The sequence below is a fragment of the Rattus rattus genome, chromosome 12 (genome assembly GCF_011064425.1).
Source record: "Rattus rattus isolate New Zealand chromosome 12, Rrattus_CSIRO_v1, whole genome shotgun sequence".
Taxonomy (NCBI): domain Eukaryota; kingdom Metazoa; phylum Chordata; class Mammalia; order Rodentia; family Muridae; genus Rattus; species Rattus rattus.
Window position 1 is genome coordinate 63388846 of NC_046165.1, and position 144179 is coordinate 63533024.

A 144179-nucleotide genomic window follows, 5' to 3' on the forward strand; every position below is an offset into this window, starting at 1 on the left:
TGAACTCACATGCTGTTCAAACCAAGGATTTTGCTCTCAAGACTTACCCAGCAATCAAAGACAGCTGGAGGTAGACAGGTCATAAACTATTTTTAAATATCATAGCAGGAAAAATGAGATAAGAGAAGATAAGAGAAGGAAGTCACCGGAAGGAAGTGGATTCCTCTAAGGGGACTGCAGAAGATATTTTTCACTGCCCTTCTGCACACTGACGAATTTCCATCGTAACATAGAAATCTTTCCCCTCTCCCAGAAGAAACAGCTCCATGCTCAGAAACATGCCACATTCCTACCCCAGCGCTTTACCCACAATTGTGGGTTTTCTAAACAATGGACACTGCATTTCATTTTACAATACAGAAGATGAGGCCGCGATTTGATTTCTCGGCTGAGTCCAAACTGTCCTTTGTGCCTTGCCTGCGACAGAAGCTATGGAGTGATTGCAAGCAAATGCTTTCCTCTGGGAAACTCTCTTGTGACTTTTAGGAGTCGCAAGAGGTATTCATGAATTACATCTCAGAGGGAAGCATCCTCCAATCAGATCTTTTGGAATTGTTGCTGTTTTACTAGGACCCCAAATTCAGATTAACAAGCTTCTGACCCAGGTGTCCAGTGAGCATGCGGTGGTATTCCTGTAAATTGTAGCCTCTACTCCTTCACTACCCAGTGAAAGCCATTCTTGACTGGCACCACCTGTAATAATTTCTTTCAGAGGAAAAGACATTTTACTAATTCTTAAAGACTTGTCATAGTATGTATGTGTTGGGGCGGGCAGCTGCCCTTGGGGGTGGGAGTGGGGGTGGGGAATCAAGCTTTTAAAATGTTTGCCTGTGACCCTGGCGGTGTAAGGCAGGTGTTCGGAGAAACAGCCTAATTAAACAGTGCTGTTGGCGCTCTGCTGCGTTTCGGACACCCTGCTCTGGTGGGACTTCGTGATTTTTGTCACAGGCAGCGGCTCGATGCTGTCTCCTGGAACCTGACCGGTCCGGGACTTTACAGGCCCGGAGCACAGCAGCCCATAGCAGTCAGTGTCCCGTGTGTCCCTCCCAGCCAAGAGACACACTGCAGGGTTGTTGCGGGCGAGGCACAGACCAAAGCGACTAGAAATCAAGCTGACTGGCTTCTCCCGACCAGCCCCACGGCACGGCATGATGTCATGGGAGCTGCCACTCAGCGAGATGAAAGGGATGCGGCGCAGCAGCGCTGGCACTAGGCAGCCCAGCTGGGGCACGGCGAGAGAGAGCTGCAGAGCCAGCCGCTCAGCCCAGGCCGGGGAAGCCTGCTCTCCAGAGCTGGGGCAGAACAACGTGGCTCACGTTTAACAAAAGAACCTGAGGGTAGCGAACTTTCTAGATCTGCGCGCTTAGTGAGTAAGCTCACTCAGCCTTGCCTTTGATGCGCAGCAACTGATCGGCGATCAGATTACAGGCACTCCATCTCCTAGTTCGCCTGCCTTTGATCTGCGCGGGTAATCCATTTTCCTGGATTTGAAGTTTGTCTGGGCTTGCGCCCACACACATTTTTGGGAAGGTAAAAGCGTTTGGCGCGGAAGTGCTACCAAGCTGCGGAAAGCGTGAGTCTGGAGCACAGCACTGGCGAGTAGCAGGTAGGCATCTGTGTGTGGTTGGAACTTTCACTGCGTTTTCCTCGCATGTTCAAAGGGGGGAAAATGGCTTTCAACTCCCAGCATGCATGCCTGAAGCCAAGTCCTGCACCAGGCTGCGTACGCGTGAAACTGAATTTGATTCTTGATGCAATTGTTTCGCGGTTTGCACAAGAGTTTGAGATCTGTCATGCAAATCTTACTTGGAAGTGAGTAGTTCAAACAGGACAAAAACAGAGCCTGCTACAGGACAAAAACAGAGGCTAATGTTTGTTGCCAGCAGGGTTTCAGACTCTGGAAGCTTTATTTAGAAACGGTGGGAATTTGTTGACAGCCCCCCCCATCTTCCTTTCTCTTCTCCTATCTCCCCCCACCTCACGGAGCAAAACGCATCTGTAGCAATACTAGCAGTTTTATTAGTTTATTCTCCGGCCTCCAAGATGTGAGTCTATCACACATGCGTCCTTGCCGGTTGCAGTCCCAGGGGAATCTCTGCAAAGGCATTTAGGATTGAAGCCTTTCAAGGGTAAAGCGGAAGAACTCAAACAGTGAGGGCCAAGCTGCATTAGGTTTGGCTAAAAATACTCAAGCCAGTCTCTGTAACCTTTGAAAATAGTAGAAGCTTTGTTTACAGAAACACTCCCGAGGTTAATATTCTTAAATTAACATTTACTCTAAATATATAGTGACAGCTGTTGTGAGTTACAATTTGCCAACTGTTTACCAAAACTATCTGGCAATCAACAGTTATTATGTTACATGAAGTATTTTAGCCACATTTTCACTTCAATTAGTGCCCTACAAAACCAAATTATATCAGGCACTCAGCTTGCCAATAAACTGCTACTTGTGAATTCGTAACTGCTACACACACACATGCACACACACACACACACACACACACACAAACACACAAACACAGAGACACAAACACACAGATACACACAGACACACACACAAAGATGTACACACAGGCACACATACTAACATACACAGACACGAACACACAGAAACACAAACACAGAGACACACACAAACACAGGCACACAAACACACAGAAACACACAAACACAGAGACACACACAAACACAGATACACAATCATAGACACACAAACACACAGATATATACACACACGCAAAGACATACATTCAGACACACACAAAGACATAATTCAAACACACACTTAGACAAACACACAGACAGACACACAAACACACAAACATGCAGACACAGACACATACAAACATACAAAGACACACACAGATATACACACACATAGACAAACACACACACCAACACACAAAGACATACATACAAACATACAAACACACACACACACACACACACACACACACACACACACACACACACTCTTCAGGCACTCAGGACAATAGGACTCAGAGGTCTGTACCTACATTGGCCCATTCTAATACTGGTCCTGGGTTTACTTGGTAAAATACTGCCCTATTGTCACAACAGTCTGTTGTGTGTCTGTTTTGTGTTAGCTATGCAACAAGGGCATGTAAATGATAGGAATAGTTGTTCTGGGTCTGAAATACAGATGATGATCTTGAAACTCCTGTTTCATTTGCGATTATTTTTTTTCTGATCCAACTAATTAAGTTACTTTCACAACTTTCCTCTGATAACAAGAGTCACTTTGCATTTTTGGATTAATTTCAAAATCTGAACAGCTACGAAGCAGAGGCTATTCAGAATCACGGTAAAGAGACTGTGTTTAAAAGTGAATCAGTAGGAACTGTGCCTGAAAGATCTAACTTGTGTGCAGTTACGCCAGAAGGATGTCTCTGGTTTTTTTTTTTTTTTTTGGGGGGGGGGTGCCACCAGCCATGCTTACGACAGCCTGGGTCTTAAACACTTGGTTAAGAGAGTCTCAGTTAAAACACAAAGGTACTATGTTTACTGCAGTAGCAGAGCTGGTGAGCTTGGACTATGCTGCGGTCTGATGTGGAGCTCGATTGTTTATTCCGCTGCTAGGTTCATTTTAACACAAACAGACTCTCCTCAGTGCAAAACAAAGAGGAGAATTAGCAATTATCTGATTTATTTAGGCTTTGTGGAAAACTAGCTTGGGCAAGTCAAGTCCTTGAAAATCCACTCCAGTGCCTGAATTAATTCAGTTAATTGTTTACTTCGTGTGTCTTTGTTGGGAACTGAAACCTAGCGCATTTGGTTTTAAAGAAAAGAAGAATCTTGCTGTGGCCGAGGGCTCCTTCAGAGGGCCTTTCTTAATTAATTGCCACAGATGTCTCTGCTGGGGATTAGATATGCCTATGACAGTTCTCCCTTACAATACTGCTTTTTTTTTTTTTTACAAAGCATTTCCTATCTATTGCTTCAATGGTAGCTTTGTTCTTGCAGAAAGGCCAAGTCTTCAAAGGACTCTCACATCTACTCCTGATGCTGCCACTAATTAGCTCCGTGACCTTAAGAGAGCCTGCACACTGCCGGTGCCCTTGAGTGTAGAGTGAGGGGCTGGGTCAGATCGCTCTCTTTCCCTGGGATGAGCCCCACTGGAATATCTACAGCACTTGAGCATGTGGGGAGACTGAGAACGCAGAGTGCTCTCTGGTTTTCCCTAAGCCCATGGCTGACTTCCCGAGCTCACACGGTCTACCTTCCAGTTGCTTAAGCAAATGGGCCGTGGGGCTGCGCAGAGAACAATGTAGGTTGGAAAGGTAGAAATAGCCACTGTGCACTATAATCCATTCCTTTGTCCCCCGTGGAGAGACATGTCAACTGGATCTAGGGAACCTTTCCAGCTCTTCTTTTTCTTCTGTTTTCTAAATATTTGAGTTATCAAAACATAAGACTTACCCTTCATTTTCCTTTGCCATCCTTAGTTTTTTTGTTTTTGTTTTGTTTTGTTTTGTTTTTGATAACCTTGTGCGTCCACTTTTCAAATGCTGGGATTTGCCACCATCCCTGACCTCCAAATGCTTAAAATAACTCATAAAGACATGGGATATATCAGTGATGGATGGAAAACGTGTGTCTGTTGGGGAGAGGAAGACTCTGAATAGGAGTTGGCATTACATAAATGCTAACATAGTTAGCATAGATTTTTTGAAAAACATAGTGTTTTTCAAAAAGTGGTTTATTCTTAAGAGCCGGCAGGATCCCTGAAAAGTTTAATAGTTACTTAAAAATTATCACTCCTAAGTGGAGTTTGGCCATGGGATTTTGTGAGAGTTCTGTTTGTCAATCAATACAGCTTCATGTCCAATGGGTTAGCCTGTTCCACTTACACGTGTTGAGAATAATGACATGCATTCTCGTGACCTCTTTTGTCTTCTTGGAAAGATTTTGTGGTGAAAAATTTTAATTTGACAATTGATTAAATTTTATACCTGTCTATTGCTTTCAAAGCAAAATAGCTAGCCAGCCTTTGTACTGTTATTATTTTTTAAGATTTATTTTTAGTTATGGGAGCGTGTGTGTGTGTGTCTATGTGTGTGTGTGTGTGTGTAGACCACGTGTATGCTGAGGCCAGAAGAGGGCACTGGATCCCCTAGAGCTGGGCTTAGAGGTGGTTGTGAGCCACCCAACATGATGTGGGTTCTGGGATCTGAACTTGAGTTCCCGGGGAGAACAGGAAGTGCTCTCCCTCAACCACAATGCCTTCTCTCACGTCCCTTTTGTACTATGTCTCATCCATCTTACAAATGTTCGTAAACTTTACACATTGTTGCTTTTCACTATGTAATTCACTGATTAACAAGGTAATATCAAGCATCCCCATCACACTAATAGTATATTTTTAAAGCTTTATCTCATTTACATGAACATTTAAGAAAAATCATAATTTCTCCATTATATGCAGAGGAAAAACGAGTCCAAGAGGAGATGAATTACACATTCAGGGTCAGAGGGTTAGTTCAGTAGGGTGCAAGTGTCTGTCTGACTTCAAATTCTTTGTTCTCAGGAAAGGCGGTCCTTCAGTTACAGAGAGTTGAACTCCACTGTGAGCAAATACTGTACCTAAAATTTTGGCCAAAACAAACAAAACAAAATAGGTCCCAGTTTTTTCTTTCTTTCAATATACTTTGCAAGAATTCTTGGTTGGCCTAGACTCTTAAGTTAAAAAGAGCCTCAAAATAAACTTTTCCTCTGAGAGTAAATAAACTGACTCAGGCCCCTGGTCACAAACTCCTCTGTGATGCAGGGCCACTCCAGTCCATTGCAGGAAAACTCAGGTGCCTGTGCTGCTTTAAAGGGTGATTCCTGGTGCATTCCCTTGATCCCAGCACTGGGGAGGCAGAGGCAGGCAGATCTCCAAGTTCGAGGTCAGTCTGGTCTACAGAGTTCCAGGACAGCCAGGGCTACACAGAGAAACCCTGTCTCAAAAAAGAAAATGAGAGAGAGAGAGAGAGAGAGAGAGAGAGAGAGAGAGAGAGAGAACACAGAGACAGAGAGACAGAGACAGAGACACAGAGACAGAGACACAGATAGACAGACACAGAGATAGAGACACAGAGACAGACAGAGACACAGAGACAGACAGAGACAGAGACAGACACAGAGACACAGAGAGAGACAGAGACAGAGACACAGAGACAGACAGAGAGACACAGACAGAGACACAGAGACAGAGACACAGAGACAGACAGAGACAGACACAGAGACAGACAGAGAGACAGAGACAGAGACACAGAGACAGACAGAGACACAGAGACACAGAGACACAGAGACAGACAGACAGAGAGAAGTGGAGATTATGTTATGATTTGGGGAGCCCAGAATTTGATCCTGCCTGTGTGACTGTGAACAGGACTCCACCTCTTAAGTCCTCTCAACTCTCCGCTCTAACTGGTAGCCATGGTTGTTAAAAATACTTACATAGCTGCTTCTTTTATTTTTATAAATATTTATATAAACTAGTTGCAACCACTGCCTATTTTGTTGCTTACATTTACAAACTTGGTTATCACTGGAGAATCTCACTTCCATATCAATTAATTCAACAATTAAAAAATACATTTTATTTATTTATTTTGTGTACATGTGTATGCGGCAGGGTGGTGAGCCCATGGCATATCACGTGTGTGGAGATCAGAGGACAGCTTGCTTGAGTTGCTTCTCTCCTACAGTGTGGGTCCTTGGGATCAAACTTGAGGTAGGGTTGGTGGCAGATGCATTTACCTGCTAAGCCTCCTGATGTGCACATATTCAACTGATTTTTAATAAATATCCACTCTGTGCCATGTGCAGTGAACTAACCTCATAAAAATCTACTATTTTCATATTACCAGCATTCTAGTCCGTTTTGCCATGGAATCGTGTTTTATAGTGCAAACCCCTGGAGTTCAGATAGCTTTCCATGAGCAATACTGGTCTACCAGCCATCTCAGTGAATGGGTCATCCCTGAAACTTTTCCCCAAGAAAGATGTCACTTCAGTATGTTACACATTTTCAGTGAAAAGGTTCTAAGTGAGTGTGTTCTATGACACTCAGACATTGCCAAAGCTTGATTTAGAAACTGAGCATCGAGTCTGACTGTCGTAGAATGTACTGGAAAACCTTTAATTCCAGACGTAGGGCTGGGAGATGCTGCAAGCCTGGTCTACATGGTGGCTTCTAAGCCAGCCAGGGCTATGTAGTGACATAACAGAGTCCCCACCTCAAACAACAGCAACAACAAAACCTACCTTAAAACCAATCTTAAAAACAGTATCTCTTTCAATAGTCTCACAGCAACTTGGCTTCTCTTAAACTTAAAATCCCAACCTATTGATATGATCCAGCCCTAATTCAAAGTGAGTTTTATTCTGAAGGAACCTAGCAATCTTTTCTCCTTCTCACTGTATGCATCTCACTGGGTACTCCAGGATGACTTTGAACTTACATCCTTCCTGCCACAGTCCCTCATGATACCACACTCAGCTAAATCTTATGATTCTTTCGGGACGGCCATTGGTGCTCAACTGTGGGCCTGGGCTGTCACTCAGCACTGTTACTGGATAGTACAAGCGAAGCAAAGGGGAGAGATTGTTTGATTTCATGGGCATCTGAGGGCCTGAGGGCAGGGGTTCCTGGTCCCTTTCCCATTGCCAGTGGTTATTTCAGTCATTTGTTGTCATTTATTGACCAATGTCCTGCTGTGAATGGTGCCGTTTACTAAGTACTTCCTCTGTGCCAAGAACTAACCTAGGAGTTTTAATGCCTGGTGTTATTTATCAACCTCCAGCAAAGCAGCTTGTTATACTGAGGAAGAAGGGAAATATCCAGTGGTTAACTACGCCAAGGCCATACAACTGGTGGGTGCCAAGTTGGCATCGAGACTAGATCGTTTGATTCCGAAGCTTGCGTGCGTTCACAGTTGGGTCTCCCTGTACGGCGAGCTAGCAGGCTAACTGGCAAGATCAGTCAAACACGTGAAAGGATCCAAGTGCTAATAAGGAGCTGAGCAATGGGTTGCTGTCTCAAAGTACAAAGGAAGTCAGACAGGACGGCCGCACTCAGCTGAAGGCAGAGGAGGGAGCTTCTGGTCAGCAGATCAAATTTCACCAGACACCATTTAGCTACTAGCACGGTTCATGCTGTTGGATGTGAAAGCTGGAGCAAAATCGGCCCCTTCTCAGGAAGAATTTGAGTACTTGAGGAAGAATGGCTAAGTCCGTGGATCCTCTCGACAGAAGGGTTGTGAGAAGTGCTGAATTGTCCCAAACCTTGGAAGAGGGGAAATAGAGTTGAGGATTAAACTTCCTGAAATATGAGCAGAGTTAAGGGAGGTGAGCAATGGGCATGTGCATAACGAGGAAGCTTCCAGAGCGCAGAAAGGGCAAATTCAGGACACAGTTGAGGCCAGGCAAGCAGACCAGTTTGGTCAGAATATAAAGCAAGAGGTCTAGAGGAAGATAAGGCTGAAAGTGTGGGTGGGGCCAAGTGTGGAAATCTTTACATGCTAATTCAAGGAGTATACATGTGCCCCCTCCCAACCGTGGCAGCCCAGAAAGGCAGACCACAGGCTGAGGAGCTGCGGTCAGTATTCCCCGGGTAGGGGATGGGAAGACCTTAGGGAAGGTGGAGGAGGTGCTAGGAGGAGTTAAAGGAACAAGAGGGATGAGCGCCAGAGATCTCGCAAAGAAGGAAGTAGGTGTTTAGCTTGCTAGAGAAGAGCTGACTACTACTCCTGTGAGGTTCTGGGATATCAAGACAAAAGGCATGCCCTCAAGAGAATGGAGGTGCTGTGGGGGAAAGAAACAGTATGGGATTGCTTCACCAGGGTTTGGAAAGGAGAAAGTTAGCAAGGTGCTTGAGAATGTTAGCGATACACAGGCAGGGACAGCACCCTGGCCTCGATGTTCAAGTAAACTCAAGCATTTAACTGTAGACCACCTACGAATGAAATCCTTCCTGAGATTTGGGCTCTGGTGTGGTCGATGCGAAGCCTCCACCTGGAAAGGTGATTCTTAGGTGTGACCGTGTGTAAGGGTCTCTTCACAGGAGCCTACTACTCTACCATGCTGTTTGCCGTGTGGGGTCACAAGCTGTGTTTTAGAAGATTAATGAGAAGAAGCACTCATTCAACAAAATGTCCTTTGAGATTCTAAGAAGCAAATTCCATCCCAGGAGAAGCGCTGTTGACTTAGGGAAGGGCGGATCAACACAGGAAACAGCGATGTATGTACGTCTGCATCAACGCCATGCACAGTTCATTGAATGGGAAGGACCATTATCAGCTGAACCAATCACTGAATGCACAGAACAGGAATGGCTTCCATTCCTGTAGCACAGAGCAGATCTATTTTAATATAAAAGGGGTCCTGTTAGCTCCTTCTTCCTAAATGCTCATACTAGGCTGGGAATTATAAACCTGTCGCAGACATGGGGAAGCCACTAAGCCTGGACCCTGCCTTCTGCTATGTCCTCTCCTCATGGCCAGTGGTTCAGGTTTAATGATAGCCCTAGAACTAGGCTGTCCCTGAACGAGGAGAAGAGTAGGCACCCCAGACCCAGCCTCTGGAGCTACCATGCAGTGAGATGGTACTGGTAGAGTAACAGATTGTGGACTGAATCCTCACAGTCTTCGGTGACCCGAGCTGAAGGGTCACACCCACAGGTCTGGCCATCATCTTCCCAGGTCCTTTCTCCTGTGAGGAAACAGGCTTTGGGTGTGATGTGATCTGGGAAGGGAAAAGCACAGAGGTGCCTGGAGGAGAAAGGAAAGCTCCCTTCTTGTTTCTAACAAAACCTAGTGGTCTTCATTCACCTACCCCATCTGCCCACGTTCATAGACACCCACTAGCGTAAGCAGTCTGATAATGGGGAACCCATAAGTTGAACCCAGGGCCGGGGTTGGGAGAGACAAAGCATGCCCAATCATAACTGTGGGGCAGCTATGATACGGGGTTGCAGGGCCTGAGTGGGGGGGGGGGGGAGGCAAAGTGACAGATTAGAGGTGTGGTGGGGACTCACTGGGAGTGGTGAGGTTTGGGAACCCGGCTGAGGCATGGTAAGATTACCTGGAGTACACTTCTATTCCCCCACTGGAACTAACTAGGGGCGTGGTGGGATTCTGGGAGAAGAGGCTCATTCAGGGGCGGGGCTCCCAGCGAGCAGGGGCGGGGCGGGTTCCAGCAGCAGCGGTTGCCGGGCTACAGAGCCTAGTGGCGGCAGGGCTGCACTGTACGCGTGGGGAGAGGATTCCGGTGCAGCCTGGCGCCGGCACCCCGCGCCACACCAGTCTCAAACTGCAGTCGGGCACCGCGGGGCAGGACAAGGGGAAGGTAAGTGCCTCTGCAAGGGGATCAGATCGCCCCGGGAGATTGGAGCCGAGGGGGGGTGGCTGCCTGATGAGGGAGGGCTCGCTGCCGAAGCGCACGTGCTAGAAGCGGGCTGAGTGACAGTCCCAGACCGCCAAGTCGTTTGGGGGGCAAAAGCATGAGCGACCAGACTTAGGCTCTAATCTGTGTGAAGGAGACGTTTTTAAGTCACTTGTGCGTGGGTGTGCGAATCACGCCTAGCCCACCCACCCGCTCTCTTGTCCCCTGTCTCTGGGTGGGCATTCGGAACCCCAGCTGGCGCTCACGTCCCACTGCGCAACTGCAGCGGAGCCGGCCAAAAGGGAACATTTAGAAAATTCATCTGTAGCCCAGAACCGTTCTCATTCCGTGCAGAAAGGATTCTTGAATGCCAGCGTTGCTAGTACATTGTGAGCAGAGCGTGTCATAGATTTGGAGGAGAGGAGCCAGCTCTCACAGGCTTGTCAGCGCCCCCTTGCCACTTCTTAAACTACGGGTTTAGTTATGTTATTTCATTATTTTATTCTTTTTATTCGGGGTGGGTGCAGGGGATGTCTCTTTGTGTAGTTCAGGCTGGCCTCAAACTTACACTGCCCAGGCTGTTCTTGAACTGAGTCCTTCTACCTTAGTCTAGGATTACAGGAGGTATGCTGGGATATCAAGTTTGGCGGCAGGCAAAACCCATGATCAGGTTTAGTAGCAGTAAACTAACCACTTAACCTCTATCTAGCATCCTAAAGAGTCTATGACACTTTTTTCCCCCATTTATAATAAGACTCAGTTTGCAAACAAAACTATAAACACTGTTGGGCGTTTCTCTAAGTGAAACAGCATAATTCAATTTATCCATGAAGAAGATGTCATCTTGACTTCAGCAACATGTCCTTTGACTACAAGACAGTTTATATACATGGGAAATGGATATTGTTAGACACAGCTTATGTAAACAGGAGAATTTTTGCATTATCATTTCATGGTCAGTTTCTTATATGCACCGGGACGATTATATTACATTAGTTCAGGATTTACTTGGAATATTTTCTGTGGAGAAAGATTTGTATCTAGAGGGTGAAGAACTGAGTACTAATGTAGAAGACAGTTTTGAAGTATTCAGAGGTGTGGGTAACAAAAACCGAATTTTTCTTTGCATGTTGAATTGGTGTGAAAGGAATGCAAAATATAAAAGTGTCTTGTGAAAATATTTCCTTGGCATTAATGCATGAAGCCTTGTCACAATCTCTGTAAGTTCTTTGCTTTTTAATCAATGAAAATGACTCATGATGTCTATTTTATTACCAGGGCCACATGGCTTTATTGACTTTAGAATTTTCTTTTCCATAGTAGACGTTAACTCTTGAGAAGCTCTGCTAATATTTTCTGGGACAACCGTGTGGATTATTTTTTTTGGTAGGAGTGCCTAATGATGAGCCCAGGCTGGATTTTGAATCTGAAGCCAACAGATAGGAACTCTTATGCACTTGTGACTATGGGTATATATAATGCCTTTCCTAGCAAAAGACTGGCATAAGAGACATTGCTAATGTACAAGGGTGTGAGTGTGCATGCGTGTGCGTGTGTGTGTGTGTGTTGTGTGTGTGTGTGTGGTGCATGTGTGTGTGTGGTGTGTGTGTGTGTGTGTGTGTGTCCCTGTCCATGCCCATTGTGGACATGTGGAGGCCAAAGGATAATTGGCTATCTTTATTACTATTTGGCTTATTCCCTTGAATCAGATCTCTCACTGAACCTGTAGATTGTTCCTTTGGGTACCACCAGAGAACTGTAGTCTGTCTGTCTCCTCTCTCCGTTCTAGGCTGTAGGCACTTGGGGCCATGTCTAGCTTTTTATGTGGGGAATCTGAACTTAGGTCTTCATTGCTTACAGGGCAAACGTTCTTACCTACTGAGCCATCTCCCAGTCTCCTACAAAAAATGTTTAAAACATCTTTTTAACCTTTAATCTTATTTTTATTTTGTGTGTATGGGTGCTTTGCTTGCATACATGCCTGTGTAACATGAGTATGAGGTGTCTCTGGAGGCCAGAAAAGGGTGTTGGATTCCCAGGGACTGGAGTTACTGATGGTTGAGAGCTTCCCTGTTCCTGCTGGGAATTGGACCCTGGTCCTCTGGTAGAGCAACCTGTGCTCTTAACCACTGAGCCATCTCTCCAGCCTCTAAAAAGAGCTTTTGAAGCCTCAAGAAAAAAAAAAAAAGACAGAAATTTAATGCAGCTGATTACGTGATTGAGAACTTAATTCATATATATTTCAGAATTTAAATGAACTTTAAGCACAAAGACAATGAATGACTCGGGTCGGGCAAGCGATTTAGCATGCTCTCTTTAGTCCATTAACATAATTTGCTAGTTACAGAGCTTGGGGAATTTACAGCACGTTTGAGACATTTAAAAGCAATATGATCAATTGCATTAACATTGATGAGAATCCTTTTCTGCTTATTTAAATCTCTGAACCCAGGCTTAGTTTGGTTCAACCCTCTAGACCAGTTCCACCCCAAACTGCAGCGCAGTTGGAAAGCTCTCAGCCTGATAGATCAATATTTAAAATCAAGCATTCAAAATTTTAGACGAGGCCGTGAAGTTCCACCAGGGCTGAATCCAGGTTGACTAAGAATGTCCTTTAAGAATAAGTGTTTTTCCAAATGAATGATCCAGCAGCTGCCAGAGTGGGCAGAGGCCACAGAACGGTTACATACATGTGTCCTGCAGCAGGTGACTGTTGGGCGTCCATAGGCTTTGTGACGGGAACCCCAGCTGAGGACGAAGACAGACAGGGCGGTGTGAAGAGACTGGCCTCTGATTTGCAGGCTGCACATGGAGTCGATTCACATACTTTATTTTGTTGAAAGTGTTTACATTGGAAAGTAAGATGTTTAGACAGAACTGGGTTATCTTCTAGAGCACACGTCGCAGAGCATGGACTTTTTAGGCTATAGGATTAAAACCCAGGCTTTGAAGAGAGAAGAACCATCCATCAGTAATTATGAGACTGATTATTGAGATTCTCTTTAAAAAAACAAAAAAGCTTGGATGGGTCTCATGAGGAAATTCTGAATGGACAGACACAGCCCTTTGGAATCTACCCAGGCTTCCTTCCAAAATAAAAATTTTAACAGCTGTGTCTGTGGGATGGTTGTGCACAATCCTAAGAGCAACTGTGCGCGAGCCCTTGTAGTTGGTGATGCTATGAGTGTTTTATTTTCACCTTAGAACAAATTTTTGATAAATTTCAGAAGAAGCACATGATTTTTTTGAACATTGTGCTTGTTAAGTAAACATTTGGAAAATTCTGATATTTCAGGATAAATGTTCAATAACTTTCAGAAAAGCGACATCATTTATTAACAGTGTACTTGTTAAGTAAACATTTTGAGAATTCTGACATTTCCCTAGAGCAAACAGGAGTGAGTTTACAACTCAAGAAGTAAAAAGAATTCATTTCAGAAAACCCCATTGAAATTTAATACAAGGCAAACACGACTGGAAGTCTGACAGTGCCCCGTGATGATTCTGGACTTTGGGGAATTTGAACTGCTGTGTTTGTCAGCAGAAAACCTGATTGCTTGTGGAGTTTTTAGGCACCAACATTTTGCTATTTGGAAGAGAATCACTCTGGCTTTCCTTCCTGTGTGCACGTTCCTCTCAACCTTTACACACCTCTGCAAGCTTCCTGGGTAGCCAAGCTGCCATCTTCCCTAGCTGTGGAAAAGGATTTTCAGAAGACAGTGAAGTCAGGGTAAGAAGAATAGCCACAGGTTCAGGCTTATGGTCCGATTTGAAAAGAGTGTCCCACGTTTCTGTTCTGTTTTTCTGCTAGCACATGGGACTAGCAGGATTTCTAAGCCACTTATCCAATTATTACAATGTGAGCGTTTGCATTTATTACATTGGCCCTGTTCCATGGTGATTCTCTTAAAGCAGTCAGCTTGTAGATTTGCTTAAGTGTCTCCCCATTCCTTTAATGTTTCATTGTGTTGCATATTAGAAAAATGCAAGGGTGGGACACTGCTTTGCCTCTAATGTTATAGTTCTGCCAGATGAAAACTTAAGGGTTCCATCCATTTCATCTGGGGGTTAATAAAGAGTTTTCGAGAGGTAGGAAAATAGGGGCTGGGTGTGCTGGCTTGTTCCTACACTTCTAGAACGTAGAAAATGAGGCAGGAGGTTTGCTGTGAGTTTGGCCTGAATAGTGGCTCTCTATCCCAAACATCAAAAGTAAAATAAAATAAAAAGAGAGATGGAAGACTAAAAAAAAAGGAAATGATTTATTCTGTGAAAGATTATTCAGATTATTGTAAGTATTCCTAGATTCATATGCTTTGATAATCCAGACTAAGCACAGATGTTTGTTTAATGTTAGACATGTTTCTTATTGTTTAAGCTAGAATGATAAATATTAGCTCTTCCTTCTTAGAGATAGTTGCTAACCAAGGTTGATCATCACTAGCCCAGAAATCTAAAATCTGTAATTCGGCAAAGACTAATATGAGGCCACGTGTGGAAATTCCACGGCAGGAAGCTTCGGTTAAGGCCGGGCATGATGGTGCCCATCTTGAATTTCAGCACTCGGGGTGGGCAGGTGGCGGGGGTTTTCGGGGAGACAGAGGCAGGTGGATCTCTGCACATTAGGGGATAGCCAAGCTACATAGTAACACCATCTCAAAACCAAACAAGAAAACACACTTGAAATGCAGAGAAATGATCCTCAGGCTGTATGGTATATCATAAAGCATAAACAGACTTAATGGTTAGTCCTAGTCCCAACCCCAAGTCAACTTACTGTGTCCACAGCCATCTTCCAAAACTTGAAGTCTTACCAAGTCTAAAATGCTTTTGGCCCCAAGCATTTATTTTATTTTGGAGTTGTATGCGCTTGCACGTGTATTGTGGGTTGCTTTCCCCTATCTCATCATTTTAAATATCAAACAGAGCAAGTTTTGTATTGTATAGACAATTAATGCAATGGACAACATGACCCTACACCTACCATAAAGGTGTACATTCTCTATGTTTAATGGGACGTATACGAAAATTGACTGTATGTTAAGTTCATAAGGCAAATCTCATTACTTTAAGGCACTTGTATAGTAAAGGCTGCTTTTTAATTTAATTTTTTTTTTAAATTCTGTGTATGGGTGTTGTGCCTGTATGTATGTTTGTGTACCATGTGCATGTGGTCCTTGACAAAGACAGAAGAGGGATTCCTAGGGACTGGAGGTGTAGATGGTTGTGAACCCCTTGTGTGGGTGCTGGGAGTTGAATCTAGGTCCTGCGACAGTGCTCTTAACTGATCAACCATCTCTTCAGCTCAACTGGTTTCTTGGTGACCGCATAATTTTAGAATGCATAAAATACTTTTGGTTAATTAAAAACATAGGTGTTTATTCAGTTGCTCCTGTGATCTTTACCAAGTTCAGTTTCCCTCGTTTTTTATGGATAATTTCTTCCTAACGACCAAGAGTAATGCATTGACATGATGAACACAATGGAAGCAGTGACAACGCCACTCGAACGTCAACCTGGATGGAGAATGTGTCACAGGACTCACCCCTAGATGAATAGCTTCAGGCAATTAATGGCTGCTAGAGAGAGGATCAGTCTTCCATAGGAATGAACCCTTAGTGGCTGTGCCTTGCCAATCCCATGTTTTTGAAACAGGGTCCCTCACTGAACCTAGAACTCATTATTTTGACAAGACCATTTGGCTGGTGGGATCCATGCTTTTCTTGTGTGGGCCTCCCCAGTGCGCGGGTTACAGCACTGGCTACCACGCCAGCATCTGTTTGTATGTGCCAAACCCAGGTCTCCATGGAGTCAGCCATCTTCCCAGCCCCCTAAGTATTTTAGACAAGAGGCAGACGCCTTATTGAAGCCCTGCATGCAGGTGCACAGGCTTACTCGATTATAGTCTTAATGTTTTATTGGCCTACATCTTCCGCTTCTATTGTTTGACCCTTTACAACTCTAAGATAAAATATTATCTCTGATTAATTTAGTCTTCACTTAGCGTATATCAATTACACCCTCTGTGTGAGTTATACTTCTTGAGTAAAATTGATGACCCAGCCGTTAAGTCCCCACACCTTGGCTGGTGGCAAGCGCACATGGCTGGTAGGTGCCCTGTGAATGGAGGAGATGAAAAATAGGATGCGTTCTTACATGAGGGGCGAGCGGTGCTTGGCTCTGCTTCACCTCACCGCTCAGGGCTCAGGGCTCAGGGCTCAGGGCTCAGGGCTCAGGGCTGGCTAATGCTTCAAAGAAGTCCTTCGTAATTCTGAAAACTATGCTTTTAACATCCAAGTACTGGGGCCTCGGCAGTAACGAGCATCTGCTGCTCTCCCAGAGGATCGGGGTTCACTTTCCAGCACCCACATGGCAGCCCTTGTAACTTTAGTACAGGAGACCTGACACCCTCTTCTGCTCTCCAAAGGCACCAGGTACACACATGGCACACACGTGTTATACATACGCGAATGCAGGCAAACACTCATATACATGAGGAATGAATATTTAAAAAGAATTCTGAGAATTGCCTTGGCTAAACAAGGTGCTAGCGACTAAGAGAGAGAAGCAAGCAACTAAGGATGATGGGAAGGGAAGGTCATAGTATGCCGTGCCGGAATGCCCAGGCTACATTCACCGCTCCAGACCCTCGGACAGTCAGCCTAGGGCAGGCATCGATTTAGGGATGCTCTCGAGGTCCAGCCAGCCTGGCTGACTTGGAGTCTCCTGGGCTTAGCTTTTCTGAGCATCTAAGGCCCCGTTTGCCCAAGTACACGTGGCACAGGGTTTTTGTTTTGTTTTGTTTTGTTTTGTTTTTTTAATTCCCAGCAAGTGTCAGTGGTGTGCACTGTAGCACCTGTTGCATTTCTGTCCCTGCCAAGCCGGGCCAGTTGGGTCGCATCTGCATTAGTGCCCATTCAGGCAAATGAACAGGCTGAGTGGCTGTATGTATAAGAGCCTCCTCTTCAGGGCAGCTGCTGGGATGTGGGCCAGCCCTGCACTTTGGATTCCTGTAGCTTCTCATTCTGGCCTAGTTCTGATACCAGCAGCCTGCTTGGTGTGGCTGCAGGCAGATGTAAGGGCAGGAGTGCCTGTCCTGAAGTGGCAGCTAGCGGTAACTTCGCTGTACCTTCCTGTAGAAGTGGATGCTGGGTGGTTTGAAGGTGTTCCCAGCATGGACATTTTGGTAAACTACAAACTGTCCAGACTTACAGGCCATCGGTACAGAAGCACAGTCATTTGTACTTAGGGGACTTGATAAATTAATGCCAGATACATAGAATCTTGAAACGTAAACACATATTTTTCTGTCTTTGAGCCCAACCCTGAATGCTAAAGTTTTAAAACAATTTCACAAATAGCCTTGATTTTGTTTTATTTTAAATATTATTAACACTAGTTATTTCATTTCATTTCTCCCCTCTTTTTAAAAAAATAAATGCCAAGGAATTTCTGTTGGTTTCTAACGGGCTCCTTGGCCAGGATAAAAGGCACGGAGGAGAAAATGGTGCCTGCCGAGCTGTGAGCTGCTTCCTGATGTACCGTCCTCACCCAAGGCACCACATAACCCCTCACTCTGGGTCGAACGAGCAGAAAAATGGTTACATTTGCTGTTTTCCGATACACGTGGTGCAGCTTTGTTGGTGTGATTCTCCTCTCTCTAACGAAGTTGGTCATTGGATGCAGCCACACAAGACTCAACCCTGCAGTGACATAGCAGAATGTCTAAGACCCTGTGTGGGGCGACCTGCAGGAATTTGACTTGACATTGTTCAGTTCTACTAGTTCTGGCCTTTGGCTTTCTCTCCCATTGTATGGAGATAGATCCTTACTTAAAATAAGGCAAGGATTCTGCGTTTCATAAACACAGGGCTTGGCCTTGTGAGAGCTCGGCGCATATAGTGGGCTAGTTCTTACTCGAGAGGCAGCACTAAGGCTTCCATGGGGTCACTGGGTGTCCACAGTGGTCTGGCAGGTGATGCACCTTCAAGGACTATTGTCTCATGTAACATTATTTGATGCTCAATAAAAATGTCCTAACTTGCCAGGCTGTGGTGGTACATGCCTTTAACGTCAGCACTGAGGAGGCTGATGCAGGTGGATCTCTGTAAGTTCAAGGCCAACCTGTAAAGCAAGTTTCAGAACAGCCAGGGCTGTTACACAGAGACACCCTGTCTCAGAAAAAACAAACTAAAGTCAGAATACAAGGAAAGGGAACAGCAAGTCATAAACACCGTAAAGAGTAAAGGGGAAGAAATGGGAGGGATGCTTGGACATTTAAGTACAGATGGGGGTGGGGTGGAGGAAGGAACTGGGCGAGATAGCTAATGGTAAGGATGTCTGAAAAGCCATGTGGAAGCTTACTGTTTTATAAGCCTTCTAGACAGACAGACAGACAGTCACACACACATGCACACACACAACACACACATGCACACACAACATACACACACATGCACATACACATTCACAGAAACAACACACACATATGCACACACACACAACACACATATACACACACACAACACACACACACAAGTTTAATTGGAGTTAGCCTACACAGAAGATAATGCACCTCCTAGAATCATTGGTTGCCAAATAAAACGCCCACTGCCTGGTTTAGGGAACTTCCATTGAACTGTTGGTTTTGGGTGTCCTGGAGACCCTCAAACAAAACTGGCTATTGCCATGCTCTTAGTTGCCCCAACAGAACTTGTTTTAAAGATACAAATGATGAAGACACCATATACTTTGGTCACACTACAATGGAGTAATCAAGTAAATACTGACCAGGAAACTTCCTTCCTGCTGGTTAGCTTTCACAGTTCTGGAAGGTGCTATGTTGACTGCCAGGGAGAAAGTTATCAACTGTCTTACCCAGTTGGGAACCCAATGAGCTCCATTAACAACTGGTATGACGAGATGTGTCAAGGGATGCAATACTGGCATGGATGTTATGGGGGTAACCAATGATTGCGGAACTTATATGTAAAGCCTGCTTCACAATAGGAAATGCATACCTAGTATTGTAAATATGAATCCAAACCCATGGTTGGTGAGTTCATAGGCCCCAGAGGTTAAAAAGTACTGCTATTCATATTCTAAGTAAACATAATAGCTACTGTTCGTATTCTAAGTATACATAGTAGCTACTATTCGTATTCTAAGTATACATAGTAGCAAACAGCCTTATAAATCCATATATAGATCAGTACAGCTCTGGGACCTAACTGGAGAAGTTTCTTTGTGCTGTAGATTAACACAAAAATCGTTAATTCTCTGGCCAGAGTACAGAAGATAACTATGTATGGAGTTTTCAGCCACACTGATACATATGTATCTTATACCTTCCCACAGGGCTCAGAGACCATCAAGGAAAACTATGAAATGGTTCTATGAACCAGAGGTCAGGGAAGACTGGGGGGATAAAGTGTCTTCTAGACACAACAGGACTGAGATATTCAGCCGAGCATGGGGAGGGCCTCATAGGCCTGGACCCCTAACTGAGAAGCTATTGATGGTTAATGACGTCTGGGGGAGGGAGAGTTGGTTTTCTTTAAGGGTGAGACTATGATCCAGTGGATGGCCTCACCCACTGTACCTGGGCAACACAAATTAGATTCAGTAGATTATTTTTATTTTTAAAAAGATACAAAGTTGGGAGAGGTGGAAGATGGGAGTGAATCTAGGAGGAGTTAGGAGAAGGAGTTGGGGGAAGTATAATCAAAATGCACTGCGTGTATGAAGTCTCAAAGATTTTTTTTTAAAAATCAATACTGTTACATGATATACAGTGCTTGCTAATGCTTTATAGCAGTTCCTCTGTTCCAGAAACACTCTGTATCAGTGACCTCTCCTGTGCTGGAGGACTCCCTAGACCTCTTCCTGTGCTGGAGGACTCCCTAGTCCTCCTGGGATGTTTGGCTTGCAGGAACCATGGCCCCCCACAGGTTGAGCGGCTTGGTCTTGTTCGCATTGCTGTGTTGACTCTCTCTGTTGCAGCAGGCCCAGGTGCATTAGCCATGGTTGGTTGAAGTGTATCCTGGACTGAGCTTAGTTGAAGCAGACATCTAATGTTTGGGAGACTAAGGCAAGAGGAATTGAGTTCAAGACCAGCCTGGAGCAAGTTACCACAACCTTATCTCAAAATAAATAGAGAACAAACCACCTGAGGGTCCTGATGGGAGGGTTGGGGAGATGGCTCAGTGAGTACACCCACATCAAGAGCCAGGCTCAGCTGTGTGTACGTCAGGGTAATCCCAGTGCTGGACGGTAGGCACAGGAGGATCTCTGGGGCTGGAGTCTCCAAACCAAACCAAACCAAACCAAACCAAACCAAACCAAACCAAACCAAACCACCTTCTGAGCCGTCTCACTATGCCTGGGTCTCTGCGCTCTGAGCACGCTCCTCCCAGCACTTCACACAGTGTCACTAGAGAGTCGTCTGTTGATTATGACCTACATGGGTGACTCAGGCCACCCATTCCTTTTCTCTTATTTGGTAGAAGTGCTTTGCTTTTGCAGGTTGGAAATTTGAGTCGTTTTATGTGCCAGCAAGCTGCTACAAGTGGGGATTCCACCTGATGGAGACTCTCTGATGCAAACAGTCATTAAAATGTCCTTGTAAAGTTGCCTTCAGGTGATGAGTTTAGGTTGTACGTGAAACAAATGAATTTTGAGTCCTCAGGCTCAGCACAGTTTATCTCACGGTGTGTGTACTAATATCCAGGACCACAGGATATCTGAAATCTCAAACTATTCTGGCCCTAAGCATTTCATGGGGGGAATGCTCTGCCTGTATTTGCTTTGCCATGTTAGTTTGTAATTCCATATAAATTACACACTTTTTTTTCTTGTTCTCAAGACAGGGAATCACTATGTGGCTCTGGCTGTCCCCAAACTCACTATGTAGACCAGGCTGGCCTCAAACTCACAGATACACCTGCCTCTGCCTCCTGAATGCTGAGATTAAAAGTGTGTGCCACTATGCTCCACTATTAAAAGTACACTTTCTTAACTTATAGGGACTCACACATTTTTTTTACATCTTAAGACTACGTCAAGAGATGACCTGTGTGTTTACTTCAGGGAATGGAGTTCATCTCCTTAGCCCCACCTCCTTCTGCATAGGCACAAGAGCCCATAGAAGGTCTGAAATATGCTTGGGGAGAGATATGACCAGAAGCAGAAAGGTTTGAATTCATCTCAAATCTATATTCATTCAGAGTACTCTCAGTGATGTCTGTCCTGACACTGTGCTTGTGTCAAGAAGCTGGGTTATGTTTTACTGAAATGCCCTGCCTTTCATTACATTCTCTTGTTTAAGTGACATTTAAATGTTTTAAAATGGGCTTCTTATTGATCACCCATCCTCATTCTGTGTTGTCCAGCTTTGGGGAGGAGTCACTCAGGTCTAATATTTAATATCTGGGGAGCTGATGATCCTCAGATCTGTGCGGGGTTTGCATTCATAGAGGGTTTTGCATTGCCCTAGAACTGCCCCATTTGGGCTCACATCTGACTCTAGCTGCTTTGTGATCCTCAATTTCCCATCTCTGAAGACTGATAGTATCTATTTATCTTCTAGAACAGTGGTTCTCAACCTGTGGGTCATGATGCCTTTGGGGTTGAATGACTCTTTCACAGGGGTCACTTAAGACCACTAGAAAACACAGATATTTGCATTATAATTCATAACAGTAGCAAAGTTACAGTTAGGAAATAGCATCAAAAATAGTTTTGGGGTTACAGTTTACAACATGAGAAAATGTATTAAAGGGTCGCAGACTCAGGAAGGTTGAGAACCATTGTTCTAGAAGGTCTCTGGAGTAAGCAAATTAGCATGCTAGAGACATACTGCTTCTTAGAAGTGTTATTTTGTTACAGTTATACTTTGTTGGCCTGGTCAAACACTTCCTATACACAGACAGTTGCAAGCCATTGTGTGGCTGTGATTTGCTGGTTAAAGTAGATTGGTCACTGGAAGGGCTTGGGTAGAAAATAAAGGTAAGACGGGGATTCAGAGACAGTAGGAGTTCTGCATGTATTGGATAGGTAAGTAGAGTTTACAAAATTTTACTACATTTATTACACACACACACACACACACACACACACACACACACACACTGTATAGTAGTCAGAGGACAACTATAAAAGTTGGTTCTTGGGGGCCTGGAAACTCAGGTCTTTAGGCTTGGTAGCAAGTGCTTTTACACACTGAAGCATCTCTCTGGGCCTGTGATCTCTTTTTAAAAGGTGGTTCTTTTAGGTTGGGGAGATGACTCAGCAGTGTTAAGAATACTGCCTGATTTTCCATAGGACTTGGGTTCAGTTCCCAGCACCTACATGGCAGCTCACAACTGTCTGTAACTCCAGTCCTTAGGGGATCCAACACCCTCTTCTGGCTTCGGTGGGTACCATGCATGCATGCTGTGCAGAGATGGCCATGCAGGCAAAACACCCAAACACATAAGTAAAATAAAAAGCTATTTAAAAGATAAATAACGTTCAATGCCTCGTATGAACAAACAGTAGTGCTCTCATCACTATATAATAAGTAAAGAGTGGTCCCTAAGGACTTTGCATGTTAACCGTGTCTTCCCTCTTGTCTTTGGCCTGCATTCTTCAGGGATAAACACGTCTGGCAAGAGCCATGGCATTCAAGGTCCTACCTGAAGACAGGACGGTGCTCTTTGCTGCCATTCTCCTAGTAGGTCACTTGGTAAGTTTCCCGATTCTCTCTTTTCTATGAATGTGGAGAAAGAACTCCTATCATAGCCCCAGGGCATGGGGAGATCCATGCCTGCAATCTCAGCTCTCAGACTGAAGTGAGAAGATTCCAAGTTCATGGACTCATTCAGAAAGCAGCCTTTCTTCTTAGATGAAAATTAAGTCCATGGCAGCCGGGGTGGTTTTTACTCCCATGTGTGTGTGAGCCACCCTGCAGATGGCATTTCTTTCTTACAAACACCCCTGAGCAGCGGGGAGCTGAAGATGACATGTGGGGAACCGTTTTCTTTTTCTTTTGCAGTCCTGTAAAGCAAGTTGTGAAACTGGAGATTGCAGACAGCAAGAATTCAAGGATCGATCTGGAAACTGTGTCCTCTGCAAACAGTGTGGACCTGGCATGGAGTTGTCCAAGGTACATATCAAGTACATGCTTGTGCCTATGCTCCAAACTGCATTCTTTTAACCCAGATTCTTTTAGTTGACTGTTAGCAACACTTTGGGTAACATGACAGAATTCTTGGCTCATTATGTCACTTTAGAGAGATATAATAGAATTCCCCTCTAATCCCTCCTTTATTATTATTATTATTATTATTATTATTATTATTATTATTATTATTATTAGAGATGAGTAGATTCTAACAGCCAGAATTTTGCAAACACCATGGATGTCTACAACTTAGTATTTCAATGACAGAGTGTTTTGGTGGGGGGGTGGTTAGCTATAAAAAACCAATGCTCTACTGTAAACAAATTACGAAGGGTGAAGAGTGGAAATAGAAACACTAGCTTTCTCTGGGACTTCTCTTTCTTAAATTAAAATCAACATTACTGTTGCTGATGGGATGTGACAAGGCAGGCCACTGTATTGAAGGAAGCCAGTGTTTGAATCTTACCACATTGCTTGTGCATTTTAAATCTTGCTCATTGAGAAATCCTCCTCACAGCTGCTCATAGCAAGAGTTTCTCCTCTTGGCCTCTTCTAAGCTAAACGCCCAGCATTTGCTTTATTTTCTGATCCTTTGAAGACATTACTAGTTGTGAGGACCTGGTGTAATGTTTTGTTCTCAGCGAGCCTTCCTTTAGAAAAGAGACAATGGGTTTTTTGTTTTTATGGGGAGTAACTTCTAAATGGCGAGCCCTCTCCCCTGCAGACTACTCTTATTTAAATCTGAGTCTTATCATCCCTCATGGGTTTTTGATCAACGATCTACAAACAACAGGAAACAAAGAGTTATGCATGCCACAAGTCCCATAGGGAGGGCTTTTCTTCCTGGTTGCTGACTCTTAGAGTCTGGATTGAAATGGCTCCCAGCTCTCTGACAGCTAGTTAATGACTACATCTTCTCTGAAAGGTTTCAGTCTCTCTTGACTGTATTAACGGTTTCAGATCTCAGGTCTGCCATATTGGATAAATAGCAGGTCTTCTTGCCCATGGCCAGAAAAGAAATTCAAGCATCCAGGCACCCAGGAGGGAAACAGATAGCTCTTCCAACCCTGGAATCTCTTTGCCTAACACAGGGAAAAGATGAATGGGACTTCATGGATTCTGAGATGAGAAAACCCTTTCTAAAAGTTTGTTTTCTTATCTTTGTCTTTTGACTGTAGAAAATATAAAATAAATATCTAGAGGATCTGACCAGAAGATGAAGGTTCAAACAGCTGTAAACTTTATGAATGGAGGGGGAAAATCATTCCACAGTCTCTGGTTGCATACGCAGAGGGGCTTCTCTGCAGCTGAACAAACTCAAGGCTCAGCTGCTCTGAGATCCAAGAGAAGTGAGCCCTTGGGAGTCAGGCAGATTCCACAATGACAACCTCCCTCTGGGGCAGGAAGCTGGAACTGTCCTTGACAAATGGCCAAAGCCTTGGTGGCTGTAGAGCTCTGCCTCCACCTACTGTGTAGTGTGGCCTCTCCATTCTGCCTCCAGGGTCCCAAGGGGATTCTCATGATGCATAACGAAGAGAATTCCTTTCTTCTAACAAGGTGGGCTTTAGAAAGGACCAGAGCAGTTTACTCTTGAGAAGATCCACCCTCGGGAGAGACTGGAGGTGACCAGAGCCTAAGTGACTTAGGAGAGGGAGAGACCAGTACCACTTCACTCTGTAGTTATCCTGTCTCAGAATTGATGGGGAGAGGAGGTGAGGGAGAGGTGAGGGTGAAGGGGCAGAGTGGTATGTGTGCGAGAGCATGCACAAGCACATGTGCACCTTGAAGGGGCAGAGACTCACAAAAAGACAGATATAGTGAAAGGGTTAGGGACACTAAAGGCCTATATAGATTTTTTTTTACCCAGTTCATCAGGTATATGATGAACAACAACTACAACAACAAAATAAAACAACAACAAAGCACGAGAAAAAACAACTTGAAGAGACTGAGCAAACACAGGAAACAAACATAGCGGAAGAATTGTATGACCATAAAGTGAATTTAAAAATAGGTGTAGCTGATGTGCTGTGCAGGGTGAAGTGGGCATTGTTTGTGATAGGTGGACAGTATAAGTAGAGGTGGAAATCCTCAGAAAGAACAAAAGAATATTTCTAATGGGCTGTTGGCAGACTAAGTACACAAAGGAAAGGATCTTGGACCTTGAAGACTTAACAGTGGACACCTCCAAAAACAGATGCCAAAGCGAAGATTAAAGTGGGGGAAGTGAAGGGGCTCCTCATCTGTGAGGTCAGAGGCGGAGTGGATCTGACTATGCAGGGAAGAAAGCAAAGTGAATGGCGGAAAGGGTCAAGAGAAAAAACTGCCAGCCCAGAGTCTTGTGTGGTGTGAAGTTGTCCTTCTAACTTGAAGGAGAATGCAGGAATGTGACCCTGGGGTGTAATCCCAGCCCTTGGAAGGCTAAGCCTGTGGGATCCTGAATTTAAAGCCAACATGCATGACAGAATGAGTTCCCAGACTCTAAAAATGAAAATGAAAATAAAAATAAAATAAAAAAGGAAGGAAGGAAGGAAGGAAGGAAGGAAGAGATAAAGGAAGCAGGAGTCCAGGAGAATGGGGGCTGTGAGCAGCAGCGAATCCTCCAGGAGAGCAGAGCCGTCTACATCTCTGTCTTAGAAGCCAGCAGAGCACCAAGCGGACTCCCGGCAAGGTCATGGCTGACAGCAACACCTCCATCAATCAAAGGGCATGCCATTGACATTCAGCCGGTGGCAGCAGAATATTCATTTGTCTCAAGATTTTATGGAAGATTCAGAAACCTGGACCACATGTGGGGCTGTTAAGTGCTTCCCAACACATTTAAAAGAATATTTGAAATGTTTAAGTGTAGTCTGTCCCTCCACAGACAGAAGAACACAGCAGAAACCAGGGACAGGAAGATAGTTGGAAAAGTCCTCAAGTGCCTGGAGATTAAAGAACACCATGACAGACAAATAACCCACAAACCAAAGACAGAAGAAAGGTACTTTTCCTAAGAAAATGACAGCCGGCTTATAAAAAGTGTGTGATATGAAATGAAGCAGTACTTAGAATAAGTGGGTAGAATTAATGCGTTTATAAGAAAAGATCTAAAGCCACTATCTAGGCTTCTGTATTAGGAAACTAAAGAACAAATCGAGTCCAAACTGAGAAGAACATAGATAATAGCAAGGTGGGGGACAGGAAATCAAAAGGGAAAATTAACAAAAGCAAAAATTGATTCTTCAGAAAGATTTAAAAACCAAACAAAGAAAAACCAAAGATACCCCTCTAACCAGCCTAAGTGAGGAACTAGGAGATAGGACACACCCCACAAATATCACAAATGAAGGGAAGCATCGCTGCAGACTGTGGACATGCAAGTTTGACATCTATAATCTCCCCCACAAAATGTGCCAAGCCTGTGTAAGACACAATCTACCAAAACATACCAGAGAAAGCAGTCTCCCAGTGCCTTTGTCTTCTGAGGAGGTCCACTCAATGATCGTTAGTAAACTACCCTTGCCATGCACAAAGTTCCAAGCCTGGAGGTCACTCGTAATCAAGAAATTAGACCAGTATTCCCCAGGCTATCCTGTAACGCAGGTGCAGAGACCATAAACTCACTCAGTGAGTGTCAGATTAACAGCTCCTAATACCCAAAGCAGACAAAAACATGACCAAAACCAGAAAAGAACAGTAAATAAATCTCATGAACACAGGCATGAAAATCTTCGACAGATATTTAACAAATTCACGCCATGAATATTCCACGTTGTCCTGATGCTCAATCACCAGGTGGAGTAATATTGTGACAAAGTGGGATTTGTTCCTGCCATGCAAGCTTGGTTTAACTTTTTAAACTGGATGAGTTTGGTCCCTCACATCAACTCCCTAAGGAAGAAAACTCGTGGGTCATTTCAACAGCCTTTTGAAAAATATTCAATACCCATTCAAAATGAAAACCCTCAGTAAACTAGGAACGAAGGGGGTATTTACTTAACCTGATAAAGATTACCACAGGAACTACCCTATATTTAGTACTTATCCAGAGAACTTGAGAACTTGTAAATGGTTATAGAAGCAGCTGAGCTGTATACTCATGATTACCAAGACCTGCAAGCAGTTCAGTTATCTATGATAGGCGAGTGAGAAACCAGACCTTCCAGTCAAAGAAGTATTACTCTGCACTGAAGACAGAATGGATATTCAAGTTATGAAAAGGCATGGAGAGCCTCAAATGCACACTGGCTGACAGTTTGGAGATAAAGGTTGGTCTTTGCTATAAGTCAGAGAAGAGGGGGTGAGCAGGTAGGATACAAGATGTCAATACACTGTTATCCAAACCTGTAAAATATACAGCACCAGGACTGAACTCTAAGGGAAGCAGAGGCTTTGGGTGATAGAATGGTGATCGCAGATGGAGTGGCCTGAAACAAGAGCATCTTATAGGCACAAGAAGTTGATAATGGAAGAAGCTATGTAGGGGACAGGGTCGGGGTTGGGGGGAGGATGTGCAGAGACAGCTGATGTCTCAGAATGGGAAGATGACTCAGTTGGTAAAGGGCTTTGAATACAAGCATCAGGGCCTGAGTTTGGTTCCCCAGACACCACATTAAAAGGCTAAGTTCCAGTCATAGTGGCATGCACCTGTAATCCCAGGATGAGGGTTATAGAGACAAGAGGATCCCTGGAGTTAGCTCATCTCCTATCTATCCGAACTGATGAGCTCCATGTTCAGTATGAGACCCTGTCTCAAATATTAAACTTCTGCGCGTATGAGAAAGGTATAATATATTGGCGTCTGGCATCCGCACACACATTCACACATCTCACTCTCAAACATGTTCACAGAATTGTTTTTAAAATATTAACAAAATGAAGTCTTACTTGGGCATGGTGGTATATGTCTATAAGTCCAGCTACTCAGGAGGCTGAGGCAGGAGAATCATGAGTTAGAGGCCAGCTTGGGGGACAGACCCCTGTTTCAAAAACAGCAACAGGTAAGAACAAACAAATGAGAAAAAACAGGCCGTCTTTATAAAATGAACACCTACAGTTCTGAGACGATTGCCTGGTAAGAGTTTCTGTATTGAACTCTGAACGAGATACGGGAATATTGGGCTTCAATGAGCGAGTGAAGGAAAAGATAGCATTCTTCTACTTCCCTAGACTTTCCAAATAATGAAGAAGATCCTTTGACCATCCAAACCCACCCCTTCCCCATCCTGTTCTCACTTGAGGTCTCTACTCTGGTCAGCATGTTCCCACTGGCTCCTATGAGCCTTCAGTATAGACTCAGACCTGGATCCCTAATAACCTCTATTTTCTGCCCCCCTCACTGATGCAAAATGATCTTTGCAGTCACCTTACACGATCGTTTTACTCAGCTTGTTAGATGTGTCTTCCTGTAACGCACACACATTCGTAGATGGTTACATCTGCCATGAGAATTGATTTGTGGATCCTACAACCCCCAAGGTAAAAGAAGCAAATGAATGGGGATCTGTTTCAGTGGTAGAGCACGTGCATCATATACACAAGGCTCCCAGTTCGATCTACATTTATTGAAAAAAAAATCAAATAAAAAGAAAAAAATAGCAACAACAAAAAGAATTTCTGTACTTCAGGTTCCTCTGGGATCTGTTTTCCCAGTGTGGCAGTTTGAAGGAGAATGGCCCAATAGCCTCATTATGTTTGAATGCTTGGTCCCCAGTGGGTGGAACTGTTCAGGAAGGATTAGAAGGTGTGGCCTTTTGGAGGAGGCGTGTTACTGGGGATGGGCTCTGAGGCTTCAAAACACGGGTGCTGTGACCAGTGCTTTCTGTGCTCTTGTTTGTGGTTCAGGATGTGAGCTTTCAACTGTTCCTGACACCCTGCTCTACTGCCACCAGACCCTGATGCTCTGAAACTCTAAACCCAAACAATTGCCTTTATAAGTTGTCTTGGTCATAGTGTTTTGTCACAGCAGTAGAAAAATTACTAAGACACCTAGAGAGCAGTTTTCCCTAAGCATTGAAACATCCACCCAACCATACCATACCCACAATGCCCTGGGAGGGAGCAGCACTAGGGCCTTGATGTGCGTGGTGTGGCATAGATGTGTTAACACATAGACACGTTAGCACATGACCTACGGTGTTCCCTTGAGAGTGGCAATTCCTGTCAGGACAGTTTGGTTGCCTTTCTCTCCAGCCCACTCAGCCCCCAGTACAGTACATTTGCCCAGGGATTGAATGAACTCGTTCACCAGGAGTAATTTTTCTTAAAGATTCTAACATCTAACATCTGCACATTAATAAATTTGTATACAAGTAATATATTTCATAGAGTCTTTAATCTTGGTTTTTGCTCTGTGAATAAAATTAATAATAAAAAAACTAAAATTTTATTTAAAGAGTGAAATAAAGTGCGTTTCCCCTAGATAGAAGAGCTGTTGGCTAACCTTACTGCTTTAGGCCATTCATTTCGCTATGTTAAACATGTCTCAGTGCTAGGCAAGTGCTTCACTACTGAGCCACATCTCCAACCCTCCTCTTTTCAAGGACGAGGCATCTGAATCATCATACCCCAGGGTCATAATGTGTTTTCCACTGCAAGCATGTGTCTGTGTTTTCAAGCCAAAGTCAGAGAAACTTTGGGTAGCCAAGGATGGATAAGTTTCCCACCTGTGGTTTTATTACTCCAAGTTATTATTTTCTTTGTAAGTCTTTCAACTCTGTTTTTCCTCAAGGTATCTGGGCTTCCCTGTCATTGGTTAGGTCTCTGCCATCTGTGGTATATAGTTGATGCTTGCTGGTGGCTGCTGGAGCCGTGCTCCTGGAGACGCTGGTGCCAGATGGGACCAGTGGGATGGGACCAGTGTGTCTCAGCCTCCTTTCACCTTCGGTGCGTTATTAGACAAGAAGTCTGCTTAGAGACCGGAGCTCTGACAATATGTTGGCTATTTCGATCAACGTGCGTCCGTGCCACTGTAACTTAGCTATCTGAACCAAGCCCTTGTGAAACCTGGAGAGTTTAGGGTGTGTTGTGTCCTTAAGGACATCTCTTAACAAAATTCATGGTTTTCATGCATGCTTTGTTGTTTTATCTGATTTACTTACTTTACATCTGTGGTTTCATAGTGACTTATTTTCATGCTTCGTCTGCATGCATGAGTGTACCTGGTGCCCATGGAATTTAGAAGAAGGTGTTGGATCCCCGGGGACAAGAGGTACAGATGGTTGTGAGCCGCCTGCCAGGCGGGTGCTGGGAACTGAGCCCGAGTCCTCTGGAACTTCAGCCGCTGCTCTTGACCACGGAGTCATCCTTCAGGCTCGCACGTGTTATTCTATGGTAGATATCTTGCAGTCGTGATGCCAGATGGTATGACCAAAGCAAGTCGGCAGATGCTTTGGGTACTCAGGAATGGAATCTTCACACCACATGGCCTAAGTAAGGGCTGTGAGTGTTCCCATCTTAGGGAAGGACAACGATCACCCAGAGATTGATTCATTCGTCACTGCTGTGGCTAATCCACCATAGGCCGGGATCAGGAGTGGTTCAGTCACCCGGAGTTGTAACCTTTCTCCTTCTGACGTTGCTCCAGTGGATTGGTGTCTAGCGGATTGCCTGTGACAATGGTCTGTGTGTCTGTCACTCACTTTGGGGACGACTAGCCACTGTGGCTGTTGAACATTCGGAATGTTAGTTTAGCTAGGGCTGCTGAGAAAACAGACATTTAACTTTATTTCATTTGAGCATTGTCAGTTTAGGTGAGGATCTTTGGAGTTACAAGGCAGAGCGGAGAGATCCAGACATTCAGGCGGAGGACCATGTTCTAAAACAAATGTCCTTGTCTTTGCCCCCACCTCACAGATGAGAATCCCCAGCTTGCAGCCTCTAACCACCCCCCCATCCATTCCCCACACCGGATGATGCTCTGGGCGCCATGCTGGGCAGCCTCCTTTCATTAATACATTTAGGTTCCTGTGCTCCTCCTCCAGGTCCTAAGTCTCTCTGCTTCTTTTGGTTGCCTTTAGTCGCCGGTCTTAATAAATTGTCCTCATAACTGTGTTTTGGGAAAGAATATGTCAGATAACTGAACCATTTGGAGCCTGTCGGGGAACTTCGGTCTGCTGAGAAGTATATACACACATGTATATACTTATTAGCTTTTGAAAGTTTCTAACATGGTGGAGAATAGAATGGTTTTGTTTTCCATGTCTGGGTCAGATCCCCAAAGACTGTAAACACGGCCCCGCAGGTCGTACCTGCCGGGCACATGGGGCTGTGAGCACGCCTGAGTGCCTCTTGCTTTCAGCATCCTTTCGGCTCTCGAGAGGTGCAGGGTAGAGGGGGACTTTTGTTTGCACAAAGTAACCATGTTAGAGATTTTAGTTCCTACTGCCTAGAGTTCATCAGCATGGCCCCTCCTCCTCCCGGAGAATGAATGCCAGCAACGTGCTTTTAACATGATCGCCTCACAGCAGTAAATCAGGAAACTAGTTTTCGCATGAACCACTTGAAGCAGGCTTCAAGCCTTTGGCATGGTTTTCAAAGTGAGCTTTTCTAACCAATTATTGGGATGACTTTCGTTAATGTAAAAAAAAAAAAAAGAGCTCCTGTAAACAACCATTCTCCCTACGGCTCACCAGCATCGGGGTTTTAGAAGATGTTTCATTTTCAAAAATGGTTTTCATCCCTGTGAATAAAGTCACTAAAAATTAATATAATTTTCAATTATATATTTCAAAAAGACTGACTTCTGTCTTTTTAAGTTGTTCATTGTTTTCTTTAGTTGTACTGGTGAGCCCAGCATGTTCAGCAGATAGAAGCAAGTCCCCTCTTGTAATTTTTCTTGAAGAGCCCCAAGTACAGATTCTTATGTCTCTTTGGTGTTGTTTTATTAAAGAAAATTAAAAAATTGATTTCCAAGCAGGAGCCATATAAGCCTAATTCGGCATTGCCAGTTTTGTGCCCTTGATTTTCTCCACGAATAACGTCTTTCCCACTTAAATTTGGAATTTAGCATTTAACGTTTAAAGTTCAAAGGACCGAAGCAAATAACTTTCTAGCTGTACAAATAAACAGTGCTATGAGGCCCAGAGGCCCTGAGAGCCATTCCTGGACACAGAGGATCTAGGAGGCCCCCTGTGGTCTGGGGAACTATCCTTCCTCTGAATATGCCACCAGCCTGGGGTTTGCTAAGTGTTGGCTTTTCCAAGTAAGAAAGGAGAGAAGGGGGTTTAGGGGCTGTCGTCTTTGGGTTGTCCTGCCACTGGATAACCACCAGATGTGGCTTGAGAATCCTGGGCAGGGAGCTGCAGGCTGGGGAGGAAGCAGCTGGGCTGGAGCCAGAACCTGGAATCCTTTCTAGGTTCATCCCACCCACCCGACACCCTGCCCTACCTTCACACAGCTTCAATACCCAAGAAGACTCCTAGATGACCCAGGAGCCGTGGTGGCAGCCTTTCACAGCCTCTGCTCCGGAGAAGTCACTCCCTAACAGGAATCTTTAGGAAACACTGCCATGAGCCTGCTGTCTTCCTGCACGGCTGTGTGGGCTCAAGCATGGAGGAATGAGTGTTAAGGACCGCTTGCTCCCTGTACGGTTTCAGAGGGGAAGTAAGAACCCAAGGGTGGTGCCTTCCCCACTGCGTGGCTATTTTAATCTGTGCCTATGTTCTCACTTGAAAAGTCGGTTGATAAAGCAGTCTGCTTGGTGTTCTCGGGGCGTGCCAGGCTCTTCCTTGAAGCTTATACAACACCACATATTAAAAATAGAAAAAACACCATAGGGTGTTTTTTGAACCAAAATATAAATTTTGACCCTTGGTATTTATGGTTGACCCTCCATTAAAAAAAGAAAAGAAATCCAGGTCTAAGTCCAGGCTGGTGATGAGCTCACACCTCCTTCCCTTTTCTTTCTTTCACTGACCCTACATACTCTTTTCTACCCTCCCACCCTGGGAAATGTCAGAGAGCAAGCAGAACTAGACAGCAGAGGGCTGAACTAGGGCTACCGCAGTAAAGGAAGGACCTCAGAATGGAATTAGACCTAACCACAAGAGCAGCACAGCAGAGGGGTGTGTACTGAGCCATGTGTGTGCACGAGGGGTTTGTACTGAACGCAGAGTGTGCAGGGAGTAAGGCGGAGGTCAGAGGATGGAGAGCAACCCTGGGGGTTTTGGTTAAACTGATCCACCTAGATTCTTAGTAAGACTGTCCAGGATAAACAGGAGCCGCCCGGGAATGGGACAGGGGGTGATTAGATAGTGCAGAGAAGTTTGTACTAAAGAGACTCGATAGACTGCTTGGACAGCTGAGCTCTTGTAGACAAGGCCATTTGAGAGCATCACTCAGAGGAGCCTGCCTAGCATTTGACCGAGAGCAGATTCTCAACCCTCCCAATGCTGCGACCCTTTAATTCAGTTCCTCATGTTTGGTGACCCCTAACTATAAAATTACTTTTGTTGTTACTTCATAACTGCAATTTAGCTACTGTTGTGAATCACAGTGGAAATATTTTTGGAGATCGAGGTTTATTACAGGGTGTCACAACCTACAGGTTGAGGACCATTGACTTTGAGGACTCTTGTCAGGAAGCTAAATCTAAACGCAGCCTGTGCCCTTACTGTGTCTGCTTGATGCAGAATAGAGCACAGCTGTAGAAACTAGCCCTTTTCTGATAAGCATTATGGGGAGTAGGACTTGAAGTCATTTTGGGTGGATGTACAATGAAGTGGTCCATTGCACAGACAAGAGAGCCGAATGTGAATTCCTTCCGTGCCTAGCATGTAGGTGCTGTGTAAGCTAGCACAGGCTAGCCACATCCCACTGCATCCACAAAGTTGGTGCTCCTTGTTGCTCGTGGAACACTCCCCCAACATGCCAAGAGTAAAGCATTGAAGAGCTACGGGAGTAGCTCTACGTCAAGCGTGTGCATAGAACAGGTATCTTAAAAAGATCATCCCCAACCCCGCAGCCAGTGCTTCCCTGTGTGACAGGGATGGGATTTTAGGCACCTGAGAGAGAGGAAGAAAGGTATATTGCTTAAGTTACAAAGATGTCATAGGTTTCAATATACAAAGGAAAAGACATGGTCCCAAGCTAGGGAGGGACAGGAGTGTGCAAAGATACTGTCTGGTGCTGGCCGGCTTGCGATGGTTGGAGGCTGGCTGGGTGGCACCGTCAGCTGTTCCCGTCTTTTCCACGTGGTCATTATTTCCCGACCTTTGTGGAGGTTTCAAGGCATTTTAAGCACCGGGTTTCACTGAATGAAATAAAAACCTCAAAGTGGATGGGCATATTGGGGGGTAATTTAATATTTATGTGCTGTTTACCTACAGCCTGGATTAGGAGTAATTACAGTGCGCCGTGTTTATGGTGCTTTGAATGTGCGGCCGCTGGGAGATGCAGCAGCCACACTGATCTCATTCCTTGGAAATAGGGTCCCTGTACTTCCAGTTAATTCCAAGTTTCTACTTAATTCAGTGTGGAATTACAAACCGAGCTCACACCATTAATCAGCTTGTCGTGAACCAACTAGAGCTATATTTTTAAAAAACGAATTTAACAGTAATATCAGGCTAGTTTTCTAAAAATAACAAGTCTTGAAGAAAATATATTTTAAATAAAATTCTCCCCAATTCACAACGTTGATAGAGTTCCCAGGACACAATATGATAGATATTTCATGGGTGTCGCTTTATGAGTTTTAGTGAATGTAGGCTTTCTTTCCTTTTTTTCTTTCCTTTTTCCTTCTTTCTTTCCTTTTTCTGAGACAGGACTCTTTATGTAGTCCTGGCTACCCTCCAACTCTCTCTGTAAGCCAGGCTGGCCTCCACCTCACAGAGATCCTCTGGCCTCTGCCTCCCAAGTGCTGGGATTTAAGGTGAGTGCCACCACAGCGGGCATAGACGTAGGTTTTCATTCCTTCAAAGCTGCCCCAGTGAAAACGTCTCTTGCCGTTGCCAGAATCTATAAATTCAAACACAGAAAGCTGGCGTCCAGTAAGGAGAGGGAAGTGTGAGGCTCTGCGAACTGGCTGCTCCTTTATGTATGATTGAGCCTAGTGTAAAACGGAGTGCACACATGCACGCGTGTAGTCACACTTGCCTATATATGCACACACACGTGCGCGCGCACACACGCACACACACATCATGAGCACATGCACTCTAAGAGATGCTCATTGTATAAAGTACAGTGGGTTTAAATGACACAGGAAACTATACAGCCTGAACTGCTACTTATGTGATACAAAATATATAAAAGATCTCCCTATGTTAGAATGCCTATTCTTTAAAAAAAAAAAAAAAAAAAGGATTAGACTCTCAAAACTCCTATTGATTTTTTTGAGCTGCTGTTGTTTTCTTTTCTGAGCTAGAGTCCAGCCTCTCAACCTCTTAAGGGCTGGCATTACAGGGATGTGCTACAGTGGCTGCTCTCTTACTGACCTTTCTGTCCTGTTGGAGCATTTATCTGGTTCTTCACGGTGGGAGGAGCTGGAATGTGGAGGAAATGGTCTCTGCAGGAGCGGGGAGTGACAGGGGGCTGTCTGGCTGAGCCCTGAAGCCAGCAGAGCTGCTGGCCAGACCCTGGTGCTACATCTGTGAAACAGCGTTGCAGGTGATTCAGCAAGGTCAAGTCCAGCTGCACGCAATGATGGTTGAGATGTTTTGTTTTGTTTTTAATTTAGAAAAACCGTGTAATGCACCTACGATGATTATTTTCCCCATGAGATGGTTTACATAGAAAGTGGTGCGTTTCACGTCAACTAGAAAACGTTTAGATTGCATAACCTGACCATGTTTTCCAATGACGCGCCGTCGTCCTCCCCCTCCCCCACCCATGAGGTTTGAGCCCAGGGTTGTGCACACGCTAAGCAAGCTCCTTACAAGACGGAATCTTCCTCAGACCCTTACTATACTGCGTAAGCTGGCCTGAATGCAACCCTCCTGCCTCCACCACTCAGATATGTTATTAAAGTTTAATCAGGAGAGCTGGTTTATTGGTCTGTAGAAAATCCAAAATAATAATAGCCATCGGTGTAATTTGTTTAATGGGTGCCCACTGTGCTTGATTTAGACTTTATATGTTTTCCCATTTATTCTTCAGAACAACGCCGTAGGGTAGATATCACTATTCCCACCTCAACAACTCTGAGGAGCAGAGTTCCCAGAACTACTTAGCCAACAAGTGGCAGAGTTGGCGACCGACCCATGCGGTTTAGAGCCAATGTACAAAATCATGCCCGTTTCGCTTCTCATTTCAGTGCTGGCCCAAAAAAATAACCCCCATTTCTTCCCAGTTAACACACACATTCTCCCTCCTTTCCTTTCCCCTCTTCCGCCTCTCTCCCCTTTCTCCTCCCCTTCTTGTCGTGTTCTAACTTGTACATGGGTCTCTGACAGTCCTGGCTGCAAGGATCAAAGCCTGACTTTGAAACACTCAAAGGCTCAGGCTGGAGCCTTTGACTGGAAGCTTCTCATGTGAACAATGCGGCACCCGCCCCCGAATGTCACGTGGGCATCGCTTTGATCCCTGGAGTTGCGTGTGGGGGAGGTCCCTCTGTACTCACGGAAAGCCTTTGCAGCTCCTGGTGCTCTAAGCAACACAAGTGCTCAGCGAAAACACGAGGAGTCTGTCCGCGGTGCAGCCACAAGTCCCATACAAAACAACGAAATCCGGAACAATGCCCTTCTGCAAAGACCCCTCAGTCCAAAGAAATTCCCTCTGAATGCCTAACTCTGTGATTGTTCTGATTTCAAGGAGGACAGACGGTCTTGCAAGCACCAAACTATATAAATGGTAGAATTATAAAAAATTCAAAGCATCGGGGATTACCACTGCTGGCCAATAGACAGTCTTTGTTAACAACTTTAAAGAAACTCTAACTTGCGAGCTAGTTCCTCAGATCATGGTGGGGTTTTCGCATCCTTTTGGTTCTGTCTGCGCTTGGTTCAGAACGTCATGTAGCTGATGTGCTCAAGATGAAGAGAGTGGTTGACCTTAGTCACCCCCCAAAAGTACAAATCAAAACTGCCTTGAGACTGCTTTATCCCGGTTAGAATGGGTAGGTAACGAGAACAACAAAGTAGCAAACTCGGGTGAGGGAAGGGCATGCTCGTTCTCTGCTAATGGATGTGCAAACACATGCAGCTATTGTGGAAATCAGTGTGGTGGTTTCCCAACAAAGCTAGCCATAGATCCACCGTCTGATCCCACTATCCTACCCGGGGCGTCTACCCATAGGCTGCTTCATCCTACATCAGCGACACTTGTCCAGCCATGCTTACTGATGCTCTATTCCTAACAGCCAGAAATCGGAAACAGCCTAAATGCCCATCAGCTGGTGAATGAATAATGATAAATGTAGTTCTTTTAAGCAGTGAGATATTATTCAACTTTTAAGAAAAATGAAATTTGTAGGGAAATGGATGGAGCTAGAAAACAGTCATCCTGAGTAAGGCAACCCAGATCCAGAAAGACAAACATCTCATATTTTCACTCACATACAGATGTTAGCTTTGAATCTGCAGACGTGGGTTTCATTTGGAATACCCATAGAGGTTAGGAAACTTTATGAGGCCATGGGGGAGAGGTGCTTTCAAGGGAGGAAGGGAAGATGCAGTGATATGAGGGGGGAGGGGAGAGAATGGATCAAGAAAGATTAAATGAGGTGGGGGATGGGAAGGTAAGGGAGAAAGTCGTAGAAACATTTCTGAGGAAGCTTCCTAAAATATATACATCATACACACACACATAGAGTTTAAATGGAGTTACCCTATAACAAGAAGGGCAGTGGATAACCCCATGATAGAAAATAAAAATCCTAGTGCAGGGAGTTTTGGAGTTATTGGCCAATCGGTTCCCACAGACCCCTAAGCATTATAGATTATTACCACTGCTCATGGTTACCCTCTAGAACTTGACCATAGACCCCATTGCTGAAGACAACACACGCTTGAATCAAGAACATGGTGAAATCAATCTGGTACTGAGGGGAGGAGTCAGCCCGTTAGCCAGCTTTCATGCTGCCAGAAGGCGCTACGCATGATATCAGAGGAGAAAAGCATCTCACCCTGTGAGGTACCACAAGGTAACCAAACACCTTTATTACATTTAAGGCCTGTGCCATGAGACAGAACCCATACTTGACACCATTATCAGGGCCATGAACCTGAAGCTAGATAGGTTATAGGCACTAGGGGAGACCTTGCTACTTAATAGTAACATGGACACAGTATTAAAACAGCCCTAGTAACATATGGCTATGCCCACACGTCAGCTCATTTCCAACTCCCATGAAGTTTCTTTGTGAAGGAGATGACAGTTAATGCAGAAGCCACAACTGGTCAGCATACAAAGACTAAGAGGTTATGGAAGTGCTCAGCCTTAAATGGGACATCCATAGCATCCCCTGTCCCTCTCGGCTCAGGGTCGTCTTGGAAGAGGCAGTAGAAGAGTCAAGGCTGATGGATGACTACAAGGAACCTCGTGAGTTCAAGGGCAGCCTGGAGTGCTTAGTGAGATGCTTCCTGAAGATAAAACCTAACCATTGGGTTGGAGATATAGCTCGGGGATAAGCATTTGCTTAACATATGTGAGGCCCTGGCCTCAATCCCCAACACTGGGAAGAGACGGACGACGGACTTTCCTCCTTTTCCCCCCGCTCTATCGCACCGTAATCCCTGCAGGAAGCTGAGTCAGGAAGCTGATTGGCAGTTAGAAGCCATTTGGGCTCCAGTAGTAGCCTAGAGGGGAAGGTGAAAATTAGAGAATTCTGGGTTGATTTTGCCCATCCTCAATGCCTAGCTTCTACCACAAGCAGTCTGCCCTTGGGCTGGTTCGGGTTTAATTTTTTTTTAATTTTTTTATTATTATTATTTTCTTTTTTGGCCAGTAAGTGAAGCTCAGTTGGTTTTATACAAAATTAAGGATGACACTTTATGGACAAATGGCTTTTCCCCACAGGCTGCGCCCTACATTCCAGCATTTAGGGATACAGATGAGAGACTGGAGCCCTGAGAGATCTTGTCTTGTCCCCGTTCTGGAACATCCCACATGTGTCAGCGAACTCTCTGCAAGGTGGCGTCTCAGGCCGTAAGCTGATTCTGAGTTTAACGGCCCTGTCACAAAATACTGATGGCTAGTGTTCCGGGTGAGCGGTCTTTACTCTGAGGCCTAGCTTTTGGCACCGTGATTGGGCTGCCAAAGGTGTCTCAGATCCAACATCACTTAGATCGCCTTGCATAAGACCAAACACTTGTCCAAAGCTCTGTCCCCGCAGGCAGTGACAGCGCTCATCCCCGGGAGTGGGCATGGCTCTATGAAGTTCTTACAGAGTAAGCACCCAGGGTGCTAGGACTTCCCCTTCATAATTAAGATTGTTTTGGTTATAGTGAGAACCTGCACAAAGACACCAGATTGGACACAATTTTTAACCTATGTACTAAAAATATAAAAGCCACGAGTCATGATTCTTTTTTAATAGATACTCCAGTAGTTTGCTGGCTTTAAAGTTAGAGACAAATTTTCCTTATGAGATTACCAGGGTAGTGTGTTTCAAATAGATGGCAGGCTGGACATGAGTCTACCAACTCCCAATCCTTACCATGCAAACCCTGGCCTCTGATTTCCAACCTTCTACAGGGCAATAGCCAAAGTATTAGGAAAACTAGACTTAGAGAATTAGAGATATCACAGCATGTATATGTGCACGTGACCAGGCAGTGGTGGAGGATGGGTACCTTCGGGAAGCAGTGCCATATGCAGGTTGGTGATGTTCCCTGTGGGGTCATGTGTATAGTTCTCTGCTGTACTTACTGTGATGGCTTTTCTTGGTTATCAACTTGACGACATTTGGAACTAATTAAAGCCCAAGAGTCTGGGTACACCTGTGAGAGAATGTTTTCCCCTAACTAAATCATTTGAAGCGGATAGATCCACTTTTAATCCAGATCTTTTGAGGTTGGAAGATCCATCTTTAATCTGGGCCACATCTTCTGCTGGCAGCCTGAATAAATACACAGAAGAGGAAAGCTCCATCATTGGTTTTGCCTGCTTGCTCTCATTCATGCTGGGAAGTCCATTCCTACCCTGGCATTAGACCCTACGTCTTTAAGATTCTGTTGTCTACTGAAGACCAGTGGAGACGGTCAGCTTTAGGGACTGAACGGCTAACTAACCACTCTATTCTTGGATCTTCTGTTGGTAGATAGCCACTGTTGGACTAGCTGGACCACAGCCTATAAGTCTTTCTAATAAATTTTGTGTGTGTGTGTGTGTGTGTGTGTGTGTGTGTGTGTGTGTGTGTGTGTCTTATTCTATAAGTTCTGTTCCTCTAGAGAACCTTGATTAATACAGATTTTTGGTACCAGCAGTGGTTCTAAAGCAACAGAAATATACAGATGAATTTAAGTATCTGGAATAGGCTTTCCAATTTGCCAACACCTATAGTTACTGAAGCCTCTTCAGTTACTGAAGCTTCTGGAAACTCAGAGAGTACTGAAAGCCCGTGTTGTGAATTAATTTACAAACTTAGGAGACAAGTGCATTGGATTATCCTGATTTGCCAATTGTAAGAGGCAATGGATTTGGTGAGTCTGCACATAAAACTTGGAACAGTTTGTGGGAAAGTGATGCTGCTGGTTGATTGCTCCCAGCATCTCTGGATAAACTGACAAAGGAAATGAATGAGATCTGTGATAAAATTAACCAATTTCTAGCATCCTGGGATGGTGAAAGACAACAGAAAACTCAATAATAAAGTTGCCCACCTCCAAACACACATACATGGTCTAAAGGTTTACACGTGTGCCCTGGAAAAAGAATCTTCTCTCCTGCAGCCATAAGAGCTCGAGTTGTGGAAAATCAACCAGAAACCCTTATTATGAAGTTGGCTGAATTACAGAGAAATTTCATGCCCCAGCATTTGGAGGGGATCAGTTGCTAAAGTAGGGGCGTTAGTTGGCAAAGAATGGGATCCTGTGATGTGGGGTGGAGATGCGTGGGAGGACGCTATTGAAGCTGAGATTCTCAAGGGTTCATCCCACCTGAGGAAGCAGTCTATCCTCCCTCGGCAGAAGATGGACTCTCACACCAAGCCCTGAAGTACTGCCTTTCCCACCTTTGACTGAGGAAATTAATCCTTATTGTCTGATAAACCAGTAGTGACTTTCCCTGAAGGAGATGCCAGGAACGACCATACTGATGTCCCACAGGAACACCAAGGGTCTCCTCTAGATGTACAGCCAGACCAAAGGCTAAGCAGGCTCCGAGTTAGAAAATGTGCTCCAGGAGGAGGCAAACTAAAGAACTCAATGAGTTTGCTAACCCATTCAAGCAGAAGCCTGGAGAATATGTGTGGGAATGGATTTTCAGGGTGTGGGATAATGGTGGAAGGAAAAGCTGGATCAGGCTGAGTTTGTTGATGTGGGCTCTCTGAGTGGAGATTCTAGGTTTAATATGAAAACTTGCATGGTTAAAGAAAAAAGGTGTCAAAGTTTGTTTGAATGGTTGGATAAAGCATTTATCAAAAGAGGCCCTGCTGAAATGGGGTTGGAGATGCCTGTTATCCGTTCTTTTAGTGCTGAGGAAAGATTTAAGGACAGTGGGGGGTGGAGTTGCAATGCTAGAGTGGATACACTGTGTAAAACCTAATCCTCCATAATGGGAAGGCCCAGGAGACACGCCCCTCACTAATCCTCCAAGATGCAAAATGCTGAGAAAGGCCCCGCAGATTTGAAGAGCTTTGTCATCAACCTTTTTCTTGCGCTAGACTTTAGGGCTGGAGATGCTGGTGCTCAGTTGGATAAATTCAATACCATAGGTTTAATCAGATCCTGAAGTAGCAGGGGCCGGGTAGCAGCACTGAATGGTCAAAGGCAAGGTGATCGTAGTTATTGTAATGGCCAACACAGACAAAGCAATGTCCACAATGGCTTCACACATAATGGGCAACGTGACTTTTATGGTGGATTGACTTGTATGGACCTTTGGTATTGGCTAGTCAATCATGGGGTTTCCTCTGTATAAGTGGGGGTGGGGGGAAATCTCAAATAAACGAAAGAAAGGCTACATTGTATCATGGCAGAAGGGAATCTCAGCCTGTAACCAGTTTGCAGACATGAGTTAGTTTGCAGATCCTGAACTCCTTGATTGAAAGGATGACCAAGTTCCCTGAGGAAGGATATTAATAAAATACCCAAGCGTTTTACTGTTAGCCTTCTTTGGCCTTCCCAAGACTGATCTGTAGCCTCTTACAAGGATAACTGTACGTTTGGTAGAAAGGAAACAATCAGATTTTCTGGGATTAAAGGCATGTGCCACCGTGCCCGGCTAAGTTTAATGTAGTTTTGGCTGAAGTCTGACTCACAATAGGTCCAGTGGTCTTTGAACTAATCCTGTGGTTATTTTCCAAGTCCCAGAATGAATAATTGGGTTAGATACACTTAGATGTTGGCAGAAATCTCACATTGGTTCCCTGACCTGTGGAGTGAGGGCTGTTATGGTTGGAAAGGCTAAATGGAAGTCATTAGAGTTGCCTCTCCTTGGAAAATAGTGAATCAAAAACGCCATCAAATCCCTGGAGGAACTGGAGAAATTAGTGCCACCAGCAAGGACTTGAGAGATGCAGGGGTTGTGGTTCCCATCCCACCTGGCCAGTGTAGAAGAGAGATGGATTGTGGGGAATGACAGTTGACTATTGAAAACTCAAAGCAGGCAGTAACTTCAATTACAGCTGCTGTACCTGGTGCAGTGTTCTTATTTGAGCAAATTAACACATCTCCTGGTACATTGTATACAGCTACTGATCTAGCAAATGGCTTTTTCTTGATACCTGTTCAGAAGGACCACCAGAAGCAATTTCAGTTGGTAAGGCCAGCAGGATACCTTTACACACTTTTGCCTCAAGGGTATATTATATTAACACTCAGGTCCTGTGTCATAACTTGAGTTCAAAGGAATCATGATTTTCTCTCTCTTCCACAAACTATCACATTGGTGCACTATATTGACATTGTGGTGATTAGACCAAGTGAGCAGGAAATAGCAACCACTTTGAACTCAGTGGTAACCCATATATGTATCAGAATAAGAAATAGATCCAACCAGAATTCTTAGGAGTCCAGTGGTGTGGGGCATGCAGAGATAGTCCTTCTAAGGTGAAGGGAAGGATATTGCATCTGGTCCCTCCCACCACACAAGAAAGGAGCACCATGTTTAGTGGGTCTATTTGGATTCTAGAGAGAGCGCATGCCTCAGTTAAGTCTGTTGCTCTGGTCTATACACTAAGTGACTTGGAAAGCTGCTAACTCTGAGAGGGGCCTTGAACAGCAGGCTCTTCAACAGGTCCAGGCTGTTGGGCAGGGTGCTATACTACTTGGACCATATGATCCTCTCGACCCAATGGTACTTGTGTCAGTGGTAGATAGGGATGCTGGTTGGATTGGAGCCTTTGCCAGGCTCCTATTGGCAAATTACATGAGAGATCTTTGAGATTTTGGAGCAAGGCTCTACCATCATCAGCAGACAACTATTTTTGAGAGACAGTTCTTGGCCTGCTATTGGGCCTTAGTAAAAACTGAATATTTGATAACGGGCTACCAAGCTACCATGCAGTCTGAGCTGCCCATCTTGAGCTGGGTGTTATTGGACATCAAATAGGTCTTGCATAGCAGCAATCTATTATCAAACTGAAGTGGTAGATACATGATAGGGCCCAAGCAGGTCCTGAAGGCACAAGCAAGCTACACAAAGAAGCTACCCAAATGCTACTCCCATTATAATGTGGTCTATACCCAAGCATGCCACTGTAACCTCATGGACTTTTGCGTATGATTGGTTAATTGAGGAAAAGAAGACTAGGGCCTGGTCTCCTGCCTGTTGTATACCTTATGTAGGCATTGGCCAGAAGAAGACAGCTGCCACATTACAATTCCTTTTTGGGATAACCCTGAAAGATACTGACAAAGGGAAACCTTCAGAGTGAGCAGAGCTTTGGGTAGTACACAGGGTCATACATTTTGTTTGGAAGGGAAAATGGCCAGATGTGTGCTTGTTTACTGACTGGTGGCTAGTGATTAGGGCTGTAGTCAATGGATTGGCTGGATTGTCAGTGACTTGGGAAAAGCATGATTGGTAAATTGGTGAGAAAGACATCTGGAAAAGAAGTATGTGGACAGATCTTTCTAAGGATGTGAAGATGCTTGTGTCCCATTGTAAATACTCATCAAAAGATGGCTTCAGCCCAGGAGGAATTCAATAATCAAGTTGATAGGTTGAGCCTTTCTGATGATCAGCCTCTTTCAGCCATTCCTGCCATTGCTCAATGGGATGTGGTGGTAGAGATGGGGGTTTTACATGGGCTCAACAAGATAGATTTCCACTCACCAAGACCGATCTGGCTACAGCTGCTACTGAGTGCCAAATACACCAACAGCAGAGACTGGCTCTGAGCCCCAGGTGTAGCAACTATTCCACGGAGTGACCAGCCAGCAAGCTGGTGTAGGGTCAGGACATTGGACAGCTTCCTCCATGGAAAGAAGAATGCTTTGCCTTATTGGAGTCGATATTTATTTTGGTTCTGGATTTGCCTTTCCTGCATGTAATACTTCTGCGAAAACTACCATCCATGAACTTATAGAATGCTTTATTCACTGTCATGGTGTTATTCAGTATTGTTTCTGACTAAGAAGTCTGGCAGTGTGTCCACAAACATGGAGGTCACGGCTCTTACCATGTTCCCCACCATCCTGAAGCAGATGGCCTCATAAAAAAGATGGAATGAGCTTTCGAAGACACAATTTCAGAGCCAATTAAGTGGTGGCACTTGAAGGGCTGGGTCAGGGTTCTCCAGAGGGTGGTATTTGCTTTGAATCAGCATTCGATATATGGTATGGTTTCTCCCATAGCCAGAATCCACGGTTCCAGGAATCAGAAGTAGAAAGGGAATGGTTTCACTCACTATTACTCCTCATAACCCACCAGGAATATTTTTGCTTCCTGATCACACAACCTGCTGGCCTAGAAGTTTTGGTCCCAGAGGAGGGAACCCTCCTGCCAGGAAACGCAACAAACATTTCCATTGAACTGGAAGCTGAGACTGCCCCCGGCCACTGTGGGCTTCTGATGCCCTTAAGCCAACAGGATAAGAAAGGAATACTAGTGTTCAGAGGGGTAACTGATCCAAATTACCATGGGGAAATTAGATTGCTTCTCTACAACGGAGGTAGGAAAAGTTATGTCTGGAGTGCAGGAAATCCTTTAGGGTGTCTCTTGGTGCCACCTTGTCCTGTGATTAAAGTCATTGTGAAAGTACAACAGCCTAATCCTGGCCAGATGACAAAGGGCACAGACCCATCAGGAATGAAGGTATGGGTCACTCCTCCAGGAAAAGAGCCAAGACCCGCTGAGGTGCTTGTGGAGGGTGGAGGAAATACAGAATGGGTAATAGAGGAAGGCAGTTGTAAGTACCAGCTAAGCCCATGAGACCATTTGCCAAAGTGACAGTTGTAGTTGACACGAGTGTTCCTGTCATACTTTGTTAAGACTGTGTTTATACAGATATTTGAGTTTTCTTTCCTTGATATCTTTATCATGTAATATAACACCAATTAAGAGAACATCAGTTGTTTAAGTTTTGAGATACCAAAGAATGTCCCTCAAGGGACATTGCCACCTGTTTTAAAATTTATTATGTGTTTGCGGTTTATGAGGGATAGTTACATCAGATTAGGTGTAATTATGACCTGGCTAAATATATAATGCATTTGTGATTGTGTGTGGAACAGTTATATCATCAGGGTGTAATTATGACCTGGTTATTGTTTTCATTTGGAAATTATGCATGACATAAGGAGATAAGATTGTGTCGAGGTGACAGGGGGCGGACTTGTGCTAGCTCTTCTTGGTTGTCACCTCGACTATATTTGGAACGAGCTAAAATCCAAGAGGCTGGGTACACCTGTAAGGGATTGTTTTCTTGATTAAACCAGATCATTTAAAAGTGGGAAGACTCATTTTTAACTCAGATCTTCTGAGATGAGAGGAGCCACCTTTTATGTGGGCCACGCCATGTGCTGGCAGCCTATATAAAAAACACAGAAAAAGGAAAAGGCTTTTGCTCTTCCCCTGCGCTCTCTCTCTCTCTCTCTCTCTCTCTCTCTCTCTCTCTCTCTCTCTCTCCATCCAACCTCGTGGACTCACGAGTACACAACTAAAACCTGGTTTTGTGCTGTGTCTTAGTCATATAGATGACCACCATAGGTCATTGTGCTCTTGGACTGTGGAAGTCTGGGTGCGAAGAGTCTTTAATATAACTTTCGTTGCTGTGAAAAACCAGTGCGGTGTCCCAATGTACATCACGCCGAGGCTTTAAACCATTAGGTGCCTTGTTTTGTTTGCAGTGCTGAGAATTGAACCCAGGGCATCCTATTTGCTAAGCAGGCTCTCTAACTCTGATCCTAGGTTCTAGCTTATGACCCCAGCACTCTTTGAACAAAACCCTTCTGACCACAGGAAATGCTAATCCGGTCAGTGTTCTAAGGTGTTTGAAACCTCTCACACCTTTATCCTCTGAAGCTGCACTGTTAATAGTGGCGTGCTTATTTTCCGCCTTGGGTGAACACTAGTGTCCGAATGGTCCACTGGCTTCAGCCGCTGAGTGGTCACGTGGCTGGCTTAATTAGGGGAGAAGAAAGTGCGGCAATTCTGCCCTAACGCCCCAGTGGGAGACCTTTTCTTATGCACATGCTCCCCGCCTCTGGAGAAAAATGGATTGCTAAGGACACTTGGATTGGCCGCAAGAGAGATTATTAGGCAGGGAAGACACATTTGAACTTGCTGAAAGGGCTACCTTTGTGCCCAGGAAGGCGGGCTTTGGTGGGTCTTCTTTATCCCAACCGTGTCTTCTTTTTCAAGCTTGCAGAGTCTGAATGGCTGTCTTTTACCCACTAATCCCCACAGGAATGTGGCTTCGGCTACGGGGAGGATGCACAGTGTGTGCCCTGCAGGCCGCACAGGTTCAAGGAGGACCGGGGCTTCCAGAAGTGTAAGCCATGCGTGGACTGTGCGCTGGTGAACCGCTTTCAGAGGGCCAACTGCTCGCACACCAGTGATGCTGTCTGCGGGGACTGCTTGCCAGGGTGAGTTGGGCCATTTCCTGTATTGTCTAATTAAATGTTTGCCAAGGCATTTCTCCACTCCCTCTAAACTTGAAAGCACGGTGGTGAGAACTTGAAGATGTTTGGGCAGCGTTTGGAACTTTTGTCTCAGTCCTGAAGCCCGTGAGCTCACTCTGTACCAGGCTCTGGAGACAAGGCAGAGCAGTCCCACTAACAAACGGGCATGGCCTGCAAACCTAGAGTTCCTACCAGCTAGGAAACAGGAATCCTTGGACAAGAGGACAGGGGAATTGGCAGGCAGTTTACAAAGGATGGTACTTTCCAAAATGACCACAAAAGCCACAGCTGTGAGCATTCCCTCCTGCCCAGGAACAGGTCAGAGGAGAAAGTAGCAGAGACTCTGACCACGCGGAGTTTATGTCATATATATCTTTTAAGGCTTAATCTGGGCCAGGAGGCAGGTTCAGCAGAACACTTGCCACACGTGTTCAAATCCCAGGACTCCCATGGAGGGAGAAAATTAACTCTCCCCAAATTGTCCTCTGACCTCCACTCCAGTGAATGCCATGACACACCCCTTCCTTAAATAGATATTTGAAATAAATGTTTGAAAAACGCCACCTCCAACTTACCACATCTAAACGTATTTGCTGCCTGCCCAGTACCCAGTGTCCCACAATTCCCCTCCCTTTCCAAATCCCCAGTACATACCGTGGCTTCAGATTGAATATTTAGCATGCACATATTAAAAAGAATAAGCACTGTTTTAAAAAAGAAAGAAAAATACCATCTCACAGTGTTTTCAAAAAGGAGAGGACTGAGGGTGTCACTGGGTGATAATGTGCTTGCTTGTATGCACAGCTCTGTGTTGAGTCCAGTACCCCCACTCTTACATACGTCTGCCCAGAGGCCCAGGGAGTCGCAGGAGAAATGAATAGAAGAGGAGAGAGCAGAAGAGACAGTGTAAATGGGGACAGCCTTCCACGGACTCATTGGCATGCACCTTGGGAGGTCCATGTTTCTACTACCTAAACCATCTCTTGTCAGATGCCGGATTCACTGACATTTCAACCTGTTCTGTGACCGGCTTTTCACCTTCTGGATGGTGTCTTTGAGGCATAAAATTTTTAGCTTTGAAGAAATACAACATACCCTCCCACGCCATATATATGTTTGTGGGTCCTTGGGTTCTGGGTCTCTGCAGAGGGAACTACCTAATTCACCGTCGTCCCAGCCACAATACATGACGAATTCCTGCAGCTCAATGATTCAAAAAGACAATAAAATAAGAATAAAGGCTTTGAGTATGCTTCTCCAATAACACAAGCGAAGGGCAAATCTGCAGAAAAGGTGCTTGGGTCTGGGGAGCTGCAGACCCAAATCCCATCCATTCACCCACTGGAGTAGCCATGATGGGCAGTTACACGTGTTTGTAGGAGGTGGGGAAATGGGAAACTTCCTGTATGGTTGGCGGGAATGTGAAATGGGTGGCCACATTAGGAAACAAACTGACGTTTCCTCAAGAAGTCAAATTCACAGATACCATAGACTCAACCGTTCTATGCGTGGGCCTATGGTCAAGAGATCTGTAGATCGCTGTGTGTGCAAAAATCTGCTGCACTGATGTCTGTAGCAGCGTTACATACAATAATATGGAGAAAGCTGGAACAGCCCTGCTGTGGATTGAGTCAGTCCTGTCCGGAATTTAGGTGCTGTTGTGTGATGACTTAACCTAAGACTTCAAAGCCGTAATTGGGTCCTGATGGTTTCTTTCTCCTGAACTGGCTAAGGACACCGGTAGGTGGGTTTTGTCCCTTTCTTGCCCTTCCAGTGTTTCTTCCTTCATGAAGATACCAAATGACTCTCATGGCCTCTGTCTCTACCACCCAGTCCCTAGGCCTCCCAGTTTCCAGACCTATGGGAAATGACTTCTGTTTTTAATACGTGACCTACCTAGTCTGTGGTATTCTTTCCATCACTCTAGAGAGACTTCAGACACACCCAAATGTCCATCAACGGATGCGTGGGTGGACAGCACCGGGTACAGTTGAACAGTGAGACAGTACTCAGCAATAGAAGGGAGGAAACATTGCACCTAGGTTAGACGGATCTGAGAGATACTGTGTTTAATGAAAGGGACAGTTAGTTATAGAAGGCTGCACAGCCAATGGTCACCTCGGTGACATGCCTAGCAAGTAAATCTACAGATATGGGAAACCCACCTGGGCAGCCTGGGCTGAGGGCTGGGGAACATTGTGAAGGATGAGGGTGATGATAGTGGTTAGACGTTTTTTCCTGGGAATGATAAAATGTTATAACATCAATCATAGATATAGTTACCCAGCTCCATGGCTATAATAATACCATTGGCATGCAGCTCTCTTAGTGGTTGACTTGTATAGTTTGTGAATTATGTCTTAACAGATCTGTCACTTTAAAATGGAATTAAAAGTGCCATAGTTTCAAAGTTATGACTGTAGACCAATGCAGCTATGACAGTTTGAGGGGGACTGTTCTTTTGTGTTGCTTTGAGACAAGATCTTGCATTGTGGGTTGGGATAACCTTGAACTCTTCATTCTCCTGCCTCTCTCCATACTGGATGACAGGCATGTACCACCATGCACAACTATTAATAGAGTTTCAATTTTATGCAAGCCGAAATTGAAGAACATTCCTGGAACCTCTGGCATGCCTCTATTGCCTGTGATCTACAGATCTGTGGTGGAAGCGTGTCTGTGCGTGTCTTGTCTCATCTGGGGGATGGGGCTAAACTGAGGCCCCAGGTTGCAAGTCTAGGGAGGCAGCACCTGAGACACTGGCTGGAAGGCAGCATCCTGGGCTTTTACCAAGAACTGCACTCCACACTGGGGTGTGGTATGCATGTGCACAAATGCACACACACATACACTCACACCCCACGCATGCCACCGTGCACATACACACCATATGCACACATGCACCCCCCCAAACACATACACAGCCATGGCAAGAGGAGGTAAGATGGCTCCTGTGGGTGTGGCCTCTAGGAAACAATGCACTAGTAATGCTCAGGCAGCATGTCCTGTGTGTGTGTGTGTGCATGTGTGTGTATGTGTGTGCATGTGTGTGTGTGCTTGTGGTGTCTGGGTGCATGTGTAGTGTAAGTGTGTACACACAGGTGTGTATGGTGTGTGTGTGTATATATGTATGTGTGTGTGTATGGTATGTGTGTGTGTGTACATGTGTTATGTGTGTAAATATGTACACGCATGTGTGTGCATGTGTGGTATGTGTCTGTGTGTGCCCACCTGTGTGTGTAAATTGCTGTCTTTGATGCCCACAAGCTAAGAGATGACAAAGACCCACTTCCTTGGCTTCCGGGTGCACTCATTGACTTCCTGCCAGTAACTCACAAGCTGTCATCTGAGCATCTTATCATCTCGCAGTTATTGGAGGAATGAACATGAAAAGCATAACCGTTCCTAGGAGAGCGCCCAGTGCCTTGTAAACACTGAATAGCTATGAGACAGGATTGCCCATTAGTCAGCAAGGCTTCAGATGGCTGTGACCTGGTTCAGGGGTTTGTTTGTTTGTTTTATTTCAGTCTGACACAAACTAGAGTGTTATTTGGGCAGAGGAACCTTAACTGAGAAAATGCCTCTTTTAGATTGGCCTGTAGGCAAGTCTGTGAGGCATTTTATTTGAGGGCCCAGCCTGCTGTGGGTGGGGTGTGTGTGTGTCTGTGTGTGTGTGTCTGTGTGTATGTGTGTGCATGTAAACCAGTAAGCAACACTCCTCCATTGCCTCTGCCTCGGCTGCTGCCTCCAGGTTCCTGCCTTGAGGTTCTGCCCTGGCTTCCCGCAGTGCTGGACTGTGTGTGTAGGCTGAAATAAACTCTTTCCTCCCCAAGAGACTTTTGGTCGCAGCGTTGATGATAGCCATAGAAACCAAACTAGAGGAGTCTGTGTCAGAGTGACAGTGGGCCTCACGTGGTCCATCATTTCTCCTCTGTGGGGAACTGGAGTCCATTCCTGCAAAGCATAACCTGGCCTCTCTAGCTCTTCAATGCTTCTGGTGGCCAAGCCACTTAATGACCACTTCCTAGAACTAGATATGTCTGTGGATTGTACTGTCACCAAAACCAGGCTGCTAAGTCAGAAGGAGCATTGAGTACTCCTTACAGAGAAGGAAGCTGGTCCTTAGAGTGGTGTCTGATGCCACAAGTCACCCAGCTGTGAGCAGAGGGTCAAGGGTTCTCCCAGGGCTGAGCATCCTGCTTGGGTAGGTGCCTGTTGAACCAGGAAGTTTCACAGAAAATGACTCAAGTTATCTGTTTACTCTTAGTACCAGGCCTTTCTACCCTCAAGCTTTCCAATGGCCTCCAGCTATGGAGAGCTGTCTGAACTGGCCTGCACACTTCCTGTCCTCTCTCCTGTTGCCCAGATCCTTATCTGGCCGTAAGTGACTGTGATTCAGTTAATGCTTTGTCCTGTCACTGGCACTGTGCAGTCATGGCTGTGGACTCTTGAGCACAGTACACCGAGGGCTGGCTGGCCAGCCTGAGCCTGAAGTGCTGGCATGAACAAAGCTGTCACTAAGGTCCATCCACTATCCTATGCATGGCAGAGTTGAGTCTTAGCTTGACTGTGGCTCATAGGCCACAGGCCAGGACACTGTAAAACCAGGGCTGACTGTGCCGTGGCTCTGCATGGCCGAAAAGCTCTCTATGGTGGGAGTGTGGAGGTTACCACAGGCATTCTTAGAACAGCATTTTTAACCAGCGTTCATCAGGTATCCAGTCCAGCTTGGATTGGACTCACTACAAAACGTCTCCTCACAACCACCATCAGTGAGTTTTGCATCTGTAAGATGTATTTACACGCCAGTTTTCATCACACAGTGATCGAGCAACGTCCAGTATGGGTTTTGTTTGTCCTTTTATATTGTGTGTGTGAGAACCGGGGGTGACATTCACCTTGGAGCTTCTGCAACCACACAATGAAGATCTGTGTTCCCTTTCACTTCGTTTCATTTGAAGAATTTGTTTCCTGTCTCACTTGGGCTGGAAATGCAGTTGCACTTGTTTCTGTGTCCCAAACTGTGGTACCCTAAACAAACGAGAGACAGAGAGAGACAGAGAGAGAGAAAGTGGCAGGGTAATGGCCAGGCAAGACCAGAGTCTACAGAACCCATAATCAAAAGGCCAACCAACCCTGGTATGAGTGGGTGTGAGTGTGTGTTTGAATGTGTGTGAGTGGGTGTGGGTGTGGGTGTGAGTGTGAGTGTGTGGGTGTGGGTGTGTGCAGTCCTTCCTAGCCCAGTGTAGCCTGTGTGATGAACTCCAGGCTAGTGAGAGAAACTATCTCAAAAGAACACAAGGTGATAGGAGCAAAACCCGGGGTTCACCTTTGACCTCAGCAGGATAATGGCTAATGCAGTAGGAAGCTATGCCACTTACAGTGGGAATAAATCTAAAACTCGATAAATCTCAGCTACATTCAATGCTTGGTTGATCTTCTACTTTGACTTGACTGTGGCTTGTTCGTGTACTATCTGATACCGTGGTGCAAAGACAGATAAAGGAGCCAAAAGAATGCAAAGTGGAGGCTAGAGACGAGCGAGCCCTCGCAGGTACGCTTGGTGATCTTTGACAGCAGTGCGAGAGAAGAGAAAAGGACAGCTTCCACTGGAGAGAGTCGAGGAAACAGGGTACGTGGAAGCAACAGAAGGACTCCTACCTTACTCTACAAAAATCAACCTCAAATTGATTTAAAGATTTAAGAATAAGCCCTAATGGGGGCTGGAGAGATGGCTCAGCGGTTAAGAGCACTGACTGCTCTTCCAGAGGTCCTGAGTTCAATTCCCAGCAATCACATGGTGGCTCACAACCATCTGTGATGGAATCTGATGCCCTCTCCTGGTGTGTCTGAAGACAGCTACAGTGTACTCATACACATAAAATAAATCTTAAAAAAGAAAGAATAAAACCTAATGTTACAGAAATACAAGAGAAAACTTTATGACACTGGATTTGGAGAAAGTTTCTAGATGTGACACCAAGGCACGGTCACCAAAATCAACAATGATGCATCGAACTCAAGATCTCCTGGGCAACAAGACAGAGCCAGCACCCAATCATACACCAACAGTTAGCAGACGCCTGTGGAATGGGAGAAAACATCTACAGGTCAGGGGCTGGAGAGACACCTCCCTTGGTAAAGTCCTTATCTTGTAAGTGTAAGACCCTGAGTTTGAGCCCCAGAACCTGTGTGGGAAAAGCCAGCAGTGGTGGTTTGTAATCCTAGTGCTGGGGCGGTGACCCTGAGGCTCATGGTAAGTCAGCCCAACCTCACCTGCCAGCTCTGACCAGGGAAAGACCTTACTCAAAAAAATTAAAAAAAAAAAGGGTGAAAGACACCCAAAGAACAACACCCGAGGCTGACTTCTGGCCTCCCTTCATACACCTCCACACATGGACACAAAAGATCAACCTTTTTTTTCAATGTTTGCTAATTACAACTCCCTGATAAGAGGTTAATATCCAAGTATAAAGAATTAATATGACAAGGACAACACATATCAAGTAACTTGATTAAAGAATGGGGAAAGGACTCAAATAGCCGTGGTGTGACGATGATCTGCTATCGGCAGAGAGGCCTACAAGAAGACGTTCACATCAGTAGTCTTCAGGAAACTGCCAATCGAAGCACAGTGATTTCTCACTTCATACTCATTACAATGGCTACTGCTAAACATAACCTGGAAGAACTAAGGAGAATACGATGTTGTGGAGAAGCAAGAACTGGCTGCTGTGCTCGGCCAGGGGACTGTGTGGCCACTGGGGAAGCAGAGTGGCGGCCCTTCAGATGCTAAGAGAACGACCATTCAACCATCAGCCCACCTCTGATCTGAAAGACCTTAACAGAGTCCTTTAGTGACAGGCATACGCCTGTGTCCGTCACAGCACTACTCACAATCTCCACAACGAGGAGCGCAAACCCTCACCAACAGACGGATAAGCACCACATACAATGGACCCGTTCTCCCAGGGAACTGTTCAGAATGTTGCTTAGACTCATGAGACCAAGTCCTGTCACATGCTCCGACACGGTGACATGCTACGGAATAGGCTGGTCACAAACAGACAATGCCAAAGTGGCCATTCAGATGACGTATGTGGCGTGGTCACATTTGCAGGAACAGAAGGAAGGGCAATTGAGGAGCTACGGTGCATAGAGTAGGGGCTAAGAGGCCCAGAGGCTCAGCCTGACAGGACCGGAGCCTCAGCCTGGCAAGCCGAGGAGGTCCAGGGCTATGTTTCACAAGTGCACACCTGAAAGTGCTTGCCATGGGAAACTTGCTGGTGTGCACTTTTTGCACAACAGAAAACTGCATGTGAAAATATTGAACAAAAGCAGTCGAGGCCACGTGTGGCAGCTCACACTTCACTTCCGCACTTGGGAGACAGAAAGAGGAGGATCAAGGTGAACTTGGGGCCCCTCTGACTACCTAGTGGGATTCTGTCTCTAAACAAAGACAAACGACGGAAAAGGGAGATTTCTTATTTAAATGTGTCTTGTCAAATATTGTGATATATTTATGTTGTAATAAATATCGTAATATATTTACAATCAGTGTTATGGCTCACACCTTTAATCCTAGCAGAGGCAGGTTGATCTCTGAGTTCGAGGCCAGCCTGTCCTATAGAACAAGTTCCAGCCAGGGCTACACAGAAGAAAGCCTGTCTTGAAAATAAATAAATATTGTAATATATTGATATTTTTATATTCCCATCCAGAAAATGATCAAATATAATTTAATTAAATAGTGACAAAGTCTTTGAGTTGTTTCAATACAGAAAAACTTTTTGTATAAGAGCAAAAGCAAACGGAAAAGTAATATCCAACATTTTTAAAGCAAACACTACAGGCATGAAATGCATATTCTAAAACCACTTTAAAAAACAGAAACATCAATTTTGAAATGGAATATAGGCATTATTTGGCATTCTAAAAATAAGAAATTCCCCCATGGCAAGACAGTTTTGATGGCTGTGTTTTCCCTAATAACCAAAATCTAGTCACCAGAATAATTTATTAGAGTAGATTGTGTTTTCAAGGGCCAGTGTGCTGTGAGGCTGGAGGTGAAGAAGTCCCGCCATGTCTGAATGACCACTAAATACTGAGTAGAAACCCCAGGCAAAGGGCCGCATGGGCACAGTTTGCAGAGGGACCAGAGGAGCCACCAGTGCTGTCCTTAGCCCAGCAGAAGCATTCAGAGCTCAGTCTGCTGCCGTTTTACTGCTGTGGCTTAGGCAACGGATCTAAGAGTTCTGGGTCCTGTTTTGTTTTGAGGTACCTCCCCCTGTTGCTCTGGCTGGCCTCGGTCCTCCTGGTTTACAGGCCTGCCAGCCCACAGCAAGCTCGGCGAAGACCTTTTCCAAACAGATATAAAGCTTCCACAAGACCAACTGCTCACAATACACAGCGGACTTAGGTCAGACGCTAATGCTCCAGATAATCACTAAATTACCGGTCAGGTGGTAATGACCGAAGACATTAGTTGTGGATTAAAAAAGCCCCTCCCCTAAATATAAAGATTACGATTCAGAAACTGGAGTTTTAAGACGGGCTGTGAGTAAATGAACAGCTTAGTAAGCCTTAAAGTTTGTTTTCTTTCCTCTCACGCTCCGGCAGCTTTGCTTTTATTTGGCTCTAGGGATGGATGGTACCAGGGTCCCTTTCTCGTCCGTCATAGTCTGTTCCTCCGCCCCCAGCCTCCCTCCTGCCTAACACCCCCTCTGCCTCCTGTGTATTCCCCTACTTTCCAAGTAAAATAAATATAGTTCCACATCAATTTGCATTCATTTGATTATTTAGAAGTTTAAGCATTTCAAACCCGATCTAATTGCACGGAGACTCGGTTTATACTGAATGATGCTCTGTGGAGAACGAATGCGCTCTTTTCCTGGTTGCACCCCCACCTTCGCAGTGATGATTTTAAGTTTGTCCCTATAATTTAATTTACAGACAGTAGCGTAATCATAATAATTTAAAATCTGATGCTGCTCATTAGTTATGTCATTGATGCTTTATGTTTTCTTTAAATAAATTTAATTAATTTTTTTATTTAAACAGAGTCTTGAATGACTTGACTTTCTACCGTCTAGAAACAACCACAATTATTTAGTATGTAACATGAAAAAAATATATATATGTTGGGCTCCTAAATTTCAAATGCTAAATCCAGTACTTTATTTAAGAGGTGTTTGTGGCCGAGATTACGGCAGAATTGCCAGCGCTCACTGCATCCGACCCGTCACAGAGAGGAACCGGAAGTTTTACGTAGGGAGCTGGATCTGGGCGGGGTTTACCCCCTTCAGCCTTTGGCTGCTTCTTGTCACCAAGTGTTGGTTCCAGAGGCTGCCTGACCCACAACGTGATGCTCGACTTAGGTGACACCGCTAACTAGGACTCTCTCCTTGCTCTTCCAGATTTTACCGGAAGACCAAACTGGTTGGTTTTCAAGACATGGAGTGTGTGCCCTGCGGAGACCCACCTCCTCCCTACGAACCACACTGTGAGTGATGGGCCGAGTGGCAGCAGAATGTTTAAAAAAAAAACAAAAACCCCTGTGTCTAGAAAGCCCTTTATCGTGTGCCTCGGTCCACAGCGACCTTTGATTTGCTTGCCCAAGGGAAACAGGCATTGCATTCCTGAGTCCTGTTCATTCCCACCCTTCATCTTAGATGCTCAGTGCAGGAGACCAGGGTTCACTGGGCTGTCCGGGGGCTAATGCACACACACACACACACACACACGCACGCACGCTGGGATCCCCTTTCTCAGTCCTTGGTAGGATCACACAGGGGCAGACACTTTCTGAAGTTCGTCCCAGGACTCCCTCCTCCTCCTTAGCTTATCTCTTGGACTCCCCGCTCACTAACTCTTTTGTTCCTCTCACCTGTCAAATCATCCAGTAGAGAAGCCTCTTTGCACTCACAGGGGCTGGGGGCAGCAGCACAGGACACACTGGAGTCTCTGTGTTAATATTAGTCTTTGGACCATTATTTTTTCTCCCTTGGAAACAAGGGCCTTTATTGTGCTCTCGGCCTGCGTCGTGGCTGCTCACTGTCTTAATGCTAAGAAAAGCTGGCCCGACAACCACCCAGGCCAGGGATGGGGTCAGTGAGCGAAGGGTGAGGCAGGCTCTGCTGTCCCAGCAGGGCTTGCAGGACAGACTTTCTGCATGGTATCGACCCTCTTGCTTCTTTCTGAAACAAACAAGCAAACAAACAAAGCTGCAGTTTATTCTGGTGGCTTTTCTTAGTTGGTTCATTGTTTAACAACGCTCCACAAATCTCCCATGTAGGAGATACTCATGGGTCTTCTTGATGCGTTTACTCCTGAAATATCCCCCTGCCAACTAAAACTCAACGGCCCGGTCCTGCTTGTCTTTCATCTTTAGGAGGCAAATGACTATTAAATGGCTTCAGTACAGAGCAGGTTAGAGCTGGAAAGTACTAGGCCACCCCACCCCGCCCCCACTTGATGTGCCGGGTTTGATTTAATACAATCAAAAGTCTGAGATTCTGGAATGTGTTGCCTTTAGGGTTCTTGCTAGCTAAGCTTGGATAGCATGAAAAGGGCCTTTGAACATGGGACTCACAGACAGCTCTCATGTCTTATGACGCCTTTGGTCATACAACTTGGAAAAGACAATCAGTTTAACAGACAGAATTACACATTCCTCCCTGTGTCAGACTTTCTAGAAAGTAAAGAAAGATAGTTGTGAGGTCGGAGGCGCAGGGGCCAGCCGAGGGCTCTCCTGTCACAGATGGAGAGTCTGTTGTCTTGGTGAGCTTCATCTAGCTCTAAGGTTTGCTGTCTTTGGCACCTTCCTCAGGAAGCTCGAGTTTAACTAATCCCCTCACAGGAGAAAGTGATTCTGGCGCCTCCTGTTTGTGCTTCTCCTCAGGGCTTTTCAGTTTATCCACAAAGAGCTTCTTCTACAGGCCCCTTGGGGGGTTCCTGTGCCCTTGAGCCTCCCAGGCTCCTTCTGGCTGCCGCAAGCAGCAGGGTTTGTCTCACGGTGCAAGAGGGAGCAGGCTCAGCTCGGAGAATGAGCTGTGGTCCCGGGACCTGGGTACTAGATTGGAGGAGGGTCCCAGAGACACCCTTTTCTCCTCTTCTTCAAAACAAAACAAAATGTGGACGCACACTGGTATTCCATTTTCAAAGACGGACATCTCATTTGCTTTTAAATTTGTTTTTGTTTTCTTTAAAAGAATATTTCCCAAGCACGGAGACTATCAGATTGCTAAGCACAGTGTGTAGAGAGATGAAAAGTCTTAGTATTGACTCAGGCATGGTCACTCAGCCATAGTCTCAGCACTCAGGAGGCAGAGGCCGGAGGATGGCCTTGAGTTTGAGGCCAACCTGGGGAATAGAGTAATGCCTTGTCTAAAAACAACAACAACAACAACAACAACAACAACAAAGTAAGTTCTAGTATCTTTGGCCACACACAGGCACGAAGGAGGGTATGGTGTGTGAATCTCTCCATGGTGGCAAAGCTTCTGGCTCTCCTGGGCAGGGCAACAGCAACATGGCAGTTGGCAGAGACTCTCAGTCCAAGCGCTTCTGTGACACGCTGTTCAGCAAAGCTTGTGACTAGTATGTAGGAAAAGCTATACGTGAACTGGGGGAGGGGACGGGTGGTGTGCACAGATCAACTGCCTACCCTATCGGGAGCCCTTACATCTCTCTTTTGAAAACGCATATAGATGGCAAATCAACTAGGAGGAACTTGGAAACGCTGTGCTTCTCTAGATGAGTTTCATAAAGCCCTGAAAGGTCTCCTTCGGGGGACCGCTGGTGTTTCTCTAGATTTCCCCCCTTAAGCAAACGTAAATGCGCAGTAAGTTCAAATGTCCTTTTAAAGTTCATTTTGAAATGACTTTAATTCCTGACGTAAGAAGGCCTTTTAAGTTCTTCCAAGTGATTAGAAAATAATCACTGTTTAACAACGTGGCTCGTTACGCATCAGTATGAGGATCTGGGATCTACTTTCTAAGCGCCGAGCCGCGCGAAAGTGCCAGCGCTGCAGGTCAGCGCACCTCCTGCTCTCCTTTCTCCCACACGCAGAGAGTTATCTCATGGGTATGACTTCAGAGTCACGTGGCCTGTTGTACAGAGCCCTCGAGAACAAAGCAAACATCTAGGTTAAACACACTTTAAACACAGTCATACTCTGCTGAAAGCCACTTTGAATCACTTCTAAACCACTTACTCCAGCCACAGCAGCGTTCCAAATCGAATAAACAGTACTCCAGAAAATCCCACAGATTCTGCAGTCTTCATCAGACCCAAGGCAGGGTTGAGCTCTAAAACGTCTCGGGTGTTTTCCCCTCTCTCCTTACCGTCCCAAGTGGGCACACATATGATACAGTCAGAACAACGCCTGCAGTTGGGAATTTTACATGAAGTGCCTTTTGTCCACAATGCACCGTCAGCCCCAGTGTTCTAAGATCAGCCAATCACTACCACCGAGTAATGCTATTGGGGACTTGGCAGAGGGTCTGTGGGTGGATAGAAGCCTCACTTTCACAAACCACATTGTTATGGGGGTTCTCAGCATGCGACTGGTGGGGGTGGGGGATGGGTAAAGGCAAAAGACTAGCTGATTTGAGGGCTCCTCAAATCAAAGAGCACATCAGTGAGTAGACTGCCCCTTTGCACTGTCCTTTGCTGGGTACGGGCGTCAGAGACAGGTATATGCAGGCACTGTCCCTGGAGGAGCCAACTTCTGAGCTACCATATCCCTAAGTGCATGGTCAGGGCATGAGAGCTAACGGACAGAAGGCAGGTGAAGTTATAACCTGAGTAAGGCAGACCAGCACGGAGGTGGGGGTCCTGAGTTAGATCGGGGGCTTGTGGCAACATACTGGACACTCGTTCACTTAGTTATATCCCAGCCCTACTACCTGGGTATTATGTTATCCCTGTTGTCCAGGGAATAAAACTGAGTCAAAGAGAAGAGTGATTGCTCAGGTCATAGGTCAGTTCTAGGCGGAGCCACAGCTGAAGGTCAAAACTCTGTCAGAAAGGTCACACTTAGGACCTCCTCTGTCCTCTCAATCACAACACAGCGTTCAAACTTCTTATGGCTTACAGGAAAAAAAAAAAAGGAATTATGTCAGTGTTTTATATTTAGGAATCCCCCATCATAATTTATTTTCATTGCTACTTAATAACTAATTTTGCTACGGAGCCGTGTCTCAGTTCTTAAGACCACTGGGAATATGTGTTTCCCGATGGTGGCAGCCCGCAGGTTGGGAACTGCTGTTCTCGGCACACTTGTGAGGGATCGTTTGCGTTAGGTTAGACTCTGGACGGGCCTGTGAGGGATGTTCTTGATGTGGTTAGCTGAGGTGGGAATTCAGAGCCAGGCACCATCGCTCACCTGCCCATGTGCCTAGCTCAACCTGCTACCTCAAGGCCCTCGGGTTTGCCGCCATCGTGGGCGGTACTCTCAAACTGTGGATGAAATAGACCCTTCTTTAAAATGCCTTTATCATAGCAGCAGAAGAGTAACTATGGCAACCGGGGACGGGCGCTTCTTTCTTGTGTTTAAATCACTTTGCAGCGGCAGGGCCACAGGCTCACCCAGTAGAGAAGTGTCTCTTTAGACAATGTGTATTTATGAACGTACGTCGCGGTGCTGGCTCCAAGCCTCGTGATGCTAGGCAGCGCCCTGCCACCAAGCTGCACTTTCAGGCTCCCTTTTATTTTGGCTGCGGCCTCACTGTGATGCCCAAGCTGGTCTTGAACCCATCTCAAGTGATTCTGTGTCTCAGCCTGCCGAGTAGCCGGGCACAGGCTACAGAGCTCCATTCAGACTTCCTTCGCCGCACAAATAAGCAGCGGAGAGATTTGTTCTCCGCTGCCCCAGGTCTCCCCTATCTCCCATCAGGCATTTCCTCGTGCACAGAGCTGTTCACCGGCCACACTGGTTCACAAGTGTTCTTGGAGCCCCTGCCCGCACTGACCGCACTCCGCTTGGATCGTCCCTGCTTCCCTATCAGGCAGCAGCTCTCTAAAGCGCTCGGAAAGGGAGCTGGGGTGGCTCAGCCCCTAAAGCACTGGCCGTGCAAACATGAGGAGCTGAGTTCAGATCCACAGGACCTATGTAAGCTCTGCGCACGGTCACCGAAGTGTAGCCACAGCACCGGAGGCTGCGTGGGGGCGGGGTTTGGGGCGCATGCCATCAGTCTAGCAATCGATGGGCTCCAACTCCAATTTCATGAGAAACCTTGTCTCTCTCTTTTTTTTTCTTTAAATAATTTTCTTTTATGTATATGAGTAGTACACTGTCACTGTCTTCACACACCAGAAGAGGGCATCCCATTACAGATGGTTGTGAGCCACCATGTGGTTGCTGGGAATTGAACTCAGGACCTCTGGAAGAGCAGTCAGTGCTCTTAACCACTGAGCTGTCTCTCCAGCCTGAGAAACCTTGTCTCAAAAAATAAGATGGAAAATGACCGAGGGAGGTACAGAACATTGACCTCTGACCTTCAGCACACACAGATGTGTGCACGTGTGACTGAGCATATACCTATCCAATGAAAAAAAAAAAAGGCACAGTGCAGACACAGAAGAGGCACACCACACTGTACAGCAGTGTGTGCAGATGCCCATCAAGGTCCTCCACACTTGCTGTGTGTACCTAGCACATGTATGGGGCTTTTGTTGTTGACTCTCGAGTAGTCTTTTTGGTGTCACAGGCCAGATTTTCCAGGACACTTACCGGAACCCCTGCATTATGGTCCACGAAGCCAGTTACGCACTAATGAAGGGCTCAGCTTACTGGGAGTTCTGAAGTTGTCTCTGGTCCCCAGACCAAGACTCGCTGGTGTCTAGCCAGGTCACTGCTGGAAAGGAGGCTGCTCACGAGCCTCGCTGCGGGTGTCGGTGTCCTGTGGAGGACAGCGGGGTGTGGCTGGGTGCTCCAACAAATACCTTCGGCATCCCACAGCGGAAGCTGCTCACAGAGGTGCCTGATGTTAGCTGTCTCCTGCTAAACAGATCCTGCTAGATAGGGAAGATAGGAGGGAAGATCAAAGGAACACAGCAGAGGCCGGCAGCCCTGGTGTGGGGGAGGCAGCCCTGGAGAGTCAGCCTCGGGCCTTGATCTAAGCAGGCTCCCCACTTCTCCCTCTTGACTGGGCAGTAGGTGCCACAGTCTGTAAGCTTTTTGCCCCGTTCTTCCTGTCGTTGTTATGTGATTCCGTTATTTCACTGAAAAATAAGTCAAAGTAGTCCTCATCTCAAAGGCTGCTTATCAAACAAACAAACACCGTCCCCACTAGTGGAACCTTTCTGCAGAGGACACTTTTCAAAGGTTTCCCCTGAAATCTGCTTCTCTTTTCCACGTTAGGGATTGCCCCCAGGGCCTTGCCCCTGGCAGACGTGAGCCATGTTCCCAAGTCTTAGTTCTTTGGGACGTGGTCTCCCAATATAGACCAAACTGGCCTTGAACTTGGCATCCTGCTGCTTAGGCCTCTATACCACTGAGATTCCAGCCCCACGGCTCTCACTTCTGGCTGCAAACTTATCTCTTGCTGTATGAATCGTCAAACAGTGAGACAGCTCCGGAGGCAAGAGAACTAGAGAACTGGATGCAACTGGAAGGCAGGGGCAGACCAACGTGAGCTTGATGATCTTGACCCCAGAGCGGCCACAGGGACCCAAAGCTCAGTCTCACTGGGTGACCTTTAGTGCAAGGCAAACACTGACTGACCCCCACCCCCCAGGAGGTTTTTGTCTAATGTCACTGAGTATGGTAATTAGAGTTCTTGTTTTTCCGGAAGCTTCAAAGGGCGGGCAGGTGATCAAGTAACATCTAAGGGAGTCTTTTTCTTCCTCCTGTTTTATTTTGTTGTTGTTTGAGAGAATCTCACTCTGGCCTAGACCATCCTGGATGGCGTGCCAGTCCTTCGTCAGTCTCCCCAGGGCTGGGGCCACGGAGGTCAGCCATTATGCCTTCTCCTTTGTCTGCTGCTTCTTTAGTCTTGGTCATACTTGGGGTCCTTAGGTAATCGACACCCCTCACAATACAGCATTTCCAGGGAAGGCAGGGACTGTTGCAACTCAGTCCACATACCCTGGCCTCTCTAGAGAATTCCAGGCCATTGGTTCTGTATGCTTGTCCAGTTGTCTCAGACTCTTGGCCCTAAACGGTTCTTTGGCTGTGGTTTCATCAGCCGTAGGAGTCAGAAATTCTTCTGAGGGTATTCTAAACTCACATGTCCTGTAGCCATTCTTTTTTCCCAATAGAAATTTCTCAATACAAGCCGTCCATTTCTCTGTGGAAGGAAGAGCAGAAATTTAGATGTTTTGACTAGATCACACCATCCCCTAGGCCTGGAGCTGCTCTTGTGGGTCTTTGTCTGCGTCTGGAGAGAAGGACGATCCTTCTGAGAAACAAGGAACCAGTTCTTACCGATCCCCAACACAACTTCCTTATCAGATTTATTCCCCAGACTCTTCTAGACCGCTAAACCTATGGGCTGGTTTAAATATTTGTTCATGGGAAAATAATCTGTATCTGATTAAAGGATATCACTACACTGAATGAATTTTAGATTAAGTCCAGCTTATTTTAAAAATAATAAATGAGACCTGTCAGGCTGGATCGACGAGCTGCAGAGTTTTTTACAGGTGGATCTGTGATCTGTGAGTGCCCAGGAAGCACTGGAAAGAAATGAGCGGGAGGGGATGGAGGGGAGAAGCGCAGCTGGAGAATTCAGTGCAGTCACAGATTCAGGGAACCGTAGAGTTGGAACTTAAGAGTCAACCTTTCATCCAGAGAGTGTTGGTTCTCAGGATGTGGTTGGTAAGTGCTGGGGACTGTTCACATCCTAGCTGGGACCAGGTTGGGTAGCCTTTAAACTTGGTGTCCAGCTCCTTCCTAGTCGGCTCCCTGAGGAGGGGCCTTAACCTAAGAAATTTTACTTTCATTATTGAATGAAGAAAGTACCAGAACAGTGCAACATAGCAAGTCCCTCTCCAGTTCAAGAAGGTTCTAGAATCCTTCCTGGCATTTCTCAGCCTGCTCTGCTGGCCGGCTCTTACTTCTGTGGAAGAAGAAAGGGGTTTCAGCGGGGTCTGCCTGACAACAGAACTGCCAGGCTCCAAGCTATTTCATAAGTGAACTCCCAGTTGCCAAGATTAAGAAATTATAAACCACAGTGTGACTGGGAATGTGCTTTAGCGGTGCAGTGCTGGCCTAGCACGAACGAGGACCAAATTCTATTCCCAACACTGTAAAAAAATGCATGGTCACGTCTTGGTGTCTCCTGGGGATTGATTCTAGGGTGGGACTCCCAGTCTTAGAGGCCAGTGACCTTGGATGCTCCAGGCTCTTGTATCAAACCGGTTCGGCATTCATATAAGACATCTTCCGCGTAATTTAATTCAACTGTAGATTTGAATCGACCTGCATGGCTGTTCTGTGCTATTTTGGGAATAATGACAAGGGAAGAGGCCTGTACATGCTCAGCACAGATGCAGGAGCCTTTCAGATTCTGTAATTAACGCAGCCAGAGAACAGTCAACAGTGTAATTGAGTCACTGCCGAAAAATAGTCGGCCAAAATACCCCACAGGGCCAAAAAGGGGTATTGAAGTGCTAGAGCTGTCCCAGGCTTGGCATCTGCCTCGAGTGCCGCACTCAGGAGACCCTAACACAGGCCCAGCCCCTCCCCTTCAAATAGAAACCTGAAGCTGAATTTCAAGTAGAAATTAATTCAGCTTAAGAGAGTCTCCCGCTGAGTCTTTAAAAGAACGCTGTCCCAACTGCTCTGTTTACCTTGATCATCTCAGAGAAAGTATCTTAGGAACTCCCAAGACAGCCTTTAACCATATGTGATTCACCTAGCCACTCTCTTAAATATTCAAAAATCATCTCTCCTTGATACTCAATTATAATTTTAAAAGGAGGTAACCGTTAGCCATAGGTTTTCAATTTTATTGAAGCATAATTTCTTGTGAGAGGGTTGCCTATTGAAGTATGCCACTCAGTGGCTTCGACAGCTATGCACACAGCGACAGCCACCTCCCGAGCCAGGTAGCTACAGAGCCTTTCTGCCACCTCTATCCCAAAGGGGACTGAGCCTGCAGAGCCCACAGCCCCCAGCTCTCTCGCTTTCTTTGTTTGCTGTTTAAGTTTGCACATGCAAATATCCCAGTGAGGGCTCAGTTTCATCCAGGTGCCTAAAAGGTGTTGGCATAAACTTTTATTCAGACGGTTGTCCACAAAGTCTACAGTGCTGAAAAAACAAATTAAAATCTGCTTAAAAAGAGTAACTCCTGAGGTAGAAAAATAGCTCAGTTGATAAGGCAAACTGGAGGGTCTAATTTCCACCCAGAACCTGCATGTAAATGGCCCAGTATGGCCGAGTGTTCTTGTAATCCTGGTGTTGGGGCGGAAACAAAATAAACAAATAAACAAAAAAGGTGGGCAGCGTCTGAGGAATGCCAGGTATCTTTAAACACCCACACAGGCACGGGACACAAAATGAGAAGCCCACGAATGACAGGTGACAGAACTCTGCCTCTCTTTCAGGCCAACTGCTCTTTAAATGGCAGGGGCTGCTGCTTAGCCCAGGCTGCACATTAAGGAATGGCCCCCAGAATGCCGGGATGAAGTGGTTTATAAGGGCAGTAAAGTGTGGAGAAAGGCCCAAATAAGGAGACCCAAGGACCCAAGGACAGAGACCCAGCTGCGACATGCGACATGCGGAACCCACGCAGCAGAGGCTGGATCTCAGTGCGAGTGGTGGATGGAGGGGCGTGTAGATTAGGAGCTCGGTAAGAAGGTGAGAAGACTCCTGTGACAGACAGTGTTAGCTACAGCAATGGCAGCTGTTGAGAATAGACTTGGGAGACAAGGGAGGAAGCAGGGACCTAGTAGACTAATTAAACAGAAAATGCCCAGCTGGTACAGTAAATGCATTTGAGGAACAGGTTTTCTGCTCATTTCTCAAGAACTGATGATTAATTTAATTAATGCAATTTAATTAATTCAACTTGAATAAGCACCGTTTGGCTGATTTAATTACCGGTTTTACCCTAAGAACATAATAATTCTAGTTATAGAGACAGCCCTCTTTATCTGTGGATTTCATTTGCAGATTCAACCCATCAGGGCGTCAAGAACATCATGAAGCTGCGTTTCTGTACAGACATTTTCTTCTGCTCATAGCACTGTAGAGCTACCCACCAGTCTTCATGCCGTATCGGGTATTACAAGTCAAGTGGAGGATGCTTTAGGTTCCAGAAGGGTGTGGGTGGTTCTATGGAGTGTTACCTGTTTTATTAGAAGAGACTTGAACAGCATGGATTTTGGAATTCAGAAGGCAATATTTGTCCTGAAGCAGGTTCCCCAGGATACTAAGGGATAACTGCCTCCCCAGACCCCCAGAACCCCTCAACACACACACACACACACACATATACAGAGACACACAGAGACACACACACATACATAGACACACATACACACACACAGACACACACACACAGACATACAGACACACACTCATATATACACACACACTCACACAGACATAGACATACACACGCACAGACACAGACACAGACACAGAGACACACACAGACACACACATATACATACACACAGAGACACACACAGACACACACGCACACACAGACACACACACAGACACACACACACACACACACAGACACACAGACACACACACTCACACAGACACAGACATACACATGCACAGACACAGACACAGAGACACACACACAGACATACACACACACACACACACACACACACACACACACACACACACACCAATGGAAATGACAAAAAACAACCTTTGATTGAATACTTCTTTTCTAAATTAGGTGCCCGTTTCCTATGTGTGGTGGCTTGAATAAGAAATATCCCCCTGGTCTCAGGCATTTCAGCACTTGGTTTCCGGTTGATGGCGCTGTTTGGGGAGCTTTAGGTCTTAGGATCTTACCAGAAGCAGTATGTCACTGGGGGCAGACTTGGAGAGTAAAAAGCCTCAGCTACTCCCAGTTTGCCCTCTGCCTCAGCTTGTGGGTGAGATATGAGGTCTTGGCTTCCGGATCCGACAGTTTCCTCACCACAGTGGACCTGTCTCTGCCACTGTAAGCCGTAATACACTCTTCCCTGAGCTGCCTTGGCCATAGGGTTTTTATCACAGCCGAAGAATAACGGCTAGTGCACCGTAGCTGAAGTAAAACCCTCGGCTACAGCAAGGGAGGAAAGATTTATTTGGCTCACAGTTCCGGGGTTCAGTCCATCGTTCTTGGGAAGTCACGGTGACAGGTCATTGAAACAGTGGCGTTACCTCCATAGTCAAGCGCAGAACGCAGTGGGCACATGCCCGCCTAAGCTCAGCACACCATCTCTGCTTCCACCCAGGAACCATAATGCAGCGCACATTCAGGCCGAGTCTTCCCATCTCTATTAACCCAACTAAGAAAAACGCTCACAAGATGGCCAGAGGCCAGCCTAACCCAGTTCTCATTCCGACTCCCTTCCCAGGTGACTCTGGACTTTGTCAGGTTGACAATTAAAGCTGACGTCACACTCAGGAGAGACCACAGGCTGGAAAGAGGCTAAGAGAGTTTTACATCATCCCGTGTGATTTTACGTCATCAATGACGTTTCCTGTGGTTTAGACGCTAGGGATACAGGTATCGGATGCCTCTGTCATCTCTCCTGCAGCCTGACGTTTTTCATCATTTGTTCGTTCTAAGACTGATGCAGAACAGTCCCTGTTCCATGTCTTTCTCCGATGGCCACATTCCATGCTCATTGTGAGGAAGTCTTAGTTTTGGGTCCTGGCCATAACACCTGACAGTCCGTTTATTTTTTGTTTCCCTGCTTTTTCATGTACCAGATGGAGATGCTAGAAACCGCAAGAGATAACCTAACATGGCTTGAATCTTTAAATTCATTTCATGTCCTAAGACTCAAGAGGAATGCACTTTACAACTTAATGCAAACCCTCTGCTCTTTCACCTGTCCTGGTGGTTTAAAAGGTAGATGAGTTAGGCACAGGAGTGGCTCTGCTGGGATGGGGGGCAGCGGGGGACACTGTCTGTGTGAGCCTGGGTTTTTCTTTTCCTTTAGACCCAGTCAGGAGTTTTAAACTATGTACAAACACTTATTCTTGGGGTAGAAATAAATAACTTAAATGTCATCAAATGTGGACAGCCCCACCCCTTACTTCTTTCTTACTGCCCACCTCATTAATTTGGGAGCCCAGGAAGATTGCCAGATGCCATTATCTGTTTCCATACTGACTTTTCTCTAGCAGGGCCCTGCTTTCAAAGGCTCTGGTGGGATGTGGCACTCGAGGGGTTAAGAGCGTGCACACTTAGAGTTGGGAGGGCAGGGCCCCATTTCCCTTGTTTCAGTTCCCAGATGGCAGTCCAGCTTCTGTCCCTTTGAGGTCCTGTTTGAGCTTCCTGTCCCTGGACACAGATGTTCAAAGCCATCGTAATGTGTTTCTCTTTTATGGTGTCTTTTCTGTTTCTTGGTGCAGAGTTTAAAGACCTCATTGTTTCTCCAGGCAAATAAACACTGAGAGACTTTTAGGTGGGTGGGGCAATAAAAAGAACAAAACATCCTTGAAAGCAGGAAAAATTCTTTTAACTTTATTGTGTTTGCAAAGAAATGCTGCAGTCGATCAGCGGCTGTTTGGTACCTTATGATTTTTCGGTGTTAATTATAGTATTTATGCTAATTAAAGTGCCAAGTGACATCTAGCAAGTGCTAAAGAACTTAAAAGAAAGAGCTATCCTTAGGAACAGCTTTCCTCTGAAGGAACTGGACAGTCTCCTCAGACCTCCTCAGTGGATGTAGTCATCCCTTGGAGCCTGAAACCCTGCCCTGCCAGCTTCGCTCCTGTAGTAGTTAGCTCTTCCGGACCGCCTTTCATTCTTTCCTTTCTCCTCAAAGACATGGATGATAATATTTGATCTGTCTTATCCTGGTGGGAAATATATTCCTTAGGCCAAGTGATCTACAAGCAAATAGAATTGAGGAGAGTAAGTCTAGTCTGTAGTTTCCCAAGCTTCAGTCTTCCGGAAGTACCACCCTTGCCTGAGTCTCTCCTGTGGTTCTGCGTCTTCGCCTCCTGCTTACGCTTCAGGCTCTCATCTCCCTCTCTCAGGACCTGCCAAGCCTTCTGGACACTGCCAGCTGAATACATTTCCTATCACCTCAGCCCCTGTCAATCACGCTGACCTCTGGCCATCATTGCCTGCCCTGCCCTGCCCTGGTTCTTGCTTTCTCTCATGAGCATCTCTACACGTGGACCTTACGATGCACACATGCGGAAGAGTGGAGAACGTGGTTCTATCTTGGCTGTCTATAACTTTCTTTTGTTCACTTGAGGAGAAGCAAGAACCCTAAGTCCAGCCCCTAGCGTCTGTCCCCTAGGTAGAAACTGTCAACATTTTATGCTAATAAATGCAAAGTCGGGTTTGAAGGAAATTTGGAACTCTTTACTTCTAACCTCTGACGGTAGAGCCAGTGGTGATTTGTAACTTGATAGCCCGGACAGATGCTTTCGAGTGACGACCACAGTTCTCATGAGGAAAGACACTCATGTCACAGTTCCTTTTCCTGCCCTCTTCTGAAGAGCTACCTGGCCACCTTTGTGAGGAGCAGTCCATTAAAGACCATGGGCCCCAGAGGGGATACTTTCTATTTCCCAGGTGACTTCTGAGCCAGTAAAGGTCAGTATGAACCAAACACGTTCCCGTGGCTGCCTTATCTGAGGAAGCAGTGGCCTGTACACGCTGGGTCAGGTCACTCAGGAGTTTGCCACCATGCACTTGAGAGAGGAGAGGGTAAAGCTGGAACCAAGGCCTGGGCAGGAGAGAATGAAAGAGACTCGCTCGAGGTTTAGTAATTTGATTTAAGGGGTATGCTTTCAAAAAAATCTTTTTCCCCTAGCAATTGAAATGTAAATTACTATTGCAGTCATCGTAAGCAATAGGCCTGTCTTAATTTTCTTCTATTTTTGGCTTAGTAAAAAGAATAAAGTTGCACTGGCCTGTCAGCTGACTTTATGGTGTAGATGGTGTCTACACTGGGGAATCCACTTCTGCGCTAGTGAGGAGCTGTCAGGGTGCCCCGTCTCAGAAAGGAGTCTGGCTGCCCAGAGACAGTTAAAGCCTGCCCTGAGGGGCCAGCTATGTAGCTGGAGGGGCTTTGCATGGTAAACAGTGGTCTTGATTGGATGGAGAACCACACCCATGTCTACACTCACCAAGTACAGACTGATCTTTGGAAATCGGTTTTAATAGCCCAAAAGATTAATAATACCCGTCAGAAAACACAGCTAGCTGCGCCGAGGCTAACTGGAAACATCTGCATTTCTACTTGACCACACTCCTAGGTTTCTGACGAATACATTGCTGCACACAGTTGGCTGTGGGCCAGTTTGCCCTATTCAGGTGGGAGCTGTTAGCATTCTAAGCTCCACCCCACAGTTACCTGGCAACAGCCAGGTGTGCTATGCCGGACACTAATAAAAGGGGCTGCTTGCCTGCTCCTCACTCTCTGTTCCTCTTGCTCTTCCCCTCTTCCCCCTTTCCCCTCTTCCTCTTTTGTCCCTTCTCTCCCCATTCCCTTCCCCCCTCTCTGTCATGGCATGCTCATGGCTGACCTCTCCTCTCCTCTCCCCCCTCCCCTTCCCTCCTCCTCCTCCTCCTCCTCCTCCTCTTCCTCCTCCTCCTCCTTCTTCTCCTCCTCCTCCTCCTCTCCTCCTCCTTCCTCCTCCTCCTTCTCCTCCTTCTCCTCCTCCTCCTCCTCCTCCTCTTCTCCTCCTCCTCCTCCTCCTCGTCCTCCTCCTGCTCCTCCTCCTCCTCCTCCTTCTTCTTCTTCTTCTTCTTCTTCTCCCGCCCCCCTCTCTCTCTGCCTTTCTCTGCCCCTACTACCCTCTTAACTCCCCTCCCTATGCCCTGAATAAACTATTCTATATTATATCATCCATCAATCCGTCATGTGGCTGACCCCTCTGGGGGAAGGGATGCCTCAACATGAGCCTGCTGAGGCACCCCTTTCCCCCACACCTCCATAGGCCATACCCCCCCCTTTATCTTTTTCTAAACACATCAGAAAGAGTGAGCCGTGATCAGTCCCTCAGTGTTGGCAGTCGGGAGCACATCAGTGCCAGCAGCTCATGGGCTGGCCTTGCAGACCCATGACCTACAGCACGAGGCCCTGGGAACCTTATAGGCCCCAGCTTTAAGAGCTTAGATAACTTAAATTCTAACCACAAGTTTACTGTTCCAAGCTTTCAAAACCAGGTCAGAGGCTTATTGCTCTGGGCTTTGAGTTTCGGTGTGTAGCACCAAGTTAATGTTATAGGCTCCCAAGTTTCAGGTGTCAGGACCCCAGAGTGTTTAGCCTTGGCGGCTGTCTCCAACTCTTCCGATGATTTAAGCCCGAGGTTCTCAGTATCTGGACTTCACAGTCTGTTGTTGTCTCCCATGGCCTCAGCTCTCCAGTTTTCTTCAGACTTTTGTCTCTGGAACGCTTCAGTTTCGGAGGAACTCTTAGCACACACTGCTGCCTTTGCTAGGACTGAATCAGTTTGTCTGCTCTCTGTGAAATTAGGTCTTTCACTCCACCAGCGATAAACAAATGTAAGCCAGTGAAAGACAACACTCCAGATAGAACTATACTGAGGCCTCTGTCACAACTGGAGGTGTGGTGGTTTGCATCAGAATGCCACCCCCATGGGCTCATGTATTTGAATGATTAGTCACCAGGGAGTAGAACTGTTTGATGGTGTTAGAAGGGTTAGGAGGTGTGGCGTGTTAGAGTAGGTGTGACATTGTTGGAAGGTGTATTATCACTAGGGGTGGGCTTTGAGCTTTCCCCAGCCCCATCTGTTTCCATCTGTCTCCCTCCCTGCTGCCTGCGAATCAGGAGGTAAAGTTCTCAGCTACTTCTCCACCACCAGGATGATCAAGGACTAAGCTCTGAATCCATAAGCAAAGTCCCCAAATGAAACACTTCCTTTTGTAAGAATTGCCTTGGTCTTGGTGTCTCTTCACAGCACCACAACAACAACAGCAGGGTATAGTCATTCACAGAAGAGAAGCTTCCAGACTGAGAATCCACACACAGACCAAAGAAGGCACAACGTACTGGTGCATACCTTTCTAATTCTACCAATCTTGAGCCTCGGATGTACTTCAAGTAAACTTTTTTGCTGAGCCATTAGGAACGTTCTCTGTCCTGGACCTAAGATTAGCTAAAAGATGAATGGGGTCATTGAGTCTTTCTGGAGCTCTCTGGGGCGGGCGTGGCCTCCTGAGCAGGACATGGCTTCTGCACCAAGCACAGCTGCAAGGGTTTCTGCAGCTAGCATGGTTTCCTCAAAACATCCAGGAAGTGTTCAAGCCATTGTCCCATCACCAAGGGTCGAAAGAGTGGCTGCATGATTGACAACTCCCTAGTCAAGGCCTCTGGGCACAAGAGAAGGGTCAGCTGTCTGTCAAATGACTGGGTGATTTGGCCACAAAAGCTTTGGTCATCTGAAAGGAGATGCATCAAAGGGTGCTTCGATAAAGACCATGTGGTGAGCCCTCTCAGCCGGACCTCACAGCGCCTAAGCCCTTGCCTAATGCCCTCAGGGAGACTTGAGCCTCTCTGATCTTATTCTCAGCAACTTTTTTGATTACCAAAATGTACCTAGCCTTGATTGACAGCTTGATTCTCTCTAGCTAAAATTGAAAGGTCAAGCCGAGGAGGAAGGGAAGGGGTGGGTAAGCCATCCTCGCTGCTGGATGTGATCTCGTACGTTAGCTCTCTTTGCAGTTACACATGCTTCTGTGGGCTGGGGAATCGAAGATCTTTCCTTCCTCTGTGTGGTTTCCCCCCTCCCTCCCAAGTACAAGAGTTTCTCTCCATCACTAAGCCAGCAGCTCAGAGCTTCTTGGATAACTGTCAGCAGTCCCCACCAGGAGAATTACCATACACTCCATTTTACTGCCTCATCTTTGCACACTGGAACACTGAAGCAGACCTGGACAGGCACTTGGTTATGGGATACAGATTTCTCCATTCGATGCCTTCTTCCAGGCTCATGCCCATCAACCCTGACCCCTTTTCCTTTCATCCCATTCTGCGTGGGATTTAAAGACTGTTGTCTCTGCTTGATGCGCATTTTTCTACTTATTTATGGTTAACCAATCTGCACCATTAAAAGACAAACCTCTGACAAATCTATATAAAGACAGCCCATATCTGAGCACTGGTTGACTTGTTCTCTGTTGTGATTGGCTGAGACTCAGCACTTGACACAAAAGTAGGTTGCAATCTTTCTACACATGAGGTTAGGCTGTAGTTCACTATAATGGAGTCAACATTAGGCTAAACTGTAGGAGTCATGGCATCAGTGAAACTAGGGGAAGAACATCTCTTCTAGTTTCTTCCGTTTATTAAGGGCATCTCTACAGTTTGGGGAAGAGTCGGGAATCTCATACAGAAACTGTACCCAAGTGTAGTGCTATCATTTACACTGAATTCTCTGAAGATACACAGGAAAAGGAAGTGCATCGGTCACTTTCTTGTTGCTACAGCAAAATACCTGGCAGAAGTAACCCAAAGGAGAAAAGGCCACATCCACCAAAGTAGGAAGGCAGGGAGACAGGAAGCCCGTGTCCATAAGTGTGGGGAAGGCATGGCGACCGATGCATAAGATACTGGTTAACTGTGTCTGCTGCCGGGAAACAGACAGATGGATTCTACTTCTCATCCTCCTTCCTCTTCTTGTTAAGTCTAAGACCTCATGGGGAATGCCAGGGCCACATTCAGGGTGGGTTTTTCACCTCAGTTTAACCTCTCTGGAGGCATCCTCCTACACATGCCAGGAAAGAACGTGTCCCAGGTGGCTCTCCATCCTGTCAAGCTGAGAGTGACAATCAGCCTTCGTAGCAGAGTCTAGCTTGCCTTCCTTGAATGAAAATGTTCACCATCAGGGTTCCCTTAAAGATTTGGCAGGTGGCCCTCACTGAGCTTGTCTGAACTAGCTCTGTAACTGACAGATGAGCTCAAATGCTCTTGTTTGCCTGTCAAAGAACTTTCTCTGGAAGCACTTTATTAGTCATGGCTTTATCATTCCCATTCAAATAATTCTTAAAGATTGATTATTATACTAATTGTTCTAGAGGATTGCTTAACGTTTTTGGTAAAGTTCTCTGTGTCCTTTATAGAAAGGGAGATTCACCCTTCAGAGCTAATGTTCTTATTTCATTTCTATCATTAGTTTTGCCTCTTAAATTCCGAAGGCCTTGGGGATGTGAGAACCCAAGAGCAAACAATTCTCTGTAGCCCATTCCATCAGCTCCAGGATGTAGTAGGTGTTTCTACTTAATCATCTCATTCTCTGTGTTCCCTATGGAGGTTTCAGTTGAGTTCAATGGGACTCCAGACCCCCAACGAAATAGTTCTTAATGATGTCAATTCCAAATGCTGAGGAGAACATGTGGTGGACTTAAGGAGCTATGTCATGTGTCAGGAAACACGCTGATCCTTCAAGAGCAGCGTTCTTCAGAACCTAGAGTCTAGGTGCTCACATCCACCCTACTAACCATTGACACCTCTTGATTTCATTGATAAAGACACCGAGGCACAAGGTTATCATTTGCTGGTGTTGACACTGGTTGAAAATGGCGGTTGAAAATGGTGAACACAGACTTGGCCACAAAGCCCTCTACCATTAAAGTGTACAGGAAAGTTTAAAGGCAGAGAATGTGGGAAAGCTAAGGGAGTAAATCAAGGTCAGCTGATGTCACATCTGGACCAGTGGGGGGAGGCGTCCAGATAAAGCTCTTTAGTCTTTGTCCAATTCATAATCACCATACGTGTGTGTGAGGGGCCATGAGATGCTTTGGCTTGGGTCAGTTGGAGCTGTCTAAATCAGACGGAAAATTCTCTCCCTTTTTCTCAGGAGCAAACACTCAGCTTGATTAACTAGTAGTACTTTGCATTTTCACAAAATCTGGCCCCACCCCAGAGCCCTGCAGACAGCTTTCGGGGTTTACCCATTTGCTAGTTGTCCTCTTCCTTCATTAGGAAAAGCAGATGCTGGGAGCACGACGCTAAGATGTGTTCGTAGAAGTATTTGCTCCATCCAACCTGCTCGTTCGTTTGGTGTTTCTATACTAATTTATCTCAAAAGTGATTGGTGGTACCTTGTGGTACATTAGTTCTAATTAAAACAACTATTTTTTATAATTAAAACACTGACATCCTTTTTATTCTTATATTGATTGGTCCACTGAATAATTTATTAATTAGTTGACTAATTGATGTCTGAACCTAACCTTTGCCTTGATGGAACAAATTCTTCTCAGTTGTCTAGTCTGCGGATATGTTTTTCACAGTGTTCTTGTAAAAACTTTGTGTTTCATTTGCTGAGCTTAATAGTTTTAGCCCATTCTCTTTTTTTCTCAGCCAATCTAAAGTTTGCTGATTTTTTTTAAAGATATTTTTAAAGATCCACTGTTTTTATGGTGCTGTTATTGATAATAATGATTTTTTTTCTTACTTTATTTCCTTGCTCTCAGTTCTAATTCATACTTTATTTCTATAGTTTTAGAATGGAAGATTAGGTTATGAATTTTAGGTCGTTCTTATGTTTTAAATGTTGTCATTTATTGGTATGAATAGTACAGCTATTGCCACAGCCTATAAATTTCACTACATTGTATTTTCAGTTGTCTCAAACTATTTTCTAATTTCCTTGCCATTTCTTCTATGACTCGATGTTAATTTAGAAATATAATGTTAACATACCCAATATTTGTGAATGTTTCCAACTCCTTTCTTCTGTGATCTCTAATTTTATTCTTCACTGTGTTTTGAAGATATCGCGCATGGTTTCAGGCATTATGATTTGTTGACACCTCCTTTGTGACTATCCCCTGCGTACTTGAGACTGTTGATTCCAGTATCGTAAAGTCCTTCCCTTCTCCTTAGGGTAGAATCCAAAATTACATCATAAATTTACCACATGTAGTAGTAAACTCCTACATGAGCTAACTCTACCCAGCAGCTTTGACAACCTTTACTCTCATTCTTGTTCAGGAAATATTTTTGACTGATGTATTTATTTAAGCTTAACTATTATAATTTCAGTAATGAATGTTTTCGAGAGTATGTGGAACAACTACAATGTATGTTTATGGAAAGTTTTTAAATATATTGGAAAAGCTTGTATACATAAGTGCTCAAAGCAGCCTTACTCTAAATAACCCTACCCGGGTTAAAAACAAAGATCATCAGATGCATGGATAAACAAATATGGTGTATCCGTTCAGTGAAATATTATTCAACCATTAAAAGAAGTGAACTCTGATGCATCTACACTGTAGCTGAGCTTTGAAAATATTGTTAGTAACAGAAGCCAGTTGTGGGGACCATGTAATATTGCGCAAGTCCATCTATGCAGAAACACATGGTGTAGTCAATGTCGTAACATCAGAAAGCAGCCCAATGCTTGTCAAGGTCTGGATTAGAATGCTTGCCCAGGGGTTGGGTTCAGGGGCTATGTTGGTAACGAATGTGGTCTGGAATTAGGCACGATCACCAGGTATCATAATGAATCTACCCGGTGTCTCTACTGTAGAACTTTGTGCGTGTGTTATTACAATGAGAAAACCTGGGCAAATGAGATGGCTCAGTGAGAAAAGGTCTTTGCCGCCGAGCCTGGAGAGCAGAGTTCTGAGTTTCCTCCCTAGGACTCATCCAGTAGGAAAGAACTGACCAATAAGTTGTCCTATGATCTCTGCGTGCATACCATAACACGCATGCTCAGACTCATACGCACAAGAGACAATAAGGTGAAAATTTAAATAAAAGAAAATACATTTTTACACTGCTTTAACTAAAATAAAATCGTATCACTTTCCCTTCTTCCCTTTCCTCCTGTCAGGAAAATCAATTTCTAAAATATAGACAGGGCTGTAGACAGGGAAAAAAATAGAAAATCTTATGTTGAAATAATATTTCTATCATTTATTAAAACATAAAGATCAAAGTCTAGAATGAAGAAAGTGTGAATGACTAAGGCGTGTGTTCATCCGTCGTCGGAATGCTTGGTATGAAGTGGATGAAAAACCAGCTCTTTTGCTCATTGGCAAATCAGGGCACATCTGGATTTCATATTCCTGAAGGTTATCGTGGATTTTTTTTTAACCAGTTTAGATGAACAAGATAAAGCCTTTCCTCTGGGGCTGTGCTCTTGCCTCACTGAAACTGCAAGGACTCGTTGCTAGTGGCTTTTATTGTTACTAAAGAGCATGGCTAGAAGCAGTTCATCAGTAATTGTGCTAAATCTTCAATCGATTTGGATTTTGATTGTTGGTGACAGTGGAAAGTCACAAAAAGCAAAGGGATAAATTGTAGCTTACCCGAAATGAACCTAAAAGTAAAAGAGATAAAATACTCCATTGAGAAATATTGTAAGATATCTGAATTGCAGTTACATTCCAGAACTATGAAATGAGTTGCCTATGCCCAAACAACACGGCCATCAGCCAGGGTGTTCAGATTCCAGAGGGAGAGTCTACAGTGCAAACCCAGATTAGTACCTTCATATCCCAATGCCCTGGAGAACATACAAGGCGTTGGTGAGATCCTCAAAATGAGAGCCCAGACCCAAAGCATCATTAGTTTATTCCTCACTTGTTCTTCCCCACTGCAGTAGCAACAGTAATCTAATTATACAGTGTGTGCTTTAAAAGGAGTGTTTTAGGGCCAGTACTAGGAGCTCTGGGTTGTCTTTCACTGTGGTAAAATTCAGTTGCCTCTTTGTTCATAGGGATAAATCAAGTTGAACTTGAGAAGGCTGTGTGTGTGTTTGATGTTAGGTCAAACCATAATGTATGTTAGCTGATTAACTAGGATTTATCTGCCTGTACAGAACTCGAGTCAATAGTTCCTTACACTACAGCTTACATACATGCTTTATTCTAAAGGGTTGCAAAGAATTTAAAGTAATGTCACAGAACCCATTAGCATGAGTTGGCCCTGGGGAGATGGATCAGCAGTTAAAATGCTGGCTACAAAAGCAGTGAGCTTGAGGCTTAGAGTTCAGATCCCCAAAACCACGTAAACACTGGGTGTCCATGGCAGCCCTCCTGTAGTCCTGTACTGGAAAGAGTGAGACAGAATCCCTAGAACAAGCTTGCTAGATACACTAGCTGTGTGGATGAACTCTGGGTTCAGCTGAAAGACTTTGCTTCAATGAACAAGGTGGAGATCAATCCAGAGAGACTCCCTCAAACACACACACACACACACACACACACACACACAGAGAGAGAGAGAGAGAGAGAGAGAGAGAGAGGTGTTCCCACATATCTATGAACATATATACACAGACGCACAAAACACATGCATGTACATCACACGCACATGAAAAAGGAAGACTAAAGCTTAAACTTCAGAATCTGGCAAACCTAGAATTAAATGCCTATAGATTCCATAACTATAAAACCCTTACTCGGAAGCGTTATGATAACACTTAGAAATTGAGAGATTGGGTGAAGTCCCCAGAGTGTTGAAGAGATGCTGCTAGCTGTAATGGTCTCGATGATACCTTGGGTAATGCTTGCAGAAGATGAATGTGGGTTCTTACTAGCAGCTCTCTAGCTGACGTAGTGTAGTAGGGTTTGGTTGGACAGAAGGCATGACCTCCGGGCATTTATTGTATGTTAGCTGTCATTTTCTGTGTATTATTAGTTAGGATCAAACTCCACATTCCCCTGGGATGGCTTCATGAGTTGTCCTTGCAAGGGAAGGTTGATCTATTGTTGGGTGTTCATTCTGAGGATGAGGTCATGATCTTCAGGGTTTGCATACTGATCAAGCCGAGCAGACCTTTGCTCCTGTTCTCTCCTTAGTCACAGCAAGACTGCACACAGCAATGGCTGTAAGCAAAGCTGCTCTTTGCTCAAGCTGTTTCCATGCCATCAGCCATGTAGGCAAGAGCAGGACAGGAGGTACTCAGCAAACACTCTCACTGACTGGCAAGACCTTATAGACTCAACACTCTGGGGTATTTAGGGGCTGAGATTTTTTTCTACAGATACTCCTTTACTCCACCCTCCATCAAGAAGCAATTATGTACCAGAACTCTCTTAGGCATTACAAATAAAGACTAAACAAGCTTAACAAGGGCCATTGCCCTGTGTAAGGGATAGAGCTAGCTGGGGGTAAGGCCAACCTGCTGTAATGAAAAAGATTCAAAACTATGTCTGCCAAAGTAAAACAGAAGTTTTGTGACAGCCCAGTCTCGGTGAGTTCAAAGGACAGCTTCCCACCCTGATGCTGGACCAGCCTTGCTGATACACCTAACCTGTTGGGTCTCTTGCTTTCCATATTTCCAGCTCATAGGTCACAGTGGGGGTGAAGTCTGGAGAAAGTAATTTGTCCATGAATTAAGATGATCCACACATCGTTACCCATCCACATCCCCAGTATCCTGTACACATTGCCATGCCTAGCTGCAAAGGAGGCTATCCTGTATATGTTTCCATGCCTCGCTGCAAAGGAGGCGGGAAGCATAGCCTCTTGTCAAGCCAGCCTAACTGCAGTCAGGAGAATAACAATGATTCAGAATGGAGTTTATAAAATGTTGGGTGATAGTAGCATCATGGAGGAAAAGAAAGCAGGGGGCGGGGAGTGTGAAACCCTGGGGGTTGCTATTGCAACTTTTGTTTGGTGAACAGCATCACCCAGCAAGTGACAGCTGAGAGAGAGAGAGGTCTACATGGTAGCATGGGAAGCGCAGACAGACATAGCAACAGGTGGGAAAACTTGGGAAATAACGTAGTCACTTTGCCCGTTGCTGTGACCGTAATCACTATGCCCACCGCTGTGACCCAGTGACTGGTGAAATGCAGCTCAAGGGAGGAAGTGCTTGTTTGGGTTTATGGCAGGGATACAGTCCACCAAGGTGCAGAAGGCCTGGCAGTGGGAACAGCTCCCCACAACATGAGGCTACTTATTCACATATCAGCGAGCTGGGAAGAGAAAGGAATGCTGCTGCTTAACCTGATATCTCCTTTTCTTTTTTTTTTTTTTTTCTTTTATTTTTTTTGGAGCTGGGGACCGAACCCAGGGCCTTTCGCCTCCTAGGCAAGCGCTCTACCACTGAGCCAAATCCCCAACCCCGATATCTCCTTTTCTTAAGGCCCAGAACATGGGATGGTATTGCCCACAATCAGGATGGATTTTCTTCAGTCCTTTTGGCAAACACTCTCCCAGGCAAACCCACAATTGCACCTCATTCATGTCCTAGGCATTTTTTAATCCAGCCAAGTTGACAGTCCAGATTAGCCATTGGATGAGAGAAATGGACTTTCTTTTAGGAGTGGTGGGCATGATTCCAATGGAGCTCATCGACTCTGTTGAGCTCCAATGCACCTCATACCCATGGAGACAGCTAGGGACCATGGGCCATATGAACCTGGTATGTCCAGATTGCAACCCACGGGTGGGCACAGCCAAGATTAGCTATGAATGTGGTCCAACAACAACAACAAATCGTAAACTTGCTTAGTAACTGGATTACATGGTTGGGGGATGTGACCGTGAGGGTCACGATGAGGTATCACAATGAGACGAGGGTTGGACAAGCCTGGAAGCATTTCGAGTCCAGGCTTGCAGAGGGAGTACTGACCTGTTACTGTCACTCTCAGGTACCAGCAAGGTGAACCTTGTGAAGATCTCATCCACAGTCTCCAGCCCTCGGGACACAGCCCTGGCTGCCGTCATCTGCAGTGCTCTGGCCACGGTGCTGCTGGCCCTGCTCATCCTGTGTGTCATCTACTGCAAGAGGCAGTTCATGGAGAAGAAACCGAGCTGTAAGCCTCCCGTCCTCCTGTCTTACTGTGAAGTGAGCTTGTTAGCGTTGTCACACAAGAGTTCACAGGGACCTGGTTAAAACCTAAGATCTAAATAGCATCACCCGCTATTTAGAATATAAGATGCAGGAAAACAAGCCTCTTTAGGAACGTCAGGGCCTCAAAGGGATGCTGGCAAGGCTGTGATGTCCCAAGGCTACAAGGCAAAAGTAAGAATTGTCTATACCCTACATTCTTAACAAATGATTTTGAATGGTGTGTGCTTCAGCATAAGAAGAAATAGGCAGTCCTCAGCTTGCTAGCATTAGTCTCGGCTTTTCGATATCACGATGTTCTGAAATTGTATCTCTTAAGCCACTCTGCTTCCGCCCATAGGCAGGAAATTACGTAGACCCTGGTATGAAACTAGCTGGGCTGTAGCTAAGTGGTAGAGCACTTGTTTATCATGTGCAAGGCCCTGGGGTTCAATTCCCAGCACACACAAAAATGTGGGGGTTTGGAAACTGGAGAGATGGCTCAGTGGTTAAGAGCACTGGCTCCCCTTCAAGAGGAAGGTTCGATTCCCAGCATCTACACAGCAGCTTACAAGTGTCTGTAAGTCCACTCCCAGGGCATCTCATACCCTCTCTGACCTTCTTGGGCACTGGGCATACATGTGGTACATAGATATACATGCAGGCAAAGTACCCTTACACATAAAATAATAAAAAATGTTTAAGTGTGTGTGTGTGTGTGTGTGTGTGTGTGTGTGTGTGTGTGTGAGTGAATGTATATAAAGGGGTATAGTGACATAGGCTTTGTATTGCTTGAATTTACCCACTGGAGGCTCATGTATTATGGTTCAGATGAAGTTATTCTAGACCAAGCACTAACGTTTGGAAGGTTGGCATATGGAGTGTCTTCAGTTTACTGTCTTCAGAGTGTCTTAGGGTACACAGAAGGAATATATGCGATAATGGTATTGACTCTTTACAAATACAAAGGCAAGGGTGGTGTTTGGCTTCTTATGGAGAAGTGTTGACTGTGGCTCTCTCCTCTCCACTAGGGTCTCTCCGGTCACAGGACATTCAGTACAATGGCTCTGAGCTGTCGTGCTTTGACCAGCCTCGGCTCCGCCACTGTGCCCACAGAGCATGTTGTCAGTATCATCGGGACTCAGTCCAGACATATGGTGAGTTGGGATATGAAGGGCCCAGGAGTACAGAATGGCACTGCAAAGCCGGGCATTGCCAAGTCTAGCTCTTATTCTTCAGAATGGGTGGCAGCCAGGCACAGGCTGATTTTCCAGTCATCGCTGACCCATCTCCATGACTTTCCTCCACCGCCTCTGGTTTGGGTGTTCCAAGTCTCTTCATTTGCAGTCACTTCTTCCTGCTGTGTCGAGGTGGGGCTGCCATCCGTGTGCGTGACTCAGGGTTACTGTTGCTGTGCTGAAACTCCATGACCAAAAGCAGCTCAGGAGGAAAGGCTTACATAGTCACATCAGAGTCCATCAAGGGACACCAAGGCAGAAACTCAAATAGTGCAAGAATTCGGAGGCAGGAGCATGCAGAGGCCATGGAGGGCTGCTGCTTACTGGCTTGTTCTTCATGGCTTGTTCAGCCTGCTTTCTTATAGGAACCAGAACCACCAGTCCAGGGATAGAACCACCTGCAGTAGTCTGGGCTCTCCGCCATCAATCATTAGTTAAGAAAACGCATAGGTTTGCTCACGGATCCAGTTTTATGGAGGCATCTTTCCAATTGAGGTTCTCTCCTCCCAGAGAACTCTACCTTGTGTCAAGTTGACATAAAACTAACTAGTACACCTTGGTTACCTGGTCAAGTCAAACCAAACACTACTAGTGTGTCTGGTTTCAATGACTTCTGTGAGGAAGAGGGAAAAGAGAGGTCCACATCAGGGTCCAGCCTTGCCTGCCTCTTAGCCTGCTACTGAAAATAGCCCTCAAGGAAAGTTAACAGGGGCGGAAATGTACCTTTCCACCAGGCAGACAAAGGTGACATGACTCTCCGCCCCCAACTCTTGTCATTGACCAGAGGTTTCTACTTCATGTCCTACACCAGGCCCTGGCAGATGACCTCCTGCACAAAAACTCTGCATGGCTAAGGGTGCTTCTGGTGGCACTCTGGTCCCTCCCTATTGTCCTGAGTTTCTCGTTCATTTGAGTGTAGTGCCTATGATGGTAACAAGTCATTCCTTGGGCACTATACTTTGTTACTCACAGTCCAGGGTGGTTGGACTGGCCTCTTAGAATCACCAAGTGTCTGTTAGTGATATTGCAGAACGGACGATCTTGGTCCCGTATGTCACCCATGGAATGAGACTGTTTCACCCTTGTACCCTCCTTCCTGACTGGTCTCATCGTACAGCCCAAGCCGGGTTAAGTCGTCCGTCTTACTTCATTCTGGATACCCATGTACAGTTTGTATTTGACCTTCGAGTTCTTTCTTCTGCTAAACAGTCACCCAGATGGGATCAGCCACCTTTCCAAGGGGAGCGAGGCTTAGCTGGAATGAACAGAAAGTTCAGGCAAAAAGAAAGCCCCCTGCCTCATGCTTTTCTGCTTTTCTCAGGCCCTGTTCACCTGATTCCGTCCTTGTGCTGTGAAGAAGCCCGCAGCTCTGCCCGAGCTACCCTTGGCTGTGGGCTGCATTCTACGGCTACCCTTCAGGAGAGGTAACTGCCCTTCTAGTCAACAATATATATTCCTTTTTGCAAATATCTATCCTTCAGATTTACCAGCTTTGTGTTAAACTGCAGAGCTCTGCCTCTTAAGCATTACCAATGACTCCTTTGAAGCCCAGAGAGTCCCCTGCAGGGATTGATAGAGTATGTGTGTTCCTTTCTGTGTGTGAGCATGTGTACATGAGTACAGGTGCCCTTAGAGGCCAACAGGGTCAGATCGTCCTGGAGCCAGAGTTGGAGGTGGCTGTTAGTCTCCCAATGTGTAGGTGCAGGGACCTGAGGTCGAAGCTCAGGAGCAGTGTGTGTGTGTGTGTGTGTGTGTGTGTGTGTGTGTGTGTGTGTGTGTGCTTAACTGCTCAACTCTCTCCTCAGCGTCTATTCCTGCCATTTCTGTTATTTCATTCATCACAGTCTGCTGGCAGACTGTTTAGAACAGCCACCACAAAAACTCAATTAAGACTAAGAAGACCCAGGTATTAGAGATTGGCTGTGCTCATGTTAATTAGAAAGAGGTGTAGAAAGCAATTTAAGGTCAACGAAGTAGCTTCAGTAGTCACCCTGAGGCAACTTCAGAACAATAGTTAGCACTGAAAGTCTTAGCATGTTGGTATTACAGCCACAGACTTAAAAATTATAGCTGAAATGCTCTTCTGTAGCAATGGCTTTGGTCACTGTACAATACTTACAAACCTTTTGGATGTGTATTCAGAAACACAGCTTCCGTGGGAGATGCGATGCCAGTCTTCTTTGGATCTGTTTCCCGTTCCATCTGCGCTGAGTTTTCTGATGCCTGGCCTCTGATGCAGAATCCTCTGGGTGGTGACAGCTCTCTTTGTGACTCTTATCCTGAACTCACTGGAGAAGATATCAATTCTCTCAATCCCGAAAATGAAAGCTCAACATCTCTGGATTCCAATGGTGGCCAGGATCTGGCTGGGGCAGCTGCTCCAGATTCTTCTGGAGATTTTTCAGAAACTACTGACTCACCTAGATATGGTGACGCCGATACGGTCTGGGAGCAAACCCTAGCTCAGGACGCTCAAAGGACTCCAAGCAGAGAAGGCTGGGAAGCCAGTGAAAACCTGAACCTAGCCACGCCCACAGCCTTCCAGGTAAGACAGTGATGGCTTTCAGTGTGAGGCTGGCAAAGACCTGTGCTACCCTGGAGGGAACCAAACTGTTTCCCACTTTGAAATCTGGGGAGGTAGACAAGGGATAGCTATATTTTATTATTTCTTATACATTATTTTTATACATAAAAGGAGAGGTTTTAAAATAGGTTTCAAGTCTTTTTTTTTTTTTAAACAAACAGAACTGTTTAATGGGAGCCCTTCCTCGTCTTCCTAAATCTGACTACTTGGTGTGCATGCTTCCTGACAAGGAAAACATGTCTGCAAGCATACCTTACGGTCTGATGTTAATGGTGTCTTAGAGTTTCTATTGCTGTGACAAATGGAAACACCTACAAAACACTCCTGCACCTACGGCTCAGGGCACATTGCAGAAGAGGGGTCAGAGATTTTAAGAGCCAGAGGCACGGAGTTTTCTGGGAGACTGTGTCTCCTAGTAACATAAGAAGCCACGCCCATAAAGTCTCAGCAACGTGACTGCCCAAGGGGGACAAGGGGACACCAACAGACACGCCAAACTGGATGGGGGAAGCCCATGAGGCCTCAGCACTACACAAAGAACTAGAAGCAGCTGAGGAAAACCGAGAGTGAGAGGGGAGGTGTTCTTAGGACAGAGCATACCAACTGGTTGGCCAGTGCCAAGCAGTCAGCCCTGAAAACATACATACAAGTAACACTGTATGGACTGAACAGGCTATATTTAGGCGCACACACACACACACACACACACACACACACACACACACACACACACACACATGTGCATGTAATAACAATAAAAAAAGAACCCGAATTTGAAGGAGGTGCAGAGGGGGTGATATGGGTGATTTTAGAAGGAGGAAAGAGAAGGAGAAATGTTATAATTATGAGAGAGAGAGAGAGAGAGAGAGAGAGAGAGAGAGAGAGAGAGAGAGAGAGAGAGAGGGAAAGCTATACCCACCATCATCAAAATCAGTTTGGGGAAGAGAGGGTTAACTTTGGCTTAACAACTCTCAGGTTAACACTCATTGCTGAAGGAAGTCAGGACAGAAACTCAACAGGGCAGGAACCTGGAAACAGGAGCTAATAAAGGAGCCGTGGAGGGGTGCTGCTTAATGACTTGTTCCCCATGATTTGTTTAGCCTGCTTTCTTACAGAACCCAGAAGTACCATCCCAGGGGAATCACTGCCCACAGTTATCTGAGCCTTCCCACATCATTAAGAAAATGTCCTACGGGTTTGTCCACAGGCCAATGGGGATGGAACATTTTCCCAAATGACTCTAGCTTGTTGACATCAAACTAGCTTCCACAAAGCAATAAGGAAAGACAGCTCAAATAATTGTCTCCATCTACATAAAGATAACTTTCAACCGAGATAATTGTAAGGACATAATTATATACGAAATTAATCCAGGAAGAAAATGTGACTTTCAGCTTACACAGCAAAACGTAATAGTGAAAAAGTTACTTTCTGAGATATGCTATCTTACAGTCCATAGGGAATTTAGGAACATCTAATAAGAACATTGTAAATTCAGAAAAAGAATTTCTAGAACGTAAGCTATTTCCATATCCCCCTACAGTAGAAACAAAACCAACATTTTGTTCCTGTTTTAAAAGACTCCCTTCTGGGTTCTGTAAAAGTCCTTCCCCTTCAGGTGTACTCACTGAATCTGTGAGACCGAAGCCTCCACAGACACCGGCCTCCTCATGGGCTTGTGGCAGCCAAGTGTTTAACTCAGCTAATCTTGCTGTTTTCTGACTAGTGCATTCAAAGAAGCAGTTCACATTTGCTTCTAGCAGGCTCCTTTTTCCCAGGTAGACAATGCGTTTACTTCTCATAAGTAATTTGATACCACAAATGAGGTAGCACACATTTAGGGGGATCACCACGAGTTCAAGGCCAGCCTGGAGTAGATAGTGAGTTGGACAGTATCATGGGCTACATAGCAAGGCTCTGCTTTTTAAAAAGCCAACAAAATCAAACAAAGAATAATTTTTCTTCATCAGATTCCTATTAGGAAACAAAGCATGGAGCATCTAGATCATTGTGTCCATTTTTTAAGTTGGTTCTAAGTTGACTTGGCTCCATAGCGTGGACTCATTTGGAATCCAGAAAGGTCCACCTGAGAGCAGTTCCGGCCCTGCTGTGAGGCTGTGATTTTCCGAGCATGATGAATTTGTTTCCTGAACCAGTATTTTTATACACCAGTGTTCTTGTGGGTGCTTTAAGACCACACAATCCCAGATAAGTATATAGGGGTGAAATATGTTCCAGATACATAGGCGTTAGAGCTGCTTTTACCTCCATGAGTCCATTTACATCTCATTCTCCCTGTGCCCATCCAGGCAGAAGGGAGCGGAGCTAAGCGATGTATAGCGTTTGTTGTTTAAGATACTTGAGAGAAGAAAAGCTAGCTTCCTTGTAGGAAAAGCTCGCTTGGTGGCTTTACAACTTTATTTTATTTTTTGTTGTTCTTGGAGCTGAGAAGCACATGTGGATGTCAGAGGACAGTTTGCAGGAATCGGTTCTCCCCTTCCACCATGGCTTCTAGGGATCGAACTCCACGCACAGCACAGAGCTATTGTGCAGGCCCCCTTGGTGTTACTTTTTAAACATCATTTAGTGTCAACAGTGATGCTGATGGCAGTGATGGCTCAGATGGTAAAGGTGCTTGCTGCCAAGCCTGACGACCTGAGTTCAATCCTTGGAATCGACATGATGGAAGGAGAGAACTGACTCCTGCAAGTTGTTCACTGACTTCATATGCACCAAACGAGCGAGCACCCCCAACTCAAAACAATAAACAAAGAAATAACTCAACAGAAGGCACAGAAGGTAGGAGAAGCTCTGAGAGGACCACCCAGTTTTCCAGTCTACCTTTCTACTTTTTGCATGTGACCAAAGGAGGAGGCTGGCTTCCTGAAGCACAGCCAACACGCTTGTTCCTGTTGCATCAGTTGGCCAACGTATCTGGTTCCGGTGTTCAGACAGACTTCAGAACCTCTGGTTCCTAGATAACCTCTTTACCTAGAAATGTTTTTCTTAGGTTTACCTATGTCACTAATGTGAATTGGTAATTAACACCTTGCTGAGGGGCAGTGTGTGAAAGCAAGGCTCTAGCCTCTTCCAGCAGCAGCACTCAGTCAGCTGATGCCTGCTCCTTTTTGGAAGAGAGGCCATACTTTCCATGATACAGCACTTTGTTGAGGATAATGGTCTCAAGAAGACTGTCTATTCCAAGGAGACCATAAAGAGCCATCCTCTTTCCTCACTCTTTGTAGATGTCTGCCAGGAGTGGGAGACTGAGGTTCTATGACTGAGGTGACAGAATGACGATGTTCACTGGCCACCTCCATTTCTGGAGGCCATGAATGACTTAGCTATGAATCCTTTAGGAAGTCCCACACTGAAGCAGTGTCTCCAAATGTTCCTGTGAGGTGGATGAACAAAAGAATCGTTTTGGGTACAGGATACTATCCTCAGTAGCACAGTCAGTTTTAGAATGGCCGAGTAGCAGGTTTAACATAGAAGACAACATCTCTCAAACTTTTTCTGTTGCTGTTTTAGGATGCCTGAAGGCCATCTTCCTGACGTGGAGGTGTGGGTCTGGACACGCCTCTGGTGAGTCTTACAGACTGAGCAGTCTTGACCTTCTATGGTGTCTGGAAGCAAAAATAAATCTGAACCAAACTGGCAGCATTTCCATGCTTTCAGCCACGAGCTTCTGAGCCAGACCAGCTGTAAGCTGAAACCCCAGCAAGAAGCAAGGAGAGACCGTAGGCGGCCTCGGGACCTGCACTGCTTCCCTAAACAAGAACCTTAGCTGGGGCCAATTTGAAGGACCCATGATGGAATGTGCTGCCTGTGAGATTGTGGGCACGGCAGGGCCCAGCCTGGCTCCTTCTTACGTTCATGGTGAATGCGGTTTCACAAGACCCAGAGTATAAACTTTCATAGACATTCTCTTTTAGAAATAACCCACTACCCTGTGAAAAAGCCTTAGCAGATGACTTTCTTAGATTGTAGGCAGAGCTCTGGGGGTTTCTGTTGAAGAGAGGCACTTTCTAATCAGCAGAATGTATACTCCAGTGGTTTGAAGGGGCTTTGTAACCCCGCCTGATTGTAGTTTGGTGAAGTTGACTGGCCTGCCCCTTATGCACAGTTCCTTTGGCCTTTTCCCTGTGGGTGTACAGCAGCATTGACAAGAGAGGAGGCCTGGGTTATTGAAGGTGGCTGTGAATGTGGTTACGAATGTAGCAGGTTGAGGGGAGGGAGGATAGAAGGGAAGAGGGCATCACTTTAAAGTTACCACCTACTCGCGTTTCCTGAAGCCTGGCTGTGAGCGTTAGGACTGGTGACTATGGAAGCATGTGTTAGTGCTGCTACGTGCTGAATTTCCAAGGCCCAGATTTCTTACATAGAAAGGAGATATTTATGAGCAGAGTAATCCGTGATCTACACCTGAGCTTATACAAAAGGCTTCAGCACACCAAGAGCACTTCTGAAGAGTCCTTCTGTGAGAACGCACTGCACATTAGAACCAGATGTGGAAGAGCAGTGTTGGCCCAGTTTGGAAGAGCGGGATCCCTGGTGCCATCTAGTCTAACCAAGGCTTCGTAATACAGCACTGATGTAGGCGTGCTGTGCAAGGCCTCTTCTTCCTTGACAGCATTTACCTACCTGAACAATCTCTAAGGCTAAGGAAGAACTAGGGCTTGTTTTCTCTCCATCCTTTGCCCTGCGGCTTCATTGAGCGGGATAGCCTTTGTTTCCGGTTTGAACTTACATGAACAGATCTGACCTCATCCTTCCAAGCCTCTGCTGTTACTGTTCCATTCACACTTTAAAAGTAGCCCAATCTGTGAGCATCACTGAGATAGAATTCACTAGTGTATTTGTTCTGAAGCTTCCCAGCTTAAATCAGCTCTTTACTGAACACTGAATCCAAACGTCTAGATGCTATCTTCCTGGGTGTTTTTTATCTTCCGTTTCCCTGTGGTTTTCTCTCACTGTAAGACATGAGTAGATTTAATGAGCCCTCTTCCTGTAGCCTCTCTCTAGTCCTAATTATAGCTTTTGATGTGCATCTTCTGGCTTGTCTGTATCTATTGCTTCTCATTCCATCTGTTCTTTTACCAGATGTAGGAAGAACACTACCACAGAGCATCCCGTAGTAGCCCACATCTGCTTTTACATCCCCACGATGCCCACTCGTAACCTATTGACATTTTTGTTCATGTGTCCCCAACTGTTATTATAAGAACTGACTTTGGGAAAGTCATCAAGTATTCAGGATTTAAGCAGCAGACATCCATGAGGATGCAAGCTGAGCTCCCCTGAGTGGCCTCCTCCTCGTGCACATGTGTGTGTCATTGTTTGCAACCCAATCATCTCTGTTATGACAGGGATGATCAAAGCCAGCAGGGTTGTGCTCCTTTGTGTAACCTGAAGATATTTTCCACATGCCGAGCCCTGATGGACTTCAAAGACAGACACAGCTGGGGAAAGCCAGTCTGATGGAAGGGAAACTCTGGCCCCAAATCCTGAAACATCACTTCTAATCAGAAGAGAAACACTGAGGGTTAAAAACTGATTTCATTTGATGCTGCATTTGGAAGATCCTGGATTATCATCAGAAAGGAGACATCCACCAGCTACTCTAGAAATGTGCGATGACGTTTTACATTTTACACTCTTTGTAAACAAGAGGGAAAGCTGCAACCTGCACTTGCCATTATTGGAACAGCTTACAAGGCTATTTACATAGGAGCTAGCGTCTGATGTCAGATACTGGTATAGAGAGACATCTAGGCATAGGGGGCACCAGCGCCACCTTTCACATGGCAGAAGCCAGGAAAATATGGACATAAGGATTTTTGAATCAGTCAGGGCAAGTCATGTGTTTTCTATTTTGAATATATGGAATATATTTTTGAATCACAGGATTTTCTACTTTAAAGAGTTACTGCTGCTGTTACTTAGTATAAGTACTGCTGTGTTAGAAGAAAAAGAGCAGAAAAGGAGAGAGAAACTATCACGGTTCTTAAGATAGTTTGTTTCAGCTTAGATTTCATCACAACTGTTTTTCATACTGGAATTTATCAACTGTAAGTTATCACTTTCCGATACAAAACTTTTTTAGTGCTTTTTAAAAATTGTGAATAAAATTGATACTTGTTATTCTTAGTTATGTGTCAACTCAAAGTGATCTTGTAGATGGAATTATATTTTACTTGTTTTAAAAATTCATGTGTGTGTGTGTCACACAAGCCACAGTGAGGGGCACACAGAGCCATTGTGGAGGACACTGAGTCATTGTGAGGGTCAGAAAGAGTCATTGTAAAGATCACACAGTTATCGTGAGGGCACTTAAACCACATAAAGGTCACCAAAGTCAGTGTGAAGGTCAAGCTAAGCCTTTGTTAAGGTCACGCAGTCATTGTGAAGGCAAAAAGTCTTGCTGAAGTTCACACAGAATAATTGCAAGGGCACAGAAGTCTCTATAAGGGCACACAAAGAAAGTCATTGTGAAGGTCACACAGAGTCAGTGTGAAAATCACAGAAAGTCATTGTGAACATGATAGTCACTGTAAAGGACATTCAGGGCCATTTGTGAGGGTACACAAAGTCATTATGAAGGTCACAAAAAAGTTACTGTGGTGATTAAGAAGAGACTTGTTGAAAGAGTTACACAGAGTCATTGTGATGGCATACAAAGTCATTTGTGAGGATATAAAAGTGAATGTCAGTTCTCAAAGCCGTTGTTTGGGTCTTACAGAGTCATTGTAGGGGAATGCAAAGTCATTGAGAAGATTATGCAGTCATTGTAAAGATTACACAAAGTCATTGTGAGGACACACAAGTCATTGTGAAGGTCACAAAGAGTCTTGTGAAGATTACACAGCCTCCTTGTGAGGGCACACAGAGTCACTGATTAGATCAAACAGTCATGGTGAAATTCACAGAGTCATTGTAGATGTCATGCCATCATTGTGAAGTCACACTGTCATTGTGAGAACACAAGAAGTCATTGTGAGAGAACACAAAGTCATTGGGAGTACTGCACAGAGTCATTGTCAAAGTCATACAGAGATATTGTAATAGTTACAGTCATTGTGAAATTCAGACATAGTTATCGTGAGGGCACATGAACTCATTATGAGAGTTCACACGATCATTGTGAAGTCACACAGAGTCACTGTGAAGCCAGAGTTATTATCAGAGTCATTGTTATGAGGGTATACAACAACATGATGAAGGTCACAGAGTCATTGTGAGGGCACACATTCATTATGAGGGCACACAGCCTCATAAGTCATTTTTGAGGGCACATAAGTCACTATGAGGTCACAAAAATTCTTTGTAAAGACACGCATAGTCATTGTGAATGTTACCCTGTCATGGTGATGGTAAATAGTCATTGTAAAAATAACAGAGTCTTTGTGAAAGAATACAGTGTCATTTTGTGGATCATGCAGAGTCATTGTAAGGATGCATATACTCGTTGTGAAGTAACGTAGTCATTGTGAGGGTATACAAAATCCTTGTGAGCATCACAATGAGTCATGCATGTCACACAAAGTCATTGCTAAAGTTACACAGAATGGACTGTACATAGTACAATGAGTTATGATAACACAGTTCATTGTGAGGGAATAACAGTGTCATTAAGGTTATCCAGGTCACAATGAGACCACATGGAGTCCTTGTGTGGGCCCAGACAGTCATTTTGAGAACACATAAGTCATTCTGAGGGAACATGATATTATTGCAAAGGTCACACAGTGACATTGTGAATACCACACATGGTCATTCTGAAGGGCATAGTAGTCATCATGAAGGTCACATAATGTGAATATCACAGAGTCACTTATAATGTCACATGGAGTCCTTGTGTGAGCACAGAGAATCATTATGAGAGCACATAAGTCATTGTGGGAGTGCATGCTGTCATTATGGTCACACAAGCTTTGTGATAGCACAAAGAGTCATTATGAGGGCACACAAATTATGGTGAAGACTCATTCATTGTGAAGTTGATACAGAGTCACAGTGAGGACACTCTGAGTTGTTGTATTAGGATTTAGCAGTAGAAGTACCTTGTCAGTTTGGGGTCAAGGTGTGCCACAAAAAAGATCATGCCATACAACAGATCTCACATAAGTGATTTATTGGGGGTGGGGTGACAGGAGGCTGTCTCAGAGTGGGGACATGAGAGGTATAGACAAAGAGACAGAGCAAGAGAGAGATGACAGACCAAACAAAACAGAAAATGAGTTGTGATGTCAAGAGGGACCTTTTAAAAGGGTACACATGATTGGGGATTTAGCTCAGTGGTAGAGCGCTTGCCTAGGAAGCGCAAGGCCCTGGGTTCGGTCCCCAGCTCCAAAAAAAAAAAAAAAAAAAAAAAAAAAAAAAAAAAAAAAAGCGTGGAGGCGAAAGTAAAAGGGTACATGTCACATAAGAAAATACACAAATCGTGATGACAATGGAAATGTGCTGCACCTGGTTGTGGCAGGTGATAATGTATATATGGTGTCTGCTGACTCTGAGTCCATGAAGGGTGGGCGAGGGGAGCACTTGATTTTAAACAGTGAGGACATAAAGTTACTGTAATGGCTCACAAGTGATTGTGAAAGTCACACAAAGTAAGTATGAGAGCACACAATCATTGTGAAGACATTAATTATTAGGAACAGAGTCATTATGAATACACACAGAACCATTGTGAAGGGACACAGTCATTGTGAAAGTCACAATTATGATTGTGAGTGCATACAAACTTACTCTGAGGTTACTGGAACTACAGAAGGACACATTGAGAATATACAAAAATTACTGTGAAGATCTCACACAGTCATAGCTGGGGCACACAAGTCACTTTGAGGATCACAAAGTCATTGAATGTTACACTGTCTTTATGATTGCACATATAATCATTGTATAGACACAGTCATTATCAGAACACAAAAGTTATTGTGAAAGCACAAAAACTCATTAAGTTTCCACAACATCACTGTGAGGCTCACAAAGAGTCATGGTAAGGAAACCATAAAGTCATTATGAGGGCACATAAGTCATTGTTAAGGTCACAAGGTGTCATTGAATATCACAGAGTTATTGTGATGACACACATAATCATTGTGAGGGTACCAAGTTAATTGTGAAGGTCACACAGAATCATTATGGGTGCCCATGAGTTATTCTGAGTATAAACAAAACCACTGAGATGATAAAACTATCGGGAGAGCACACAAGGTCTTTATGAAAGTCATACAAGAGTCATTGTAAAGGCACAGAGAATCATAATTAGGACACAAAAGTCATTGTGAGGGCACTTCACAGCAAAGGTGCACAAGGAAGTAATATAAAAAGTCACAGAGTCATTGGAAATGTATAGAGACATTTTGAGGCCTAACAAAGTCATTTTTAGGGTCATAAAGAGTTGTGAAGGTCATACAGAATCATTGTGAAGATAAGACAATCATTGTGGGAGCACAGAGAGTCACTTTGAGGACACACTGTGTCACTGTGAAGGCAAAGTCACCATCAGAGTCAATATAAAGGTACAGTTTTATTGTAAGGTTATACAAACTTATTATGAAGGTCACATAGAGACATGGCAAGGGCACATAGAGTCACAGTGAGGGTATACAAAGTCATGGCTCAGAGAATCATTGTAAGAGCACAGAGATTCAATGTGAGGATACATAGATTCATAAGGGCATACAAGTCATTGTGAATGTCACAAAGAATCACTGTTGTGAGGACACACAAAGTCACTATAAGGATCACAATGGATCATTGTTTATTTCAAACACAGGCATTATTCCTTTCACATTGTGAAGGTATCCAAAGTCTTTGTGATGATTACAAGAAGCCATTATGAGCATCAAACTGAGTCCTTGTGTGCCCCACAGAGTCATTGTGAGGGCACAAATAAACATTACAAAGTCTGACAAAGTCATTGTGAAGGCACATAATGTCATTGTAAACACAGTATGTCATTGTTAACATCACAGTGTCATTGTGATATCACACAAAGTCATGATGAGGTCACATACTCAGTTTGAAGGCTCACAGAGTCATTGGTTAGTCACACAGAGTTGTGAGGCCATGGAAGTGATTGTGATATTGCAAGACGTCATTGTAAAGATCACACAAAGACAATATGTCAAGAGAGTCATTGTGAAGGTCATTCGGACTCATTTTGAGGGCAAAAGAAGTCACTGTAAAGGTCATTCATTGTAAGCATACACAGATTTATTATGAAGTTCACACAGAATCATTGTGAAGTCACACATAGTCATATGAAGGTATTCATTTAAGGGCATTAAAAGTCAGTGAATAGCAGTGGCATTGCTAGGTCCACAGAATCATAGAAGTAGACTCATGAAGTCATTTTGAGGGCACACAAGGCATTTCAAGGGCCACAGAGAGAATTTGCAACAATCACAGAGTCAATTTGAGGGCAACACATATTTGTGAGGGTATCTAAAGAAGTCATTGTAAAGATCAGATAGTGTCAATGTGAAGGTCAAAGAGATTTATTTTGAAGGTTCTTAGTCACTGTGAATGCTGCACAGAAGATTATAAATCATCACTGTGAAGGTCACAGAGTCTTGTGAGGGCACAGAAAGTCATGGTGAGAGGACACAGAAACACTGTGAAGGCAATACACAGTCATTGTTTAGGTCATGAAGGTACATTACACCAATGCAATGACACAACAAAAATCACTGGGAGAGTAAAAAATAATAGATGTTAACGTCACACATAGTCATTTTAAAGGTCATACACAGTCATTGCGAGAACTTAGGACACACAAAGTCATTATGATGGTCATTCATAGTCACTGTAAAGATCCAAGAATCATTATGAGAGTTCATAGCACCATTGTGAGGGGACAGAAATCATTATGAGAACACACACTATTATTATGAAATGTGGGGCAATGAACCATGCCAGGAAACTTGGTAAGATTGAGTGGGTTCTAAAATCCCGGCACTTCATACATGAGGATGGTAGGCATTTTCATACTCCCAACCAGATTCCTGGCCTGGAACACGTGACCATAGCTCCCCACATAAAAAATGGTTTCATGCTAATGAGGTCTAGATGGGTCCTGAGGATTTAGCCAATAAACTTCCCTTCCCAGACATTCCCTCCTGAGAAAGGTATTTAATCTCTGGTCCACCCTGAGGAGGGCGTATGTAACCATTTTCTACAATGAACAGTGATAATATGGCTAAGCTAGGACTAACTCTCTCATCAAGAACCTCTATGGGTGAAGAATCCCAGAAGTCATTATAAGGATATATGAAGTCATTCTAAAGGTCATACTTCATTGTTAAGATACTCAAAGTCATTGTAAGGGCACAGAAACAAGAGTGGTGGCCCGTATTGTCATAGAGGTAGTCACACAAAGTCATTGTTAAGGCCACACAGAATCATTATGATGGCACATTAGTCATTTTGAGGGTATAAAAATATCATTATAAAAGTTACACAGATGCACTACCTGAGGATCCAGCTATACCTCTCTTGGGCATATACCCAAAAGATGCTCCAACATATAACAAAGACACGTGCTCCACTATGTTCATAGCAGCCTTATTTATAATAGCCAGAAGCTGGAAAGAACCCAGATGCCCTTCGACAGAGGAATGGATACAGAAAATGTGGTACATCTACACAATGGAATACTACTCAGCTATCAAAAACAATGATTTTATGAAATTCATAGGCAAATGAATGGAACTGGAAAATATCATCCTGAGTGAAGTAACCCAATCACAGAAAAACACACATGGTATGCACTCATTGATAGGTGGATATTAGCCCAAATGCTCAAATTACCCAAATGCACAGAACACATGAAACTCAAGAAGGATGACCAAAGTTTGGATGCTTCACTCCTTTTTTAAAAGGGGAACAAGAATACCCTTAGGAGGGGATAGGAAGGCAAAGTTTAGAACAGAGGCTGAAGGAACACCCATTCAGAGCCTGCCCCACATGTGGCCCATACATATACAGCCACCAAACTAGATAAGATGGATGAAGCAAAGAAGTGCAGGCCGACAGGAACCAGATGTAGATCTCTCCTGAGAGACACAGCCAGAATATGGCAAATTCATAGGCAAATGCCAGCAGCAAACCAGTCAACTGAGAACAGGACCCCCACTGAAGGAATCAGATAAAGGACTGAAAGAGCTAAAGGGGCTTGAGACCCCATATGAACAGCAATGCCAACCAACCAGAGCTACCAGGACTAAGCCACTACCCAAAGACTATACATGGACTCACCCTGGGCTCCAGATGCATAGGTAGCAATGAATAGCCTAGTAAGGGCACCAGTGGAAGGGGAAGCCCTTGGTCCTATCAAGGCTGGACCCCCAGTGATCGGGATTGTGGATGGGGTGGTAATGGGGGGGAGATGGGGAGGGGAACACCCATAGAGAAGAGGAAGGGGAGGGGTTAGGGGGATGTTGGCCTGGAAACTGGGAAAGGGAATAACATTTGAAATGTAAATAAGAAATACCCAATTTAATAAAGATGGAAAAAAAAGTTACACAGAGCCATAGTGAGGGCATATGCAGGCATTGTGGGGGCATACACAGCCATGAGAGCATACAGATCACTGGGATGGCCCAAAATTATTGTGAAAAATTCTCAACAAAGTCATTGTGAAGACAAGTAATTACGAAGTCACAAGTCACTGGTAAGGTCATACAGAGATATTTGAGGGATCACAGAGTTTTTGTAAGTGTCAGAGAGAGTCTTTGTTAGGGTCACAGAAAGTCATGTGATGGTTACACAGAATCATTGTGAAGGTCAGATAAAATCATTATGAGGGCACCCAAACTCATTGTGACAGCACACAAAGTCATTGTGAGGGTCACACATAATTATTATAAGGGTTTATATTTCATTGTGAGGATATAGAAAGTCATTCTAAGAATATAGAGAGTCATTGTGAGGGCATACAAATTCATTGTGAGTTCATACAGGCACATTATGAGTGCACGAAAAGCCTATTGTGGAAGTCATCCAGAAACATTGCAAATGTCACACAAAGTTATTGTGAGGGCACACAATGTCTTTGTGAAGGTCACAGTGATTCATTGTGAGGCAACACAATGTCATTTGGAGAGTCATACAGAATCATCATGAAGGCCCTCATACTTTTTGTGATGGTCACACAGTGTTATTGTGAGGCCACACATACTCATTGTGAGGTCACATAAAGTCATTGTGAGGTCACATAAAGTCATTGTGAGGTCACATAAAGTCATTGTGAAAATATAGAAAATTCATCCTGAGCATCACAATGCATTACTGTGAGTGTCACAGAGTCATCATTATGGCCACACAGAATCAATGTAATTGTTACAAAGGCTCAGGAGTGTTCACTAGTCATTGTGAGAGTTACAAGGAGTCATTCAGAGGTCATATAGTCTTCATGGAATAACTCAAAGTCATTGAGGAAACAGACACACAAAGTCATTGTGAATATCACAAAGAGTCATTGTGAAGGCCATAGAGAACACAAAACCATCGTGTAGACAAAGAGTCGTTATGATGGCACGGAAGTCATTATAAGGGCACAAGATGCCATTGTGAGGACCATACTAAATCACTGTGACAATCACAAAGAGTAATTGTAAAGGTCACACAGAATCACTGTAAAGAATCACTAAATCATTATGAAGAGGCACCGTGACATTGTTGAGATCACACAAAGTCTTTGTGGAGGCACACAGAGTCATTGTGGGGGCACAGAATTTATGGTGAGAGTACAAATTCATTATGAGGTTCACCAAAAAAAAAAATCAGTGAGAGCATTTTGAGTCACTGTGAGATCATATAGTAACCACGAGGACATACAAGCCATTGTGAAAGTCACAAAGAAATTGTGAAGGTCAAGTAGAGTTCTGGTGAAAGGACATAGTTAAAGCTCAGAGAATAATTATAAGGGCACATAAGTTATTCTGAGTGCATACATAGTCATTATGAGGACACACAGAGTCATTGTAGTAATGCAAAGCTATTGTGACAAGCACAATGAGGGTGGGAAGAACACAGAGTAAATGAGAAGGCACAAAAGAAATTGTGAGGTGACAAGTTTATTGTGAGAATATATAATAATCACAATGAAGGTTACATGCACTCACTGTTATGGTGCACAAGTCATTGTGAGGATCACAAAGTGTCCTTGTGAAAGTCATCACACAATCATTTTGAAGGAACACAGTCATTTGTGAGGTCACACACTGCTGTAATGGCATGCAAGTAATTATGAAGGCCACAGGCATTCATTATTAAGGTCATTTTGGGGGCTCACAAATTAATTGTGATGGTCACGCAGAGTCATTGTGAAGGCAACACAACCTTTGGAATGGTTATAAAGAGTCATTGTGAAAGACAAAGTCATTGTGAGGGCATAGAAAGTCTTTGTGAAAGTCATAGTCATTGTGAAGAACACAGTCATTCTAGGGGCAGCAAGTCATATTGAGGGCACTCAAAGTCATTGTAAGGGCAAACAAGTAATTATGAAGGTCATAGTTATTGTTAAGGTCACGAAAGACATTCTGAGGACTCACTAATTGCAATGGTCACATAGTGTCATTATGAAAGACAGAGTCATTAGAATGGTTACAAAGAGTCATAGGGAAGCTCAAACAAATTGTGAAGGCATATAAACTCATAGTAAGCATCAAATTGAGTCTTTGTGAAAGTCATACAGAGTCTCTGCAAGAGCAACTAATTATACTGAAGGCATTCAAAGTCATCATGAAAGCAGTCAAAGTTATGAGTGTATACATTCATTATGAAGGACACACAGAGTTATTCTGAAGACTACACGTAGTATGAGAACACACATAGTCTCTGTGAAGGCAAACGAGCTTTCTATGTAGTCTCACAGGTGCTTTGTGAGGGCACAGAGAATCATAATAAGGGTATGGGAAAGCATTGTTAGGGTCACACAGAGTCACTGTATGGGTTCTTAAAATCAGTGCAAAGGTAACACAGTCATTCTGGGTACACAAAAGTTATTTTGATGGCACACAGTGCCATCCTTGGGAAAGAAGTCTAGGGTCATTGTGAAGGCTGTACAAAGTCACTGTGAGACCACACAACTCATTTTAAGTGTATATGGGTCATCGGAAAAGGCACAAAGAGTTACTGTAAATGCTACACAGTCATTTTGATGTGTAGCATTTCACAATCATTGTGAAGGCACATAGGTTATTGTGAAGGCACACAGAGTCATTATGGGCATACAAAGTCATTATAAGAGCACACAAAAACATTGTAAATCTCACACTGTGTGTTGTAAGTACACATAGTAGTCATTTTGAGGGCATGCAAAATCATTGTAAAGTCCCACAAAGTTGTGGTGAGGGCAGACAAAAAATATTGTGAAGGTCACACACAGTCATTGTTACAACATACAGGTGTCATCATGAGGATCACAAAGAGTCATTGTGGTGGGCAAATAGAGACATTTGGAGGAAATACAATGTCATTGTTGGGACATGCAAAGTCATGTGAGGATCACATAGTATGATTTTGAAGGATACACATTCATAGTGAAATCGCACAGAATCATTATGAGGGCACGCAAGTCATCCTAAGAATTACATTTCATTGTGAGAACAAAGTCATTATGAAGGTTACACAGAGTCATTTTGAGGGCAAATACAATCATTATGAAGACACAAAGGTTATTGGGAAGGGCATATAGAATAATCGTCAAAGTCAGACAAAATCATTTTATAAGTACACAAACACAGTGTGAGGGCACAACAAAATGCTGATAAGAGTCACACAGAGTCATCATAAAGACACATAAAGTCACTGTGAGGATAAAAAGAAATCACAAAAAGTCATTGTGATGGTCACACACTCATTATGGCCACACAGTCATTGTGAAGAAATACAAAGCACTGCGAGGGCACACCAAGTCACTGTGACTATCGTAGAGAGTCATTGTGACGATCACAGTGAGTCATTTTGAAAACATACTCATTATGAAGGTTATACAATGTCATTGTGAAGATCTTAGAGAGTCATTGTGAGTGTATACAATCTCATATGAGGACATAAAAGTCATTCTGAGGGCATGAAACATGAGGGTCACGGAGAATTATTGTGAGGGTTACACAGAGTCGTTGTGAAGAGCACACAAGACTCTGTGAGGTAACAAGGAGTCATTGTGAAAATCATACTGTGTCACTAAGAGGACAGAGAAGTCATTGTGGGTATAAAAGTCATTGTGAAGGTCACATAATTCATTTTTCAGACATACAATTTCATGATAAAGGTTAATCAGGTTCAGTGTGAGGGTCACACAGAGTCATTGTGAAGTTCACCAGTCATTGTGAAAGTCACTCGATCGTTTTAAAGGTATTTACCATCATTGTGAGGTTCATTAGGTCATTGTGAGGACACATACAGTTATAGTGAGCATTAAATGAGTTATTATGAAGGTCACAGAGTCATTGTGAGGCCATATATACTCATTGTTAGGTCACAAAATGGGAGCACAGCAGGAAGGTCCTTGCACCCATGGATCTCCAGAGAAACCAGAGATGTTAAGCATGTATTGGCTTTCTCATGAGGACGATGTAAAATCTCTTCATTCACTCAGAAAGCTGGTAATTGAAAGTGATTAATAGCCTGGTGATCTGCTTTATTTGTTGGGCAAGGCCACATCAAGCTCCTAAAAGCAGGGCTGGAGGTGGCTGGTAATCTAAATGTCCCTTACAGCCAGCCTCCCTCCCCTAACAAACTCCCATAATCAGGACTGGAGATATCTAATAGTCTAAATTACCTTACATTATCTGTATAGTTAGGAGTGTTCCCAAATTCCCACACCAGGAATAGAGGTGGCTAATAGCCTAAATGACGTCTATACTGTCTTTATGATGGAGATCATGCCGAACACTTTTATAGGCCTTTAAGCTAGTACAGATAGTCTAACTCTAGAACCCATCTTCTTGGAAGAAATGCCATGAATCCTGAGTGAAGTTTTGATGTAATTATGCTTCCTTGTGTACCAGGGATTGTATTATACCAGGAAACTTTTCCCCCAAATTATATTGTGTTTAAATTTGTTGGGAACAAACTGCCTGGCATCAGACTCTGTAGACGGTTTGACCCAGGTTGGAAAAGTCAATATAAACTGAGTTTTCATTCTCACCTCTTCATGGGTCACTTTTCTGCTGGCAATGACCACCTGCAGGGTCCCTCTCAACAGAAAGTCATTATCAGGACATATAACATCGAGAGCATCACAATAATTCATTCTGAACATCACACAAAGCCATTGTGAATATCATACAGAGTCATTACCACAGTACATGAAACATTGTGAAATTTATACAAAGTCACTGTGGCAATCACACAGATTATTTTAAAGGTCACAAAATCATTCTGATGACTCAAAATCATGTGAGGGTGACACAAAGTCATTGTGAGTTCATACAACATCATACAAGATCCAAATTCATCATGACAGCACACCAGTCATTCTGGGAGCACATAATATCATTGTGAGAACATATAGAGCAATTGTGAGAGTCACAAGAATCCTTGTGATGACACAGAAAATCATTGTAAAGGATAAATAGTAATTTTGTGAGTTCACAGAGGGTGTGCAAGTTATTGAGAAAGACCATACTTGTTCTGAAGGGGACAATGAATCATTGCGAATATCACACAAAATACTGTGAGGGCTCACAACACATTGTAAAAGACAGACAAAATCATAGTGAGTGCAACATGTCTTTGAAAAGGCACAAAAATCATTTTGATGGCACGCAGTCATTGTGAAGGAACACAAAGTCATTATAAGAGTGCACAAAGGTACCCATTATTATTATTAGGATGCACAGAGTCATTGTTGGGGCATACATACTCATGTGAAGTTCACACCAAGGATTTGAGGGCACACAGAGCCATTGGTAGGACATAAAAAAAATCACTGTGAAGGTCACATAGAGTCTTTGTATTTGCAAAGAGATACATATTCATTATGAAAAAATAAAGTCATTATGAAGGCACAAAAATCATTACTAGGTCACATAGTTATTGTGAAGAAACACAAATTATGCAAAGTCATTGTGAAGGTTACATCAAGTCATGGTGAAAGTCACACAGAGTCATTAAGAGGGCAAACATACTCATATGAGGTCAGACATAGTCATTGTTAGGGCAAATAAAAACATTTTGAGCACATTAAAGTTTTCGAGCTTACATATAGTCATTATGAAATAAAACAGTCATTGTGAGAGTATATGAGGTAATAATGAAGGTCATACAGAGTCATTGTAAAGACACACAGTTTTTGTGTGGGTTCAGAGTCATTTTATGAAGGCATAGGAGTCATTGTGAACATCACAAATAGTCATTGTGAAGAACACAAATAATCATTGTGAGAGCACACAAAGTTATTCTGTGACTATCAAAGAATGATTGTGAAGAGTGTGTAGAAACATTTCGAATGAAGACAAAATTGTGAGGGCACACGAATCAATATTAAGAGCCCACAAAGCCATTATGAGAGCACACTCAATTCTTGTGAGGGTACACAAGTCATTATAAGAGTCACTTTGGTCACTGTGAAGTCCATCTAGAGTCATTTTGAGGGCACATTACTCATTGTGAAGGTCACACAGAGTCAGCGTGACCATCATACAGTCATTGTGAAGGTCACAGGTTATTAAGAAATTTACACAGACTCATTATCAAGGTTCACACTGAGTTGTTCTTAGGGCTCATAAGTCATTGTGAGTGTCAAACTGAGTCATAGTGAAGGTCACACAGTGTCAAAGTTAGGTCTCACGTCAGATTACATATAGTCATTATGGGAGTTCTTAGAATTATAAAGATGACACTAAGTCATTGTGAAGGTCACATACTGTCATTGTGAAGGAACATGGTCATTATGAGGGTATACACAGTCATTGTGAGGGTGACAAAGTCACTGTGAATTCACAATTCATTGTTAGACTATACAAAGTCATTGTGAAAGTCACATAGACATTATAAAGGTACAAGAGACACTGTGAGAACATATAGAGTCACTATGAAGGTCCACAAGTCATTGAAGTAGCACAAATAGATCATTGTAAAGGTCATACAGATCACTTATGAGGGTCACTTTGAGTCATTAAAACTCATATACAGGGGTTGGTAGAGGTAGAGCGCTTGCCTAGCAAGCGCAAGGCCCTGGGTTTGGTCCCCAGCTCTGAAAAAAAAAGAAAAGGAAAAAAAATTCATATACAGTCATTGTGAAGGACACTCCATCATTATAAAGGTACACAAGTCATTGCAGGGTTCATCAGAGTCAGTGTGTAGGTCCTATAGAGTCATTATGAGGGCCACACCTCTAGTGTGAAGTTTACACTGAGTTAATGTGAGCACATAAAGTTAATGTGAGTGTCAAACTGAGTCATTGTGAAAGTCACAGATAGTCATTGTGGGTATCACATAGAGTCATTATGAGGCGATTTGTCTTGGTTACTGTTCTTTTGCTGTGATGAAATACAATGAAATATTATGACTATAGGGCAGCTTATAGAAGAAGGCATTTAATTGGGAACTTGCTTAAAGTTTCAAAGGGTTAGTCTATGCTCATCATAGCAGGGAGTGTGACAGCAAGCAGGTATGCATGGAGCTAGAGCAGTAGCTGAGTGCTCACATCTGATCCACAAGTTCCAGATAAAGAGCAAGACTGGGCCTAGTGTAAAAGCCCACCTCTAGTGACACACCTCCTCCAACAAGGCCACACCTCCTAATCCTTCTCATACAGTTCCACCAACTGTGAAACCAAACATCCAAATATATGAGCCTATGAGGACCAATACTATTCAAACCACCACAGTATACAAAGTTATTGTGAAGGTTACAAAGAGTGAGTGTTATGGAAAATAATGTCATTGTAAGGACACAAGATGTCATTGTGAAGTCACACAGAGTCATTATGTGCACCATAGAGTCATTTTCAAGGACACACAAAGTCATTGTGAGAGCATGCATAGCCATAGTGAGGCTCAGAAAGAATCATTGTAAGGCGCATGAAGAATCATTGTGAAGACCACAGGGTCACTGGGAAGACACTAATGTAGGCATAATTTTTCTTCAACCTACTTTAATAAGGGTTCAACCTCTCCTTCAACCTACCAACAGTAGTGGAAAAGGAAAGCTATTAGGATATGGGGAAATAGATCTGTTTAGAAATAGTTCTTTGGGGGAAATTCCAATGTTTCTTGTCAGAATATCAACAGTTCAGTCTAATAGCAAACCACCAGTCACAAATCACCAGCCACAGACAAGTCCACTCGGCAGATACTACACATTAATCATCAACTGAGACTGCAAGGCTCACTGACCAGCCTGAGTCTGTGGAAGCAGCAAAAGCTGCAGGAACCTCACAAGAAGTTCTTCGGTAAGTTTCTCTCTATAAAGTCACCACGAGCAAAATAGCAATGCAATGTAAGATGAACCAATAAATGAATGTCACCAATGAAGAATAGCGGGGCAGAGCAAGGCAAACCAATGCTCAAGCTCCCGCTGTCTGTGGGGGTCATATTATTATTCCTTCTGAACATCGTTCATCCTTTCACCTGTTTGCTATATCAAAACATCCCCTCACCTGTGTCTCCTCTAGAACATTCTTTGACTTGTCTGCTTCAGCAAGACATCCTTTCACCTGTGTGCCCCAGCAAAACATCATTTGACAGAACCGACTTTCTGAAGAAACCAGAAGTTTCCACTTCACACAAGGTCATTATAAAAGAAGACAAAAATCATTGTGAGAGTCACAGAGAGCCATTGGAAAGAGCACACGAAGCCACTGAGAAGGGACAAGTGATAGCAATTCTTGGTTGCCAGCATGATTATATCTGGAGTTAACTAAAACCCAAACCACTAACCACAACTGTGAGGAATTCTTTTAATTGGGCCATTTGGGGTGGGAAGAACCCTCTTATATCTGAATTATTTGAGGTTGGAAGACTCACCTTGAATCTGGGCCACGCCTTCTGGTGACAGCCTATATAAAGGACGTGGAAGAAGAAACCCTTTGCTTTGCCTGCGTGCCCTCGCTCTCCCGGGCACCTTCATCTATCCTGCTGATGAAGCATTCCTTCACTAGTATTACAGCATACTTCCCCAGCACCCCGAAACATTCTAAAGAGAGGCTGAGATGTCAAGCTTTTTAGAGTCTTAGTTATGGTTTCTGTTGCTATGAAGAGACGTCATGACCACGGAAACTCTTACAAAGGAGCACATTTAATTGGGGCTGGATCACAGGTTCAGGTTCAGGGGTTCAGTCCATTATTGCCAAGCCAGGAAGCATAGCAGCATGTGGGCAGACACGGTGGTAGAGAAGCAGTGGACTTTCTATATCTGGATCAGCATTCACCAGAAAGAGATAATGACAGCAGCAGGAGAGAGTGACACTGTACCTGGCTTGAGCATTTGAAATCTCAAAGCCCACCCCTAATGATATGACTCTTCCAAGGCCACACCTACTCCAACAAAGCCACACCTTCTAATAGTGCCACTCCCCAGGAGATTATGGGAGCCATTTTTATGCAATCCACCACATTCCACTCCCTAGCCCCCATAGGCTTGTAGTCATATAATACAAAACTATATTCAGTCCAATTCCAAAAGTCCCCATAGTTTAAAAAACAATCTCAAAAATGTTTAAAAGTCCAAAGTCTCTTAAGACATTCATGGAAATCCCTTAAGTGTAATCCCCTGTAAAATCAAAATTATAAAGCATATCACATCCTTCCAACATACAATGGCACAAGATATACATTACTATTCCAAAAGTGTGGAAAGGGTATATTGTAAGGAAATACTGGACTGAAACAAGACCAAAGAGCAGCAGGGCAAATTCAAAACTCTGTACTCCTTGTCTGACGTCAAAGCACTCTTCAGATCTCCAACTCCTTTCAGCTTTGTTGAAAGCAACATACTCCTCTCTCTTGGGCTGGTTCCACCACTCCCTGTTAGCAGCTTTCCTTGACAGGTATCCCATAACTCTGGCATCTCCAACATCTTGGGAGTTGGGAGTCTCCATAGGAAATCTAGGCTTCACCTTCATAGCATTATATATTGCCTTTACAGGTCTCCACTCAGGGACACCCCTTATAAATGCCTGGTCTCAGTGGTTTTACTTAGTCACAGAGGGAGATTCCAAAAACTCTTTCTTGTATCCTATCATTGACGCTAAAGCCAGAACCATATGGCCCAAACTGCTGAGTTCTGCTGCTTACTGGAGCTGAAACATGCCCCCTCACTCAAATACATTCTCACCAGCTTTCTGTTCTCAATGGTTTCCTTAATCTGCTGAAGGTTGGCTGTCCTGGAACTCTGCTCTATCAATCTGACTGGCCTTGAACTCAGGGATCCACTTGCTTCTGACTTCTGAGTCCAGGGATTAAAGGCATGTGCCACTGTGCCTGACTCTAAGCTTTTCTTTAATTACTTTTCCCTTTTCTTTTCATAAGTTAGAAGCTTACAGGGTGGGGTTCTTACTCTGAGGTCATCATTCCCTTTAATACATTTAGCATTAGGTTTCTTTAATCTGTTTACACTTCCTGGTGCCCCTTTTCTCCTCAAACTGCACATGTTGTATTTTTTCTTGCTCAACTTGCTCCTTTTCCTTATAGATCCTCATAAGGCTGGCCTCTAATAGTCACATGACTCGGGTATAGAAAGAATATCTTGTGTATTGTATGGATGCATCACCTCTCAATTGAAAAGCCTATGATCTAAGGTCTATGGCTTAGGCAGGAAATAGAAGGCAGGACATTGCGAAGGAGAAAAAATTTGGGGATAAGGACATATGGCAGAATGTAGGTTAAAATAATTCAATTATCTAAGTTATGATCTAGTCAGAAAAGAGCCTAGCTATATGGCCAAGATATTTGTAAATATATTTTGGGTCTTATTTCTGAGAGAATAGGGCTGGGAGGAAGAAGTCATTGTAAAGATACACAAAATTATCATGAGTAACAAAAATATCATTGTGAAGGGTACAGAAATCCAATGTCAAGATATACATCTGTGAAAGCATACAACTTTGTTGCAAGGACACACAAATTATTTTGTGTGCACGCAGTCGTTGTGAAGGCAAACAGTTACGGTGAGGGTCAACAATGTCATTAGAAGGGTACACAATTCATTGTGAGGGTTATCTAATTCATTGTGCAGATCATAAGAGCAATAATAAAGACACACAGGGTCATTATTAGGGAAAATTGTGATGAAAGCAAAAGTCATTGTGATTCATAAAGTCATTGTGAAGGTCATATAAAGTCATTTGTGAAAGTCAACAGTCATTGTGGAGGCCACAAAGAGATAATGAGGACCAGATTCTTGTTATGAAGTTCACAGTGAGTCATTGTGAGGGTGAATAAGGCACAGTAAATGTCAAATTTATTATCATTGTGGATGTCTCATAGAGTCATTACGAAGAATACACAGAGTCATAAGGAGTCCACACAGAATCATTATGAGGACACGCTATTTATTGTGAGGTCACACAAAAGCTTTATGAAAGTGCACACATCATTGTTCATGTCACAAAAAGTCATTGTAATGATTACACATAGTAATTGTGAATAATATAAATTAACTCCATTCTTTTCCAACCCTTGGTGTGGACCCAGCCTTGACTCTTCCTGCAGGCCTTCTCAGACATCCTTCTAAACCATTCCCAGTCATTTTTGTCAGCCACAAATATCTATAAAAACTTTCTGCCTGAAACTCCTAGTGGCTACACACCAGGCTGGGATTCAGGTAGCATGTTCTTGCTATCAATCCCATCCTCCATTAGGACTTTTCCGTTCTCACCCTCAACCCTGTAGCAGCTCCTATCTCAACTCCATTCATTAGAGACTTCAATTCTTGGTACAGACTCACGGTTCCTCTATCCCTTTCACGCCTGCCTTATCTTTATCCTACTACAAGCTACTTACAGGAGCCCCTCCTACTACCACAACTCCAACTCCCTTAGAACCCTACCCCTTGGTGTGGAAGGATTCTTAGTTCTTTCCTGAAGTCCTCCTCAGCCTTTTCTCCTGGCCCATCTCTAGTCCTCTCTGCCACCCACAGACCTACATGATCACTCTCTATCAGGCAATCCACAGCTCTAACACTTCCCTTGGATGCAGAGACAGCAACAGAAATAAAGGAACGGAACACCATCCAACAAAGAAAAGACCAGATATCAACACCTAGAAATCACCTCAATCATCATAACTCCAGATGCCTGGACACCAGCCCAAAACCACAAACATGAACAGACAAAACAATTTTTCCACCAGAACCCAGTAACCCGACCACAGTAAGCCTGAGAAATACAATACAGCTGGAGCACAAGACAAGGATTCAAAATACCCTTTATGATCATTGTCAAAGACCTTAAAGAAGATATGAATAAATCCCTTAATGAAGTCTATGAAAACAGATAGTGTAATGAAATAATAAAAACAGTTAAGACATGAAAATAGAAATAGAATTATCAAGGAAAACCTAAAATGACATAAAATAGGAAATGAAATATTTAGGAAGCTAAATAAAAACCTCAAGGTAAGCCTCACTTGCATATTAAAAGGAGAGAATTTCAGGTCTTGAAGACAAGACAGAAGAAATAGATACCTCAGTCCAAAAAAAATTAAATATAAAAATAATATTCCAGATCCAAACCACCCAGAAAATCTGAGACACTATGAAAAGGCTAAATCTACAATAACACAAGTTGAAAAAAAGGAGGAGAAATGAGGTAAAAGGCACAGGAAATATTTTCAACAAAGTCATAGAAAAATTTCATGACAAAAGAAGGAAGTGCCTATTGAGGTACAGGGAACACACAGCAAACCAAACAGAACCAGGAAAAAAAGACCCTTATGACATCTAATAACCAAAACACTAAACATACACAACAACAAAGAATAACAAAAGCTGCAGGGGGAAAAAGACCAAGTAGTATAATAAAAGTAGACTCATTATAATAGCACCTGACTTCTCAATGGAGACTCTGAAAGCCAGGAGGACCTGGACATATGGCCTAAAAACTCAAAGAGACCACAATTATCAGCCCAGACTACTAAATGTAGCAAAACAATCAACCATAATAACCAGAGAAAAAACAACATTCAATAATAAGACCAAATTTAAACAGTATATAGCTACCATTCCAGCTATCTAGAAGGTACTAGAAGGAAAACTTCACTCTAAAAAAGTTAACCCTCCTAAGAAAACAAGGAGTAATGATCTCAGACCAGCAAATCAAGCAGTGGGTGGGGAGTTATACCATTAACAACAAAATAACAGGAATCAATAAATACTGTTCATTGGCAAATCTCAATATTAATAGTCTCAATTCCACAATAAAATGATTCATCTTTCTGTTGCATCTAAGACACATACTTCTCCATCAATTCCTACTGACATCACCTCAGTGCTAAAAGAGAAAAAATATTCCACCAAATAGACTCCAGAAGAAAGTAGGTTTATCTGTTTAATGTCTGACACAACAGACTTCAGAACAAAACTAATCAGAAGCGCTAGGAAAGGATTAACATATTTATGGAAAAAATCACTGAGTATATTGCAATTCTAAACATTTATGCACAAAATACAAGGGTATCCAAATTCCTAGAAGAAACAGCAATACAACTAAAACCACATATTGACTGTCTTGCAGTGATATATATGTGTCGGTTTGAATACGAATGGCATCACAGACTCATATATTTGAGCTCATTTATTAAGTAGTAAAATTGTTTGAAAGGATTAGGAGGTGTGGCCTTGGAAGAAATGTCTCTGGGAGTAAACTTTGAGGTTTCAAAAGCCCATACCACTAGGTTCAGTCTGTCTCTCTGTCCCCCCTGTCTCTCTTTCTGTTTCCTCTCTCTCTCTCTCTCTCTCTCTCTCTCTCTCTCTCTCTCTCTGTGTGTGTGTATGTGTGTGTATGTGTCTCTCTCTGTGTATGTCTCTCTCTCTCTGTCTCTTTCTCTCCTGCAGATCTTATCTACTGTGCCACTGCCATGCATACTGCCATGCTCCCTGCCATGATGATAATGAACTAAAACTCTAAAACTGTTAGCAAGTCCCCACTTAAATCTTTCCTTTATAAGAATTGCCTTGCTCATGTTGCCTCTTCACAGCACTAGAACAGTGACTAAGGCAGTAGTTGGTACCTGGGACTGCTTGTTGGTAGAATGTGGACTTTAGACTAGAAAAGTAGTTGAACACTTTAAGTGGAGTTTAGTGGACCATTTTAGTAGGAACATGGAAGACCGTGATACAGGCTGAGAGCTCAAGTGATTTCAGAGGTGAAGAACGTTAGGAAGTAGCCTAGAGATAGTTCTCTCAATATTTGGACACAGAATGTGGCTGCTTTCTGTCCTTGTCCAAAAAAATCTGTCTGAGTCTAAATTAAAGAGTTTTGGATTAATGACTTGAGCACACAAAGTCACTTGATGGTTCACTAGCCATTTTTATGGCACAAAGTCATTGTAAAAATCCAAAAGAGTCCCTGTAAGGTCACGCAGTGGGCATACAGGAACATTATGAGAGGACAAGTATTAGTATGAGTACATGGAGTGTCATGCTTAAGTCACAGAAAGTCATTGTTAGCCTCACAAACAGTCACTGGGAATAACATAAAGCCAGTGTGATAACACACAAACTCCACGTAAGAGTCACTAAGACTCATTCAAAGGACATACAAAGTCAGTGGCAGGAAATAAAGTCATCACAGGAGCACACAGTTCCTTAGGAGAGTCACTGAGAGTCGTTGTGAAGTTCACTTGGAGGACACACAGCTTTTTAGTGAGTGTCACACAGAGTAATTGTGAGGGCACACAATGTCATGGTGAGAGACATTATGAGTCACCAGTCCATGCGAAACTCACACAGATTCATTGTATGTACAACCATACTGATTGTCAAAGGCACATAAAAGTCATTTTGATTGAACAAAGACTCATTGTAATGTCACAGAAATTCATTGTGAGGGACCATAAAGTCATTCTGGGGTTCAGGATAAATCATGTCAGTGTCACACAGCCATTTGAAGGTCACATAAATTCATCGTAAATGTTACAGAGGTCATTGTGGAGAATATACAAGTCATTGTGAGGTGATACGGTGTCATTGTGAGGGCATACAGTGAGGATTATAGAGAGTCTTTGTGAAAGCTACAGAATCGATTTGTGTGGATAAAATCTCATTCTGAGGGTCAGGCAGAGTCCTTGTGACGGTCAGTCAAAGTCTTTGAGAGTACACAAAGAATCATTGTGTGCCTGACAATAAGTCATTCTGAAATCAAGCATAATTACTGGGAAGGTCACAGTGGATCATTGTGAGTATAGTACATAGTCATTATGGGGCAAAACAAGTCACTGTGAGGCAATAAAAAAAGTGACTGAGAAGGCCAGCCAGAGTCTCTGTGAGGTCTTACAGAGTTGTATGGCCACACAGTCATTATGAGGGCCCAGATGTCATTGTGAGCACACAAGTTGTGATTGTGACACTCACCAAGAGTCACTGTGAGTGGCAAACACATCATTATGGGGGCAGAAAAGTCATGAGTGCACAACTTGTGATCATGAAGGTCATACAGTCTATGTGAAGTCACACAGAGTCATTGTGTGAACAGTCATTATGAGGATACCAGAAGACATTGTGAATGCCCCACGATGTCACTGTGAAGGCACAAATAGTCATATGTGTGTCACTAATAATCATAATAATTATTTGTAGGGCATACAGGGACATTGTGAAAGAACAAAAAAAATCTTTGGGAAGACACATCAATTAATGTTACAAGCCTACAAACTCATTGTGAAGGTAACAGAAAATCATTGTGAAAGATATATAAAGTCATGGAGACAGAATATGAAGACATGGCAAAGGCACACAGTCAATGTTAGGGGCCCACAAGGTCATTGTAAGTTCATACAGTGTCATTGTGAGGATCACAGAGAATCATGGTGTAAGTCCACACAAAGTCAACTTGAGGGTCTACAACCTCATTGTGAGGATCAATCAGAGTCACTGTGAATGTCACATAGTTATTGTGAGTGCACAAATACTTAGAAGAGACCAGATAGTCATTGTGAGTCACTGAGCGTCATTGTGCCATTGGTCTAGAGTCATTTATTTTTGTGCGTACAAATAATTATTGTATGCTTGACAAGAAGTCATTATGAAGAGCATACAGAACCACTGTGAAGGTCACATAGTGTCATGGTGAAGGCACATGGTGAGGGTCATGCTGAGTCAGACTTGAAAACACAGTGGAATCATTGTGAAGATCACCAGTTACTGTGAGATTCACACAGATTCATTATGAGGGCACCCATATTTATTGTGAAGGTCAATAATCATTGTGAGGCTGGAAATAATCAGTAGAATGTCACACAGAGTTACTGTGAGGGCACATAAAATTACTCTAGGGCTCACAATAAATCATTGTCAATGTCACACAGCCAATTGAAGGTCACAGAGAGTCATTGTATCACAAGAATAATTGCGAAGAATACATGAAATCATTGTGAAAGCACACAAACTCATTGACAGATTGGCCTGTAAAATTGTGAGGGCACACAAGTCATTATGAGGTCCCAGAGAGTCATTGTGAAGGTTATACAAAGGCATTTTGATGCTTGCAATATTGATGTTAGGATTACACAGAGTCATTGTGAAGGTCACCCAGACACTGTAAGGACGTACATAGTTATATGAGGTAACACAGTCATTCTGAGGGCACATAGAACCATTGCATGCATAACAATAAATCATTTCAAACAATACAGAGAATCATCGTGAAGATTACACAGAGTAATTTTGAGTGTCACACACAGTCATTATAAGAACAAATAATTGTGAGGGACCTCAAAGTCATAATAAAGGTCATAGACAGCCTTTATAAGGTAACACAGATTTATGTGGGAAGACAGAGTCATTATGAGAACACAGAAGACATTATAAGTGCACAAGATGCTGAGGACCCAGTTATACCTCTCCTGGGTATATACCCAAAAGATGCTCCAACATACAACAAAGACACATGCTCCACTATGTTCATAGCGGCTTTATTTATAATAGCCAGAAGCTGGAAAGAACCCAGTTGCCCTTCAACAGAGGAATGGATACAGAAAATGTGGTACGTCTACACAATGGAGTACTACTCAGCTATCAAAAACAATGACTTCATGAAATTCATAGACAAATGTATTGAACTAGAATCATCCTGAGTGAGGTAACCCAATCACAAAAGAACACATGTGGTATGCACTCATTGATAAGTGTATATTAGCTCAAAAGCTCACATTACCCAAGATACAATCCACAGACCACATGAAGCTCAAGAAGAAGGATGACCAAAGTGCAGATGCTTCAGTCCTTCTTAAAAGGGGGAACAAAAATATTCATAGGAGGGGATATGGAGGCAAAGTTTGGAGCAGAGACTGAAGGAACAGCCTGTTTGTGGGCCTTGTATTTTCTAACAATGTGGCCCATATATAGAGAGACAGCCACCAAAACTAGATAAGATTGATGAAGCTAATAAGTGCATGCTGACAGGAACCAGATATAAATGTCTCCTGAGAGATACATCCAGAACATGTCAAATACAGAGGCAAATGCTAGCAGCAAACCACTGAACTGAGAACCTGATCCTGTTGGAGGAATTAGAGAAAGGATTTAAAGAATGAAGGGAATTGCAACCACATAAGAACAACAATGCCAACCAACCAGAACTTCCAGGGACTAAACCACTACCCAAAGACTATACATGGACTGACCCATGGCTCCAACTGCATATGTAGCAGAGGACGGCCTTGTTGGGCACCAAAGAAAGGAGAAGCCCTTAGTCCTGCCGAGGTTGGACCCCCAGGGTAAGGGAATGTGGGGGGGGAGGGGAAGTGGACGGGGAGGGGAAACACCCTTATAGAAGAAGGGGAAGGGGAGGGGATAGGGGACTTACGGACAGGAAACCGGGAAAGGGAATAATATTTGAAATGTAAATAAAGAAATATCTAATAAAAAAAGAGGACAAGATGACATTTTGATGGCACACAAAGTCATTGTGTGGGTTTCAAAAAATCATAGCCAAGGTTATACACATCAGTAGTGAAATTTTTAAAAAAATGTCAAAGGTAATAAACACGTTGAGAAACTCATCATGAGAACACACACTAGGTCATTGTTAGAACATACAAGTCATTATGAGAGTCACAGACAATATTAAGAAGGCCATGTAGAATCCCTTTGAGAGCACACAGCAAATAGTGAGGGTCATACAGAGACATTCTGAAGATCACTGTGTAAATTTTAGGATTCCCAATGTCATGGTAAGGGTCAGACAGAGCGAGAGTAAAAATACCACACAAAGTCATTGTGAGGGCACATGCAAGTTTTGTGTCACAACAAATTATTGTAAAAATCATACCAAATCATTATGAAAGCTACACAGAGTCAACATGAGGACATTCAAAGTCATTGTAAAGGTCATACTGAGTCCTTTTGAAGAATCACAAAATCATTTTAATAGCACACAGGAACAGCAAGTGTATACAAAGTCTTTATATAGGTCTCACGGAACCATTGTAACAGCACACAAAGTTATTACATGGACACACATTGTTATTGTGGGGGCACACAGCATTATGCTGGGGGCAAACTAGTACAAAAGCAAACTGCAAAGCATATACTACACCATGGTGAGGGTCTGAAAGAGTCATCATGAGGGAATGCAATGTCATTTTGATGGTCAAGCAAAGTCAATGTGAGGGCATATAGAGTCATTGTGAAGGAAAACTTACTCATGGTGAATGTCACACTAAGTCAATGTTATGGCATATAAATTACTGTGAATGTCAAAGTGAGTCTTTGTGAAGGTCACACAGAGTCACTATGAGGGCATATATACTTATATGAGGTCACTCCTTAGCCTTTCTGAGGACAAATGGACATGTTCACAGTATGTTTTGTGAACATCAGACAGAATCACTATGAAGGTCACACAGAATCATCCTGAGAGTCATAGAGCCATTATGAGGGCAGACAATTTATTGTAAGGGTATACAAAGTCATTGTGAATGTCTCCCAGTCATTGATAGGGCATAAAGAGTCACTGTGACCAGACAAATCATTATAAAGGCAACAAAAATCACTGTGATGGATACACAGTCACTGTGAGGGTAACACAGAGTCATTGTGAGATATACAATGTCATGTGAGGATCATACAGAGTAAGAGTCCCACAAAATCATTGTAAGGGCATATAGAATTACTGTGAGAATCATAAGTTGTTGTTGTGAACATTACTCCAAATTATTGCAAAGGCCACACAGAGTCATTGTGAGGACACCCATCTAAGTCATTGTGAAGGTCACATTATAGTTTTTCAGGGTTCAAAGAGTCATTATTGTGGCATACAATCATGGTGAGAATATACAAAGTCAATTATGAAGGTCACTTGAAGTTATTACTACACTTAATCTTCTATGAGCATACATAGGATCATAGCACACATGTGATCATAGAGCATTATTCAGACTGCACACTACTCATTGTGAAGGCATAAAAAAGTTACCGTGAATAGCATACATTATTATTCTGGGGGTCAAAAAGAGTCCTTGTGACAGACACACAAAGTCATAGCGTGGATCACAAAGAATCTTTGTAAAGGGTGTACGAAGTCATTGTGAAAGAACAAAAAGTCATTGTAATGGCAAAAGAAGTCACTGCTATGGACCTATGGATTTATTATGAGGATAACAAAGAATCATTGTGAATAACCATCAACATAATGGTGATGATCTCCAAAGTCATGGTAAGAATACAAAAGTCAATGTTAGGGTCCACAACATCATTATGAAGTCACACAATGTCACTGTCAGGTCTCACAAGTCATTATAAGGGTAATAGAGAGTCAGTGTAAAGGTCACAGAGAGGCATTATGAGGTCATGCACACTCATGTGAGATCACACATAGTCTTTGTGAGAGTAAAGAGACCCATAGAATGTGAGACCATGAATCATTGTAAATACCACAGAGAGTCACTTTGGAAGTCACACAGAGCCACTGTAAGAGTAACACATAGTTAACAAAAGGTAGAGAAGCAATGTGACAGTATAAAAAGTCATTGTAAAGGTTACTCACCAGGGTCTCCATGAGGTCACACACAGTCATTATATAGAAACAGGAATCATTTGTGTCTAAGCTGTGATTGTGAAGCTCATTCAAAGTCATTGTTTCACAAAAAGTCATTGGGAAGAGCATAAAAGTCATTGGGAGAGCACATAAATTGTATGTTAGGAAGGATCATTGTCAAGGGTGTACAAGGTCATTGTGAGGGCACACAATTTGTTATGAGGTTACCGAGAGTCATTGTGAAGGTCACCTAGAGTAGTCATTTTGAAGGCAGAAAACCTCATAGTGAGTGACACATACAATCTTTGTAAATGTAATACAGAATCATTGTGAGGGTAACCAGTCATTTTGAAATTCACACATATTTATTGTGAGTACATTTATTGTAAGTGGTCACAATCTCATTTTTAGTATCCCTTGGAACCACTATGAAGGCAACACAGGCATGGTAAGGGCACACATATACATGGTTATTTCAGGTCACATAGAGTTATTTTGTGGGCCACAATAAGTCATTGTAAACATCAAACAGAATCATTGTGAAGTTCACCCACAGTCATCATGAGTGTTAAACACAGTCATTATGTTGGTCATAGTGTTAATGTTACACACAGTCATTATGAGGGAAACCAGTCATTGTGACAGAATACAAAGTCATTGTTGAAGTTACCAAGGGAGGTTACAAAGACTTATTGTATAGACACAGAGAGTTATTATTATTACAGAAAGGACATTATAACTGAATAAGATGTCATTGTGACTTCACAGAAAGTCATAGAGATGGTCTCAAGAGCTGTTATGAAGGGCAAACAAAGTCATTGTAAGAAAAAAAGTCTTTCATATTGCACACAGGTTAATGTTAAGGACCCCCAAATTCATTATTAGAACATACCTATTCATCATGAGGGTAAACATTTCAATGTAAGACTCACAGATATTCCTTATGGAGGTCACTTAGAGTCATTTTGAAAACACACAATCAAATAGTGAGGGTCATCCAGAGTCACTGTGAATATTGCAAATAATTATTTTAAAGACATATAATGCAATTGTAGGGGTCATATAGACTCAGAATGAGGAACACATACATGAATTAATTATGAGGACACAAAGAATTAGTGTGAACACCACACAGAAACATTTGAGGTCACAAAGAATCATTGTGAGGACACAAAGTCATTGTAAATGTCAAACTGAGGCTTTTTGAGAACTCACAGGGAAAATATAAGGGCATAAAATGATGGTGTGTACAACGTATGAAGGTCACATGATAGCACACAGAGTAATTCTATGGGCACACATAACTTTTGTTAGGGTACACAGCATCATGCTGGGGACACACTTGTCATTGTGAGGGCACAAAAAGTCATTGTGAATCTCATAAAACACCATTGTGAGTGTCACAAAGAATCTCTGTGATTGTTACACAAAGATCAGACAATATCTGTGCACATGACTGAGGATCCACAACATCACTGGAGGACACACAGATCATTGTGAGGGTTCTATGAGTCATTTGAAGGCAAACATATTCATGGCAAATGTTATCTTGATTAACTATTGGGGCCTAAAAGTCACTGTCAGTGCAATCATACTTATCCGGGGTCATACAAAGTCATTCTGAGAGAAATAGAAACATTGTGTGCTTCACTGAGGTCACTGTGAACATCTCACAAATAACTGTGAAAGTCACACAAGGTTATAATAAGTGTCACAAGGCCATACGAGGTCATACACATTATTTTGAGAATATACAAAGTCATTGTGTAGGCCACACAGAGTCTTTGAGAGGACACTCAGAGTCATTGTAATGGTATAAGACATTGTAAAGGCAACAAAAGCTATTGTGATGGGTACACAGTCATTGCGAAGGTCACACAGAAAAATTGTGAATGTCAAGCAAGTCATTGTGAGGGCACACAATAGAACTGTGAAGGTCACAAAGAGTCATTGTGAATGTCAGCAATTGTCATTATACAGACTCACATATCATTGTGAAGTCAGTGTGAAAAAAATCAGATTCACTATGAAGTCATACAGGGGCATTGTGTGAGCAATAGAGTCTTTATGAGGACCCAGAAATAACTTTAAGTGCATACAACATCATTGTAAAGGTTACAGAAAGTCATTGTGAGGCCATATACACTTCCTGGGAAGGTTACAAAGATTCATTGAGAATGGCATACAAAGCCATTATGAAAGAAGACAAAGCCATTGTGAGGGCACAGAAGTCAATGTAGGTGCTTAGAAAGTCATTATGAAGGCACACTGACTCACTGTGAGTACACACAAGTCTTTAAGAGGAACACAAGCAGTCACTATGAAAGGCAAACAAAACTATTTTGAGGGTACACGAATTCATTTTGAGGGTCAAACTGAGTTACTGCAAGAACACAAATTCAATATGTGGGCAAAATTCATGTTGAGAGGACATAAGTTGTGAGTACGTAGGATGGCATTGAGAAAGTCACATAAAATCATTATGAATGTCACAGTGTCATGGTCAAATTCCAAGTTATTGTGAAGGCACACAAACTCAATTGAAGGTCACAATGTATCATTGTGAAAGGTTTATGAAGTCATGGTATGTTGTTGTAAAATTATAAAAATAAAACGGTAATGTTGGTCTTTTACCCCGCTGGGTCTACACCTCGGTGTCCCAAGATATCTGCTAAATATCTTGGCGGAAACACATCCTAGCCGCACACTTTCTTACACTCAAACCCTCACATAAAAGAACACACAACACAACACTCTTTGACCCAATTGGTAAGATATAATTGCCCACTTAAACATACAAAGCCCAGTACTATCCATTCCTTGAGAACATTAATAACAACCTGTAAATACACAGAGCAGAATCTTAACATCACCTGCCATCTTGTCCTGCCACGGCTTCTCTCCTTTCTCCCTCCTGTCTCTTCCTCTCTCCCTTAGTCTCCTCCTCTTCCTTCAAACTTCTCTCCCGCCCATCCTTCCTTCTCCTCCAATGACAGGCCTCCTTCTATCCTGTACCTGCCCCTCACCAGTACTTTACAAATTCAATGGGGAGGTGGTTCTGGTGAAGTCACCTGAGTTCTGAGTCCTTGACTAGGCAGCTGTCCTTGGGGCAGTGGAATTAGCATCAAAATACAGTAACTTCAGGGCAAACCACAACAATGGTAAAGAAAAACAAAGTGATGGTAAGGGCACAAATGTCAATGCTAGTGGGGCACAAAGAGCCACTGTGTGAACATACAATGTCATTGGGCATGTGCAAGACATACTCAGAGTCACTTAGGTTCATTGTGAAGGTCACACAGAATCATTGAGAGGACACATCACAGAAGTCTTTGTAAGAGCAAGAAGAATCATAGTGTATATGACGAGGCATTGTAAGCATCATAGAGAATCACTGTAAATGTGAAACAAAGCCATTATTATTACACACAGTTGCTATGAGGTCAGACAAGTCATTGTGATGTATACAAGGTGTTGTGAAGGTCACACAGAGTCTCTGTGAGGTAGCACTGATTTATAGTGTGGACACATAGAATCACTATGAGGGCCCATAAAACACTGTGAGAATACAAGGTATCATTTTAAGATCACACAAAGTCATAGGGTGGCTCTCTAAGAATCACTGTGAGGGGTGTACAGTATCATTATGAAAGAAAAAAAGAAATTATGATGTCACACAAGTCAATGTTAAGGGTCCACAAACTCATTCAGAAGATATGACAAATCATTGTGAGATCACACAAGATGCTACCAGTGTCAGAGGGTGTCAATGTGAATGTCAACTAGGATCATTTTGAGGGCACACAGTAGAATACTGAATGTCACACAGAGTCACTGTACAGAGACATTGTGGTGGCACACATGTCGTGTTGAGGGTCATACAGTGTCAGAGTGAAGGACAAACAGAGTCTATCTGAATACACGTAGATATAGTGTCCGCATTAAAATAAATAATTGTGAACACCACACTGAAACATTGTGAAATTACACAGAGTGATTGTGATGATAAAAAAGTCCTGTTAAGGTCACACTGGGGCTTTTTAAGGGCTCACAGAACAAAAATAAGGTCACATAACCGTGATGAGGATATCCCAAATCATAATGATGGATACATGGAGTCATCGTAAAGGCACACAGAAACAGAACATAGACTCAGGTCACAGAAAGTTACTGTGAGAACATGCAAAGTCATGGTGAAAGTCACCCTGGGCCTTCTCACAGAGTCAATAAGGGTGTACCATCACAGTGAAGGTATATCAAATCATTGTGGATGTCACATGGAATAATTGAGATGGCACACAGAGTCATTGTGTGGGCACATTTTATTATTGTAAGGGCACACTGTGCTGTGCTAAGGACATACTATTCAGTGTGAAGACAAAGAAAGTCACCATGTAGCACAAAGGACAACTATTTTGATAGTTAAAAAGAGTCATTCTGAGGAGCCACAAAGCCATTAGATGTAATACAAGGTTAATATGAGGGTTGCATAGAGTCATTTTGATGGCTAAACAAAATCATGGTGAATGTCACACAAAGTCAATATGAGGGCACACGTATTCTTTGGGAGGACACACAAATCATGTGTCATTTTATGTCACCCATAGTCATTATGAGGATGCAGAAGTTATTGTGAGTATGAAGGATGCCATTATGAAGATCACAGAAAGTCACTGAGTATAACATAGATTTGTGAATTGCTAACAAAGTCTCGTGAGGGCACACAAGTTATTATAATGGTCACAAAGAGTCATCGGAGATGGCATACAGAATCAATCAGTTTGAGGATACAGTAAGTCACTGCAACAGTCACACGGAGTAAGTGTGAAAGTCATATAGTCATCATTAAGGTCTCAGAGTCATCATGAAGGCATACAAGAAACAGTGAAGGTCTCAAAATATCATTTCGAAGGTCATATGTGTTTGTAAAAGTCATTGTGAGGCTCAAAAAAGTCATTGGGAGGCTCCCACAAAGTCATTGTGAAGGCACACAGAGTCATTGTAAGGGCACAAAATTCATTATGAAAATATGCAAAGTCATTTTGAAGGTCACAAAGAGTCATTGTGACAGTACAGAGACTCATTGTGAGGGCACACAAGTCTTTGTGGAGTCACAAGTAGTCATTGCAAAGGCTATATAGAATAATTGTGAAAGTACAAAGTCATTGGGAAGTCACACAAAATCATTATGAGGGCATAGAAGATATTGTAATTGTATAAAAATTCATCATAATGGTCACATATTATTGTGAGGACACACAGAGTTATTTCAAGGGTACACAAACAATTATGAGAGCACAAAAAGCAACTGTGAGTGCTATAGAGTATCCCTGAGAGTGTCACAAAGAAAAAAATCATTGTGAGGGGCCTACAAAGACATTGTGAAGGCATACAAGATCATTGTGAACACACACACACACACACACACACACACACACACCCCATTATGGGGTCAGAAAGTGTCATTTTGAGGGCACATGAAGTCATTTGTGTAGGTTACACAATTTGTGTTATGAAGGCACACAATTTAGTCTGAATATATAACAAGTCACTGTCAAAGTTACATTTAATTTTGAATATACAACACCATTATGAAGTTCATACAGAGTTATTGTGAGGGCACAAAGAAAATTTTTTAGGACACACAGTCATTGTGAGGGGCACACAGCGATCGTGAAGGTCATAAACTGTCATTGTGAATATTAAACATAGGATTGTGAAGTTCAGAAAAAGTCATTGTAAAGGAACACAAACTCATTGTGAGGGCACATAGTATCATTATGTGGGTCATACAGAGTCTTTGTGAGTGTTTGCAGAGACATTATGAGAGGTCGTAAAGTCACTGTCAATGTCATAGAGTCACTGTAAAGCTAAAGTCATTTTGAAGGTCATACAGAGTTCTATCAGGGTACACAATTTATTGTGAGAATATATAAAATTATTGTGAAGAGCAGACATAGTCATTATGAGGGCACTCATTGTGTGCACAAAACCACATTGCCAAAGTTACACAGTGTCATTGCAAAGGTCACACTGTCATTGAGTTATCATTTAAGTCACACCACACAGAGTCATTATTAGGGCACACAGTCACAGAGTCATTTGAGGGCACACAAACCATTATGAAGATCACAAAGTGAAAGTCATATAGAGATTTTTTTTATGGCACACAAAGTCATTGTGAGAGTATGCAAAGTTATTGAGACTGTCACATAGTCACTGTATGGGCACACAGAGTAATTATGAGGGCATGGATGACACTGTGAGTGCACAGCTTGTCACTGTGAAAGCCCCAAAAGTCATAAAGTGTGGGTCACTAAAATTTACTGTGAAGTGTGTACAAAGTCCTGTGAAAGGCTTTGCAATTGTTATGGTACATAAGTCAATGTTACAGTCACATTGTAAGGGTAAAAAGGAATCATTGTGAGGTGCATACAAGGTCATTGAGAAGGCCAAAGAGCTAATGTTAGGGGTCCCAAAAGTAACTTAATGTCTTATAACATCATTTTGAGGGCATAAGAGTCATCATGATAAAGACAAAAGAGTCATTATGAAAGTCACATAGAGCTACTTTGTGGGCATATAATCACATTATGAGAGTCACTCAGAGTCATTGTGAAGTTCACACAAAGTCACTGTGAGGGTATACAATGTCATATAGTGTTAGAGTGAAGGTCACCCATAGTTATTGTGACAGCACTTAAAATTATGTGAGCCTTACAATAAGTTCCTGTGAATGTCACACTGAACCATTATGAATGTCACACAGAATCAATTTAGAGGAAGATAAAGTCATTGCGAGGGCATATAAATCAATGTTAGGTGCCCACAAAGCTCTCGTGAAGAAACACAAGCTCACTGCGAGTGCACATAAGTTAATGTGAAAGTCAAACAAACAGATTGAAAAGGCAGGCAAAGTCATTGTGAGGATCACGCTGAGCTGCTGTGATGTTACACATTGATTTGTTTTTTATAAAAAGGGTCATTATGAGGGCACAGAGGTCATTGTAAGAGCACAAATATCATCATGCAGGTCACATACAGTTACTGTGAGCATCACAGAGTCATGGTGAAGAACACAAAAATTCTTTGTAAGAGTCGCAAAGAATCATTCTGAGGGATATGCCAAGTGATGGTATGGGGATAGTTATTGTGAAGCACAAAAGTCCTTGTTAGGGGCCCACTAAGTCATTGTGTCATACAATGTCATTTCGAGGATGACAGGTGATTTATAAGGATCACAAAGAGTCATGGTGAAGGTCATACAGTCTCATTGTGAGGGTCACTCAGAAACATGCGAAGATCACACAGAATCAGCCTGAGTACACACATACTCATGAGTATGAGGTCACACATAGATATTGCAAGAGTACAAAGAATCCTTGTGTGCATGGCAATAAGTCGGTGTGACCATAATACAGAATGACTTTAAAAATCACACAGACTTTGGAAGGGCACACACAGAGTCATTGTGATGGCACAAAAGCCATTGTGAGGGCACAAAAATCATTCTGATAATAATTAACACAGACATTGGGAAAGACACACAAACCATTGTGAGGATACACAATAAGTCATTGAGAAGGTCACACAAGTCTCTGTAAGGTCATGCAGAGTCATTTCATGAGCATTCAACATCATAATGAGGGCACAGAAGTCATTTTGAGTGCACAATGTGATTGTGAAGGTCACACAAAGTCATTGCAAGCATCACAAAAAGTCATTGGGAAGAATACATAAACTTATTGTGAGATCATATAAAGTCTTTGTGTGTTAAAAATAATCCTTGTGAAGGGTGTCCAGTCATTGTGAAGGTGCACAAACTCATTGAGAGGTCATACAGAATAATTGTGAAATAACACTATTCTTTATCAGGATCACCAAAAGTCGTTATGACAGTCAAAGAGTGTCATTGTGAGGGCACCCAAGTCATAGTAAAAGTCCACAGAATCATTGTGAGTCCACAGAGTCATTGTGAGGGCACAAAGATAGTTGTAAAAGTCAAACAGATTCCTTGTGAGGTCATGTGCAGGTCACCCAGAGTCATTGTGAGGGTCACTAGACCATTATTGTGGCACACAGGTCATTATGAAGGTATCACAGAGCCAGTAAAGATCACACAAAGTCATGGTGAAGGTCACACAGTCGTTGATGGCACATAAGTCATTTTGAAGGGCACATACAAATTCATTGTAAAGGCCATGTAGAATCATTGTTTGAGGCCACATGGTCATTGTGAAATCACACAAATTCATTGTGAGGGCTTGCATTCATTGTGCAGGGTTTACAATCATTGTGAAGGCACACATAGTGACTGTAAACACATATTGAATAGTTGTGGTGGCAACTGTGAGTGCACACAGATACACTCTGTGTCACTGTGAAAGTCATACAGGTCACTGTGATGGTATACAGAGTTGGGTCATTTTGATGGTATATAAAGACATTGTGAGGGTCACATGGAGTTATTATGGTAGCACATGGCACTGTAAAGGATACACAATGTCATTGTAAAGATCACACAAAATCATTGTCAAATTCCACAGTGTCATTATCAGGACACATAGTCATTGTGAAGACACATAGAGCCTTTGTGAAAGCACTAGGTCATTGTGAAGAACACACAGTCATTATGAAGGTCATACATAGTCATTGTGAATACACACTTAGTCATTGTGGTGGAACATATAGTCATTGGTAGAGTACACAGAGTCATTAAGAGGGCACATAATTCATTACAAGAATAAATAGAGCCATTGTGACGGCACACATAACATTTTGAAGGTCACAGCATTATTGTAAAGTCATACGGGGTCATTATGAGAGCATACAAATTATGAGGATATACTATTATTGCTAAAGGCATACAGGATCATTTTGAATATCACACAAGTCATTGTGAGGACACACTTAGTCGTTGTGAGGGCCAACAATTCATTGTAAGGGTGTACAACCATTGCAATGGCCACAAAGTCATTTTGAAGGTAACAAAATCATGTAGGCAGTTATTCGAGGATACACAGAATTATAAATGCACACAAAGTTATTTTGAGGACACACAGCCATTATCTCACACAGTATCATTGTAAGAATACAAAACATGAATCTTGAGGGCACACACAAAGTCATTGTGAGGTATGCAGTCATTGTGCTACAGAATGTGATTATGAGGATACAAAGTTATTATGAGGGAGACACATAATCATTTTGTGAGTGAGTATCATACAAAGTTAGTGTGAATGTCATGCAAAGTCATAGAGGGTGTCACCAAATTCCAGCTCCTTCAGTTAGAACCCCCGTCTCCCCTCACCATTTATGACAATTTGAAATCTTCAGGGTGTCAAGTTTCTGGGAAAGGCTGACATTACCTTGCAATTACCTATTAAGACTTTAATGTGTGCAGGTATGAACACACATATACATTTTATGATACATGAATAAAATTACTTCAAAAAATCCTGTTGTCCCTTTTCTCCTGGATCAGTGGTTTTGGTCTGCTGGAGACTGCATGAGTGTGCAGAGTGTGCACACAGCGCTGACCTCCTAGGGTGCCTTCTCCCTCCCTGAACGCTTCCTTCCTTCCTTCCTTCCTTTCTTCTTCTTCTTCTTCTTCTTCTTCTTCTTCTTCTTCTTCTTCTTCTTCTTCTTCTTCTTCTTCTTCTTCTTCTTCTTCTTCTTCTTCTTCTTCTTCTTCTTCTTCTCCTCCTCCTTCTTCTTTCTCTCTCTCTCTCTTTCCTTCCTTCCTTCATTTCTCTTTGTTTTCCTGCTCTTCCTCTTCTTTTTCTTCTCCTTCTTCTCTTCCTCCACTTCTTTTTGTTGTTGCTTCTTTATTTGTTTTTGAGACAGGGTTTCTCTGTGTAGCCCTGGCTGTCCTGGAACTCATTTCATAAACCAGGCTGGCCTTGAACTCACAGAGGTCCACCTACCTCTGCCTCCAGAGTGCTGGAATTGAAGGTGTGAGCCACCATCATCTGGCTCTTCTTTCTAAATTTCTTCTTTACTTTCAGTCAAGCTCTTAGGTCATTACTGGATTTTGTAATAGGATCTTATATTTCCTCAATTTATTTTTAGTGGCAGCAAGCATTGTTAGGTGTCTCTAGTGGGAAGTGGTACTAAATTCTATAAGGAGAGGACAATGGAGTTCCTTCCTAATACTCAAGCCCAAAGTTTACCTAGGGTTTCTCAGTGAGGCTTTCTCAGAATAGTAGAGACTGGCTTGGCTTCTGGGAAAATGAAAAACCCATCAGCTTTCTGAGAAAAAGAACTCAAAGATGGAATTTTCACAGGAGTGCTGGCATGTTATAAGAGAATAACAACCATCTACTTTCATTGCCACCACCATGACACTCTGCAGTTCAGTTTGCCTGCTCCATTTTTACTTGAGTAGGTACTGATTTTTTTTTAAATTAACTTATAACCAGTGAGGCTTGTGAGTAAAGTTCAAGTTGATCACATCCATCATCTTGAAACTCAATGCTGTTCTAGGAATTTCCAGAATCTTCTGCTGTACCTGCCAGATTTCTGTATATTCTGGCATGTGACCTTATAAATACAGTTCATTTCATTAGGTCACATCCTAGCCACAGGGGGGCTTCTCTTCCAAGGCTTGAGTAAGCTGGGTATTATAAGCCCTGTTGGCATTGCCTTCCTTGTGATTGATGGCTGCTTTCACACTAGCTGTGCTAAAATACTTGAATTTTTTAAAGTTTCTGACAGCAACCCTTCCTCTGTACCTTGGGAGGTCTCCTGAAGTTGATTTCAATGACTAGTCAATGGAGACAGGGCTCTACATTGCCCTTCTCATTACCAGTGCTCATGGCTTTGTTTTTCTGTTCAGTTGGTTTTTTAAAATTGATTACTGCTGTTTTGAAAAATAATGTCTCATTATGGGTTTGGACATGGCCTTCCTCCTATGGCAGTCTTCCTGCTCTGCCTCCCAAGTATAGTGTGCTACATACCCAGCTTGCTTTGCTTAGGGATAGTTTAGTTAGCACAGACCTACCAGAACTTTCTTTACCTGGGAGATTGCTGAAGTCAACAGAGGATCTATAGAATGTCCAATGGAATTTGTTTATTTTTTATTTATCTTTAATATGTATTATCATATGCATGTGTGTTTCTGAAGTGTGTGCTATGAGTGCTTTATATGTATGGAGGTTTATGTGTAGAGGTCACAGAACATCTTCACAGAGTTGGTTTTCTTCTTTAACCTCCATGTAGGTTCCAGGGATTTAATTCAGGTTTTCAGATTTGTACAGCTAGCATCATTACCCATTAAATCATCTGTCTGTCTTCGTTACTTTTTCTTGGCTGTGATAAAGCACCATAACTACGGCAACTTATATTTAGCTTATGTTTTCAAAGGGTTAAAGTCTGTGATGGTGGGGCAAAAGAAGAGCTGAGAGCTCATATCTTGATCTAAACTGCCAGAGAGAGAGAGAGAGAGAGAGAGAGAGAGAGAGAGAGAGAGACAGAGAGAGACAGAGACAGAGAGAGAGACAGAGAGACAGAGAGAGAGAGACAGAGAGAGAGACAGAGAGAGAGACAGAGAGAGAGACAGAGAGAGAGAGAGAGAGAGAGAGAGAGAGAGAGAGAGAGAGAGAGAGAGAGAGAGAGAGAGAGAGTCTAGAGAATGGCATGAGTCTTTTGAAATCTAAAAAATCCACTTTGGTAACACACCTCCTAAACCTTCCCAAGCAGTTCTATCAACTGGGGACCAAGTATTCAAACATGTGAGCCTACAGAGTTATTCTCATTCAAATCACCACATTTCATCCCCTGGATCACAGTCATATCATACTGCAAAATGCATTTAATCAAACTTCAAAGTTCCCAAAGCCTTTTGTGGTCTCAGCATCCTTTCCAAGTTCATAGTCTCTTCTGAGACCAATGGCATCTCTTAACTGTAACCCCCTGGAAAACCAAAAAGCAAATACTTTCAACATACAATGCACAGAAGGGGGCATAGTGGAGAAATACTGAATGAAAGCAAGACTGAAACCCAATAGGGCAACTCCAATCCTGTAGCTCCATGTCAAAGAGATGGCTCTGCCCTTCCAGCTCTGCTGACTGTGATACACTTCTCTCTCTTTGGCTGGCCCTACTCCTTGTATGCAGTTCTCTCTGGTAGATATCCCATGGCCCTAGCACTTATAATGTCTTGGAGTCTCCAATGCAATCCAGGCCACATTTTCAATGCAAGTCTTCTCAGTGCCTTTGTGCAGGGACTCCTCTGCCACATGCTCAAACTCAGTAATCTCCTTAACTGCAAAGGAAGAGTCCACAACACCTTTTTTGTGTATCATACATGACTCTGAAGCCAGAACCACATAGGTGATACTGCCAACACTGACTACCAACTTGGCGCCACTTCACACATTTGTCAAGAGCCAACAAGGAGAAGCTACAAACTAGCAGGTGATCTTCCTGAGATGGGTCTGCCTTGGATTAAAAATCTATGAATGATTTGCTCCAATAGGCAAGGCCCAGAGGAAATCCATTTTAGGAAAGATTCCTGCTGCTAATATGCTTTTCCTGCTATTATTAAATATACATAACAATCAGTAGGTATTAGCCCACCCTTTTGAGCAGATTTCTGCAGACCTACAAAGATGTTTCTTCTTCTTCTTCTTCTTCTTCTTCTTCTTCTTCTTCTTCTTCTTCTTCTTCTTCTTCTTCTTCTTCTTCTTCTTCTTCTGCTTTGTTTCCTCCTCTTCCTCCTCCTTATTTTTTGATTCAATAAAGTTTTATTTTTCCAAATGAATAGCTGATTGAACCTGTTCATGCATCTTTACCAGCAGCTGGGGCATCTCCACCCTTTGCGTTTCTGATGTAAATTACTTGGGCTTTGAAACCAGCTTGATAAGTCTTTTCTTTACTAAGTAGCTCCTGAAGGGCTGCCCTGGCCAAGGAACCTCAATCTTCAATCTCTCAGAGACCACAGCTGGAGTAATAGCTTATAGTTGGGAACTTCCTTACAGAGTTTGTCATATGTAGCTTTGTCAATCAGGATGAGATTGTTCAGCTTGTCCTGAACTTTGCCTTTGGACCACTTCTTTTTGGCCTTGCTACCAGATTTATTTACTGGCTCTAAGGTCTTCTTTTGGCCAACCTTCTGGCATCTTTCTTCTTGTTGTCTTCTTTGAGCTGCATTGCGAAGCTCAGAGAATAGTGTGAACCACTGTGGCCTCACTAAAATGTCAGTGAAAAAGAGGATGTACTATCTTCTAGTGGTGCTACATAGACAAATAGATAAATAGAATTCCTGATTTGATTCTAATAATTTTAGGAAGAAAGTTTTTAGAAATGGTTTTATTTGCTAGAAAGATGTAATAAAGTTAGAATCAAGAATAGAATGTGCCCACTCCTCAGAATAGTAAGTAAAGGCTACATAATAAGAAATCCAATGAGCTTTCATAATCACACTAAAAAGAGAAACAGACTTTTGAATTTTGAGTTCAAGGAAAAACATTTAGTTCCAAGGATAAAGTCATAGTTATGCACTGTAATAAAGCAAGGCCATGTAAAAACTTTTGCTTTGAACTTTTAATGAGTATATTATAATGAAACACTGCTTTGAACTTTAATATCAACATCCTTCTGTAATTCCCATTTCATGTAACATTTTATCTCTGAGGTCATTTTTTAAAGAATGCTTTCACTAAGAAGGTATAAAAAGACCAGAGAAAAGAAATAAAGTGGTTGGTTGAATGGTTTGGCTTGGGGAGCTTGTTCCATCCACCTATCTATCCATCTAAATGTATATATCTGTTTGTCTATATGTTTGTGTGTAGGTATATGTGTACGTATGTAATACTTGAGGAGTTGACTGTCACAGATGGTTGGGCCTGGCTAGAGTGTGGGTGTATGAATATTTGAATGTTTACATGTCGGTGCATATTTGCCTGTATACAGCATCTTAATTCTTTCTCTTTCCTTCCTGTCTGGTTCACAAAGAGTTAACTGGCTTAGCCAGAGAGGCTTCTGGTTCATTCACCAGAGAAAGGAGCACCATCTTTTCACTTAACCTCTGCTGTTTTAGGATGAGGTGCTAAATAGTTTCTCACATCAGAGCAACTCACAGAAGGCAGGTTAACTACTGAAACATAGGGACTTAGACTTAAGACAGGTAAATGTTTTCTTATTATACAGCAACCCTAAATATCTCTAGGACCATGTCTTACCTCTGCCTACATTCTTCCCCCTTTGCTGCCCCAAGAAGAACCAAATAAGAAAGAAGAACCGACAGGGCTGGCCCCTGGCACACAATCATATTCTATTTTTTGATCAGATCTCTCTTTAGCCTTCTCATCTCTTTCAGCACAAGTCTGGCCTCTAACATTAAATTTTCTGGTACTCTTTTTTTTTTCTCTTCAAACTGTGTATTTTGTATATCTATTTTGCTCCACTTGCTCTTTTTCACTGTAGATCACGCAGGTTTATGTGGATCACCTTTATGCAAAGAGTGATTACTAACAACCCCAAGTAGAGTCTTCTCTTCAGAGCTCTCAGCATTACTGTCTTCCAAGCTCCCACTCACGAAGCTCTGCTCACAGTGTCCAACCACTTTCCTAGTCCAACATCCTAAAGTCGTCCACATTCCTCTAGAAAATCAACCACAAGGTCAGGTCAGTTATAGCAATAGTCTACTCCCCGGTATCAATTTCTGTCAGTTTTCTGTTGCCATGGAGAGATATCATAAGCAAGGAAACTGATAAAAGAAATTGATTATCATGGCTTATGGTTTCAGAGGGTTAGAGTCCATGACAGAAAAGTGAAGGAACAGCTGAACACTTACATCTTGATCCAGAACCACGAGGCAGAGGGAGCACACTAGGAACGGCATGAGTCTTATGAACCCACAGATTCTGCGTACAATAACACACCTCCTCCAGCAAGGCCACACCTCCTAACCCTGTTGAGCCTATGATGGCCATTATCATTTAAATCATCACAGCCTTGCTAGGAATCCCTTAATAGTGGTTTGGAGAGGCAGTCTGTCCATGGCCAGGGCATGTCGACACCTCCCTATACCAAAACTATGGCCATTTCCATTGGAGCCCTGAATGAATGTAAGCCTAATTCCCCTCAGAACATTCATTCTGGTAAAAGGTGACTGTGACTTTTTTTTTTTTTTTTTTACAGTTTTTCCATCGTGGATTTTTGCTGTGATCCCTGGTCATCATCATCATCATCATCATCATCATCATCATCATCCTTCTCCTCCTCCTCCTCTTCTTCTTCCTCTTCCTCTTCCTTCTTTTCCTCCTCCTCCTCTTCTCCTTCTCCTCTCCTTCCTCTTCCTCTTCCTCTCCTCCTCCTCCTCCTCCTCCTCCTCCTCCTCCTCCTCTTCTTCTTCTTCTTCTTCTTTTCTCCCCATCCCTCTCTGTCTCTATACTTCAGAAATATTCACTCCCCACTGATCACACTTCCCTTTCTTTGTATGGAGAATATTACACAGCCTTAAAAGGAAGGATGCTCTGACGTGATCTATGATAGCATTGGTACCTGAAGACTCCATGTTAAATAAACTGGATTAAAAAAGACAGACACTAAGCTATTCCACTTGCACCTGGCACTTGCATAGTCAAATTCATATACACAGAAAAGAAAGTGGTTGTTCCCAGTAGCTGGGAGAAGAAATTCCTTAAGCATATGGAGTTTCTGTGTATGTGTGTGTATGTGGAGGGGTGATTAAAAAAAAGAACTGTGTACTATTCTAGTTTAATTTCTGTTGCTGAGATAAAATAGCCTGATAAAAAGCTACCCAAGGAGTAAAGGATTTATTTGGTTCACAATCTTAAGCTACAACCCATTATTGTGAGAAAGCCAAGAGAGGAACTTAGAGTTTCAACCCCACAGTCAAGAACAGAGAGGAAATAAATGCTTGCCTTCATTTGATTGCTTGTATGTTTTCTCTCAACTAACTTTCTCTTTTCTTATACTGTTCAGGGTCTCTTGCCTAGGGAATGGTGCCACCCATAACAGGCTTAGTCATCCCACATCTATTAACAATCAACACAATCCCCCACAGATACGCCCATTGGAATACCTGATCAAGATAATTCTAAGACTCTCTTGCTACTGATTCTAGGTACCAAAGTTGACAGTTCAAACTAACCAGCACAGATGCATCTAGTGATGATGTCAGCTTTTGTGTGTGCGTGTGAGGACACCAAGTAGTACACTTATGAATGGGTGAAATGGCAACTTTAGTGTTGGGTCAATTTTTCCATGTTTTATTTTTAAGTTTTACTTAACATAAATCATGCCTATGGATTATAAATAGCATGAATGTTTAATGTGTACATAGTGGAAGGACTGAATCCAGCCTATCACCATGTATATCCTTTCTGCCCTTTGCATCTAATCTCAGCATTTAAAAAAAAAATTCTACATGAATGACTGTAGCCATCCTGATATACAATAGATTTCTTATTTTTCTATCCTTGAAACATTGGGTCCTTTGACCAACGTCTCCCCGCGCTCCCCTTCACAGGTAAAACCACATGTCTCTCCATGCCCAGCTTATGTCACTTCCTACATGTGGATCGTGTGTATTTCACGGTGATATACTCTCTTCTATTTTGTTCATTGATGGACACCCGGGTTATTTCAACATCTTGTGTATTATGAATCGAGCTGCAATGCCCAGGGCAGTGCTGATATCTCTGTAATATTCCCATTTTATTCCCTTGGCATAGAACAGTGCTCTCCTAATGCCGAGAAACCGTCAGGATACAGAATTCTGTATCCGCTAGTGCTCCATTCAAACACAAAGGCGAAGGAGTAACTGTGCGGTGCGTACCATTCACAGAGCTACTGTTTACTCAAGGAGAAAAGAGACCAACTTGGACAAAAGAGTAAAACAAAGGCGAGCAAATAAAGGGAGCGTGTGTCACACTCACGTGAGCGGCTGCTGTAGCTGCGACTGTTCTGGCTGCTTGGGCTTTGGAAGCAGAGTCATTCGTGTTCATGATCTTGATTGCGGTGATAGGTGAGCATGGGTGCAAACATCACTGCTCCCCTTTAGATAGGTCAGTAGCCTTCCCAATCCTACATCATCAGAGCTGCTTCACGAAGGAAGGATCTGGAAGCTGTTTCTCCAGAGTACCTCCATGAAAGACGGAAATGAGACCGGAGTTGACATCTCCAGTCTTTACGTCATCGCACAGATCAAAGATGCCACCAGACACTGTGAAGTTGAATACGCCATCTACAATCTTAAGTGTAAGCTAGGAAAGCAGAAACAACAGTCGCACCCCTTTCAGACCACTGGAGAAAGACAGTCGGATTACAGAAAATCTAAAAACTCCAAGTAGGAGAGGAGAAGAATCAGAAGTAAAATCACATCAGTCAGCACGGTTACGGATCAGTACTGAATACAGCACTATCAGGTTCACTTCAGAACAATAGCGAACATGCCTGGAACAGAACAAAGACAGTTCAATGCAAATCCGTACAAAAAATCCAAGTCAAAACTGATCTAAAAAAAAGCTGAGATTGTTAAATTAACATTAGACCAAGTCAATTTTAAGGCAAAAATCCTAACATTCATGGGTATTGTGAAAGTGAGTCATTGTGTAAACACACACACACACACACACACACACACACACGTACGCACACGCACAAACATGAGTGCATATACACATACATGCACACATGCACACATACGCACACACATGCACAGATCAGAAAAACAAATGCACTAATGTTTAAATGGACAAATAAAACACACTGTGGACAGAAAGGCCTGTTGGAGGTGCCTAATTCATTGTCACTGTGAGTGATTTAGTACAGTTCGCAGATAAATTTTAACAAGCTGCAATCTAAAACCCCTGCTAGTTTGCAACTGAACTCATGCTGGTTTTACTTGCTTGGTTGTTTGTTTTGTTTTTCTTTGTTCAATGAACTTTGCCAATGTTCCTGGAGGACAGAGCTCCTCTGATGTGCGGGTGTGAAGGAGAGAAGGCACCTCTGGCTTTGCAGCATTACACCACAGACAAGCAGAGCCTCGGACTCTGCCAGCAGCCAACAGAGGAGTGAGGACAAGGCATAGAGCTGGGGCACACAGGCACCGGTGCCAGGACAGTGTTCGGTGTGAACATTGTAAACCGGAGGTCTCCTTTACCACGCCCAGTGCAAGCTCTGTGTGAATGGAAGATCTAAATATTCCAGGCAAACTTTGAAACTTTTAGACTAAAATAAAGGGAAGGGCTGGGGATGTTGGTCGGAGGCGGCCCTCTGCTTAGCTTGCATGAGGCTCTGGGTTCCACTCCAAGAGCTAAAAAATATATTTTTTTTTTCGGAGCTGGGGACCGAACCCAGGACCTTGGGCTTGCTAGGCAAGCGCTCTACCACTGAGCTAAATCCCCAACCAAAATATTTTTGAATAATGAAAGAGTATTCTTTTTGGCCTTTGATAGGGGAATATTTCTTCAATGGGATATTTAAAAACAAATTGTAACCAGGCAGGATGGTGCATGCCTTTAATTCCAGCACTCAGGAGGCAGAGGCAGGCAGATCTCTGGGTTTGAGAGTTCCAGGATAGTCAGGTCTACACAGACAAATCCTGCCTCAATAAACCACTCAAATAAAAAGCTGTGCCATAGATGGACAGAATCGACTATGATCAACTTTAAATTCTGCTTGTTCTGAGTCAATCATAAACTGACCCCAGTGAACTACAGACAAGGGGAAGCTAATCGAAAAGGACATGATCAATACAAGATAGGTTTCTTTTTGTGTCTCAGGTAGCCCAGGCTGGCCTCAAACTGACTATGACGTGAAGTGTGATGGTTATCTTCATTTTCAGCCTGACTGGGTGTAGAATCGCCACGAGACACCTCTCTGCATAGGTGTGAGGGTTCCAGAGAGCGTTAACAGGGAAGGGAAGACAACTTTGAACTCGAGCAGCATCCCTCCACAGAATGGAGTCCCGGACTGAGGAAAAAAAAAGAAGCAAGGCTGGGCGTGGTGATGTACGCCTTTCACCCAGCTCTTGGGAGGTGGGGGTAGATGGGTCTCTGAGTTAAAGGTCAGCCTGGTCTACAGGTGGAATTCCAAGACAGCCAGGGCGACACAGAGAAATCCTGTCTTGAAAACGCAAATAAACAAAACAAAACAAAACAAAACAACAGGCAAGCAAGCTGAACACCGCATGTCTCTTGTTTCCTGACTGAATGAAATCAGACTAGCCCCTCGCACTCCTGCTGCCTACTTCCATACATGAAGGCTTCTACCCCCAGACTGTAAGCTAAAAGAAACCTTTCCTTAGGTTACTTTCCTCAGTTATTTTGTTACAGAAATAAGAAAAGTAACTATCATGTGAATCAGATGTGTCAGATGTCTATCTTCTTTCTGTCTTTTCTTTTTTTCAAAACAGTGTCTCTTACTGAACTTGGGGCTTGCCATTTGGGCTAGACTGGGTAGCCAAATCCAGCCGTGTCTTCCTCTCTAGGGTTATAGGCACGTGTTGACATGCCCAGATGTTTACATAGGTGCTGGGGATCCGAATTCCAGCCCTCATGATTGTACTTTACACACTAAGCCGTCTTTTCACCCAGACTTTGAACTCTTGGTCCCCTTGCCTTTGCTCCTGAGTGCCAGGCAGCATTCACTATGGGGGCCTGGCTAGCCTCACACTAGAGATGAAGGCCAGGCTAGCCTCACACTAGAGATGAAGGCCAGGCTAGCCCCACACTGGAGATGGAACCCAGGTTAGTCTCACACTGGAAATGAAGATCAGGCTAGCCTCACACTGGAAGTGGAGCCCAGGCTAGACTCACACTGGATATTCTCCTATCTTTTCCTCCTAAAGATTGATGAGGAAAAGAAAAAAAAGTTCAACAGTGTAGATGTAGTTGTGTTTGAAGAAAGACTGGGGCTGGTGAACATAAAAGTGGGGAGCAGTGAGATGAACTTGCTGAAGGCCTTTGGAGTTACTGTGGAGTTGAAGCGCCTGCTCTCCACATGCTCGCTCAATGTTTCCTCTATACATTAAATGCAACAAGTGCTTAGTAGGAAAAAATAGTCAGGGAATGGCAACCAGGTACTGTGCACAGTGACACCCTACTGCGGAGCTGCTGATGGGGTCTGAAGACCTTAGCCTGCGGCTAGGGGCATGGGAGGAGTCTGGGCGTGGCCTCTGCTGGCTGAGCAGCGCCAAAGGCCTGGCTCTTGGAAAGATCAACTGTAATGCTTGGAGCTGCAGAGATGGTTCAGAGCTGGAGAGATGGTGCCTGCTCTGGCCACGGTTCGCACTTTCCTGTAGCAGTGCATCCTGGGGAAGGAGAGCAACAGGGCCAGCCCATCTTCATTCCTCCTTCCCATTAGCAAGCGCTGGCTGGGTAGGAGTATGTCATCTGCATCACTGGCTGTCACCCTCCTGGTGCAAAAGGATATACTGCAGGGTACTCCAAGCCAAACAGGTACCAAAGTAGCAACAGCCTTTACCTTGGGAAGGGCAGAAACTGCAGCAGGTCCCTTTCTCCGGGACTTTTCCCATCAGAGAGCCCCTGAGGAGGTGGATTCAGGCAGGTCCAGGTGCCTTCTGGCCCCGTGCAGGTTGCTAAATGTGGCATTGTTCTTTCTCTCCAGCAGGTCAGCTACTGAGTGGGGCGGTTAACCGGATGCAGAAGGGAGGAGGGAGGAGGCAGGAGGGAGGAGGGAGGAGGGAGGAGGGAGGAGGCAGGAGGGAGGAGGCAGGAGGGTTTAAGATGCCTCTGCACTCCTTCCTGTGACAGAACTTCAAGCAGCAGGCTGGGCTCCTCCCCTCCATCCCACTCCTGACACTGAGGTCTAGATTTCACCTACACCACACTCCATCCCAGACACAGAGCTTGCGCGCCATCATCCCAACAAAGGGCCCTTACAGCAGGCCATAGCTGGCTGCTGCCCTGCCCCGGAGAAGAAAGCTTCACAAAGGTGTCAGTGCAGGCAGGGGTCACCAAGGAACACATGAACAAAGCCTGAGTGTCGGGAAAAATTGCTGATAAACTTGCTTCTGTCTTTTCAGGATTGTAATGGGGTGCCTGGGCCAGAACTGGCTTTGGCATTCTGTGTCTACGTAGGGACATGGACTGGGCTCAAAAAGCCCAGGGGAAAGGGAAAGAGGAGTAATGGGGGGGGGGGGGGAGATGGGAGGGTAGGGCAGAGGGAGAGATGGGGGAAGGGATCACTAACACTACAGATGTTTGGAAAGAACTACTAGGTCATTAAGTTCCTAAACACACACACACACACACACACACACACACACACACACACACACACACACACACCCTGCTCAGACAGTATAATGTTACTTGTATATTTTCAGGGCTGACCACTTGGTATTGCATAACCCGTTTGTGTGCTCTTTACTGGGGAAGGCGATTTCTCCTGCTGGGCACCTCTTAGTTGCCTGTTGTTATTTGTACAGGGTTTTCAGGTCTTAAATGCTTTTCCCCCTTCTCATTTAGCTGTCCTATTGCTGTTGTCCTTGTTGAGCTCATGTTTAGGCAGCCGTGTTAATGAGACTTTACGGGTGTAGCTGCTTGCATCCCTAGGAGAAAGTCTCACAGCAAAGTCACTAGAGATTGGGTGAGTGCCAAGTATCTAATCCTGTGATAAAATACCATGACCAAAAACAACTTGGGGAGGAAAGGATTTATTTAATCTTACACTTCCAGATAACATTCAATCAATGAGGTTAGGGCAGGAACCTCGATGCAAGAACTGAAACGGAGGCCATGGAGGCGTGCTGCTCACGGGCTTGATCCTCAAGGCTTGCTCAGCCTGCTTTCTGCAGGTTTGCCTACATACAGATCTTATGTCAATCGACAGCCGCTCTTCCCAAATGACTCTGGCTGGGCCCAGTTGACATACAATTAGTCAGCAGGATAAGGGGAAAGTGAAGGAAATCATGGGTGGTGAGGTATAATGTGTCCCCTGGTAACCTCTGATGTATGTATAAAAGGACACTCACTGAGGGAGTGATGATGGGGCCTCTTGGTCTCTCCTGCACTCTCCTGGCCTGTTACTAGGAGTAAGGTACAGGACAGCCTGTCCCCATGTGCTCTTCTGCCCAGGAGACAGGAATGGACTCTACTCCCTCAGGTTTCCCAGAGTTTAAAGCATCTTAAATCACCATTACTCCAAAAATAAGGAAGAACCCTGTCCTTCAGTCATAGACACTGCTTAACCAGAGGAACTCGGTTCCTAGTTTATCAAAAGCATCAGGAAGCAGCTTTAGGGGATGCTGAAGGGTTCCTGGAGTGAGAACTTCATGGCACGACTGTGGCTAGGTCCCAAAGACAGAATCTATCTCCAGTTACCCAAGAATCCGTGATCCCCTTGGCTTTAGGTCTGTCCTTCCTCTGCCTTATAAAGGAGACATCCTGAGGACAAAAGAGGCCAGGGCTGCTGGTGGGATGTAGAAAACAGGAGAGTTCCACAGATTGGCCAAGGGATGCTCAGAATCTTGCCTTTGTTGCACTTTACAAGACTTCAGATCATTTGTTTTCAAAGCTGTCAATGCTGGGAGAGTGGTACTTGGGGACAGACCTGGCAGAGTGATGCTAATCCGATAATGCTCAAGACCAGACGGGATTGGGATTTGGGGTTTGTTTTTGCTGTTTGTATTTTTTTAGATTTTGGAATGTTTGCATAAGTATAATATATCTGGGGAGCTCAAACTTAAATATGATTTTTATGTTTCATAGGTAACATGTGCGTATATAGTCTGGGGTTGGCTTTATGCAATGTTTGGGCATGAGGTGCAATTGAGGTGGGGCATGGAGTTTCTAGTGGGGTTTTGTGGCAGAATTTTAAAAGTTTTGGATTTTGGAGCTTTTGAAGAATTTGGTTTCCAGGTTAGGGATGCTCAAAATACATCCTATATGAGAAATGTTTGAAAGCCTGCCCAATTCTGAGGGAAGATGAAGAGGTATCCAATACCACGATCTTAGACTTACAGAATACATCTAGGTCAGAAAGAACTCTTTCATAATTAATTACTGAGTGTAAATATGGAGGAAGACAGACCTAGAACAAAACCCCAGCCATTTTCACGGGATCATCACTACAAGGGTTCATTGACCCTGTGACCTACTTTCTCAAGAGCCATCAGACAGGCAGAGCTTTTGGGTGTGGTTAGGAAGTGGCATCTCTGAGGGGTTCGGTCCTAACTGTCCTGTAGAGCTGATGTCTTCCTAGAGTGCCTGCACCCAGGGATGAGGCATAGTGAAGTCAGTTTGCAGGGAGATGGGATCCTGAGATAGAAACACTTGCAAACCATCTTCAAAGTCAGAGATGAGAGGCTGGAGATCAAAGGCGGCTCCCAAACCAGAAATGAATGTTACAAGCCTGCTGAGGCCCATCTGTACCTGAATCAAAATAGCTCGAGATCTTGAGATAAATGGGTAGAACACATCGGTAGGGAGAGCCTTCGGGGTGAGAAGGAAAACCAGCGGAGGTTGAAAGCCGACTACTGAGCACCCCATTTTCCCCAGGTAGGATTTGCACGATTCTGATTACAACCATCTCTGCTTTATTTTTAATTATTTTAATGAGACCCTCCCTGCCTCCCATCTGAAGGCCAAGAAACCTTCCCTTGTCTGGTCCCACACCTCTATTTGCTGTTAGGGGGCTCTCCCTGAAATCGCAATGTAACCTCTACCATGGATTCACTGTGCTTTTCTCTCCAAAAGGTTCACATTCTGGAAACCTGTCTTCCAATGTGGCAGGCAGTGCTGGGAAGTTGGGGAGCCTTTAAGAGGTGTGGCTAAGTGGGAGGTAATTAGCCCAAGAGATTAACAATATAGTTCTCTTGGGGTCCTGGTTGTGGAAAGAGCACGTCCAGTGGCTCACACACACTGAGTTTATTTAGCTCTAGAGAATGAAGGGATGTCCTTTGCAGAAGAATAGAACTTGGGTAAATTATGGTAAGCACAGTAAGCCAGGCTCAAAAAACAAAACAAAGCAACAACAAAAAACAAAACAGAATCAAACCAAACAAAAACCCACAAAAACAAACAAACAACTTCCCAAACACCCCCAAACCAATACTGTGTGCTTTCTCTCCTAAGAGACATCTCGACTAGACACATAAACGTGCCATGGAAGTAGGTTAGTAGAACAGTATGGAGGGGAAGAACGGGGCACGCAGAAAAAGAGGGGCTGAGGAAGCGGTTTTATAGATTAATCGTTTTAAAATTAGTTTAAGCCTGACCCCAGAATATCACCAGCGAATTCTTACTATGTGACTTGTTCTGCACATGGCTGATAGCCCTGCCAGTTCTCTGCCATTGATACAGCCAAGAGAGGATCCTGGCCAGAATGCCAATATCATACTCTTCACACTCCAGAAAACTGAGATCAATGAACCTCTTTATAAAGTGTCCAGCCTTGAGTATTGTGTTACAGCGACAGGAAATGGACCAAGATAACCACTCCTATGTATAATAACCGACTTACACCCTGTACAGGAGATATGGGTTTACTCTTCAGGCTTTGACATATTTGTGTATACAAAATGCACTGTTTTAGAGATGAGCCCCAAGTTTCCATGCAATACCATGACGCCACGTCAAGAAGAACACAGGAAGGCCATCGCAGTCGCAGGGAGCAGCCCCGGGGCACACATTCAGCTCTTCCGCCAGCCTCAGCAGGCAGAACCTGGACTTGAACAAGCTCTCACATTCGAGACAGGAGACAGCAGGATGCCATCAACCAAAGGAAGCTAATTATCTTTGGTGTGGTCCCCTCCCTCTTCAGAGAACAGAGGGCAGCTGACCATTCACTGAAACTAAATCGGCCTCCCACTCAAAGAGAATAGGATACAAGAAGCAGGAGGCAGGAATTAAAGGAAGAAAATCAGAGGAGGTTCACTGTGGAAAAATGCAAAGTATTACCCTGAGGAGGACAGGATCTCAGCACAGTTATTAATGTCAGGGACATAAAGCCCTGGAAATGCAAACATGGAGAGGCGCCAGGGAATTAGAAAAGGCCAGCAAATAGTACAGGCGCATGCACGCCATCTGGCTGGAGCAGCAACGAAACAAAGCATTCTGAATTGCGTAGTTGAAATAGCAAGCCATGGCCTGAGACAGCTAGAGTGCTCCCCATGAGCCCCCAGGGACCTCAGCCATGGCCCTCACAAAGAGCAGGACTCAGGTGAGTTATCGAGAACTGGAGAGAGTGACCACAGAGGGACAGGCATGGCGCCTGGCTCCTGACATAGCTCACAAAGCCTGCTGAATGGTGGCTGGAGAGGTCGAGCAAAGGAGACCATGATAACAAGGCCTGCTGATCTGGGCAAAAAGGCAGCTAAGCCGCAGGGAGGCCTCAGGTCCATGCGATGTCTTCCACAATAGGTCATAATGTCCTCTGAGAACCCAGGGTGTGCTCCATGGGAAAGGGACAAGTCTTCACTCCAACACTGTTCTGACACTTTATGGGAATGCAAAGGCCTCAGTTCTCTGCCCAGCCTGACTCACCTGCCTCTGGGAGACACTTTGCGATCAGGGGCCATCAGAATAGGTCAATGCTCTTGGTTCACCTGATCTTCCTATGGCTTCCTGATGTATCTCTTGCCCAGGGTTCCACCGATGATGGGCAGATGAACAGGATGTGACAGAAGGCAGAAGGGCAAGTCGGAGGGTCACAGAGGAGAGTTGGTGCAGGTGGGTCTGATGGGATGGGGAAAGGAGCCAGTAAATCCTGCCAGTCTCCAAGGTCACCTGCCAGGAGGCAGGCCAAAGCTTTGAGTGCCTACAACAGCCTCAGGGCAGCAGCTACAGGTGGCTTGCAGAGAAAACAAACAAACAAACAAACAAACAAACAAACAATAAAGAATAGCTCTGTTCTAGGGTCACACATCTGACTTTTTCCACCAGACTCAGCACGCAGCACCTGGACCATCTGAACAAGCGCTCACCCTCTGAGACCGAAGGCACCAGGTGGCCGTCAGCAACAGGTTGGTCCTGATGGATTCCCCCTCTGCCTCTTTGTAAGCACCTGCTCTAAGCATTAACCTTAGTGGGCCACAGGGGCAGTGACAGGATTGAGAGATGATTCCCAGGTCTCTGATCCCAGAAGGAAACAAGAAGTGCAGCCACTCTGGTGTGGATGTAGAGCTAATGGAAGGCAGGAGCAGGTGGCCCAGGCCACTGAGGCAGGGCAAAGAAGATAGAAGAAGGGCCCCAAGGTGAAGGCACGAGATTCAACATGGGGCTGAAAACCACAGGTGTGGGACTCACACCGATTTCAAAACAGTGTGCCTGTCCTCTCTTGAAAGATGCCTGACTTCCTGGACTCCAGCTTCCTCATCCACAAAATAGGGTTAGAAGTAGTAACTCGAGTTGGAGAGATGGCTCAGAGGTTAACAGCACTGGTTGTTCTCCTAAAGGACTCAGTACTGTTCCTGGTACTCACACAGTGTCTTACAAGCGTCTGTAACTACAGTCCCGAGGGATCTCATACCCTTCTCTGGTCTCTCTGGGCACTGCATGCATGTGGTGACATGCATATAAATAAAACCAGAACAAACCCCTTAAACAGTGCCTGCCTCCCAGGGTGGTTACAGGACTTGTGTTAACCCAG

General features: G+C 43.9%; 1 protein-coding gene across 1 annotated transcript; it reads left to right on the forward strand.

Annotated features, from left to right (window-relative positions):
• Window positions 1-1233: 1233 nt before the first annotated feature.
• Tnfrsf19 (TNF receptor superfamily member 19) lies at window positions 1234-91643 on the forward strand. Its single transcript, XM_032917956.1, has 11 exons — window positions 1234-1595; window positions 23021-23113; window positions 23423-23533; window positions 47486-47664; window positions 57117-57202; window positions 81432-81596; window positions 82642-82767; window positions 84170-84272; window positions 84991-85393; window positions 88964-89017; window positions 90536-91643. Exons 2-10 carry the CDS (start codon window positions 23045-23047, stop codon window positions 88970-88972), a joined length of 1251 nt encoding a protein of 416 aa, XP_032773847.1. The 5' UTR covers window positions 1234-1595; window positions 23021-23044; the 3' UTR covers window positions 88973-89017; window positions 90536-91643.
• Window positions 91644-144179: the final 52536 nt, after the last annotated feature.

Bases quoted from the DNA above. Each gene is read 5' to 3' on its own strand.
- Tnfrsf19 (XM_032917956.1), top strand. From the start codon at position 23,045: ATGGCATTCAAGGTCCTACCTGAAGACAGGACGGTGCTCTTTGCTGCC. The intron at 23,114-23,422 runs GTAAGTTTCCCG...TTTCTTTTGCAG, and splicing joins TTCTCCTAGTAGGTCACTTG to TCCTGTAAAGCAAGTTGTGA. The intron at 47,665-57,116 runs GTGAGTTGGGCC...TTGCTCTTCCAG, and splicing joins TGCGGGGACTGCTTGCCAGG to ATTTTACCGGAAGACCAAAC.